Below are 141,057 nucleotides of genomic sequence, written 5' to 3'. Positions count from 1 at the left end.
ACTGAAGGCATTCGTCACAAGATGGCGGGCAGCAGCATCTCAGTGCCGCGACTTAGACAAAACAATGGCATCGGCGACCTTCAAGCAGGGACTCCTCAAGGGGCCATTCCTCTATCACCTCAACTACAATCATCCAAATGCGGCATATGACCACGTCATGAGTAAGGCGGTCATTCACGCCCAGGCGGAATTCATCACATATGGAGAAACCCCACCGCCACCAGCAACACCAACAAAGTCAACACAGCCATCTTCCAATCATCAGGAAACCGCTAACAAGACCTCTTCAGCACCACCAACTGACAAGAAGAGGGAGTGGCAGCAGGGCCACCACCAGAACAAGCGGCAGAGGGACCAACACTACAACAAGGGCAACCACCCAACCCATGGGGATAACCGCAACAAACATGCAGAGTCCTCTCAGCGGTATGCAGTGTTTACAGTCCTCACAGCCTCATATGAGGAAATATACAATCAGTGCAAAGATCAGATCCCACCGCCACCCCCACCAAGATACCCAAAAATGGGAAAACCAAGAAACACCGGCAAGTGGTGCAAATACCACGAGGACAACGGTCACAATACCAACAGCTGCAATGCTCTCAAGACGGCTGTTGAGACCTTGTACCGTGACTGCAAGATGGAGCAGTTCAAGGTCCGCCAACCGTCACCTGTGATCGCCAATGTTGAGACCTTGGGCCGCATCAACACCATCGACGGCGGTGCCCCAATCACTAGTATGTCTCACAGGGCAAGGAAGCGCTATGCACGCGCTAATCACCCAAAGGAAGTCTGCAACATCCGCTACGAAAGATCCGCCAAACTCCCAAGGTCAGGTTGGGAACCTATTACCTTCTAAGAGGAGGAGGAGCGCGGAGTGCATTTACCCCATGACGACCCATTCTTGGTCGACGCCATTCTTGGCAGATTCTCAGTGGGGAGAATCCTGGTGGATAGCGGGTCCGCTGTCAACGTCATCTTCAGCGGTTGCTACAACCACCTCAAGCGGAACAAGAAACTACTCCAGGATCACGAGCCACTGCTCAGCTTCTCCGGCGACGCCACGTAACCGCTGGGTTCCGACTACATGCGGTTGACTATTGGCACTAGTCCATGCATGGCGGAGGTACATACAGAATTCATAGTCGTCGATTGTTTCAGCTCGTATAATGCCATCATTGGGCGGCCGGCACTCAACAAGCTCAAGTGCATCATCGTCGGATACATGCTTCTCATGAAGTTCCCTACACCCAACGGCAAGGGCTGTGCAAGGGCTGTGTGAGGGGAAGTCAGCAGTTGGCACGAGAATGCTATTCAACTACTATAGCGCGGTCAACGCGCCCCCAAAAAGGAAGGAAACAGCCAAGATAGGCATGCACGGAACCGTGAAGGAAAACGTGTGAAGAGAGAGAGAGTGGCCAAGCCTCCGGTTATGGTGGTGACGCCACCAAAGGAAATAACCGTCCTCAAAGCGCTCCTAAAGCGCCTCGATCAAGGGAATCTGACCGTAAAGATGCTTGTCTCAGATGTGGACTGCCAGGACATTGGGCAAGGGCGTGTAAAGCATCCCAAAATGTTGCAAACGCATACAAGATGTATTGTGAAGCAAGGGAGGCAAATTACATGGAACAAGAAGATCAAGATGGCGATCTCGATCTAAGGGTGGAAGACTACAAGGATCAAGACCCAGAAACTGGCGATTTTGATTAAGTCTTTTTATTTTCCAAGAGATGTAGGCAATTGCCATATTATTTTTGTAATAGATGCCAATGATATTAGTCTTTCTTCAAAGTAGGCGTACTCAATGTAAGTGTGATGTCTAAGAAGGTTTTGAGATAAGTGGTACTTAAGCGAGCTTTGCTCCACCGACATCTCTCTACTCACCTGGTCACATTTACATTGGAATTACCGAAAGAAGTTAGACGACTACCATTGTTTTGCATTAGCTAGTTTATTGGATTAGATTTTCTTTGGTTAAAGAAACGATGATGTAATTCCGTTTGGCTTATTAATAAAAGTTGAGTTCTTTTCTTTATGACTCCTTTTTTTAATTACGAGCTTTTCTTTTAGGAATGGATGAACTTCAATGTCTTGCGGATAGTGCGACTACACACACCATTCTACGACATAGGCAATTATTCTTGGAGATGTTGTCTACATATTCATCTGTGACTACGATGGCTGGGCCATCAGGTTTAGTTTAAGGACATGGAATGGCCCAATTCCTTTTGCCCAATGGCACCTTGATTAAAGTCACTGAAGCTCTCTACGCTCCTAAGGCAAACCGAACCGTATTGAGCTTTAAAGATATAAGAGCCAACGGATTCCATGTGAAACGCATACTGAGAACGGAAGAGAGTTCCTTTGCATTACCTCTAATGATTGCGGACGAAAGCGCATCTTAGAGAAGCTTATGTGTCAATCTAGTGGACTTTATGTCACTACAATTCGGCCAATTGAATCCCATAATGTCATAAGAGATGATCTCTTGGATTCTGACACATACTGGCTTTGGCATGACCGACTAGGACATCCTGGTCGTGATATGATGCTCCGTATACTAAAGACTTCACACGGACATCCATTCTTCAGAGTGAGAAGAAGCAAGAATCGAAAATTAATTCATGGACTTAGCAAGACCGCAACAATTGCAGCATCTGGCGCTGCAGCCGTCTTGGGGCGCCATAGGGCCGCTCAAGTTCCATGTGATGACGCCATAAATGGCGCCAACTATGAGCATGATGCCATAGTTGTTCCTCCCAATGGCCATGATGCCATAAACAGCAATTCCCATGGCTCCAACACCATGATGGGAGATGTAGTCACACATTTTGCTTCTAATAGCGCTACAGACGCTCAGGCCCAACCAAAATCCTCATTGGTTGCTTCAAAGGCCCCTCGCTCTTTCTGCAAAGCCTGTTCATTCGGGAAATTAGGACCGAGACCGTCCTACGCAAAGGATCCCAAAATACTCATTCCGTTCTTACAGAGAATCCAAGGGGATATCTGTGGACCAATTCAACCATCATGCGGACCTTTTAAATACTTTATGGTATTGGTTGATGCGTCGACACGCTGGTCACATGTCGCGCTGTTGTCCACTCAAAATGCTGCTTATGCTAAACTCCTCGCCCAGATTATCCGTCTACGGGCTCACTACCCTGGCCATCCTATTAAGTCAATTCGACTTGATAATGCTGGAGAGTTTACATCGAAAACATTCGATGACTATTGCATGTCACTGGGGATTGACGTAGAGCATCCAGTTCCCCATGTTCATACCCAAAATGGTCTCGCAGAAGCCGCTATCAAACGACTACAGATGATAGCATGGACATTGGTTATGCGCACCAATCTCCCTGTTTCTGCTTGGCGATATGCAATATTGCATGCAGCGACGCTAATTCGTCTACGACCCACTGCAACCCAATCTTACTCTGCGTTACAGCTAGTGACTGGGTACGAGCCTGATATCTCGCACTTACGCATTTTTGGGTGTGCCATTTATGTGCCTATTACGTCGCCACAGCGTACTAAGATGGGTCCACAACGACGAATGGGCATTTATGTTGGATATGAATCTCCAACGATCGTCCGCTACCTTGAACCCTTGACAGGCGATCTCTTTATCGCTAGATTTGCGGATTGTCACTTTGATGAGACAGTCTTCACATCGTTAGGGGGAGATAAGAACACAAATGTTCAACAGGAACGACAGGAATTGTCGTGGTCTGTCCCCACTATGTCTCATCTCGATTCCCGTACCACACAGTCCGAACTTGAAGTGCGAAGAATAATCGAGCTCCAGAACGTAGCAGACACTCTGCCTGATGCGTTTTCTGATGTTGTCAAAGTGACGAGATCACACATACCTACTGCAAACGTGCCTGCAAGGATCGATGTCCCAAATACTGGACATCACGCCACTTCTGTGACACCAGGAAATGGCGTCATTGCCCAGCATGGCAATGATGTGGCATCTATGGCCGCAGGTCCGGCAAGGAAGCGCGGTAGACCTATTGGTTCGAAGGATACTCGCCCTAGAAAGAGAGCGAATGAGGCACAAACAAATCATTTGATCATCGATACTCAAAATCCGTCCCATGAGAATGTTCCGGATTATGGTTATGTCCAAGAGACATCATTGGGGGACGCCTCAATGTCAGAACCTATCCATGAGAACGTAGAGATCTCTGTAAATTACACTAGTGTACATGGGACGTGGGAAAGAAACTCCATCATCATTGATGATGTATTCGCGTATTCAGTGGCGCGTGAGCTTATTGAGACCGATGACATCGAACCACGCTCCGTTGATGAATGCCAACGTAGAGCTGACTGGCCAAAATGGAAAGATGCGATCCAGGCAGAACTTGATTCTCTAACGAAAAGAAAGGTATTTGGAAATGTTGTACCAATACCGCCCAACACCAAGCCAGTTGGTCACAAATGGGTATTCATTAGAAAGCGTAATGAGAAAAACGAGATTGTAAGGTACAAAGCTCGCCTTGTGGCGCAAGGTTTCTCACAACGCCCTGGAATCGACTACGAGGAGACCTATTCTCCCGTAATGGACGTCATAACGTTCCGCTACCTTGTCAGTTTGGTAGTTTCCGAAAAACTGAACATGCAGCTTATGGATGGGGTTACTGCGTATCTATATGGGGATCTAGATACAGAGATATAAATGAAAATTCCAGATGGAATTCAATTACCCAAATCAAGTGGCTCTAAACCACGGAGCGCGTTTGCAATTAGATTGAAACGCTCACTATATGGATTGAAACAATCCGGACGAATGTGGTATAACCATCTAAGTGACTACTTGATTGGGAGGGGATATGTCAACAATGAATTATGCCCATGTGTGTTCATAAAAAGGACAAGTTCCGGATTTGCAATAGTAGCAGTTTATGTCGATGACAAGAACATAATTGGCACCCTTAAAGAGTTAAGGGAAACCACTGAACACTTGAAATCCGAGTTTGAGATGAAAGATCTTGGGAAAACACGGTTTTGCCTCGGTTTGGAACTTGAGCACCGTAGAGAGGGTATCCTGATTCATCAATCAGCTTATACCCAAAAGATGCTTAGGCGCTTCAACACTGACAAGATTAAGCTTTCAAGCACCCCAATGGTCGTCCGTAGTCTTGATCCAAAAAAAGATCCATTTCGTCCAAAAGATGACGACGAAGAAGTGCTAGAGGCAGAAGTGCCCTACTTAAGTGCAATAGGCGCATTATTGTACTTAGCACAATGCAAAAGACCGGATATCTCATTCGCTGTGAACTTGCTAGCTAGATATAGTTCTGCGCCAACACGACGCCATTGGACTGGTGTTAAAGATATCTTTCGATACCTAAGTGGTACGATCGATATGGGCTTGTTCTATCCCTACAGAGAGAAGATGGATTCGGACCTATCAAATGCAAGGGACGCCACACATGGTGGACCACGTTCCCTCTCCCCATCCCAAAACGATATAAGTGTTTTGAAATGTTTTGCTGATGCTGGGTACCTCTCTGACCCACACAAATGTCGCTCCCAAACTGGTTATGTTTTCACCATGGGAAAGACCGCGATATCTTGGAGGTTTACGAAGCAGACCTTAGTCGCTACCTCTTCGAATCATGCAGAGATTATTGCTCTTCACGAATCAGTTCGTGAATGTATATGGCTTCGATCTATAGTTACGCATGTTCGAAGCAATTGTGGTTTGAAGTCTACCACAGATGAGCCAACAAGCATTTATGAGGATAATGCTGCTTGCATTGAACAAATGAAGCAAGGCTACATCAAAGGCGACAATACCAAGCACATATCGCCTAAATTCTTCTACAATCAGCAACAACAGAAGCTCCTCAAGATCAAAGTGAACCAGGTTCGATCTGAAGACAATGTGGCAGACTTGTTTACTAAGTCATTGCCCAAATCCACGTTCGAGAAACATGTGGCAAGGATTGGCTTGCGGAAAGTATCTGAACTCCCATGATCGTAGTCATCAGGGGGAGGCGCAGACATCAGGGGGAGATGTCTACATGTTCGTCTCAAAGCGTGAATGGTGTGTTGTGCTCTTTTTTCCCTTCGACCGAGGTTATTTTTGTCCCACTGGATTTTTGTTACTCGGCAAGGTTTTTAACGAGGCAACGAGAGAAGCACCGCGTTTGGGCAACACAAGGGGGAGTGTTCAAGTAAACCCTAATTTGTGTTTGGCCCAAACTCTAGGTTTCTTGACCTAATGGTAATATGGTTAAATTAGAATGATCTAGATTCCTATTCAATGTAAGATTACTTTCCTTGTATGATTGAGATTCTATGCATTGTAATCCTCTATATAAAGAGGCCCCTATTATCAATGAGAATACACAGCGAATTTCTCTCAAATTCTGATTCCCTAAAACACATTCAGGCTTCTTTTTTTTTGGAGTAAGTTTTGGGATATGAGTTCGATCAGTTTTCTATTGTGATAGATGCTTGATTAGTTACTCTCCGTTGAAAGTTTTGCTTCTTATTTCATCTCAGCTTAGAAGGAGCAGCGAAGAGGACAAGTATTGATGTATGGACTTGCTTTGATTATCAGCCTCAGCAAAAGAGAGTTTAATGTTGGGAATTTCCAGAGAGTACAACTTCGAAGAGGAAGGAGGAAAACAAAACAGTAGCAGCTACATTGTTCTTTTCATATTCTCTGGTTGTATTATGTTTTTCGTTGTTCACCTAGTAATATTTCACTGGTAGAGGCATTGGCGTTCATCCTCCTCTCCCTCCTTGTATCATTTCTCGCATAAATTGGATATTTTGTTGATTTGAGTATGTTATCATTAGAAGTGATTTACTATTATTGTTTAATTTTCGGTAAACGTTTGTGAAAATGTTTAAGAAAATATTGTAACAAAAGGAAAAAAAAATATGTTTATAATTTTCGCCTCAACTCACACTGATATTTTTAATTGATACGAAGCAAATAATAAGTGGGTGGGTCCCATTCAAAACTTTACAGACTTTTTTATCAGTACCGAGAGACCAACCCCCACCCCCCTCAAATGATACAGAAAACAAATATGTGAGTGTAGCGTAGCTAATGAGCTATGCATACAGATTTCAGTGTGCATAGTGTATAATACACACTGATTACAATCAGTGTGTAATGGGTTATTTGCTAGTAGTGTCTCTCTCCCTCTCTCCTCAAAATCTTCCTCTCAACGAATCTCTCATCTCTCTCACTCCATTCACTCTCTTCTCCGAACGACTCAAAAGTCTTTCAAATCACTGTACTTTTTCTTGAAACTCTCTGTGTTAGTCTACATTTCTCTCTCTCCGTCGCTTCAATGGCTACTGCTATAATTGCAATGAATCTCCCCGGTTCGGTTCTCCTTTATATATATGAGTATAGACAGGTACCCTCCATCTATCTTCTTCTCTCCTTCACAAATCATGAGGTCCGGATCTGGTCGAACTGCATACCCATCACTGCATGCACGACCACCACCACAATTCTGCAGCGTGGTGGCTGCCACATCTGATACATGGTGTGTCAGCATGCTGTCTGATATGGATAATCGTGTATCTGAAATACAAAGACTGGTTGATGTAATTCAGGTCATTGGTGTCAAGAACGCTGCCGATATTGCCACTACTGCTAAACGAGTTCGCGAGCTAAGTCAGTCTGTGAACAATCGAGCAGATGAACTTGAGGAACGTATGAAGTTATGAACAAGGACAGGGCTTGCCTCGCCTTTTCCCTGTCCTTGTTCATAACTTCATACGTTCCTCAAGTTCATCTGCTCGATTGTTCACAGACTGACTTAGCTCGCGAACTCGTTTAGCGGTAGTGGCAATATCCGCAGCGTTCTTGACACCAATGACCTGAATTACATCAACCAGTCTTTGTATTTCAGATATACGATTATCCATATCAGACAGCATAATCAAGGACGAGGAAATGACAAGGAAAGAAGCGGAGCGTATTCTGGATCGTATAAACGAGGACGGGAAAATCGCAAAGGAAGAAGCCAATCAACGCTTTTGTTCTGTAGAAAGATAAATTACACTGGTTAGTTGAGTCCTACCCTCCTCGTTCTCATGCTAGTTTTTTGTAAGCATACTCATACTCTAATAGCTTTAAGCACTTCATATATTGTTGTTATTACTTATCACAAATAATCTCAAAGTGCGCAAACTTGAAAAGGCATACCATTATAAGCTGTCAAGGAATGAAATTCTAAAAATTTAGACTTGGCCAGTATAATAACAATTTAGAAAATCATGCTTTTCAGAAAAGTAAAAATATATGTTCTGATTTACCTACTACCCAAATTCGTCCCCTTCCTTCCCAAATCAAAATCCAATAAACAGAACACAAATTGATGAAAGTTTTCAAATTGCAAAACATCACAACTTTACGTTGAAACCGTTCCAATCAATCACGTAGATCTCAAACTCCAGCACAAACAAAACCCCCTAAAACATGAAAACCCATATCAAGTCAAAACTAACGGAGATAAAAAAAACCCAATAAAAACCAAACCACACAAAAATTAACAAAATAATAGCAGAAGGAGATTTCCAGACCTCCAATCTTTACTCTCGGCAAACCCACAAAAAAGACTAATTGGGTATTATCGAAACCAAACTCAAACCAATTCCTTTTCTTTTCCTTTCTATTCCAGCGCGCACCATAGTATCTTCTATTGCCTAAAGACAGACACCAGCAATCGACCTTCTAATTTGTATAACAATGGCAGCCCCTAAAAGAGGGGAAAAAGAACGGGCAAAATAGCCTTTCTGATCTCAGATGAACCGTTGTGAACAGTTTAGGGTAAACCCTTAACCGGGCTTTAGTATATGTTAAATTAAAGTTCTATCCATTCTAGGATTTTGGCTCTCACTCAATATTATCAAATTACTTGTTGTTAACACTGACAAGCAAAATGGAAAGATCTATTTCAAACACATTTTATCCTGATGGTTTATCAAATCTATAGACAAACATCAATCAGTACTATATAATTTAGGCAAAAGAAAATAGTGCAAGCATGAATGGATGGAAGGATAGATCAAACACGTTTCATCCCAATAGTTGATAGAATCAATAAACATCAATCAGTAGATTCAGTACCATTAATCTCGGATGTTAATGTTCTTCCCACCATTCTCCAACTTTTTTCTGTCCTGAAATTCAACAAGCGCGCATCAAATATTGTGACAAAGCATGATGCTATTTTCACAGACAATGACTCACAGTTCCCTTCAAATTGAACACCATAACATCCCAAATGCAAACTAGCATAAACTAACACAAGAAACTGAGTCTTGATATTAATTATTTGCAAAGACTACAAATATGGATGTAATTACAAGAAATGCAGGAATATCAAATATTGCGAGAGATGTCTTACTTTGCATTGTTCCTAGTTACTAGGAATTCGAGGTATTGTTTCACCATTCCTACATGTTCTTCCCTCCATTTTTCAAATGGGATGATGATGATCTTTGGAATTGAATCATCGAGCAACAAAAGAAATGAGACGAACGGCATCGGAAGAGATGCTAATTTCAGACAAACTAACTAGGAGATCATAGAACAGAAGAAGTGTGTGGAGCTGCTCCAGAAACTTGAGTTGTACAGAAAATGGACGTGAATATATTGGCTGAAGTGAACTACAGAGAGTCAGAGAGAGATTGACATAAAGCTGCAAAAAACAGAGAATCGATTCCATGAACTATTTACTGCACGTCTGCACCCATACCCATCTACAAGTATGGATTAATTAAATTGTATTTACTGCACGTCTGCACCCATACCCATCTCCAAGTAGGGATTAATTAAATTGCCAGCATTGTCATTTCCATGAACTATTTACTGCACGTCTGCACCCATCCAACCGCATTGCTAGCTACATCCAATTGCATTGCTAGCTAGAGCCTACAAGTATGGATTAATTAAATTGCCAGCATTGTCATTTCCATCAACTATTTACTGCACGTCTGCACCCATCCAATCGCATTGCTAGCTACAGCCTACGAGTATGGATACCAAACTGAATGGCCATAAACGGATACAGCTAAGCAGTGAGAGTACTATGTAAAAAGCATTCAATTTTTCACTTGCCAGGCTAAACCCTCAATATCTCTCAATGACAGTCTTCATCGACCTCCACACTGTTCAAGCAGAGCAATAATGGAGGACTCTGTCTTTGAGACTTTGACTAAGTTTTTTCCTTTTTGTTCTTTTTTTTGTCCAATGCAATTACCAGGTGGCAGTGTTCTTCTCACCATTTTGTAGAAGGACGAGACTTGATCGAGCAAACTGCGTGTGATGCTCGTACTTTCCAGAACAAGGTTCAGACTTCAGAAGACGAAAGCTCTCTAGACCAAGACATAAATCTGCTCTGAAGATTATGTAAATATAAGGATGTATAAACTCCAGATAGAGTGACAGATTATAATCTCTACATAAACAAGAACAGAGAATATGCATAACATAACAACATTGGTCACGCAGTGAAAACCTCAATTGAGATCAAAAACACTGCGGGGCTCTAACTCTTGAGAACCCAATGATTCACTAATCAAAACTGATTACACATTAACTCTGGGATTGCAATGACTGCTGCAATCCTTACTGGACAGACACACTAGTTGTTTTACAAACTGTTTTCAACACGGAACAAAACAGAGCAACAACAAAGAGACAAAGAGATCGACTCTTTTACAACAAAGGGATTGAAATGCCAAAACTCTTTCCATACATAGAAGAACCACAGAACTCCTATATATATAGGAGGAACAATAACCAAGTTTCTTCAGCTCGGTTGGAGTAAGACCACGAGGTCCAGATGCACTTGCTCCCCACTTCCATCTTGGACAGCAAGGTCTTCATGATTGCAACGAGTGGGCAGCAAGGTTGTGCATATGAAGGAGATGATCGTGGACGACAGTAAAGAGGAAGAACACACCATGACCTGCAATATTCTTCAGCTTTGGTCTTCTTGACAGCAAGACGATATGGAAGACAGACGCAAATGCTTCCTCCTTTGTTCTTTAACAGCAAGGTTGTGAACATGGAAAGTTTAGCTGCCATGTTCTTCATTTCCTTTTTCATAATAGCAGGCTCTTGCATAAGAAAGTACACAAGAGAGAGAGAGAGAGAGAACCCATGCCGCACTTTTCTTCGGACTTTGTTCAAGCATGCTTAAAAAGCATGTCTCCCACATTTGCAAATAAACAACTATGCTCAGAAAACAAAGCTGCTGTTCTTTAGCAAAAAGCAAAAAGCATGCTTAAAAAGCAAAGCCAACATCATGCTTGGTCTCCGATCGAGTGCATGTTTAAGCATCACACATGCTTTCAACAGCTTTTCTCAAAGAATCAAATAAAGTACTTTTGGACTTCACATGGTTAATGTGGAAGAGTTTTGTGGCTGGTGGAATGCCAATACTTTAATACTAATAGATTAACCTTAGATTAAACCAATAGACTAACAAACTAGATAATCACATAGATGAACAATGCACATACCAGCTCCACAATCATAACGCAAAACACAGAAATAAGGAACAATTATTTTTGCTACACAAGTAGTGATCTGAGATCAAACACATCATTTCAATTAGCATCTTGATAAGTTATAAGACTTGTTTTGGAGCTGGTATGTAATTAAACAATGAAACTGAAAATATTGGGATGAAACTAAAAAGCCTATTGGGGGGGGGGGGGGGGGGGGGTACAGAAACCACAACTTTTCCTTAATTCAAAAAACCCTATCAAGAACTGTTAAAGGATTGAAACACATATATGAATCCCTGAATATAGCAGTGTAGATAAAGTGCAGAAAAGAAAGGTAAACACAATCACATCAATCAAGAGACACCAGAATTGTTTGCACAGTAAAAACCTCAAAATGAGGAAAACAACTGCGGGGCCTTAACTCTCTAAGGCCCTAGTGAAAACCAATTCACATAATGGAAAGATACGAGTTCTCTCACGAACAACCAATACCACTGACCTCGGCTATACTTACTAGACATATTCTAGAAGGCTGTATGATCACGTCTTCGTAAATCTTCTCCACTTATGAACTGCTCTCACTGGTAGGATTGACAGGTACTGACCTCGACTTTTAATCTTCTTTGCACATCAACAACTCCAACTGACCTCGAGAGTACTTGATATGCAGTATATGCTTGATAAATGAAAAAGTGTTTGACTCAATAATCTACTTTAACATGGAACAAGTAGATTACTAATGCGATTTGAAACACATCACTATTCAAAGATGAATGAAGCCTTTTTCTAAATCACGATGGATGAACACAATCTTTTTTTTCACTTCAAAAGGCCCGCTAAATGCACACATTTTATTGCTATTTATAATATACAGACTCCCCCTAAAACCTCGGACAATAAAGACACCAAAACCTAATGACTCCTTCTATGGAAGGGACATATCCTAAAAGGGAAAAAAAAAAATGTAAACAGTACCTGACCTTCGCCCCATTAGTAACTTTAGTACCTGACAAAAAAAATATATCACTTTGGTATCTGAAGTTCGGACCCCAACCCAACTTTAGTACCTAAAACACTGTTGGCCGTTACGGCGTTAGTCAGTTGACATATAATAAAGGGTAAATGGGTAATTTGAGTCTCTAATATTATTTGTTTTTTTTTTCCTCCACTTTTTTGTCCAAATCTTATCCCGGCACCCAGAAATTTGCTCTGGGCACCCATCTCACCATTCTTCGCCAAAATTCTTCTTCGCCGGCTACTTCGTGGCCCTTCCCTTCTACCCTCATTGCAAGAATCACAACCGACGTATGTACCCTAATTTCAAGGCTTCTCTTTACGCAAAGGCAGCACACAACTGCCCCGTCTTCCCTCCAATTCATCACGAAAGCCAAGGGAAGCAAAGCAGCCACAGATTCATATTTCTCAGAAACACAGAAAGCAACGAAATTTAACGAATTGGTGAAAATTGGGGTTCTGGGTCCGATCTGGATCGGAAATCGGCTGGACAAGGGATTTGAGATCGAAATGGTGCTCTGCATGAGAAGGAAGAAGGTGGGACTGTTGAGGCTGGAAGAGAAGGAAGAAGAGAGAGCGTGATTCCGAAACTGTGTCTCCCGTAGTATGGGGGAAGAGATCATCGATATTCAAAGAGCAGCTACCCTCATCAACATCATTGTCTCCTCCTGTTTACTCCAAGAGAATTCACTTTTCTTCTTCTCCAATACGCTTCTCACCTCCCAACACCATATCACTATCGCCGTTGTTGCCATTTTCGCCATCCGATTTCACTAGGTGAAAATGATGATGCCCAGATGACAGATTTCGCCCCTGGGGATGGGGTTGCTGGTGTTTCAGAGCAACTGGGTTCTACTGAAATTGGGGAGTTAGGGAAAGAGGAAAAGGTTCATGAGATTGATGTGGATAAATTAGAGGGTTTGTTGTCTCTGCTTCATAGTAGTGTTGATGGTCTCTTGAGTCTAGTTTCAAGGATTTGGATTTGACTTTAATGAAGAATCTATGGTTAAAGTACTTGAAAATCCACTTATTGTGGAGGAGAACTTGATTAGGTTCTTCAAGTGGGTTTGAAGGAAACACCGAGTTTAGAAATCTGGAAATTGAAGTCCAGTCAAGAGTCTAGCTACAACTTTTGGCTTCTTGAAATCGACTCAATATTGAGAGAGTCGGATAAACTGAAATTTGAAGCATGAGAGCTTAAGAGGTGAAACTGAGTTTGAACTTTGAAGATGAGAAATAGGGAGAGTTGGGAGGAAGAAGAGGAGGAATAGAGCGTGAGGAAGAAGAAGAAGATATAGTGAAGGGACAAGAATGCCCCTCAAAGTTTGCCGCCTACCAAACGCCGTAATGGCCAACAGTATTTTAGATACTAAAGTTGGGTCGGGGTTAGAATTTCAGGTACCAAAGTGATATTTTTTTTTTGTCAGGTACTAAAGTTACTAATAGGCCAAAGGTCAGGTACTGTTTGCATTTTTTTCCCATCCTAAAAAGATATTCTACAAATAAACATGATTTTATCCTTAATAAAAAAGATAGACTTAACTGACAAATCATATAGAATAAATATCTTTTTTACAACTTAATGACTGACAGCAATAATGCACAAAAGATCTTCGAATTAAAGAAATCAAACACAGACCAACTCACATATTCTGACCTAACCGGGATTGCAACACATGCATCAATCCCAGTATGCATAAAGACACAAAACGTATGACATGCATATGCAATTACCTGTGAAGTACCTTGAGGAGTCAGCTGAAGCATTGAGTGTATTGGGTTTGTTTCTTTTCATTCGACTAGGTCTTCACTCCAATGATTGGCACACTTCTAACTTAGACCTATGACTATAGGTTTTGTATTAGGAATGCCAATATACAATAAAATCTATACTAACAGAAACAAATCCATAAATCTACGTTTGTGACAAGATGAAGGTTCACTTTAACGATTGACATCCCTAGGATGAAAATTGATCTCCTCCTCGTCTCTTTTGGTGCTCCATCTTCTCATCTGCCTTTGGCCTTCAACCTTCCATCTTCATCCCAAAGACGATATATCCAAGGTTGTAGTTTCGCTAGCTTCATGGTTATGATTAGAAGTGTAGCTGGTGCGCATCCAAAAGAGGATAGACGTCATTCTTCCTCATCCGCAATGGAGGAATCAAACGACAAGAGAAGGCACCCACATGAATGAGGAGGAAGCCAAATCTCAGGAGGACTTTTAGCTCTCGCGGGTAAAATGAAATTGAGGCCTCTTGCCATACTTGGATGTTCTTCTCGCCATTTTCCAACTCGCATTTGAAAGTCTCCGAGCAACAAAGGACTGAGCGAGCCAAACTCTCACTAATTTGAAAGAAATAACTGTGACAAACAGAAGAGAGAAAGTTGATGAACAAGCTAGTTAGAGGGAAATAAGGAAATAAGTTCATCCCCAAACAAACAAAGTGCCAAATGCTTGATTTGATCAAAGGTATAAAGTGTTTAGCACATATTATATACTCTCACTAATTTGAAAGAAATAACTGTGACAAACAGAAGAGAGAAAGTTGATGAACAAGCTAGTTAGAGGGAAATAAGGAAATAAGTTCATCCCCGAACAAACAAAGTGCCAAATGCTTGATTTGATATATATATATATATATGAAAGAAATTACCACGGAAATAAATATACGGGTAGATCACATCTGCAAATGTCAAATCGGTGATCGTTACGGTATCGAACTAGATTAAATCAATGGACGAACTGAATCTGTCCAACCTGAACTGTTCATACATATAATTGTAAATCACAGTTTTGAATGCCTTAACGATAATCAATTTGGCTGAAAATTTTCAGAGGTGATCTATACATTAGGACCTAGAAACTGAACGGTTGAGATACCAAAATATGATCAAAAAGTTGGTCTAATGCCCTATCCCTAAAAAAGACAAAAAAAAAAAAAAAAAAGGATCCCTCACTAGAAGGGCCCTCTGTGTGTGTGTATTTATATATATATGTATGAAAGAAATTACCGCGTAAATACATATAAGGGTAATTAAGCTTATATATATGAAAGAAATTACCGCGGAAATACATATAAGGGTAATTTAGCTGCAGAAAGCAGGGAAGTGGTTGATTAGAGCTATATATATATATATATATATATATATATATATATATATATATATATATATATATATATATATATTTTTTTTTTTTTTTTTTTCTTCTTTTCAAAAGATGATCAAAGGATTTCACTCCTACCCCCATGGTGACTCGAACCCATGACTTCGTCATTAGGTAGTGGTTGATTAGAGCTATATATTTCAGACCAAAAGAGATGAGACTAGAGCATTTGATACAAAGTAGGACAACATTGGATATGATCGATATATATATTTATTGACTAGTCTAAACTGACTTGATTTGTCACTCGTGACATGAGGAGCAGCATGTGGTTAAAAAATATCTTACTAGCTACTACGATGTTGTTTATGAAGTTTGTTACATTGAAAATCAGAAGGGTTAAATCTTACAGTTTTCTAATTAAATATAAATTAACGTTTACTATTAGTCACTGAACAATAGCTTTAGTAATAAAGCGTTGAATTGCTGTTGCTTCAGAGTAATGAACAATTTACAATCTATGTTTCTATTTTTTGTAACTTAAATTTTGTCTTTAGTAACTTAAATTTTATATGTATATAAGATTTATAATTATAAATAGTAAGAAAGAGTGCATTATAAATTATGAAGTGGGAATTTCACTCCTTTATTATTAATAATAATAAAAAATAGTTCATACACAAACAATATTATAGATATCTCCAAAGTTATAAACATTATAATGTTGGTGCATGTTAACTTACTTGGAATGAAAAAATACTCATGAATCAGAGACAACTGGAATAGCATAAGAAAGTAATCGGTCTTGATTTCTAAACACATTTCCCCATTTCGTAATCAAATTCCTAAGTATTTAGAAATTGATTCCTGATATGGAGGCGGGACCTATACTCATTTAATTTCTTTATGTATTAGTAATATTTTTATCCTCCCTTTATTTTCATTCTCATTTGAAGTAAGTAAAAGTGTCCTTAGTTCATAGTTTTGACTTTTGAGTAGGGCTGGGATTTGGAACCGTAAAACCGAAGGAACCGCACCGAAAGTCTCGGTTCGGTTCGGTTCTACGACATATGTATACACATTTTTTTCGGTTCGGTCCCGGGAGACATATTCTCGGTTCGGTTCCGGTCCTTGTTTTTAAAACCTCCTTAGAACCGAAATACAGATGTCAGTGTATAAGTGGACAATAGTGGTGAGCTTATTTCTGTAAAATAGACCCTTTCTCATGTGATCAGGCACACACTTAGCCTTCCAAATGCGATCAGAGCCTTCTATTTTATCTCAGGAGATTCTATCCATTCGATCAAAACCCTAAAGGCCTAAAATGTTATCTCTTCGACTCTTCCCTCAAACTCTCACTCTCTCAGTCTCCACTCTCCATCCTAGAAACACACAGAGCGTTAGGGCCCGTTCGGTATCATTTTGCGATACTGTTTTTTATTTTCCGAATTCAAAAACTTATGTAATTTGCGTTCGGTGCATTAAATTTGAAAATCAGGGAAAACAAATTTTAGGAAACAATTCAGGAACTATGAATAAATATGGGAAATGACTTTTTGACGTTTTCCTTGTTTCTTGAAAACAACCCGCCCTGCAATTAGAGAAAGTGATTTATTTTTATTTTTTACTTTTAAGCACATAGATCCACAAACTCTTCTCCTCTTTTTGATCTTTCTCTCCCACAATTTCCATTGAGACTTATCCTCTCTTCTCATGATCTCATCTACTTTATCTGTTGTTTTAACTTTCTTCTTCCCCGTCTTTTTCAATCAATTGAAACTTGCAAAATCATGCAGTGGAGAAGAATGAAGGATTTAGAAAATCGCTCTTTCATGTGTCATATCTAATTTATATGGATGATTTAGGGTGAAAGCTTCAGCATTTTATGCTTCAATATAATTGGATTATCTCATGGGCTAGATGAATTAACAATTAAGGTTGAGACATTTGATTGAATTATCTTTTTGAAATAAAGATTCAGGAGCTTGCAATTTCATATGAGGGATTTGGTTCTTCTTGTTCAATCTCTTTCACAATACTCTGTTTCTTTTCTCATAACAACCAATAAATGATTCATGATCAATACAAACAAAATAGTCAATCTTTCATGATTACTAAGGAAAAACTAAAAATGATTTTTTCTATTTGAATAAAAAAAATAGAGTTTCAGATTGAATAAACTGAATGCTACAGTTTTTTTTTTTTTTTTTTTTTGTTGAAATGATATATATGTTTTTAATATTTCAAATTTTGAAATACTTGTGCCGAACATGTATTTACATCTTAAAAACTTGTAGTTTAATTCCCTGTTTTCATTCTACAATCCAGTATTACAAAAATAGTTTCATAAAACGTTACAGGACACACCCTTAATACCTGGATAAGGATCGGCCGCACCAAACAATCACGGCGTGTCTCCAGCCTCCCATGTGCCGCGTAGTCCTCGTCTCGATTGGGAGAAGAGAAGAGCGTGCAAATCCTACAAATCAAGTAATAGAAGATCAAAACCCAGACGAGCGAGACGACCTCCCTCAAAGTCTCACTCTCACAGTCTCCTTCGATTTGTGTAAGGTTTCATTTTTCTCATTCTACTCTCATCGATCTGCAATTTCCTCTTCGTTTATAATAGATCCGTGAAATCTGACTACTTTTTCGTCTTCGTTTGAATCCTATCTTGCAGTGAGTGACTGAGTGTAGTTCAGCCTGCGATTTCTTCCCGTGAGCACTTCGATTGAAACTGGTAAGCTCCAAAATCCATGCAACTATTGATCGGGGATAATAAACTGCTTGGATTATTGTTAAATAATAAACTGTTGTTCATTCAGAGTGTTTTACTGTGTCTAAATTCAGAGTGTTTTACTCATGGCTGCTGTTTCGAATTATTGGATACTCATGCAACTATTGGATCAAATTATCTTTTGTTGAACACAAACGTATAATTTCTCTTCTAAATCAATGAGATAGAGACTCTGATTTGTTTGATATGTTTTGTTGGTTTGAGAAGGGTGCAAATTAGATTTTGGTGTTCTATGTTTGAATTGTTTAGGTTAAACTTCACTTAATTGGCAAGCATTTGCAATTGAAGTTTACATTGCGTGATATCTTTGTCTCCTTTTTGTTTGTAGGGAACAGAATTTCTGCTAAGGAGTGTGAGATATTGGGCAATTTTTTGTGTATATCCCACAGTATGGGGACGGAACTGCTTCCTTGAATGTTACTGTCGCAGCTTCTATTGTCCTGGTTCTTTGTGTGCTTTTCGTTATTGAGATTCTGGGAACTACTTCCTACTACCATTACCGTATGATCTGAACTTCGTATGCACCTCTGACTTAGCTCTCACTACCCCTTTAAGGGAGAAGTGACGTTAGGCCTTCTCCAACCCGTTGGGCTAAAGGGGCAAAGGGCTTTATTTTAGCCTTTTTGGTCTCCAACCCAAATAAGTGAGGGCTAAAGGGTAAAATTTAGGGCCAAAAGGCCAAACAAAGGGGCAAATATAGCCTTTAGGATAGCACTTTAGCCCTTAGGGCCAAATGGATCAGAAATGGGAGGCCCACCCGTGTAGTGCTGCGTGACATATGCATGACGTCAGCAACGGCTAGTTGCTGACGTCAGCTAGCCGTTGGTTTTAAATTTTTTTTTTTTTTGTAGCCGTTGGCTTTAAATTTATTTTTTATTTTTTTTGACCGTTGGCTATATAGCCGTTGGTTTGAAAAAAATAAATATTTTTTTTTTTACCGTTGGCTATGTAGCCGTTGGTTGGAAACAAATTTTTTTTTTTTTTTTTTTAACTTTTACACTATAAATACATATGACTTCAACATTCTTTTTCACATCTTCCTTCTACTTCCTCATATATATCTCTCTATTCTAAATCTTTTATTTTCTCCCTATTCTTAATCTCTCATTTATTTTACTTTTATCGAAAATGGCTAGTTCGTTGAAAAGAAGTGTGAATTGGTCACCGTTGGAAGATGAAGCACTCACCGTTGCTTTCGTGAAAGTATCCCAAAATTCCGTCAATGGTACAAGTCAATCGGAAGATGGTCTTTGGATCCAAGTCCAACAAAAATTCATGGAGATCCAAAATACTATTTTGGTACAAAGGACGTGGGAGAGTTGCAAATCTCGGTGGCAAAAACACATTTTTCCTCAAATGAACAAATGGCACTCTTGCATCAAACGTGTCGAGAGGACGAACCAAAGTGGAGGCAATCTTGAAGATCAAGTGAGTATTTTTTCAAAGAAAAATTTATTTTAAAATACAATGTGATTTTTTAAATTTTGTATCATATTGTTATGTAGATTATATTTAATTATGCTCATAATTTACAACATACATTTTATAGAAACGCCAAGCGGAAGAGTATTTTCGGGACGACAATAGAGGAAAATTTTTTAATTTTCTCAATTGTTACAAATTGGCCAAAGAATGTAATTGGGCGACTTTTCAAGATACACCACAAGTTATTTACAACACACCAACATCACAACAAAATTCTTCATTCCAATTAGATGATGATGTTGAACCTATCATCACAAGTTCCACCCATTCTCCACCAACAACTTCTCCAACTGAAAATCCTAGGCCAATTGGGCGAAATGCAGCAAGAAGAAGACTTGCCAAGAGAAAAGAAGCCGAAAGTAACGTTGGAGAAGAAATGGTGGCACACCTAAATCAACTAAGAGAAGATCTCCATAAATCAAAGGAGGAAAGAGCAAGAAGAGATCGACTCAAGGAAGAGAGAAGAGAGCGTGATAGGGAAGAAGCTATTTTAGCAATGCAAACCATCAATTTTACTCCTTTGAGTAAAGAGTATTATGACGGAAAGAAAAGGGAGATAATGGAGAAAATTCGGTGCCGTGAGTTGTTTTCGTCATCCGGTTCGACGTCGAATGAGTACCGCCCGGAAATGCCATTCAATGACTCGGATGAGTAATTAATGTTGCCCAAATAAATTGTTATAATCTATTAAAAATTCCTTGTAACTTTTATTTATTATGAATAAATTTTGCTAAAGATATTTTTAATTATCTTTAAAAAAAAAAATACAACCGAAAAAATATTTTTTATCATATAATTTATTTCAATTACTATAAGTCAATTGACTTTAAAAAATAAGCACATATATATATAACCAATCCAAAATGTTAAAATATATTTTAGGGCTATAATTTAGCCTTAACGGGTTGGAGACGGTTGATGTCAGATCAGTGAATAGTACAGAATTTAGGGCTAAAATTTAGCCCCAGGGCCATTTTTAGCCCTTTGGGTTGGAGATGGCCTTAGGAGTTAGGTTCCTCCTTTAGTTTGTAACTTCTAAGTCTTAACTAAAGCAATTGGAACAAGCTTCTCTCAATATGATTACTCAAATTCTTTAATTACCAAAATTGATCTATAGCATGCCAGTCTATGAATGCCAGCATATTCCTTTCCTTTTAAATTTGATTATTGCACTCTGAGTTTAAGTTCCTAGCGGACACACAAACAATATTGGGCAATTTCTTTTGGACTATGCCCACTGTATGGAATTAAAGGAGGAATCTTTTTACTTTTACTTTTGCTAAGGAGTCTGCAAATTGATGCAGCTGCATTGTTCAAATTGGACAGTTTATTGTTTATTTTTATTTGCTGCATGTGAGACTTTGAGTTTGCAGTTTATGCATGTGAAACTTTGAGTTTGTAGTTGTATTGCTGGAAATGTGTATTATTGCAGACTTTGAGTTTGTAGTTGTATTGCTGGGAATGTGTATTATTGCAGTTCTGCAGTTTGCAGACTTTGAGTTTGTAGTTGTATTGCTGGAAAGTGCTTGAGTGTTTGTGTTTGACAGTTTGAGAGTTTTGATTGTTTGATAGTTTAATGCTTTCATCACTTTCATGCTTTGACAGTTTGGAAGTTTGCAGGAAATTGCTAATTTGCTATGTTAATGTTGATTGTTGAATATGTAGATTGTAGATACTGTTTTGAGTTTGAATTAGTGAATAGATTGTGATATATTGAATCATTTGAATGTATGTATGGAAATCAGGAAAACTGAAAACTGGAAACTAGAAACAGCTGAAAAGGAGTGTTTCTATATGAAAAAACCGAGGAACCGAGTTTGGAACCGATCTGAATTTGGAACCGAAAAACCGAGAAACTGAGAATGGAACCGAACTGAGATTGGAACCGAAAAACCGAGGAACCGACCCGAGCATGGTCTGTTCGGTTCTATCTCGGTTCTTGATGCAAAAAATAGTAAACCCGAACCGATAATCAGTTGTCGGTTCCGGTTCCGGGTTCAGTCCTTGAAATTGCAGAACCGACCCGAGTCCAGCCCTACTTTTGAGGGAGTTGATACAGCAAGTCGATACCTCAAGATCAAACGGGGGAGAAGACTGTAGATTGTATCCATTCTTTTGTTCAAATACTTTCTTCCACTTAATTAAGTTTGGTGCAGGAAGGTTTGACTCCGAAGAAGTTGTTCTTGACAAGGCTTAATATATCTACGAGCAGCGACCCCTCTTCTCCTAGATTCTGTAATTGGTATATAGGCCTCAGAAATTATGTCAAGAGATCGAGAAGCGTCTAGAGCTCCATCTTTTACCCTCTAGTTTTTCATCCACATTAATTATCAGCCATGCGTCCAAGAGTAGAGCTACCATTTACTGTCATGCACGTTTGTATTTGTGGGCTTGATTCAAAAAGATTGTACATAATTAAAGACACATCATCTCTAGCTTGAAACCACCCACGTTGCGCCGTTGCGGGTTGAAATGTGTAAAGTTTCATTTCCGGAAGCACTTTGTTCACATGCAGGCAAATAAGTCTACTGCAATATTTACCTTGTCCCATGAAACTAAATTGAAGTATATAGATCGATGAAATATATATACTCGAAATAAAAGATTAAACAAATCTAGCTAGACTATAGTACAAACAACAATTTCTCCACGCACTGGAACTTCTGCGCGCCTCAAATTTCTTGTATAATCGTTTTCTCCACTTGAGATACTTGTGCACCAAATTGCGAATCATGCTTGGAAAATGGAAGGGTCAAGCTGATAAGGATCGAATTGAAATGACACAGAAAGAAGATTTGTACGTATTTCCTTGAAGCTTTAAGAAAGTTGCAGAAATGATAATAGATAATGGACTGGGTCACAAGTACAGAGAGTATAATGCTGAATATATGAGTCGTTGAGCAATAATTGAGGGTTGAAAGAAACTAAAATTACCAAGACAATGAGTCAACCGGATCAGAGAGAGCAGAAAGTTCTGAAATGCTGCAGATTTTCAATTTCTGAGGACCTTTGCGTGTACAAATTGATCAAGTCAGAAGATGGCACATAGCTACTTTAACATCTCTATGTAGGATTAGATTTCTTAATTTTCCAAAGCCTTGCTTGTGGCGGATTTTCTTCTGTTCAGCCTATTTTGCACCTCCAAAGATTCCAGTTATATACCAAGGGTCCAAGGCCATCTCCGTTCAAATAATAAGATCTATAGGGTATCTCCCACCGTAAGCCATAATCCTATTTATGGCTTACAACATGCTCCCACTGTAAGCTATATCCCAAGAACTAAGAAATTTTTTTGGCCTTCTTAAATTTGCTAGGCCAAATTTGGGCTCAGATTTGGTAAGCCAAATGATGGGCCCTGCTGACTTTTTTTTTTGTTTCATTAAGAATATAAATTTTACATTTAAGAAAAATCATTTTTCCTATATACATGGGTTATTTATAATGTTACTAAATATTAAAATTACATCATTGTAAATATCTTGTTGAGATCTTTAATATGAGCCTAATATTTGATATGTTTATAATTTTTAAAATAAATGTGTAACCATTAATTTTTATGATATACTTATTTTCATTTAACTAAATCAATTAAATTAAATTAAATTAAATGATAGCCCTTTTTTTGTCATTATCAAATTATATTATAGCCGTTAGATGTGATGATATTTGATTTTGGCCTACAGAATTTGACCTACGGTGGCAGCACTGTTTTTTGTTGGTAAGCTAAAAAAACATATTAGAGAGAATATTTTGTTTTTAGTAGGCTAGGCTAATACCATGGGAGATGCTCTAAGTTGAACAACTCCAAATAATTGGAGCTAAATTATATTTTTCCCAACAAATACTGCACATGATAGACCAACCTCCAACCCTTTTTACTCGTGGGGTACAAGATGGTCTAAATATAAACAACCCTTTTATTTTTGTGTGTGAATAGATACGGCCCGTTGTTGAAGATGCGTTTTGAAAAGGATCCAAAAAGTGGACTCATCTAGGACCGGAGCTGGGCTAACAACCTATCCCGTGACCCATCACTAGTCCAAAAATCTATCTGTCTCAAGTAACGACCACACCAAGTCACCAAATAATCCCACAAGCCATTTAGTGATCTGGCCTGCAAAAACTGGTCATAGTGCTCGAACTCAAAGCTGGTGTCAAGCCCTTATCCTCTCGGCTTCTCATGCTTTTCTATTTGATAATTCGAGAGTCGGTTAGATTAGAGATTCTTGTTTGTAATTTTATTCCTTTTCAAAAAAAAAACTAGTGAGCTGGTCATTTGACCATATTGATGAACGGAAGCATTGACCAGTTACCCCCTAACACATTATTAGCTTATCCCAGCCATTGACCATAAGATGCGTTTTTAATGTTTTCATTTTGATCTTCGGTTTATCGGTTTGTAGACTAATATCAACATGCCCTAAATAATTGCAATAAAGGGGTAAATATCTCTCAAAACTTGCCGCGTAAGCAACATCAACTTCCATAACCGTTTATTGGACAAGATCCAACACATATGCCTGGATAACCGTTTTGGCGCGTCTCGGATGAATAATTACAAGCAATACATAACATAAACGCCACCATCCCATCTTTAATTTTCCTATTAGGGTTTGATTTCATGAGTAAATCTGGGACGATCTTTTTGTCTTTAGGTTTGTAGCCATATATACATGCATCCAATTTTTCTTGTTTTTCTGTACTTCCTCTATATTCTGTATTAGTTTATTATTTCTGAACGTTAGGAACATTGTATTGATCGCCAGAGAAGTTTAAAGGATATGCAAAATGGTTGATGGTTTGTCTTTTCATTAATTCAGATTGGTGAAGGTGAAGTCTCCAAAATCATCATGGGGTCGAAATCGACGACGAAGAAGATGATGATCATCATCATGCTGTTGTTGGTTACGATGATGAGGTTTGTTGCGGATGCTGGAAGTGATACAAATGGTGTATTTGATCCTTGCTCAGATGCAACAATCCAAAGATGGGATGGTTTTACATTTGGTCTTGCATTTTCAAACAGAGACTCGTTCTTTTTCAATCAGACTCAATTTTCGCCCTGTGATACGCGTCTATCTCTCTCGAGCCCAGACAAAAAAGCACAACTTGCTGTGTTTCGACCCAAAGTCGATGAGATTTCCTTCCTTACCATCGAAAGTAGCTCCTCTAATCCGGTATGAAATTCAACAACTTAGTTCATTTTTTAGTTGAAAATATAAGATTGGTTTATGTGTGTGCATGTGTTCATGTATGCGTGTTATGAGATCATGCTCTATTTCTGAACTTGCACTCACAATACTGGGTTTCATTACATGTTTAAGGAATGATGCCAGCATTCATTAACTTGATTCTACCACTTATGCATAGATTTGTGAGACTAATCTTAAATTAGAACATAGAGAGAATTTGAAGCCAAAATCCATTGCATTTGCATAGATATTATTGTGAATGGTTTTTGTATCCTACGGTTTTGACTTTCTAGGTCTTACTAAAAGCAATTCCAAATGAGATTTTCTTTAAAAGCATATATAGTGCTTCATTTGAAAACACATTTCAAGATGCTTCTTCAGAAAGCACTATAAAGTGTTTCTAACTCGGAAGGAATGCTCACTAGCCATAACTTGTCATATCAGTAGTATTTTTTAGCTTTTACAATTTCTCTTCAGCTGTACCTTTAGACATGGGCATTGCTCAGATTAAAGTCATGAAATCTCATGAATTGCTCAGGCTAAGGCAGGCGGATACATGGTGGCATTTGCTGGACGCAAATATGCAGCAAGATCACCCCCAATATTGGTCGCTGATGACTCGAATACCATAACTAGTTTCACCTTGGTACACCCTTCTAGCCAATAGTCGATGAATTTCTCTTGCCGTCTTTCTCGCTGCCATTCTTGAAGCAGTATTGAAATCTGACTATATTTGTTCTACAGGTACTTGAATTCAATAGGGGTATTCTTCAGAACTTGTACTGGAAGAAATTTGGGTGCAAAGCGTGCTCCGGGGACTACTCTGTCTGCCTCAATGGCGAGGACTGTGCAGTACCGAACTCAAAATGCAAAAGCAATGGTGGGACTTTTGACTGCAATCTAAGCATACAGTTGACCTTCTCAGGAACAGACAAAAATCTTGAAGTGCTTAACTCATGGTATGAGGTGAAAAAACTACAAAAATACTCACTTTACAGCCTATTCAAGAATTTTCTGATATGACCAACCGACTAGTAACGAAAGGTGAAATGATGCGAGTACTTGGAGGGAAAATTCTTCTCAATGGAAGCCTATACTGAACTTTGTGCATGATTATATTCATTGAAGAGTTATGCACATCACGACTGGTATTTACATAGCACATGCCAGGCTAATGATATTTTAACGTTTACAAGTCATGGTCAAGTTCAGCGAAGCTCGAATCCTGTATGTACACTGACAAAATGATTAGACTTGTGCGAGAAAAAGGAATGCCGTTTTGGCAAGTTCCTAACTTTATAAAACGCTTTTTGTTTGTGACTGCTTTTGAGGATATAATGATGAACCATGTGCTTGGAAATGTTAGTTTCATTTGAAGCAGAATCACAAAGACTAGTCACAAATAGAATACATTCAAGTTTCAGCAAGATTCCTGAAACAATATCATTAGCAAGACTAGTAATGTGAGGGATCACATGCGTCAAAAAGACTAGATATTACTGATACTGCCATGTACTACAGAGCTGCAATTGAAGAAAACTTTCCCTATGCCAAATCAATTCTCCACAAAACATTAAGCTGCCCTGCTAACAAAAAAGTAGCATCTGTGATAAAAAAAACTGTCTGGTTTCTTCCAACCTTTCACCAATTGTTCCAAGACTATTTGTATTTAGGGCGTCATGTCAATCAATTTATGATCTATAAATATTTAGTTCCTCCTCATCCTTGTGCTCCTTCTTAGTTGTTTCTTTTTTTCACCATCAACGTCACCAGCAGCATCTAGGTGGCCCATGTCTTCTGCAGCAACATGCCCACTACTTCTCCTTGTGCTCCTTCTTGGTTGCTTTGTCTCACCATGAACAGCATCACCAGCAGCATCTGGGTTGCCCAGGTCTTCTGCAGCAACATGCAAACTACTTGTCCTCGTGCTCCTTCTTGGTTCTATATTTGTCTCACCATCAACAACATCACCAGCAGCATCTAGCTTGTCCATGTCTTCTGCAGCAACATGCGCACTAATCGTGCTCGTGCTCGTGCTCCTTTTTGGTTCTTTCTTTGTCTTACCATCAACATCACAAGCAATAGTAGCAGCATCTAGCTTGCGCACGTCTTCTGTAGGAACATGCTCACTACCTAAGAAGTTGACCTCTTTCCCCATGAGGCATCCCTCCATTTCTTCTTTGCTATCATCATGCATTAATTCCTGTGTCTATATAAGAATCATACATAAATTCCAGTGCACTCAAGGGTTGTGATTTGTTTGGGAACTATGGGATTGAATAAGGGTCTGAAATGTGCCAGACTTCTAACTCAGTTTTATGAACTGATGCACGAAAAAATTTAGCCATTGGTTCCATGAACACAAAAGCCTTGATACCCAAACTATGGATTGAATGAACGTATGTGTCCATATATCTGTTTATGACTGTGTGTGTACGTGCATATGTGTGTGCTGTAATGCATTATCTCTTACATTTATTTTTTTCAAAAAAGTATAAGGAAACCATCATATCCTCCATCAGGGACCTAAGGCTTACCTTCCTACTCAAGCAGAGACTGCAGTTACAGATACCCCGACAAACAGGGCAAACCCAATCAGGATTTTGGTTGGCTTTAATCACATTCTCTCCATATCTGTGGAATACTGAAAAATTAAATGAGTATGCTAACAACTGAATTAGTGGCTTGCTTTTGGAGGTCTGTTACAGCTTTTCATTCTCATTGGAACCAGAAAAGGTACTTTCAGTAAGAATCTGAAAAAACAAAGAGAAATAAAATAAGAAAACCTACCTCATATCCAAGCAATCTCCACAAAACTGCCCTTGGACCAAGTCACATTTGCTGCAATGAGTAAGATCACCAAGAGTTCTCTGCCTGAAAGGAGGCATGTCATGGCCAAGAAAATTTTACCAAGTGAAATGACAACTTTATGTAGCAACTAAAAAGCAAGCTCGGCCAAGAAAATTTTATCAAGTGAATGGACACCTTTATGCAGCAACCAAAAAGCAAGCTTGTATAACACCCTAGATATGCAGTAGATTTTATGATGAACCCAACTAACAATAGATGAGCTCTTTTGCTAAATAATTGGAAAGATACTATCTTTCGTTGGGTTATAAATGATACAGATGAGCTCCCTCAATCATCAGGGATCCTCAAGTCTTTTGTCCATCCTAGATTCAGGAAAAAAAAAGTTACTCAAGTATAAAAGAATAATACTTGCAAGAACCAGCCAATAGATGGGAAAGACTCAAGAAGAAGGAAAGAAAAAAAAATCCTTTGGAAGAGCATCAAATGTAACTTTCTATTGAAAGCATGATTTGCAAAGAAAATACAAGACGATTTTTAATGCTGCATTCTGAATAAGTTGCTGAATCGAAAGTATTAAACAAACTAGTTAATTTCCATTGCCTATTTTATGGACAAGTTTCCTAAGTCAAGCTTAGAACTGCTGAAAAGGTACAAAACTATAATGACTATAAGGTATTGTAGAGTAAAAGGATAGAGTTACAAAATATATAGATAGGTTTATGAAGTTTGGAACAGAAGGCACTGAATAAAATATCGAATAAAAAAAAATAATAATCCTGGAATACAATTTTTGCCAAGTTTCAGATTTTCCCACTTAATTTAATAGAAGAGAAAAAATAAAATAAAATAAAATACATTAGTTGGAGATTCTTGTTTGAATCAGTATTAAAATCTTGCAGGACTCTGGGTACAGAGAATCCTTTAACGATAAGAACACTCTGCAAGCCACTTGACAGAGCTGAGTCAACCTATGTAACATGCTTGGCCTAAGCTTTGTAGACGTGCAGCAAGTTTTTTCCAAAATCTTGGAATGTTCTACGTGACAGGAAATGTCTTGTTGTTCCAAGCATATTACTAGCTTATCAATTAAGTTGGTTCATCTTCATTTTGGTCATAATAATCTACATGAATAAGGAAGCTGCAGGAACCACCACTGCACTGCAAGACTCAAACAAGAAGAACAAATAGGAACTAGTCCATGGAAAGAACATCTAATGTATTACCAAATTTCATTTGGTAGAACTGGAATCTTAAAGCCAAAAAAGGTGAAAAAAAAATTATATGAAGAAGCTCTGGAACAACTCTGAAAAAGCGATGGATAAAACCCTCAATTCAACAAAAAAGAACATTAAAAAAAAAAATCCAAGCACAACAGTATATAAATAATCATTAGAGTTCAATATTTCAACGTAAGGCTTCAGATTATCACAGTAAATATCAACAAAGCAGCTAACACAGAGATTTACATCAGTTCAAGATTCTGATTTGAATCAGAATTGAAGTTGCTTGCCCTGGTGCTCAGGGAAACCTTTTACAATAATGATACATATGACAAACAAGCGAGTGGCTAACTGGGAAAAGCTTATAGACTTGAAACTGTTAACTGTTTGTAAGGAAGTTGTGCATAATTAGTCATGTTAAAATTGGACCTGGATGTTCAAAACAACATACAAGATCTATCATCATCATCATCAAGTTAATTCATCAACCAATCTGTCCAAATTATGAATTCTTCTCAATGTTCGAGAAGAGATACTCAAATGACCATCATTCCCTTCACTAAAAAAACATCAAACATAACAAGAAAACTAAAAAAACCCACGTATCCTATACCTGCATTGGTGACAAGTTTCATCCTTGACCCCATCTTCTCCATATTCATCCACCGAGGACTCTCCCTCAACACTCTCTGAGTGCTCTCTCTCCTTTTTAGGACTAGTTTCCACATAACTCACTGGAGCCACATCTCTCAACCTACAGAATGAACCACTTTCTTAAAAAATGCACATATTTACAAAAATTCAATTCTTTTCCACTTTCCTGGAACCCAAACAAGGATGGATTACCTAGAAGAGCGCCTTGGTGGAGACCCAGAATTTGAAATCTGTATACGAACTTTAACCTCAGAGTCAGAGTCGAACTCCAAGTCTGAGCCTGACTCTGATTCTGAGTCAGTCTCTGATTCAGTGTCTGATGTCCTTCTCTTCCCACCATTGGGGTTCCTTGCATTTTGAGAAGCCTTCCTTACTCTTCTTTTTTGTTCAACTGAGACCTTCCTTACAGTTTCCACATAGGTTACAGGAGCCACATTCTGCAACCTGAATCAAAAAACCCAAAACCTAATTTTCAAAAAAAAACCCAAAAAGCACAATTCTTTTTTCAACCACCTTGTAATTTTCCTACTCTGTGTTTGCCAAACAAACACCCAATTTTCTTATTCTGCAAAATTTACTTGAAATTTTTTACTTTTTACTGCAATCCCAAACAAGCTCAAGGGGAGGATTGGGTTACCTGGAGGAGCGTCTTGGGGGAACTGAGTTGTGGGTTTTGGGCTGATCGGAAGGAGGACTCCGGCGAGCGCGTTTGGGAGGGTTAGGTTTGAAGGAGTGGAGCTGGCGTGAAAGGTCGAAAATGCCCATGTCCTGCATTCTGGCCAGGTTCTCTTTGATCCTTTGCTCTCTGATTTTCTCGTAGTCGGAAACCCCCGCGATTCCGTCCTCGGCGGTTCCGTCGTCGGCTCCGCTCCGAACCACCATCGTGGTTTTTGCGTGGTGTAGTGGAATGAAACGGCAGTGGTTTGTGCGCGTGTGAGAGAGAGAGAGAGAGAGTCTCGGGAAGAGAAGGGTTTGTTTTTGGCGGGAGAGGAGTGGAGCGAAACGGAATCAGAGAGTGACACGTGGAAAATAAAGGGGTGGATTATTATTATTATTATTATATTGGTCCCCGTAAATTGGTCCAAGTTTTACAGTTTTACTATATAGGGAATTTTGTTTTTGATAATTTTTTAGTAGTTTCCTCATTTTCCAGTTAGAAATGAGATTCTAATTTTCACATTATTATTCAGTCATTGTGAGCAAAGATAACACTACTTCTCAATTATGAAATACTTCGAGTATTTCACCGTCTAATTCAAGAGAAGATCTTCAGGATACGATCTAACCATTGAGTTTGTCTGACAGCCCAATGTCAATGATGACTCGCCACGTGTGCAAGTACTTAAATATTAAGGATAACTTCGATTATTATATGGATATGGAATTTTGGAATTGAGGCTTTTGATTGAATGGGTGGACCTGTAACATAGACCGCCCTACCCAAGCAATGTCTTGTCTAGTGACAGAAGCAAATGTAAGTGTTAAATAGCGTGGAATAGACTTTGCTCTGACATATGGTATGAAATCTCATGATTTAGTGTAACATTAGAATGCCCAAAAATTGTAATTTCTTCCCCTGCTGAATTCAGAGATTTCATTCAGCCAATTCTTTGCACAATAACAATGAATCACAATTGTGGCTCGAGCATCACATGATTCTACTGTGCGGGTTCTATAAATAGGTGATGTAAATAACAATTTTGGGGCATCTAGGTCTAAATTGGGTAGAAAGAACCCCAAGTTGAGGTGATATAAGAGAGAAGCCTGTGATCAAAGAAAAGCACTATTAATAATGTCTGCTGTGACTATGTTTCTATTAAAATATTTTAACAGGGTTGAAATGGTTGGATAGATCCCAAACCTTGATAGGTAATGATCCTGATAGTCTAGCATTAGAGAGACCAAGCCCAGTAAGATTTGTTTGCGTTAGAATCCATTTGGGAAGAGGCAGGCCCACCTTACAAGAGAACATATCTAACCAATCAAGTTGAAATGGTGGATTCCAATCAGAGTTCAAGTTGATGGAGAAACGGTTGCTAGAAAGAATCAAAATCTTTAAACGAGAGAGGTTCAGAAAGTGGGATTCTATTATGACACCAGTCAAAGAATTGTCCGAGAGATATAGCCCTTCAAGGCTAGAGAGTTGCCCGACACTCTTGGGTACATTACCCATTTAGTTGATTCCAGCCACGATCTAAAATTCTTAACTTTGAAAAACGTTTCAAATTTGGCAACGACCCCCAAAATTGGTTAACATTCAACTCTAAGGTCTCAAGTGTGTTCTCAGCACAAGATAAAGTTTTAACAGAATCCTCAATGTTTTCAGACAATTGGTTTGACCGTAAGGCCAACGACTCTAAGTTGCATAGTTTTGAAAGCCTTTTGGTATCCCACCTTCAAGTTGATTCTCAAACAGATCAGTGTTACTAGAGAAAGCATGCTTGCGAAGACATCTGGGACGGGACCTTCAAGTGTGTTAGTACAGAGATCAATATGGAAAAAGTTGTTGCTGACATTAGCTATCCAATAAAATATTGAAAAATTAAGAGGGTTCTTAGAGAGGTCAAGGAATTGAAGAGAGGTGGAAGAATTAATAAATGAAAGTGTAATACCCGAAAAATTCAAATTAACGTCCGATGTCATTTTGGAAATGATTTCGTAGGCGTGGGCACGAATACGAAGCTTGAAGGAGTTGTGGAATTAGTTCGAACGATTTTATTTCGAAAACGAACGTTATTTAGGGGGTCTTAAAAAGTGACTTCTTATACGTACAGAATTTGGGAAAACTTTCTTCATGAAAGTTGTAGAGCTCGTCGATACGATCTCGTGCGTATGTTGAACGCAATATTCGGAGTTTGTATGAATAAGTTATGAATATTTGAAAATCGGGATTTTTTTTCTATAAATATGGAGAATTTCTGGAATTTTTCTTAAATCCCAAAATTTCCTATTCTTTCTATTTTCTCCCCCGGTTTTCTCTCTTCTCTCTCCTCTCCCCCGACCTTTTTCTCTTCTTTCTGGGCGTTCTTCCTCTGCCAGCAGCGCCACCGTCCGGCCACCTCAAGCCGCTCTCGAGGTGTCCACGGCTTCGCCTCGACGTCGTCTAGCTACTGGACGTGACCACTTTCCCCGGAACGGCCTCAAATCCGGCAAACCGGAGCTGCAAGGTTTGAGCCAAAAACAGTCAACGCCGGTTTTCTCCTAATTCCGGCCACCAAAACTCACGATCCTTAGCTCCCTGAACTCACCTCAACATGCTGATCATCATCCTAGAAGGATCGCACCTGGAGTGACCGGATTCACGTTCGTCGGAGCTCGGCCGGCTTTAATTCGAAAACCACCTTCGAATCCGATTTTCTCGAGTTATAGACCACCTTTTCTTGTGATTCTTGGCCTGGTGAGTTCACCTTGAGATTATTAACAACTCTCAAGAAGGGATCGAGGCCTGAGGTTGAAGTTTTTACGTCGGAATTCAAGCTCGCCGGATTCTGGAAAATTTCCGACCACGAAGACTTTCGATCAAGATATCGCGAGCTGTAGTGCATCGTTTTGATTGATTCTTTTTCCAGTGGGTTCCCCTTGATGTTGTTAACAACTCTCTAGAAGGCATCGAGGCCTGAAATTGAATCTTTGACGTCGAAATCGAGCCTTGCCGGATTCTGCAAAATTCTGGAATTTTTCCGACCACCGAAGCTTTCGATCGGTATATCTCGAGCTACAGACCATATTTTTCTGTGATTCTTGAACCAGTGAGTTCTTCTTGAGTTTCTTAACAACTCTTCAGAAGGAATCGAAGCCTTAAATTGACGTTTTTACGTCGAATTGGAGCTCGCCGTTTTCTGCAGTTTCTCGCCGGTTTCTGGAAAATTCCGGCCACCTTCATACTGTTCAAGGTAATTTTCGACCCCTTCCGGTCATTTTCAGACTTCGTGCTAGTTATGAAAGTTGTTAAGCATGATGAGAGGAAGAAGAGCAGCCCGGCCCCGACACCATTGGTGGTGGTCGGCGGCGGCTCTGCCACTAACTCCGGCGGCCCTTTCCGGCCACCTCCGGGGATCAAAAATATGGTTTCTGTACATTTTCAGATTCTATATTTCAATACGATCATTTCGGTATATTATACGCAATTTTTGGATATCGTATGATTAAGTTATGAATTTTTAAGTTTAGATCGATTTCGATCGTTAGATTTGTGATCTGTGAAGTTAGGACCGTCAGATGGACTTGTAGTTTTGATATGATGATCTTATGACTGTCCCAGTGGCTTTGTGTGGTCATGGGCGAAGATCCGACCGTTGGATCTTCGTATAAATGCAAAACAGTGATTAGGAAGGCGATCCGTGAGGATCCGACCGTTGGATCATCATTTAATTTCAATCCGACCGTTGGATTGTCGTTTGATTATGTTTTTGAGTTATTGGCTAAGTTAAGGTCATGTTTGATTAGGTGATTGACGGTTTGAGTTGGCGGACGATTGTGAATCGTATTTTGAGCTGTTAAGAAGACGCAGCGGGATTAGAGGTGAGTAAACCTCACGTGGTTCATATTACGAACCGAATAAATTTAATTACCTTATTTTGTCGTAATTGCGTGAAAATATTTATGAAATAAATATTTGTTTTAAAATCATATGGACTTGATCAACTACGGTCCATGGGTAAGTAAAATGATTTTTACTATACAAATGAATTTCTCGGTTTTATTGCATGTGAACTATAGTTGGTATTAGTGATTATCCCTGAGCGGATAATTACGTATATATATATTTACGTGATTATATGTGAATGGTGTGACATTGAAGAGTGTGGAATTGGGATGATTAAATTATTATGAATTGACATGTGACTTACCATATTTATATGTGATGAACATGATTGATGAGTTCTTGTTAATATTCATGATTTACATTGGAGGATGTATAGAGTTAGAGAATGTAGGGTTCTGAGGATGAGGTGTCCGAAGTTCGACGGTTAAGGATAACCGGAGTGTTTGTGTACTGAGGACGGGGATGTCCAAGGTGCGACGGTTTATTATTAACCGAAGTTGTGTGCTGAGGACGGGGATGTCCAAAGCGCGACGGTTTATTATTAACCGAAGTATATGGTGCTGAGGACGGGGATGTCCAAAGCGCGACGGTTATAGTGTTAACCGAAGTATTTTTGCCGTTGCTTGACCCTAGGCCAAGGTGTCAGAGGTAACGAGGCAGTTAGAGCTCTAACGTGTTATGGGATGGGACCAAAGTGGTGATAGTGTTGTGTGATAGGACCAAAGTGGTGATATTGAATTGGTTGACGTTTGCGTCGTGGATGTTGAGATTGTTGGTTGTGTTGTTGAGTTATAAGAATTGTAATTTAAAATCAACAGTTCTTTCTTGTTTACTCATACTGGCTGTAAAAAGCTTACCGGGTTTTGTGTTGTTGCAACTCCCGGTACACTATTCAAATTGTGTAGCGGGTAATCCTACAGGTCAGGAGAACCAGGACGGTGATCGGGCTGCTTAGAGTAGTGTTATGTGAATTACAGCATTATATTGTGAGGTTTGTTATGCTCATTTAGAGCTTTACGATTTTACTTTGTAAGAGTGAATTGTAATAATTAACTCGAGGTTTTTCGAGTTTTGTGTTGAGTGGCGAGTGGTGTGTTTGTTTCTGAGAAAAAAAAAATTTCAGAACGTTATTTGTATTAATTGTTTATTCATGTTTTGGATTTGAATTTATTATTCAAAATTCGGGGCGTGACAGTTTGGTATCAGAGCGTAAGGTGCATATTTGGTGATGTGTCAATACTTTCCGAGTGATGGCCCGTCTGCAGCGGATCCCCATCGTGTGCTCTTCGGTATTGGCTAAGTCATTGGGTATGCGTGAGTGTTGGGAGTTGTTTAGGCCGCTAGGTCGTTTTAGGAACGTGAATACCTTCCCTGTAGTATTGACTTGGCTAATATGGACTTGTATTTGACTCATGCCATGTTTTAAGTGCTATACGTGTATTAGCCAAGCATACTATACTTCTTAGGTGATGGATATTCGAAAGGGGTAGTACATTGAACCTTAAAGTTGTTTTGGAAGTTCGTATTAGAATGAGTTCAGTTGCCGCGAGTTATAATCTTTAAGGAATGGAAACCTTCGGATTTAACTCTGTTGAGTCAGTGAGAATTGTTTTATGGAAATGAGGTTCTTTTGATTGTTGAAGTGTTTGGTTGAAGGCATGGTGTGGACCTATGCACGTACCTAGTGTGGATACGAGTATTAATGGATAGAAAGTTTGCCTTCTTAAGTTGGACGTACATATGTTTTTGGATGAGATGTACATGTCAAATAATAGATATCTTGTTTTGTAACGAGATGTCTTAGTGGGGTTTTGGTAATTGGCATGGGTGATGTGTTTAAAGTGGCTTTGAGGTAACTATACTAATCTTGTGTGAGATTGAGTTATTAGTATAAATTGAGAATATATGAGCAGTTGGAATGAGAATTGATCTCACTAACTCAAGATGATAGGAGGGTGAGAGATTATGGGGTAGAATTCTCAAGACTATATTGATTTTTGAGTGTAGTGATTTAATTTGGGAGATACTTAGGTTACCTATAAGGAGGGTAGTAGAGTTTATTATCGATGTGAGGAAAAGTATGGTACCTGTAGCAATAGCATCTATGGTGTGTGCTGGAGATTCTAAGAAAAGAAAAGTTGTATGCAAAGCTTGGGAAGTGTTTAGCTTTATTATTCCTTGATTTTAGCTAGACCTTTGTGTGACTTGATTTACAGTTGCGTTTTGAGAGTGATTATTGGGGATATATCTCTATGATAGATTTTGTGTATGGTTTGACATATGGAAAAATTTATACGACCTTGTGATAGGGTTGATTGTGAAGAGACATTGTGTCGACATATGAGCTGAGGTGATAATGTTGTTTTGCAACCCTAGGGGTGCTAGTGTTGTATTATCAATGCATTGGAACAGATGTTGTGAGAATAGGATTTTGAACGGGGGTATAGTTAGGGTGAGATATTAGGTGCTTTACCAGTATTGATTGGTGAATCAAGATATGTCTTACGTAAGGTTGGAGACTAATCTAGAAAACTTCAAGGAATTACTAGAAGTACGAGTGCAGCAGAGCTGGCTAATTTTGAAAGAGCAATGGGTGACCAAGGTTCGATTCTTGGTGGCGTTGTTGGTTGTTTTTAAAGAAAAGACTACCACATACATTCAGTCTTATTACAAGTCAAAAGCAAAATAAAGTTATTGTACAACGAAAGTTAAAATGCAGAAAAAGAAATACAATAACTAAAAGATGAATTGTTTTTACTTCTTCCCCTTTGATTGGGAAAGCTCAGCAATCTCCTCCCTGAGTTTGGTGACTTGATCATCGACCTCTTCACTGTCCTGCGAGTCACTACTGGTTGAGTCAAGATCTTCCCAAGGAACATGAGGAGCGGTGCGCGGACGAGTGGCAGCCCTTTTGCTGGTTTCAGCCGCAGGAGGAGGGTCCTTGTGGAGTGACGCAACAACTTCCTTGCAAGGAAACCCAGGAGGATGACACTGCATGTTATTGACCTCCTGAGCAAGCTTGTTCATTGCGGTGTGGCAACGGATCAAAGAGAGGTTCATGTCAGTGATGTAATCGATCATAAATGTGACTCGCCAATCCGTCACCATAATACCATCACGGAGGGAGGAACGCAGTGCATCAATTGAGTCTGACAAGCTTTCCAGGGTGGCCACAGGCCGAGGAGCACGAGCAGCTAGGGAGGAAGAGGACTCGCTGGGATGCAGTCTGGGAGAACGACGAGGCAGAGGAGGGGGACTGCGGCTACGCTCACGTATAGGACGATGGTCTCCAGGACGAGTGAGGCCAGCGCAAGCGGCCGCTTGACGACCCTCTTCTTCTAAAGAGAGAACACAGCGTTGATTGACGCTCATGCGAGCGGTAATCTTGGTTCGAACCATGATGAAGGAGAAGGAATTTGAAACTGCACGCTTAGACAAAACCGAGTAAAATCTGGAGGAGATAAAAGGAGGTTTATATAGAGCACAAGATAGGGTTGAGAAAATGTGAGAATGGAAGAAGAGATTTGAGTTATCGGATGGAAGAAGAGAATTGAGAGAGGATGGCTAAAACTCTGGGGAAATTTTCTTTTCTTTGGTGTGAATAGTCTCATTCCCCGAATGCACCTATTTATAGAACAAGGTGAGCAGATCTCCATCGTTGGATGGACGATCTCAGAGATTCAAACTACGCGTTGGATTAAAGTCGCCCAAAAACACGGAAAAGTTGTGGGCGCGTGGAGAGCGTGTAGGGGGACCGAGCGAATCTCGAGACGCTGTGGCAGACAGCTTTCGCCGAAAGGGATCTGCTTTCCGTAAATCACGAAAGCGACGTGTCGTGGCACGTGGAGTGTACCGACAGTTTGTTTTTATTCTATCGCTTATGATAGAATAAATAAAAGGAGTTGCATGGAGAATAACGAGTGCAGCTGGTGCTCTAGTGGTTGAAGAGCAAAGCTCTTGTACAAGAGGTCAGAGGTTCGAACCTTACCTCTCCCGTTATTTTATTTATGTCGCTTATGACATAATAAATATAACACGTGAGCATATATTAATGAAGGCAGCTCTTGCTTCAGTGGTTGGGAGCAAAACCTTCGTGTTCGAGGTCGGGAGTTCGAACCTTACTTCTTACAAATATTTTTGGATCTCGTATATGCTTGATATACGGACGTATATACGGTATGTACGGCATACATACGTATATACGGTCTGTACGGTATGCATACGTATATACGGTCTGTACGGTATACATACTTATATACGGTATGTACAATTTCATACCGTAGCCGAGCTGGAAGTTGGTAGGCCCAAATAGTAAGCCCAATTGTTCGGCCCGATTGGTAAGCCCAAATGTTAAGCCCAATTGTTCGGCCCGAATGGTAGGCCCAAATGTTAAACCCAAATTGGTTCGGGCCGGTTCGAAATGTGGATGGTTCGGTTTCTTCGGCCCAATTGGCCAGCCCTAATGCTTAGCCCAAGGATTGAGCAAGCCCAAGTCATCATCACTGGGTAACATATTTTATTGGCGTGCTTTTGGGGACGAATTGTTTTGAGTGATGCATCTCTATTGTTGTGTAGAATGGTGCATGCTTGAGTTTTACTATAGAGACTTACCGTGATGCTAATTGAGTAGCGAAACACTTTGTGGGAGTGTTTACTGTGCTTGTATGCCAGTACAAAGTGTTGATCTATGTGAGGATCTATGAGATGATCCATGTGACGATTTTGTGTATGTGATGTGGAGTGTTGTTGAGCAGTTGTTGTGTGAGTCTACGTTTGTGATGAAAGGATTTAGTGACCATAGGAATGTATTTTTATACAAAGAGCTGAGGCTCTGTAGATTACTACAGATTTGGAAAAGATAGAGATTCTATGGTTAGGTCAACCTTAATCGAGAGGAATTGACTTGCGCTTAAATTTCGGGACGAAATTTCTTTAAGGAGGGTAGATTGTAATACCCGAAAAATTCAAATTAACGTCCGATGTCATTTTGGAAATGATTTCGTAGGCGTGGGCACGAATACGAAGCTTGAAGGAGTTGTGGAATTAGTTCGAACGATTTTATTTCGAAAACGAACGTTATTTAGGGGGTCTTAAAAAGTGACTTCTTATACGTACAGAATTTGGGAAAACTTTCTTCATGAAAGTTGTAGAGCTCGTCGATACGATCTCGTGCGTATGTTGAACGCAATATTCGGAGTTTGTATGAATAAGTTATGAATATTTGAAAATCGGGATTTTTTTTCTATAAATATGGAGAATTTCTGGAATTTTTCTTAAATCCCAAAATTTCCTATTCTTTCTATTTTCTCCCCCGGTTTTCTCTCTTCTCTCTCCTCTCCCCCGACCTTTTTCTCTTCTTTCTGGGCGTTCTTCCTCTGCCAGCAGCGCCACCGTCCGGCCACCTCAAGCCGCTCTCGAGGTGTCCACGGCTTCGCCTCGACGTCGTCTAGCTACTGGACGTGACCACTTTCCCCGGAACGGCCTCAAATCCGGCAAACCGGAGCTGCAAGGTTTGAGCCAAAAACAGTCAACGCCGGTTTTCTCCTAATTCCGGCCACCAAAACTCACGATCCTTAGCTCCCTGAACTCACCTCAACATGCTGATCATCATCCTAGAAGGATCGCACCTGGAGTGACCGGATTCACGTTCGTCGGAGCTCGGCCGGCTTTAATTCGAAAACCACCTTCGAATCCGATTTTCTCGAGTTATAGACCACCTTTTCTTGTGATTCTTGGCCTGGTGAGTTCACCTTGAGATTATTAACAACTCTCAAGAAGGGATCGAGGCCTGAGGTTGAAGTTTTTACGTCGGAATTCAAGCTCGCCGGATTCTGGAAAATTTCCGACCACGAAGACTTTCGATCAAGATATCGCGAGCTGTAGTGCATCGTTTTGATTGATTCTTTTTCCAGTGGGTTCCCCTTGATGTTGTTAACAACTCTCTAGAAGGCATCGAGGCCTGAAATTGAATCTTTGACGTCGAAATCGAGCCTTGCCGGATTCTGCAAAATTCTGGAATTTTTCCGACCACCGAAGCTTTCGATCGGTATATCTCGAGCTACAGACCATATTTTTCTGTGATTCTTGAACCAGTGAGTTCTTCTTGAGTTTCTTAACAACTCTTCAGAAGGAATCGAAGCCTTAAATTGACGTTTTTACGTCGAATTGGAGCTCGCCGTTTTCTGCAGTTTCTCGCCGGTTTCTGGAAAATTCCGGCCACCTTCATACTGTTCAAGGTAATTTTCGACCCCTTCCGGTCATTTTCAGACTTCGTGCTAGTTATGAAAGTTGTTAAGCATGATGAGAGGAAGAAGAGCAGCCCGGCCCCGACACCATTGGTGGTGGTCGGCGGCGGCTCTGCCACTAACTCCGGCGGCCCTTTCCGGCCACCTCCGGGGATCAAAAATATGGTTTCTGTACATTTTCAGATTCTATATTTCAATACGATCATTTCGGTATATTATACGCAATTTTTGGATATCGTATGATTAAGTTATGAATTTTTAAGTTTAGATCGATTTCGATCGTTAGATTTGTGATCTGTGAAGTTAGGACCGTCAGATGGACTTGTAGTTTTGATATGATGATCTTATGACTGTCCCAGTGGCTTTGTGTGGTCATGGGCGAAGATCCGACCGTTGGATCTTCGTATAAATGCAAAACAGTGATTAGGAAGGCGATCCGTGAGGATCCGACCGTTGGATCATCATTTAATTTCAATCCGACCGTTGGATTGTCGTTTGATTATGTTTTTGAGTTATTGGCTAAGTTAAGGTCATGTTTGATTAGGTGATTGACGGTTTGAGTTGGCGGACGATTGTGAATCGTATTTTGAGCTGTTAAGAAGACGCAGCGGGATTAGAGGTGAGTAAACCTCACGTGGTTCATATTACGAACCGAATAAATTTAATTACCTTATTTTGTCGTAATTGCGTGAAAATATTTATGAAATAAATATTTGTTTTAAAATCATATGGACTTGATCAACTACGGTCCATGGGTAAGTAAAATGATTTTTACTATACAAATGAATTTCTCGGTTTTATTGCATGTGAACTATAGTTGGTATTAGTGATTATCCCTGAGCGGATAATTACGTATATATATATTTACGTGATTATATGTGAATGGTGTGACATTGAAGAGTGTGGAATTGGGATGATTAAATTATTATGAATTGACATGTGACTTACCATATTTATATGTGATGAACATGATTGATGAGTTCTTGTTAATATTCATGATTTACATTGGAGGATGTATAGAGTTAGAGAATGTAGGGTTCTGAGGATGAGGTGTCCGAAGTTCGACGGTTAAGGATAACCGGAGTGTTTGTGTACTGAGGACGGGGATGTCCAAGGTGCGACGGTTTATTATTAACCGAAGTTGTGTGCTGAGGACGGGGATGTCCAAAGCGCGACGGTTTATTATTAACCGAAGTATATGGTGCTGAGGACGGGGATGTCCAAAGCGCGACGGTTATAGTGTTAACCGAAGTATTTTTGCCGTTGCTTGACCCTAGGCCAAGGTGTCAGAGGTAACGAGGCAGTTAGAGCTCTAACGTGTTATGGGATGGGACCAAAGTGGTGATAGTGTTGTGTGATAGGACCAAAGTGGTGATATTGAATTGGTTGACGTTTGCGTCGTGGATGTTGAGATTGTTGGTTGTGTTGTTGAGTTATAAGAATTGTAATTTAAAATCAACAGTTCTTTCTTGTTTACTCATACTGGCTGTAAAAAGCTTACCGGGTTTTGTGTTGTTGCAACTCCCGGTACACTATTCAAATTGTGTAGCGGGTAATCCTACAGGTCAGGAGAACCAGGACGGTGATCGGGCTGCTTAGAGTAGTGTTATGTGAATTACAGCATTATATTGTGAGGTTTGTTATGCTCATTTAGAGCTTTACGATTTTACTTTGTAAGAGTGAATTGTAATAATTAACTCGAGGTTTTTCGAGTTTTGTGTTGAGTGGCGAGTGGTGTGTTTGTTTCTGAGAAAAAAAAAATTTCAGAACGTTATTTGTATTAATTGTTTATTCATGTTTTGGATTTGAATTTATTATTCAAAATTCGGGGCGTGACAGAAAGTGATCTTAGATTGACATCAGGAAGGTTACTCTGGGATAACTGAAGCTCTGTCAGTGAAGTAAGCCTGCTTAAAGATTGTGGTCAATTCATAGCCTCAGACAAATTCAGCAATATCATGTTCAAGTATCTCAAGGAAGAAAGATGAGATAACCACTCAAGATTTTCTGAACGAACATATCTATTCCAGGAAAGATCGAGAGTGTGCAAATTAGAGAGGTTTCCAAGTTGGGGAGGAACAGGTCCACTGGAATTAGCTTTTCTGAGCCTTAGTTCTTTCAATTGACTCAAAGAGCCAATGAACTTGGGAATCACAATTCCTTCAAAATTATTATAACTGAGGTCTAAATAATTTAGATATCGCAATTCAAGTAGTGACGGACTAATTTCACCCCTTAAAGGAACTTTATAGAATTGAAATATGGATTATAACTAAAGGAGAAACCTAGAGTAACGACATGACCTGTTTGGTTGTTGCATGTTGTTCCTCTCCACTCGCAGCAATCTCTCTCACTAATCCAAGAGACAAGAGCATTGGAGTCATCCACAAGGCCTTGTTTGTACTGGAGAAGAGCATGTCTTTCACTCTCCAAGCACATAATGATGTTGGAGCTTTAGGGTTTTGTACAGTTGGAGAACATGTTTCTCTCCTTATTCTCAAAAATAATAATAATTATAATAATAAAATCTCACATGCTTCTCTCCTTTTTGATTACCACGTGGTTGTTTTGTACTTGGGCTGGGCCCTCAACCCCAAAACTCTCTTCGCTTGTAAAGTAGAGAGAAATTTGTAAAAGGATTAAATTCATGAAAATGGAGAAAGCTTTCACTCTGGTTCAGACAATTGCCGCTGCAACTGTCTTCTCTGCCGTCTCCGGCTGGTACTTCCTTACTTTCTCTCACTTCCCGGAATTCCATTCTTTTCAGATCATAATCATAATAAATAAATTGGTTTCAATGTTGTCAATCAGGTACGGCTTCATGTTTGGAAGAGAGTCTGCTCGCAAAGAGCTTGGAAGCTTAATCGAAGACCTTCGCCGCCAGAATCCCAATTCCGATCCACCTCATTCCTGACTTCATTGGGTACTTCCATTCCCTCACTCACTCACTCGCTACCCACATAGTTATTTGTTTACTAAAGAATTCTCATTGGGTGTGTGCTTGATTGGGTTTAATGTGTGCTCTTGTTGCGGGTGAATGTAAAATTGATTCAAAACTAAAAGGGTTTCACTGTTAATGCCAAAAGCAGAGGACTTGGGTAAAAATAACAAGACTTTAGTAAAAACCCAATGCTGTAGCTCTAGGATATAATTCAGTTTACTCATCAAGCCAACCTAAGGACATGCTTCTTCTTTTTCCCTCATTGTTGAAGTTTTGAGCTCGCATTACAGGCTCAACATGAAATTGGAATCATAGTATTCTTACAGCTGATAAAGATTAGTTTGAACTTTTTTTTATTATTTTTTCTTTTAAATTTTATTCTTTGAATCATTTTTCGGTGGAATGATGTGGTGTTTGAACCTAGACAGTAGATCCTCTGCTATCCCTCCATTTTGGGTGCATGTTAATTAGTCTTTTACTGCTTTTATATATTTGGCACTCTTCTCCGCATACTTGAATTTAAATGTAAATTGAAATAGCTGCATGAAATGTCAATTCAGAATGTGAATTCTTGTTTAAGTTTGAATTTTGATTCATGTATCAAGTAGGGTTCCCTGTTTAGATTGTGACTTATTCAGGTGTTTGGGTGCAGGGTCATGGCATAAGGTGGGCAGTGTGGAAATCCCTTCATTTGTTAAAGCTTGAGAAAACATTGTCTTAAGGCCGTACTGGTAAACTCCTTCGGTCATCATCGGCTGTTTTCAGGTCAACTTACCTATCCTTGACAACGGAGTGTGCGAACCCTGTGGAGTTTAGATATTAACTTTAAAACCTTTGTATGCTGACTTGCACTGAAGATTACAACTCTCTGCTGTGACGTAGTTGTTATTCAAGATGAATAAATTAGATAATGTAGTTGCTGTTGATCATACTCTTTGGTGTTTCAAATTAATGAAGTGCATTCTGTGAATTAATTTGTCAATATTACTTGCTGTGGATCATAGAGGCTTTGCCCTGCCTGTTATGATGATAAAATAAAAACTGTAACTTGGATTTTCCATACAACGTTCTCTTTACTTTTCTGAAAGGCTAATGTTATGTTTCTGCTCTGACCTACTCTCTTGTATAGAAATATGCAACCTAGTGGCTAAGTGGTTGATTTGTATCAGCCTTTGACCTTTTGGGATTTACTTTGGTTGTTTTATCAGTAGTTGTCAACTAATTTGCTAAAACACTGAAAAAGGTATAAGTTAGTTAAATAAGCTACATAAATATTTGCATGAAGCCCTTTTTCTTCTTCATGGTAAAGATGGTAATATTGAAGGGACATTGAACTACAAGAACTAGTTTCTTGTTCATCAGCAAAAACAAGAAGTATTCTAAGTCGTGAAATTAGGGAGGTTTGAGCTGAACAGGGATGAACTGGGTTTTCCTTCCTCTGCTTCATCCTCTATATAATTCATTCAATTCCTTCATTTTCTGTTAAGGTTTTCACTTTACCAGACTTTCTGTCATTTCTCCTTGTTTTCTTTCTGGGTTTTCTCTGTTTCAGCCTTTGAGCTCTTCTTTGTTATCTCGGTGATATCAAGCTATCATTTTTACAACTTCTATTACATACCCAATTTGAGACTAGAGCCTTGAGTTTTGTTTAGAGCTTTTGTTAAGAAATGAAGTGCATCTTTCCCTTCAAATCCAAGAACAAACAAAAGGAGTCAAAATCAGCTCCAGATTTGAGAAACAAAAGTGAGTCCTTAACTCCGGTAGTAGACCGTGACTCGATCTATACCTTCACCAAGAAGCATACCAGAATTGTACAAGGAGAATGAGCAGAATTTGAAGGCTTTCTCATTCCAAGAGCTCAGGGATTCAATCAATGGCTTCAGCAGGTTACAAAAGCCCAAAAATGGCAAGGGTACTCCAATTTTGGTTGCCATAAAGAAGTTGAATCCACATAGCTTACAGGTTCCAACTCTTATCTTCATTAACTTTAAGGAACTTTAAACTGTTTGGTTAATTTTTCCATTTTTTCTGTCTGTTTTTCTTCCACTTGGTTTTTCTACATTACTACTTGGTTGGTTTTCTTACTCTTGGATGTTGAATGATTGTAATGATAGGATTGAATACTGTTATATTGTGATCTGAAAGAGTTGTCATATTGGATAGGGAATTAAAGTAGTTTGTTTTAGGGTTGAATTATTCCTAAAGAATAGTTATATATATGTTCATGTTTTGACTATACTTCTAGTAGTGGCCCTGTTCTGCATTTGTTAAATAACATATGGTTTTTAATTGATTAGTACATGTGGTTTGTTTAGTAGATTTATTGGGTCTCTGTGATTTTATATACATGGTAGTATAGCTTGTCAGTTGAACTTAGATTTTCATTGGATTTATAAGTAACACTATTCAATTCTTCCTGTATACTGCTTCAATATAATCCCCAAAAAACATGGTAGGCCAAAAACATGGTAGGCACTAGGCATAGTAGAGTGGGGAGGAAAAAGGGGCATATGGGGTTACCAACCCATCCTGTCATTCCTAATTCTTGGTCATTGGAAGTAAATAATCAATAGAGAATGTGCTAAAGTGAGTATGGCATGAAAAAGACTAAATGCGACATAATGATTTTTCTATTGAGGTTGAAAGAAATCTGAATGTCTTCTATTGATCAAGTCACGGAAATTCTGTGGTATACATTTAGTTAACGACCCTACATGTAGTTTTGTGGTATATGACAAATTTGGACCTTGGAATTAATCTGGTGCTGGAACTCTAGGAATGTGGAGAGAATATCATCATTTGCAGTGTTAGCAAGAACCAAAAGGAAAGTGAATACTAGAATTAGGCAACTGGATTTGATGTAGTGTTTCAAAACCATTACTAAAGTGAATGGTAAATAGACTTGTTTCTATTATGCAGCTACCCTTTGTCTGACAAATAGTGCTTGGATCACGAGGTTACAAATAATACTTGGTGCTGCTCATTGGCTTATCTACACGAGGGACTGGAAGTCCAGGTGAATATAGTTTTCATTTATTTGACCTATGTTTGACCATGTATTTCCTTTCAGTTTGTTTGGAATGTAGAACTACCATATCATGTGAACATACGACTCATGTATGTTATTTTGACCAATGGAATACCAAATCAGTGTGACCTGCTTAAGATAGTGTAGTATTAGAACCACGACTAATGATTGGAATGTAGCAACTACGTATTACATTATACATCTTTTACTTGTTTGGTGCATTTATAGTGGCATCTCTGGTTTTGGAACTTAAATTGTATCTGCTACTAATATAATTGCCTTCAGTTAATACATTGGTGGACACTGTCACTTCAGTCTGTCCAATATCTTGATGTATTCTGTTCTCTAAAAGCTTTAGCTGTTGGGACCCTGTGGTTGTGTCACATGGTATAAGAGTTCTTGAGTTCAAAACCTTCCAATGACATTGCACTCTATTTTGCTGTCTGGTACAAATTGAAATTGGACATAAAACTTGGGAGTAATATAAAAGAAGCATGAACTAAATTATCATTGTGTAATTTCTGCACATTAATAGGTACCCCTGTTTACTTCAACTCACTAGTCCCCTGCTCTTGTTCTTCCATTGCTGTAGCTGAAAGTCAATTAAGGGGAATATTTTAAATTCTCACTACTTGAAAATGCTTTCTGTGCTTTAATGTTAATGTTATAATACTACATCATAGATTTGGTTCAGCTCTGCTTGTCAGCTTGAAACAAAAGGCATCTTCTATTTTTGCTTCTGGCCATCAATATCCAAATGCTAGACTGTATTTAAGGATGGTAGATAATGGCTTACCTCACATGGTGATTCTTTATTTGTTTGAAGACAAGAATTTTTATATACTATGTTGAACCTTTTTTGTTGCATTGTTTGAATAGGTGATCTATCGAGATTTCAAATCTTCCAACGTGCTTTTGGATGAAGACTTTAAGCCGAAGCTCTCAGACTTTGGGCTTGCTAGAGAAGGGCCAAAGGGTGACCGTACTCATGTATCGACAGCAGTAAATAGGTAATAGATGTGGGCGGGAATCTTGTTACTAGCCCAAGTTCTTTAAGGACTCGATGTCAACTTCATTTGGAGGTTGGCAGAATCTTGTTTGAATTGCAATATTGAGAGGACAATTGGTATTAGTTATCATTCGCCTTTCTGGTTCTTTGCTTCTATTTAACAAATTCCCTGGTTCAAATTGTATTTGCTTTTGTTATCAGTTGGTAGGGACTTATGGATATGCTGCCCCAGAGTATGTTGAAACAGGCCATCTTTCCATCCATAGTGACTTATGGAGTTTTGGTGTGGTCCTGTATGAGATCCTCACTGGGAGGCGTGTGTTAGAAAGACACCAGCCAACAGCGGAGCAGAAGCTTCTTTATTGGGTTAGACAGTACCCTGCAGACAGTAAAAAGTTCAGCATGATAATAGATCCACTCCTGAGAGACCAGTATTGTATTAATGTAGCTCGGAAAATCGCCAAGTTGGCAGATAGCTGCCTGAGCAAGAATTCGAAAGGCCAGCCAACAATGAATTAGGTAGTAGAGATCTTGAAGCAAGCTATACAAGATTCACAAAAGGGTACCAATTCTGTAAATAACAATTTTGGGGCATCTGGGTCTAAATTGGGTAGAAAGAACCCCAAGTTGAGGAAATATAAGAGAGAAGCCTGTGATCAAAGGAAAGCATTATTAATAGTGTCTGCTGTGACTATATTCTATTTAAACTTTTTAACAGGTTGAGATGGTTGATTGAGTGGGTGCCTGTAATGTGCACAATAACAGATGAATCACAATTGTGGCTCGAGCATCACATGATTCTTCTGTGCGGGTTCTATGAATGGGAGCTGAGTGAAGAAAATCAGGCAACAGAAATATAGAAATACCTATTCTTTTCATTTGCAACTCAAAAGACTAGATATTACTGATAATGTCATATTGCCATGAATACGATACAATTCAGGGTAACATTTACTCCGCAAAAATATAAGCTCCGGAAAACTATAGCTGCACTGTTCCTGCTGACAAAAAGGAATACTTGTGCTCAAAAGGTGTTTGAGGCCAGACGATTTGCTTCATGTCAAACTTTCACCAGCTAGTTGATTGATGACTATTTCGTAACAAGACAGGCTTCATGTCAGTCCATCTATGATCCAGAACTATTTAGTTCTTCCTCAACCTTGTGCTCCTCCTTCTCGGCTTTCCCTTTGTCTCACCTTCAACTGAATCCCCAGCAACGGCAGCACCAGTATCATCTATGTTACCCAAATCTTTGGCATCAACACACTGAACCTCTTCCATTTCTTCTCCCCCTGTTAAGTGTGCCTCTTCTGTTTCTTGTTTCATATCATCATGCATTGATTCCTCTGCACCTGAGGTTTCTGATTTTGGTTGGGAACGACGGGTTTGAATAAGATAATGTGCCACAGACTTGTAACCCAGATTTATGACCTGATAAGTGGACATAAATTCAGACATTGGTTCCCCATGTTGAATATTGACTTGGTTTTTCCTTTCCATTTGTGTGTATGTGTGTGGCTGTGTGTGTTGTAAACTTGTAATGCATTATTTTCTCTCTTTTCTCAGAGAAAAATAGGGATACTAAGTAATGCAAGCAAATACTAAGCATTCAACTGAGAAAACAAAAGAAAAGGAGAAGAATGTAACTCAAAAAAATTGAATGACCATAAATACTTGCATGCATAAGGTTGATAGTGCTAACCTTCCTATACAGATTACCAGTGGGCTCCCACCCTTTTTCTTTACGGCAAAGACTGCAGTTGCAAATGCCCCGACAAACAGGGCAAACCCAATCAGGATTTTTGTTGGCTTCGATCACATTCTCTCCATATCTGTGTAATTCGCTATAGTTTAATACATGATCTCATTTGAAGTATAAGCAGTACAGAAAAATTCACCTCATGTATAAGCAATCTCCGCAAAACTGCCCTTGGACCAAGTCACATTTGCAGCAATGTGTATGCTGACCTAGAGTTTTCTGCCTGAAAGAAAGCATGACATGTCCAAGCAAAATTTACGAAGAGAAAGGCTACCTTTGAGTAACAACTAATTTGAAAGTTCAACAACACACGATAATTGATAGCACATTAAATATTAGCCAATATAAAAATATGGTCAAGTGCTTTTAAGAAAGACTTGAAAAGGAAAACATATTGTACTTTTGCTATAAATAAAATGGATAAGCTCCTCAATGGATCCTTAAGTCCCTTCCCAATCTCGAATCACAGAAGAAGAGTTTGTTGAGTGTATGAGAACAAAGTATACATACTCACGAATAAGATTACTGCAAGAACAAACCAATAAACTGAAAGACTCAAAGAGGGGGGGGGAATAGAAAGGAACAAATCCTAAGAGCAACAAATGTTTTGCAAAACTGAATTCAAATCAAATTCGCAATAACAAGACGGCTTTTAAAGCTACGTTATTGTCTATCCATGTAAGCAATTCAATGAATTGAAAGTTTTGGATAACCAAGTTAAAATGTATTTCTTATTGTGTATAGGTTTATTAAATAAAGCTTAAAGCCACACAGTAACGAAATAGAAATAATTCTTGGATAACTGTGTAGTAAAAAGAGGATAGAATTGGAAAATATAGATAAGTTTATGAAGCTTTCGGAAAATCCCCGAGTATAGCATCAATTTAACAAACAAAATTCAAGAATAGCATAACACATTAGATGTTAAATACAATTCAATGTAGTGCTTAAGATTTTCATGCTTAAAATTAAAGTAGCGAACACAGAAGTTTACAATTACTGTTTGAATCACAATGAAATCTTGCAGGACTCATTTTGATTCAAACAATGAGAATTTTACCCTATGCAGCATAAAGTAATCTTTCACTAGAATCGTTGCAATGTGCTTCATAGTTAGCCTACATAACTAGCACAAGAATTTTAACGTAAAATCTTGGTATGTTCAGACAATTAATACTAGCCAATCAGTATCACTCAGCCTATACTAACTCAACATTATAAAAAGACAGCCAACACAAGTTAACACAACAATAATTCATCGAAAAGCAAAGCGAGAAACCCAGATGAGCTACCTGCATTGGTGGCAAGTTTCACCCTTAACCGGATCATATATGCGCTTCCCGTCTTCTCCATACCCATCAACCGAGAGTTCCCAAGTCTCCTTACAATCCCCCAACAGCTTTTCATGCTCATCACTATAAATCTCCGGCCTTTTACCCTCCTTTATGTTAATCTCACCATTCCATGAAGACTCCCTCTTCCCTTTGGGCCTCATCTCCACATAACTCACCGGAGCCAGAGTCTTCAACCTAAAATCCAAAACCCCCAATTTATCAAAAACACCACAAATTCACAAATATCTTCAAAGCTTCGAAATTTGGGTCTTACCTAGAGGAGCGCCTTGCCGGGGAGAGAGAGGTTTTGGTCTGATCGGAAGGGTCTTTCAAAGGACGGCCGCGTTTTGAAGCGGCGGAGGGTTTGGACTTGAGCTGGAGTGAAAGGTCGAAAATGCCCAGCTTCTGCATTCGCTCCTTGTTCTCTTTGATCCGTTGGTCTCTGATTTGCTCGTAGTCCGAAACCTCTGCGGCTGCGTTGTCTCCGCTTCCGGTTTCTTCGTCGCCGTCGGCGGCGGGTTTGGGGCCTCGGGTTGTTCGGCCCACCATTTTTGGGCCGTCGGAGAGTGGAAATGAAAGGACTTTCCTTCCTCGGAACAACCCTCACAGAGTGGGTTTTGGGCGCGTGTGGAAATGTGTGAGGAGTCTCCGAGCGGGAAGGGGTTATATTGGCGGGAGTGCGCTGCCAACGAATGAAAGAGGGACACGTGGTTCGGGTACTATGTACACGGACATGGAATTTAATACCTCCAGCTTTCTCCCATATTCATGAACTCGATTATTAAAATTAATCTTCTCGATTCATTATTAGATTTTTTTTTTTTAGGGAGAATTTTCACTCAATTCTGAGTCATTCGATACTTTGAAAATTAAGTATCAAATAATCATTTTGATCACTCAACTATTACTCTATCAATCACTTTAGTTACTTTACTAAATTTTCTGTAAAAATCTCAGTTAAATAGACCATATTTTTGTAAATTTGCATTTTTAAGAGAGTAATTTTATTAAAATCTCACTTTAATCACTTCTCTCAATTATTCAAGTTCAGACTTCTCAATTTTTCACAATTTGTTGGACGAAAATATCCTTAATATTATAGCAAATAAAGTTTTTTTTAATGATAAAATTAATGGAATATCTAAAGTGAACAACAAAGTTAAAGTTGAGTGACCGTTTGTGCTACTCTCTCCTTTCTTTTAGATATTATTAAATTTCATTAATCAAGTCCAGACACAACCCCTACCGAACAATAATTTCCTCACGGTTCTTTTTAGTACTTCAAATATTTTCAAGGTATGAAACTCTTTCTTTTAAATATTATTAAATTTCATTAATCAAGTCCAGACACAACCCCTACCGAACTATAATTTCCTCACAGTTCTTTTTAGTACTTCAAATATTTTCAAGGTATGAAACTTTAAATCTTTTGATGTCATATTAATTTTGAGTGTCAATAGAAATTTCAGTATATTTCTATCAATATTGATTCCCTTGATAAAAATATATTTGGGATATTTGAGATATCCATATGAAAAAATTACGCAATCTTCAAGTTTCAAAAAATTTAGACTTTTGAATCATCTTCTTTGCCCCCTACATGTTTTCACATATTTCTGTCGAACTTAATTCAATCATGGACTCATGGTGGGGTTTAGTTGATCAAGCGAAAAGAAGAAATGTATCTTATTAGTTTGGTGTCCTAAACACCCTTCAAAAGACAGTTTGGTGTCCCTCTCATTAGTTTTGCTTCTACATCATTAGTTAACGTTTGACCATGAAGGGTTGACTCGCATTGAAAAGAAATATATCGAGAGTTTGAAGATCGTACATGAAAAGGCATCTATAACAAGTGTGAGAATCCATGTAAATCACAGCCAAAGAATCCATGAAAAGGCATCGAGCTTCTACTGCTTGATGTGCTTGCTTTCTTTTTTTCTTTTGGCAAGAAACTGTCTTAGTTGCAGCATCGTTTAAGGAATGGGTTTTGATCGATGACTCTGACTACACAACATTAATAAGAAAATAATATGGAGACAAAGTAGATGAATATTTGACAGTGAAAAACTGCTGATTGCATTTCTTCATTCTGCAACATTAAAGCAAAACCCCACAAGATATACACAAAAAAGACAGATGCCTGTACACCCTCTCCCTACCATCTACATTTTTGTACAGTTGAAATGCCAGACAGTGAAGCTACTTCTCACATTTCCAAAAGAATTTTGTAAATTTTGAGGTCATGGTTCCTGCTAATCACTAAAACGAAGACCACAGGCAATGCCACGAAAATCGAATCTTCTTTGTCCCATCTACCTCGGTAAGATACGTACCAGGGTATCTTTTGAGATTTGTGATCACGGGAAAGAAAACCAGCGACAACCAAGTTGAAGTATGCAGCGAGTATATACTAGTTCACCGTACAGTTTGATCGATGTGCGTCTTCTCGTGAATATCAACAATAAGATCCCGTAGCTCAGGGAATATTGACACAAGACATAACTCAAGTATCGCATATGCAAGTTGCTTCACGCATATAGTAGACTGGACCACACAATAATTCACAATCAACTTCTTGTTATTGTACAAAGCATACTAAGCAAACTAATTTGCACCAGTAGTCGGAAGAGGATAAGAGACTAACCTGAGTGAAATAATAAATATCTCTTGCACAACGTCTGTACTGCTTATATCCGACTAAGCTGACTAAGGCTGTTGGAGCTCCATCTGTCAGAATTTGAGATTAGTTTTGTTCTTTTCCACGGTACTAGTCACAGTAAATTTTCAGATGGACACAAATAGCTCTGCTCTTCACACTAATCAAACATATCTTCCTGTATGTATGCTTGCATCTACATGCATATAAATCAAATGGCAGAAGATTCTGATCCATATAGAATAGATATTCCAATTCTTTTAAATCCTCATTTTAATTCACATGTGAGTTCACATGAGTGATGGTTAACCTATTTCAACAGCAAATTCCTACTTACTTAAGTTTGGTTTTAGTGTATTATGACATTTTACAAGAAAAAATGAACTCTCAATTCTACAACTCTTAAGAGTTTACTGTGAAGTGTTATGTATACCAGGAAGTCTTGTTAAATCGGCATGTAATTTATGCCATTGTTAGCCCCAAAAAAAGAATTAAATAAAAATATAAAAAAAGCGCAAACACAAAAATAGACATACAAACTTGTAACAAAAAAGCAGACATACAAACACAGAATCTACACACACACCCACACATATATTCATAGTACTTTCTTTTACCACCCCAATTGAACAGAGAATATAGTTTACTTGAGGCACTTTTAGAACATGGATCATTGGCTAATGAAAAAACAAGGCAACAACATCAAAATTTATCTAAAACAAATAGGAACATTGACCATCAAAGAACTGGTCCCAAATTACTCACCAAAGAGCAGTTTCTTCAGATCACTAGCTCTCCGAGCAGCCTCAAGCTGCTGCTCAAAAGAACCTGGTTTACCAACCTTACTGCCACCAAATTGGTTCGTAGTTGGAAGAGAGTTTTGTTCGTCTTTAGCATTACCAACCTTAAGGAAGAATGTGCCATTGGGCCATAGAACCTACACGAGATAGGAAAATAAAATACATCACACAGGAGTATAATAAATCCCTCACATTAATTATAAACAGAATTTCTACAACGTCCAACACAGAAAGTCATGAAGAAATAGAAACCAAGAAAAAAACCAAGAAGATATAAACCTTCGTATATGATTGTATATTTGTATGCAGATAGTAAATTAAAAATGAAAACGTTTAGTATGCAGTTCTACTTTTTACTGCTCAACAAAAGTATTTATGTGATAGATACAAGAATGAATATCAAACGTTGAACCCTTTAGCAATCCCATATCACACAAAATATTAATGTAGATATGGAATAAGGTAGAGGTTGGACTGCACACATATTTCAGGAACCGACTGTGGACTGCCAGGCAAAAGTGACTCTACTTGCAGCTATTTCAGGATATGTGATTGACAATAAGCAAAATGGTTTTAAGATTGCGTGACATTCATATAATTATTGCTCTAAATAATTATTTAAAGATTAGACTGAATGTGGTTAATTGCACGGTTGCTTAGTGTAAGTTGCAGCTTGCAAAATTTCAGTAAAAGGCAGATGTATATAATTTTAATCCCTTGGGATTAGCTGAAATGGTGAGGGGGTGGAAAATAGGTTAGGAACAAAGGATTCAATTCCTTCCTATGTAAGAGGAAACAAACAAAAAAAAAAATTAATAATGTGTATCAGGCCAGCAGTCCTTACATCTTGAAGCCATCGAATTCCTGAAGCTATAATATCCTCCCTCCGAAGCAATTGAATATGCCTCAAGAGCCAGTCATCAATAGCGTCTTCCATCATCAACTGTAGTATTTGTTTTGACATCCAAAACACTTGTCTTCTGCATAAGCAAAAATAAGCATGTTATGACAGATCAATCGTTTACTGTCTCTATTAAAAAAAAAATAAAAAAAAAAATAAAAACATGTTCAAGTTTTATTATACTGGACAACTCACCTTAGCCATCCCCTTCTCTTAAGCTGAAATACCTTGTCCACTAGATTCAACAGAGGTACACTAACATTGGGTGGAGTCCACTGAGAGAAACCAAATTGTAACATCCATATTAGACATAATCATAGACATCCAAGTTATTGTCCTACTAAACATGTCACCAATGGAGAAATCAGCTAAGTATGGACGAGCTGAAAGTACCTAGGGGAACAGCACTACTTTCATGAGAAACACAACCTAGGAGAATCAGATACCTAATGAGGTATAGGTAAAAACACAATGAGCAAAGTCCAGAGCCTACTAACCTAACTATTCCTAAAAAATTGAGTAAGATACAAACGTCCTTTTTCAGTTTTTCTAAAATACTTCAAGTGGTAGGATAAATTCTTCTAGAACAGTCAGTTATATCCAAAGCTATATTCTCCGGTACATCTTCCATCATCTAAATTCTAAAGAATTTCAGCATACATGCATCCAACTCTTGTAAGAATTCTGAGACAGGTAGCGGACTAATCAATTAGTGATACTAACTTTCCACCGAGACGCTTCTTAAAATGACAATGACCAAATTCTTTATCTAGTCTTTACTTAGCAGTTAGCACTAGCGGGCTACATGATAAAACAGATTTAACAACCAAAAAGAAATTATATGTTGCATTGATTGCAACTAACTAAAGTATTTGAGGTTACACCAAGTATCATGACAGGGAACATATAGACGCACAAAGAGAAGGAACTAAGATGAAAATAACAATACCTCAGGTGGCATTCCAACTGGATCCTCCAGTTCCAAAGGATTGAAGGTTACTGGACCAATTGCTCTAGGAAAGACATCATTGCCACCCCCAGATTCCACAACCACTTTCTTCTGCAACCCTAAGCTTCTCGAATGTTTAATCCAAGGTTGTCCGCCCTTAAAGTCCAATTCATTGTCTGAATGCCACCCACTATCCTGCGCATTAGATCTGAATTCCACAGGGTCACAACTTTGATCATTTTCGGCAGGCTCATTATCAGAAAAGCTACTCAGTGTTTCCCCTGTATTTTGCCTAGAAACATTTTCACTTGTCTCTTCGGCATTCCAGGACAAGTTCAACACAGGAATTGAAGATGAGCCCTCAGAAGTGGATGGACCAACAACGGCACGCATTAAGCCATCTGAAACCCCTTTGAACTGGCGAACAATGTCGTCCACAGCATCATCCACATTCACTGATCGATTATAAAGTCACAAGGAACAATAAGAAAAAATGAGAATGGCTATAACATTAAATAAAGCATCCAGATCAAGATAAATTTTGAAGGCGATAAATCACAATTTCCCATGGTCCTCTAGCGGCTTCTAGAATGTTAAAACAAAAGAGGCCCTACTGGCAGTCTTTAACATGTAGCTTTCTAATAAACTCTCTCAAATTATCCACCACCGCAGAAAAGCAGTTAAAAATTTGAGTTATTACTTTTCTAATATAACTTATATAAGAAACATAAACTTTATTAGAAACAAGAAAAGTGAAGTAGCAAGGAAGGAGGCTACCAAAAAAAGCAAGTAAAACAAAGGCCTTATTGCAAAAACTACAGAACTGCTAAATACAGCAGAAAAGGAAAAAAAAAACACAATGATTCCTACTGGACATGGATAGAACCACCATCTAAGTTGTTAGTAATTTTATACCCACTACAGACCACCCATCATAAAGTAACTTGGAACTTGTCAACTGTTTTGTCCTTGGGGTCGTCTCTCTCAAATTCTTCAAGTGTCCCAGGCTTGCAACATTATTTACATTTATTTTTCTTTATCTTCTTTGGTTACAACTTTCTATACAATTTTAGTAACTCTTAATGCTTAGTTATAAAAAAATAAAAGAAATTGTCAACAAACATCTAATGCAGCTAGTACAAAGAGACAGTATCCACCGTTCCTAAAACTGAAAAGCAATAGTTTAAAGAACCAAGAAGTGATAACGTTCAAACCAAAATATGCGGGTGGTAAGCAAGGCACCAAAACTATCAACAGCAAAGACGCAAAAGCCAACAAAAAAAAAAAACCACGTACCTGCAAGAGTTCTCATCACTGAGGGAGATTTTCCAAATGAGTAATTCTAAAACCCAAAAAAACAAAAAAGGAAAGAATAGTTTAGTAAATTCAGATGACATGCAGACTGCATTTAAGACGAAGATAAATAGTTTAGAAAATTCAGATGAGATTCAACTAGGTCTTCATCGGACTGGCTTTTGGCTTTTGTTCTGTTGTCAATATCATATATTGCAGAAAGGCTAAGTACTTGTCCTATGCGTATCTTTTTCTTCTTCTTTTTTTTTTAAATACTGGCAAACATTGGACTATTTTCAACTAATCCTTCAACTCCCAGGTTCTCTTTGTCAGAGTTTTATGAAATGCAAGCATCAAGGCTTAACTATAGTTAAAAGCATATGCACCAAACATGTAGGTGCAACTGAGGCCTAACATTAAAATACACTTAAGAAGATGAATACCTTCGAGGTAGCACTTAAAAAATCCCAAACTTCATGCTGTTCAGCAACGTTCGCTATTGACAAAAGATCCTGTAAATACAGTATAGTTAAAGCAGAGGAATATTTGGAATGGGGGGATGGGGGAGGGAAGAGAGATATTCAGTAAGAATCTACATCATACCTGGAGATATCTGTCAAGCTGGATACATCGCTGATGAACAAAAGCATCCTCTGTGCTTGATGAGAATATCCTTTTGGGGGGCAAATGTAAGGTGTAATTTGGAATTTCTTTGAGATGGCGGTGTAGTCGCTCAAAATTCCTATATCTGTAGATAGAGTTGAAGAATTAAAGAGATAAACCAGCAGAAAAAAAAAATGAATATATATATATATATATGGAGCAGGTAATCCTGAATTGGAGACTTCAGTAACTGTTTTAACACAAGCACAACACACATTATTTTTTCTATTATTGTTGTCTAAAAATGATGTCTCCATTTGAGAAAAATTGGGAAACCACCCCACAATGTTGTCCAATAATCTGAACCGCCTATTTTCTAGGTTCTCCTTCCAGTTATTCCTACAAATTCGAAAAATTCTCTAACCACTTAATTATGATTGCTGTCAACTAGACAGACGACCACAGTATTTTCAATAATATATACATTTTCATCATGATAATCAAATGATTAAATGATCTAATTTGATTAAATTTTTGCATGGAGCATAGTTGAATGGAAACATACAAAATGAACAGTACAAATCCAAGGGGCCACAACAATGTGGTCCTTGCATGTCTTAGAAGAGAACATCTTCATTACCACATTTCTGAACTGTGTGTATGAATAATTAACGAAAATTAAATAAAAATAAAAATAAAAAGTAATGGTGTTATAATAATATAATTGAGAACTCCTGTTCTCATAATGATATAGATGAGATCACAACCTTCGTTTCACAAACCAAGTTCTGTTTTCTGCATCTGTCACTGCAATTGAATAAACTGCAAAAGATTTTGACCCAAGTTTCTCAAAGTATGCTCCCATAACCTGTACAGACATATTGGATAAAAAATCAGTTTTGGATTTAAAATAAACTGTGTAATACAATAATTCAGCACTTGAAGAGCTGAAAAAAAAAAAAATTCAATCTTGAATTCGTAAGATTACTGCTAGGACAGTCAGGAATTTTCATATTCCAAAATTTCACAGAAGGAATGCTTACCCGGCATCTGAGCTTGGGAACTTGTCCCACACTGCGGACTACCATATCTGAGGCACTCTTACCAAAATGCCCTTCTACATGCCTGCCAAATTCAGGACTATAGAACTCTGAAATGATGGAACCTCCACCTTGTGTCGAAGCTTTTTTTGTGTCAGGCTGTATTTTCAAAGCAGAAGTGCTATTTGATCGCTTGAGGCTACTTTTAACTCCATTAGCAGCATGATCTCTATCGTCATCCGACTCATCAACAAGATGCCCTTCCTTAGAAATTGATTCCTTGTTGACATCTGAAGAGAACCGCAACTCCTTTTTAGTCGCATCACTAAAATGGGTGTCAAAACTTGCCCCCTGGGTTAGATTTAAAATAGATCTATCTTCCTCTCCTGTAGAAATATCATGCCTGTTAGCTATCATTTCATTCCCCAACTTTTTTGCAGGTACATCACCATGCGCTCCTGAACCCTTTGGTACAGGTTCCTGAACTCCTGTTATTTTTCTCTTGTGTTCTTTCTTTTTATAGTTTCTTCCTTTTGTCCACATGTTTTCTAGATTTTCAGGAGTAAGAACTTCAGTCCTTCTCTGTGTCACAGCCTCCAACCCTCGTGCCCAAACAGCAGGCTGCGACTGCAAAGGATCTTCCTGGAATGTGTTATAGTCCGAGGATGCTTCTCCCTGATTTTCAATTTTAGCCAAGGTCATATCAGTCCTCTGATTAAAGGTAGCATATTTCCTCAGCGGAGAATCATGATCATATACGCCCCCTGCAGTAGACTGGTCCCCATCTGCCTCTTTAAAGATATAATCTTTAACAATTTCCAAAGCATATTCAATCAACTCATTGATGTACCTGATTAAAGAGAAATTGGGAGTTAAAATGCCTATAACTGTGTGAGGAGAGGAGGCTGTACGGTTATATAACATCTTCCTATGAGATTGGAGACACATTTCAACATTACAGTCTAGTACACATATTTCCCCACCAAAATGATTCAGTATTCCTGAGCCTATTTCATGAAGGAAAAAATATATATATATATATGTGATCATATATAAAATAATACTAATCATAACACTGATAATATTAATTATTATGATTATTATATAACCAATACAAGAATTCCCCCCCCCCCCCCCCCCCCCTTTTTTGAAAGGGACGAATACAAGACTTGAATTCAGCTTTTTTCACATTGTGATGCTTTTGAATAGTTTTATAAGGCAATCCCTCTTACGACAGTAAAACCCTTACCCATAGTTTCATATGGCAATCCATCAAATGCCAATAATACCCCAAAACACAGAGAATAAAGAAAAAGAATGGCAATGGAAAAGTTGAATGAAATAGTCATTAACATACCCAGGGCTTGCGAAATTCATAACAGGTTCAATTACCAAGCTTGTTAATAGTTCTCTGGCAATGGATCGAACCACCGGACATTGAGCTTCTCGTGGTCTGAGCACCACTGCTATCACTCCACCCATTAGCCGCTGAAGAAACTGTAGAAGATACAAAGTATTAACCTGAATCCAACATATAAGATCGAAATAGATAACTTAATTCTATAAAAACACTCCACTCACACCTTGTACTCACTCTCAGGTGATATCAACGCAGGATGGAGCTCCTTTGAAGCCATAAGATGATGTTTCAACCTTTCATCTCTCTCCTCTGAAGACAACGTTTTCATAACATCAACACCTATAGCAGCTTGGTTTCTTCTGAAAAGCTCTAAATGATCTCCTATTAAATCTAATATATCCCTGAAACAATAGGCAGTCGTTATTTATGCTGCTTTACTGATAGAAGCCTCTTAACAGCTTGCAACTAGTTGAATTCTACTGAAGAGAGAAGGTTACCTTGTTAGCAAATCAACAAGGTTTATCTCTTTAGCTCTTCCTGATACTTCACCAAGAGCATCCATGATAATTGCGCGTATTTGATCCGGAGCCTCCTTGTCCGGTGTTATATCCGAATACCATAAATCAGTCACAAAATCCTTCAAAATTTTGTCAATGAAATCTCTCATTGCATCCTCTACGATCGGAGAACCAATTTTCCTTTTCCATTTTGGCGGTGGCAATGAAGTAGAAAGGCGTGAGTCGTTCACAGACAACTGTTTCTTCTCCAAATGAGACAAATATGATTTCGGACGAACAGGCTTTTGAACCTTCCAGTGAAATTGCACCTCATTTAATAGCATGCGTAATACCGCGACCAGTAAGATTGCTATGGGCAGATTCATCCACATCGATTTGCTTGTATCTGCAATCAATGACAATATAAGGTGAAAAGAGCATCATTTTCAAGTTAATCAAGCAGTTTTCACAACACCTGCATTGGATAACCTCCCATAATTTTAACCTCCATTGTTCACACCTAAAATCTACAACTGTTAATAAACATATGATTCAAACATTGAATTATAATCCAATTCATTTTCGAAACTTTTCTCGCAAGCAAAAAACTTAAGAGTTATCACTAAGCTGCTGATTCCTAATCATCAAAAACTCCCAAAAAAAAAAAAAAGCAACAATTTTTCAAACTACACCAAAATTCGTAACAAATTGCATAAAATTGAAGTGGCTTACGCGTCAAGAAGTAGGAAACAGCGAAGACAAACAGCGCCCACCAAACGAATCGAAGCTGAACCTCCTCGATCAGATCCTCTACACTCCTTATCGCCCTCTTCATCTTCCCTAAACCCTAAAATTCCACTTCCAATTCGCTAAATTTCCAAACGATTTCCGCCTCACACCTGATCAAATTAAAGACTACCGAGTCAAATTCGGCAACTCCAGAACCTTCAACGTCACGCAAGATCGAAGCTGGTGGACCCTGAAACCCTCGAAAAGGGGCCACCACAGCTCTGAGCAAATTCGCTTTCGGGACCAAACCGAGGTAGAAGAAGAAGAAAGAAAGGAGAAGATTATCTGGGACTTGTTACTTCCTTTAATTTTTGGGCTTTTTTTTTTAATTTAAACGTTTATTTTTTTCTTTTTTTATAAAAAAGTTTGTATGTATTTGAGTATGAGCTGGTGTTTTCCACGTTTTACTTCATGGTTAGTTGATTAATCAAAGAGATTAAGCAGCAATTATTGCTAAAAAAATGTGTTTGTTTTCTATTTTTTGTTTTGCTTAATACATGGAGATGTGTGGGAACATTGTACACAAAAGTGAGTTGTCTCCATGAGAAAAGGAAAAAAAGGTGATCTGTCTCCAAGCGACTTGGCTTATTATCTTTTCAGTTTTTGACTTTTTGTAATTACAGTTTTGGCTTTGTTTTTGCAACTTCTATGGATCAATAAAGTTAGAGTAATTCCAAAGATCAGAATCAGACCATATTAGTGTGGAAAATTATTGTATGATTTTAGACTACAATAAAATACACGTGAGCTAATGTGATTGGTTTATGTAGAAAGTAGTTAATACTAATTGGTTGCTTTAAGATAATTTTTTTGTCTTTTCCACTCAATCCCGATCGAATCTCAGGTTGAGTGGGTTGGATGGCCGGATAGGCAGCGGTGCTTGGCAAGGGATGGATGGGGACAGGCGGGTCGGAGGGAGGAGATGGAGGTTTAGCGTTGTTGCAACTATGGCGTCAAGCTGTGTTTCTGGTTTTTCATCTTCTTTGCTAGTGTTTTGGTTGCCTGGGTTCAGATCGGTTGGCGATCTGCCTGTTAGGGTGGCTGGGCTTTGGACGGAGGTAGGGACAAGGCAGAGGCGCGGAGATGGTGGCGCTGTGGTGGTGGCGGCGTTAGTGGGGCTGAGGTGTCGGGTTGGGCTGGAATCCTGTTTGTTCCTTGCTGAGCCTAATGGTTATTGGGTCTGGGCTTGGCCTGTGGCTCTAAATTTATTTTCATTTATTTTTATTGTTATTTTTATTTACTTACTTGTAGCTTTATGCTAGCAATAATCCCCTATCACTTAGTGGTAGGGCGACGTGGGTTTGGACCCAGCATACACCTTCAGTGTGCCATGTCTGGCCTAGAGAGGCAGCGAGCTGTTTACGTCAAATGGACGCAATCTCCTAGGGGCAGGATGAAATTCAATGTCGCCGGATATTTCTCCATGCGGCAACATATTAGGAAAGTTGTGATATTTGTAATGATGCTTCTTCGTTATAGAGTAATCTTTCCGTTATGTCACCGCTTTGTTAAAGTAAATAGAGTAGCTATTTGTGCACTCTTTGCTAATTGGTGCTTGTCAGAATACATAGACTTAGTGGAGACTCCCGATATTATTTCAGGATATTCTCTTTATGCTTATGCTCATTGTAATCAGGAGTTCAGGCTCTACGTCCCCCCCCCCCCCCTTGTATTCTGCAATTTCATTAATCAAGGCTTGAGGGCAGCCGCACCAGCCCCTTTCAAAAAAAAAAAAAAAAAACGTTATATTCTACTGTCACTTTGGTTAATTTTTTTTTCTATCTTGTTAAGTTTTATTTTTATTAATTCTTTTTTTTCTTTTTTTGAGTAAACGATTCATAACATTCATTCAAAAACCAAAACGACACTTACAAATACTTCCTCTGCTCACTATTCGAGCAATTAGGAAAACTACTACCGTCATTACATCCTTATTCATCTCCCATAATCCAAATCTTCTTTCAAACTCTATCTCCTCCATCATCACCACCATTTCTTATCCTCTACCTCCATTAACACCACTACTAATACATCATTTCTCTCCACCCTCATTTCTATCCCATTTTCTCTATCTACTCCACATATTCACACAATACATAATTCAAGCTTCACTATCCTTTATCATCAAATCTTCAAGATTAAGAAAGAGAGTGTATCACAACCACCACCACCATCATCATCACCAAGACGTGAGCTTGGGGACCATCTGCCACACCACTAAGCCAACTTTATCTCTTTTACTCTAAATTATATATATTTTTACATTTAATTTGAGAGCTAAAATCATTTTACCACCCTGAACTTTACACCTAAAATCATTTGCGTCCTCAAACTTCTAAGATCACATATGCCCTTATACTCTCCAATATGATCAACCAAAGCCATTAGTAAACTAATTCATCAATTTCTTCATAAATTGGTGATGATGAGAGTCCACTTAGGGTCAGTTTTTAGCTTTGGACATGTAAATTGTGTGTTTCTTGCATGATTGAAGGCCAAAATCTAGTTTGAGTGGGCAACACTATATGAAGAAATTGATGGATTAGTCAAGGATTGGCTATAATCAATCACATTGGAGAGTGCGATCATATTAGAAGTTTAGGGGTGCAAATGATTTTAGGTATAAAGTTTAGGGTGGTAAAATGATTTTAGCTCTTAATTTGATTATGAAGTTATTGTATGTAATTATTAGTGAGTAGTGCTTTGTTGGGGCTACGATTGAAAGTCTTAGCCTATCTTGTATGACATTGATGTGAATACTGTATTTGATGCACTTTTCATTAGCACCTTATCATGGTAGTTCAACAGTTGAACACTTATGTTTCAACTTAATCAATTTGGTATGAATGTTTGACATGACATAAGAAACAATTAAGGCTTGATTAATTTTGATTGTTAGAAGCATGATAGCTAGCATATCATATGTGCTTGTTAGGGTTGTAAACTACAAGTATGATTGGTTTGCATAATCTCTTTATCTTCAAGCTTTATGCACTTAGGGTAATGCACGAGATACTTAACCGGATTAAAATGCATGATTTAAGTACGTAGTTAAGTATTACACCTGAGAGCAGATGCTTGATACATACCCGAGAGGAATGCAAGGAAAAAAATTGGTTGATTTAAATGTCATCACTCACTTTAAAAGTATCATTGTTTGCAAGGGAGACTAGAGATGGAAACCTTAAGTCCTAACTCTCATCCATTAGATAAAAACTTGTTTAGCTTAGCTTAGCTTAGTTTACATTTTAATTTTTCATCATTTGGTTGTTTTAATTTAAATTGAAATCACATGAACATCAAAATCAACCTACTACACTTCATATTGCACATACTCAGCATGAACTTTGGTTCACTTGCGAGCCATTATTTGTGATTATACATTTGCATACTCTTCTAGCATCCTCTAGTCTTCCCTAGCTGTAGTGGAATTTTTCAATCCCTTGGGTATAATATCCACTACTCATAATCCCTACACTATAACTTGGCCCTTAAACTTGAGGGTGACTTTTTGGCTAAGTCAGAAGGACACGTGTAAGCCAAAGAAGCCCTCGACCCAGTGACACGTGGCTGAGACAATTTTTGAGCGAACACAGTGTAGTTTTGAATCTTCCAAGAAGCCAAGCAAGAGCTGTCGTCTTCTAGGAACAAGAACTACACACCTATAGAAGTAGCTGATAGAATACCTATACAAACAGAAGCTGGAATACCTAGACCTAGAGATGATAGGATTGGAAGAGAGTAGAGTCGGTAGTTTGAAAAAAAGTACCTGAGAGGGGAAGGGGGAAACTAGGCAGGAAAGAAATAACAAAATAGTGAGAGAAAGGATAAGGCTTTTCAAATTTATTTTTGTCAAATGTCAAATTCTATCAAGTTTGGTTTTGACTTCTAAAGATTAGTTAGTTTTATTTGCTTTTAATCTTGACTTTTATCCGAGATATATTTAGTCTTTGCTTGAAAAGAAATTGGTTGTTGAAATTTTCAAATTTGGCTAAACATAGGAGTGATTTCGAACAGTATTTTCAAGTTTGAAATCAATATGGTTGCAGCTCAAGAACAGAGTACTTGAGTTTTTGTGTCTAGAGTAAATTCTGGAACTTTTTATTCAAAGTTAGATATGTTAATGAAGTTTTAGTGTTTTGTAAATGAACTTTCAGGTCTTAAATCATCTTTGTAGAAGAACTATAATTGTTAACCCAAAAGTTGAATAAATTTATTTACAACAAAATCTAGGATTGCTGGAAATTTCCAGAAAACCTTATTTTATTGTCTATTTTGAAGTAACATATCTCTTATCTCAGACCTTTGTTTTGAAATTTGAAAGTACCACCAAAAACTTCATTTGTCAATCTTTATGCACGTTTAAGAATCTCTGAATTAGGACAACGTTGGTTGTGTCAAATAATTTGTCAAAAACAGTTGTCTATTCTATCAAAACTAAATTCCTAGGTTTTCTTTATTTCTGAACCAAATTTGAAAGTGCATAACTTTTTAATCAGGGCATCAATTTCGAAACGACGAAACCAAAGCATGTATTCAAAGCCTGTAACACCATCTTTAAAATAGGCTTTAGATCATATAATTTCACTAAAGTCTAGCAGGTGAAAAGTGAAGCCAAAATAGTTGTTAATACTGTTTTTAAATAGAGCAAGTAAATAACTTTGTTTTAATCCATTTCCTTTTGTACCAGCTAAACTTGTGAATTGTGATAACCCTTCATAAAGCGATTTTGGTTGTAACTTGTACCTTGCAAACACTATTGGTATGGTCAATTTGTAGAGTCCATTATTCACATTTACTACTTGTAAATTAGTCTAAATATATAGTTTCTAGGATTTGAAAATGACTGTAGTTAGTTTCTTACTAATTTCGTTGTCATTGGTATTGTATTACTTTACCTCTTGGGTAAGGTTCCGGAGACGTTCTTGGTGATCCACAAGTTTAAGAAGTGAAGATCGAGCTTGAGTTTGCGTTGTGCGATTTGAGGCAGGGTTTTATGGAGAACTTTTTATTAAATCATTATGTGAATTGTTTTGCAGTGTCTGAATTACATGTTGGATGATATTGAATTGTTGGTTGATTAATAATGTCTACATTTGAAAAACATGTATTCTTATGTTTGAATCTATACAACTTGATCGTGCATTTTACATTGTGGGAAGAGAGTGAGATTGGACAGTTAAAAGGAGTTTGAGTGGTTATAGGAACATATTTGTGTAGTTGAGGTTACTGTATGGGGCATCCAGAATTTATGATCAGCCCACAAGTGCACAAATCAGGGAAAGTATGCCCTTCAACGAAGAGCGTTGATAAAGTGATCTCATCGGGTTTCGAGTCATGGAGACCATGAGGAAAACGTGACAACTAACAAAAGAGGATGATTCATTTGAGGGTGGTGCAAAGTGTGAGAAGAAAGTCGAGTTGACATTACATTCATGCATTGTTTGCATATTGTATTGTTTTGATGTTGTTTGTTGTTTACTAAGTTTAAGCTAAGGATCATTAGCTCTACTGAGCATTAGCTCACCCCTTCATCAAACTCTCGCAAGTTCCAAACCAGACATGTTGAATAACCAATAAGCGAAACTTTATAAAGTAGGGTTTTTCTTTTTCTTTTTTTTGTAAATAAAAGCTTGAATAAGGAATGAATGTTTTTGAAAAGAAATGTTGTTCTAGACAGTTTTCTGCAAATAAATGCTTCAAGCATCTGTGCTTTAAACTCCTCTTAAAGGCTTGTAATCAAAATAAAGATACGAGGGTTGTTGTTCGTAACGTCATGTTATGATATCTGCCTCATTTTAATTATGGATGTTAAACTGTGTATAATAGTACAAATCACTCCTTAACACGAGGTTAAACCTTTACTCAAGTTGGGGTGTGAAAGGATTGCTAAGATCCAATTACATGTTGCAATGTTGATTTCCAATTGAGCATAATATCCAACACTTTCGCCATGAGTTTTTTGGCCCATAGCCTTATTGTTTTTCTTATTTGATGTATGGATTTACCTTATTCTTTTTTGCTCACTTGTATAGGTATATGCTTTTAATTTTTGGTTCATTTGTGTTTGTATTATTTGTCAGAAAGAATTGCTTTCTTACTGTATTTTGTTAGTGTTTCTAGAAATCTAGCAAGAGATCGGTGTTGGGCTTTCGAATATAGTTGTTGCCTTCTTCAGGGTTGTGTGGGTGCTTCGACACCTTTCTCAGACTGTTATGCTGAATTTTCATTAGCTTACTAAAAGTAAAACATGAAAGAAAGAAAGAAAAATCAAATGATACAGTCATAGGAAAACAAACATAATGGATGATGCTTTAGCATCTCTGGCCCATTCAAGCATATTTACTGAATTGGATTAGAGGCCGCCCTTTCAACTCACTTCAAGCTTTTAGTATTGATAATTATGGCTTTAGTTATGTTAAAAGTTTCAATCTCTACAAAGGTTTCTAGAAAACTCCGATGAAAAATTAAACTTCTATAAATCATATTTTACTCATATGAACTCTGATTTTAGTGTGCCGCATGTCCCCGGACTTTGTTTAACGTGCTCTACATCTTTTGCAAAGAAAGTTTTCTCGAAAAATGAATAAAAAAAAGAAGTCAACTCTAGATCTCCTCCTTAAATGTTTGAAATAGAAGTAAAAAGTAAAAATTTCAGTCATTTACCGTCTAAAAGACCACTAAACCGGTAGCTCTAGGTACGGGCTTATAAAAATTTTATCCTAAAAATTTCACACATGTCGTACGAATCAACGGAGGTACCCACCATACTAATCTCACAGATCAAAGTCGACAAACTCTGACAACCTAGAGCTCTAATACCAAATTGACAGGATGCCTTTGATTTCACCCTGAAATCTAAAGTGACCCTACGGGGCCCACCGAAAGAGAAATCCTACAAAAAATGGACTGCTCGACCTTGCAAATCAAACTCAATACTTCTAATAATCAAATCCAACCTCAAAACTTTCGGAGCCTACCTACTCCCCATAATAACAATCAATCTCTAACCAGTGGCGGAGCCAGAATTTCATATCAAATGGACACTAAAAAGTTTTCAAAATTTTTTTTTTGAAATTTAAAATATATACCAAAACTTTAATAACAGATAATACATTATAATAAAATTACTGTAAGATTAATATTTTTCCTAAAATTACATATTTTATTAATAAAATTTATAGCTTTAGATATTAGACAATTTTCATCATGGAGACATAATTTATTTTTAACTTTTAAAACTATAAGGAAAAATTGTGTTAATGTTCACAAAACGAAAAAAAAATTTGAATAACTAATGTTTCCATCATGATTCGAACCTGGGAGGCTGGGACCAGTTGCAAAACCATACATGCCTGACCACTACACCAAGTTGGCTGGTAATGATTTAAAGAAACTCTAAGCTACTTATAGTTGTTTTCATATACATAAACTACAAAAGAAAAAATATATAAAAGTGGGTGAGGCACGGGACCCACTGAGTCTCCACATGGCTCCGCCCATGTCTCTAACTAAATTACATTGAGTCATAGCCTCTCAAATCTCAATCATAAACACACATATCTCAAATCAACAATCATAAATCAAATAATAACGGGTACTGGTCCATCCTCAAATTCACAAACATAAAACATCTCAATCAATGGTCATAAAATCCATAATTCAATAAAAATCTCATAACCCATATATCACAACCAAAATTTAATCCTAGCATTTATCTTGAATCACACCCAAGCTCAAATCCAATACATTCATTGGGAATCATAATTTCAAATAAAACACAAATCCGAAGTATTAATAAAAAGATCATAAATCAAATATTAAATCACATCCAAAGGAATCGAACCATAATCAACACTCAAATCCGACACTCTCGTGGGAATAAATTAATGTTTAACTAATTTTGAATTCAAATGGAACTCCAAAACCCTAATTAAATAATTCATCGAAAATCCGAATTTACATCGGAATTGGTTGAAACTGTCTAGGGTTTCGTCAACTCAATGATTCTAAGGGCAACTCCAATCCTTTAGTCAAAAACCAAAATGCCTACCTTAACTATTTTTCAGATGCTTAAACCCAAAGAATTGTAGAGTCAAAATGACTCTCGAGTCAAAATTTCAATCATTTTGACTAAGAAATGGAGGACGAAAGCCATAATAGCTCAGTGGAACATAACAGGACTCGAACCGGATTTCACTCTGAAACCCAAAACAGGCCCTGCGGGGCCCACTTTAGACGAAATTCTACCAAAAGTTTGGCGGAACTTCCCTTAAAAGTGGACTGCCCAAAACCTGTAAAAACATTCTAACACTTCTTAAATGAACATATCCATCCTCAACTCCTGGAGCCTACCTGCTCCCCACAATTCATAGCTAACTTCTAATAGGAAACATAAAACAACTCTGAAACTCATATCCCCAATATCAATAAACATTCTACTAATACAACTAAAAGCTGGTCATCAGAGCAATCTAGACAAATGAACTGGAAAATAAATACACGTAGGTCAACATGTAACCTACAAGGAAGATGAAACCGGTGGTCACTATGCCTCGACTCTTACGAAAACTCGACCCGTCTGGACATGAGAAACCGAAGAGCCCAGGGAAAAGCATTGAGAAAAACCTTTAAAGTGAGTGGACAAAAAATAAATAATTATAAACAAAATAAAACGAATATTTAATGCTTTCCCAAATTTATTATCTTAAAAACCAAGGATGCAGTAAGGTATCATGAAATACTCTTAATCCTCCTCTTTACTGAACTCTCAAAATCAATTCAAATCCTCTGTAAATCATCTCAAAATCCTTTCAAAACCTCTCATAAAGAAATATCTCAAATCACTTTATAATCTCATCTCAAAACTCTTGAAATCTCAATAAATACTCATAAAGGAAAAATAGGCGATGACTAGAGGGAACTATCGACTAGTCATCTCATGCCACATGGAGGGTACTACCGACCAGGGACGCATCGGAGAGTACTGCCGATTGGACGAGGAGGTGAGGGTTAGAGAGTACTGCCGACTAACTATCTCATACCATCTGAAGGGTACTGCTGACCAGATGACACATCAGAGGGTACTGCCGACCGGAATATTCTGGAGGGTATTGCCGACCAAGTAATGCATGCATGCGCTAACATAATTACCTCCTCAAATATACTTAACTCAAGAAATCTCAATAACTCAAATATTCGAAATCAATAATCCTCATAAGATTTTCTTAATCAACCACTTTCCGAAAACCACTTCTCAAAACTCAATAACTCATAATTTAAATAGCTCGAAGATTACTAAAAGCTCTAGAAAAGGAAATTCAATATTAATCTCGTAAATCATAAATAAATCTCATAATCCAAAGCTCATAAATATATAAATGCTCAAAAGTACTGCATGCATATTTTATTTTAAAATCAAATGTTCACTCACAGATTTGCAACTACAGCGGCCGTCCAATGATTTCCTCCTTGAACTCGGTCTACACATCGTCATATTTGCGACTACAACGGCCTTCCAATGATTTCCTCCTCGAACTCGGTCTACACGTCGTTCTCGAAACCCCCAAAAACCCTAGATTTCTTCTCGCCGTCGATTCACCCTTCTTTGGCAAAATTGGATCTACCCACTGGTTGGGTTCGAATCAGAGAGGAGAGAGCCTCAAAATGTCGGTGATGGTGCAGCCTGAGGTGGCCGGAAAACAGCGATTGGACATGATTTTGGTTATGCACTGCGACTGGTTTCTGGCTCAATTCTTTTCCTACGTCTCAAATCGTCCTAAATAACTATCAAAGAAAGGAAGAGGAGGATGAAGCGCTTCTAAAGAGACCAGTTTCAAGGCCGGAGGTGGCGGAATCTGTGCCGGCGAGGCCGAGAAGGTTCGCTGGTTTCCGGGTTCTCTCTCTCTCTCTCTCTCTCTCTCTCTCTTCGACTTCCTAAAATGGAAGTCCCCAAATTAGCAAGTTTCCCCATCAGGAAACACCTAAATATGCTTAAACCAATTTCTCAAAATTTACAAAACTGCCACTGAGTTTAAACCCTCATAACTTCTTCGTCACAACTCTGATTTTAATGTGCCGCATGTCCACGAACTCGGTTTAACGTGCTCTACAACTCTCTAGAAGGAAGTTTCCTAAGAAACTGACTTGAACAAAAATTCAACCCTTGAAACCTCTAAAAAATCCAGAACGAAGGTAAAAAGTAAAGATAATTATCGTTTACCATTCAAATAACTAGTAAACGGGTAAATTTGGGTATGGGGTGTAATAACGTGGTGGGCTCCATATGGCAGCTACACAATGGAGGGCTGAGATTCACTCTGCATTGATTCAATTCAAAATGGAGGGCCCAAATTAATTGGTATAGAAAACAAAAAGTAAATATATAATTACTTAATTTCTATTCTGACGATAAAAAAATGGGATGCATTAAATTCAACGGCTAATAATAAAGTAATATATTTTTAAATGAAAACAAGATGAAAAAATAAAAGAAAATTTTCTAAAAATCAGAAAAATATTTTATTATAACGATATATTATAGAAAATAATTATATATGATATGTAAATCCATATTGTAGTTAAATGATTGTCTAAAATTATTAAAATTCTGAAATGCTTATGACTTTTGACTATAGGGGGTTGGAGATGCAAAATCTGAATGAATAGTAATGACACTAGAGGTGTCAAATTTTGAAACGACTATGGCTTGGAACTAAGAGGGTTAGAGATGCCCTAACAACCTAAAAAAAAAAATCAACACGATCTAACGGTCAAATTGACATGAATTCACACCCGAATTTCTAAAACTTCAGAAATTTCCATCGATCCTAAAGTTCAACGTATACCTACGAAATTGCATCTACTCGCTCGTAACAATAAACTATATCTAATGGGTGAAATTAGGAAGTCAAAAGAGGCGACACACACCCCCAAGGGTCACCATCTCCGACCACCAAATCGTGGTTCGGGACCTACACCAAAATGATCATTATAACAAACACAACAACTTTTTCAATGGCCACTGATAGAAGCATTTTATGCGACATTTATATTGTTAATCTTTGTTAGTTTGTTCTATTTTCTCTTTATTTATTTACTTTTGTGTTTATTTGGTATTTTGGAGCAAATATACAAAAAGAAGATAATATAGAGGAAACATGCGCAAACAAAGAAAAGCTTGAAGTACTGGCCCAAGCAGGACACCTTGATGGATTGAGAAGCCCAATACATAGAGATGACGCAGCAAATATGGAGAATGTTCACATTTATCGTATTGATGACAAGGCGAACTTTTATTGGAAACATGATGTGGATAACCCTAATTCAACAAGAGAAAGGAGAATCAAGAAGTTGGATTTCTCTACAATTCAAAGAATCTTAAACCAAAAAGGAATAAAAAAGGACTCAAGGAGGAATATAAAAGGACAGTGCAACATCTGAAAAAGCTCTCTCTTCTCCTCCTCTCTCTCTCTCTCCTTTTTTTAGTTTGTTTTCTTTTTATTTTTCTTTCTATGAGCAACCAACTCTTAGTAGTTGGGGGCTGTCGAAGCCCAAATTCATTATTGAATAACAAGCTATGACTTTCAATTAGTTTTGTTTATCTATTGAATAAGAACCTAAACTTTATTTCTACGTCGATGAGCTCTTTACAAGTTTCTTTAGTGCGCAACTTAGATTGTGTAACGCCCCAAACTGCACCTCACCAGCTTGAGCACGTCACAGTGCCGCGAGTCTCTAAAATATAAACCGAAAGCTCGAATTACATTCTAGAGAACCGCAAGGCATTTTTGTTGATAAACTTTTCGTAAAACACACAGCGGGAATTTGAAATACTTTTGAGGTGAAAGCTTCTTGAAATTACAAGATTCACTTTGTTCGTCTAGAACTTGTCATTTTTGAATAGTCGAGGACTAATAGACTTAACCACACAATGAACACTCAACAACAAGTTTTAGAATGGCGTGGATCAAGAAATAAAGATCAAGAGTACATCAGAAACTCGTTTACCGTCCGGAAGGGTTATCAAATTCTGCGCACCCAGCTCCGTCCGCTCGATCCCGTTACCAGTGCACAGTACCTGCACATATACTGTTGTAGGGGTGAGCTTTCGTCCTTGCTGCTCTATGGGACCCACTCCGACTAAGTTTGAAAATCAACTCAACTTTGTAATAATTTGGATTTGGGCCCAGTGTGAAAACAAAGCGAATATATATGTAAGAACGACAAACTTAAAATATCATTCATCTTAAAACTCGATGCATGATTAGAAAACTACGTGCGATTTACCTGATGGCCTGGTTCCGTAGAACCAACATCTGACCTTACCAGTCACAGAGCACCAAACTTAACACACTAGCTACACACACGGAACCGGGTCATCATTGAGATTGCGCACCGTCCGACCGGTGTAGCTAACCCTCCGGAGGTTTAGGGGTGGCTAATCCCCAAGGAAGTCATCGACCACCTTTCCGCTCCCTCCCACCGCCATCAACAATCTTATACGCACGTTAACTTGAAAACATTTTAAATTTGAACTAACAATACACTTTCATCATGCATCACGTATAATCAAATATGGAAAACCATTAGCCAATAGAGAGTCCCGAGTCCCCTACCTGGATTTCGAAGCTTTACCATTTCACGTTGTTCGGAGATCACGAACCTTCCGTTCCTCGGGTAGCTGGAGTCCTAAATTCCGACATTTCGATAGTTAATATTGCATTGAACTAATAATTGAAATCTCGACGATCAACAAATCGTACAACCAACTTTTCCTAGTTTGACTAGGAGTTGACTAACTGTGACCAATGTTTGACCAATCGAGACTTGTTCAATAATTGACCCAAATTACCGAACCCTTACTTGAAATTACGATATCGACTAAAAATATATATATATTAAGTGCACCCGATTTACTAAGGCCACCCAATATATATAATTTCTTTTCTCTACTTAATAATTTCGTCACATAGTAATTCGATGGAATTTTCTATGGCACCCAACATGATTCCATCTTCATACAAGGTTGCCCAAATTACTAAGGACACCCAAACATAACTTGATCTTTTTCACTTCTGACAAACCAATTCAACTAAACGCATACTTGCATATTTATGCTTTGTCATTTTCACCAGAATAAGAAACATACTACAACATCCATCACCAAAATCATTGTAGTAATCTTAGCAAACATGGACAAAACAGCAAGCTCACAACATAGCTTTCGATTTCTTCTGACTAACTACCAATTTACTCTTCTCAAACACAACATCACAGCATGCATGTTACAGCCCAATTCCCAGAAGTGTAAATTCTCAGACCTTCAACAGAACCCAACTCACCTTGTGATCGACTAGATCGAAAAGGAACCTCGAATTGCAGGTCTGCTTTCCAACGAAGAACACAGCAAACCGGAGTCAACCTAGTCGATTCTGAGTTGATCAACTCAACCCAAGACTGCAGATTGATCTCGACCAAGACCCAAGTGGTGGTTAGGACGCATAAGTTAAACCGAGGAAGCCAAAACAACCGCCGGCAACGTCAATTTCGACGGCGTCCGAAGCAAACCCAAAAACACAATCCATTAATCTCAATCGAATTGAAAAACTAATTAGACTAACGTGCAGAGCGTGACGAGAGGATCAATTTCGGTACCTCACGCAACCCCGACGATCGCCGAAAACTGCAGAAGCGTCGCCGGAAAACCCGAAGCTTTTGGGCTTCGATTCTCTCTTCTTACTCCATGCATGGACGATCCGTGACCAGAGGAGGAACCACGATGAGAAGACGCTTCGATCATGACCGGTGCGCCGCTGTGAAGTCGCCGGACGAGGGAAGTTCCGATCGGGTTCAGTCGCCGGGTCGACGGGCTGGAGAAACGGGTCGAGGCTTCTGATGTGTTCTGGAACAATCTGGGACGCTGATCCTATCAAAGGGCTATTTATAGCCTGATTTCAATTAAAACGAACGGTGCTGATCAAGCGGTGGACTTTTAATGGTCCAGATCACGCCAGAGCTTTTCTTTTTATTTAAAATGAATTTCCATAATTCCTAAACTTCGGAAATTCAAAATAAATAGTTCCGGTGTCGGAAAAATTCCCCGAAAATTCTCACAGACTCGTAACGTCGCGTACTTTATTATAGACTCCAAACTTTGAAGATTCCACCTTGTGAAAAATCCCAATAATTATTCCCGAAGACCTTAATAATTACCGAGATCGTCAAAATTATTCCAAACGATCTCACCTTATCTCGATAATTTTTCCGGGGCTCACAGATTGTATGTTTGGGGTTCTATTGCTAAGAATAATCATTGTCTGTGCCTTGTTACGAGGGTTTTGTTGAAAGTTCTAAAGAGCAAATTGTCTATAAGGCAAGTTATTAGGTTCCAAGGTTAATTGAGACGCGTCGTATTCATGATGTTTTGTGATGTCTCATTTTCTGAAGTCTTAATAATTTCAATGATGTTTTCTTAAGTCTCATTTTCTGGACTCCCCCTAAATGTTCGAAATAAAAGTAAAAAGTAAAGATTTCAATCGTATACCGTCCAAATGACTAGTAAGCTGGTAACTTTAGGTTTGGGACGTAACAAAATCTGCATGATACCGTTACACCACGTGGTTTGTGTGACGACCCACTAAAACTGCTACACTTGATGATTATGTTTTTTGAGGTGGAAATATTATATATTTATTTTCTTTTATCAAAGTAAATAAATAAAATCTTTTAAAATACAATATTTTAAAGTGTTTGTTGCACATAATACGCCATTTCTCTTAGTTTTTATTAAAGAAACCAACACATCGGCCTGAAATTGGCCATTAGTGAAACTGCATAATACAATGAGGAGGGGGAATATGTTACCTAAACTCCAAGTTACAATAAGCATCTAGTGCAAAACAATTACAAGAGTCTATACTTATCGTATGTATTGTAACATAATGCATAAATTAACAAAGAGTAGTGCTCTATTAGGTACTGTATTTGCTTTACAATTGTGGTGACCTAACAAAAAAATTCTACTCATGCAAAGCCATCAGACAATTATATCAGCTATCCACTAAATTTCCACCGAGAAATATATTGGTAACATATTGTTTCATCATGCCACTATGTGATAAGACATGCCCGAAATTTCACCCTGAAATCTAAAGTGGCCATGTAGGGCACACCTTATGAGAAATTAATAGGAAATTCAATAAAAGTACCCCTAAAAATTGAATACCCAAACTTGTGCAACCAAATTCAACACTTCTAATAAAATTGATAGACAACCTCAACTATCTGGAGCCTACATGCTCAACACAAATAATAACAAGGATTAATTACAGTTTACCTCCCTGAGGTTTGGGGGTATCATCATTTCACCCCCCAAACTCTCAATTTCACTTTTTTACCCCCTGAACTTTCCAATTTCAATCAGTCGTGTCCAATTTCTACTATTCCGTCCAAATTGGACTTTGACTTTGACTTTTGAGGGGTAAAATGGTCATTTCAAGACAAAAAAATAAAAAAATTCGTTTTTTTTTTTTTTTTTTTTTTTATATTTTATTTTGTCTTCAACCTATACACCACAAGTTATAATAGGTTTATAAAAATAAAAAAATACTCTAGGTGGTTAAAAGCCGCTCGCTGGTCTACGATATTTGTTATATATCTCCGATAAAGTGAAGAATTTTAGGATATATCCCCAATAAAGTGAAGAAATATCTGTAAAAAATAATTTTACACTTTATCTGTAAATAAATATCTGTAAAAAATGATTTTACACACTCGCTGGTCTACGATATTTGTGATATATCTCTGATAAAGTGAAGAATTTTAGGATATATCCCCAATAAAGTGAAGAAATATCTATAAAAAATAATTTTACACTTTATCTGTAAATAAATATCTGTAAAAAATGATTTTAAACAGATATTTCTTCACTTTATTGGGGATATACAGATATTTACAGATAAAGTGTAAAATCATTTTTTACAGATATTTCTTCACTTTATTGGGGATATATCCTAAAATTCTTCACTTTATTGGAGATATATCACAAATATCGTAGACCAAAAATGATTTTACACAGATATTTCTTCACTTTATTGGGGATATACAGATATTTATTTACAGATAAAGTGTAAAATTATTTTTTACAGATATTTCTTCACTTTATTGGGGATATATCCTAAAATTCTTCACTTTATCGGAGATATATAACAAATATCGTAAACCAGCGAGCGGCTTTTAACCACCTAGAGTATTTTTTTTATTTTTATAAACCTATTATAACTTGTGGTGTATAGGTTGAAGACAAAATAAAATATAAAAAAAAATAATAAAAAAAAAAAAACGAAAAAACAGAAAAAAAAAAAAACGAATTTTTTTATTTTTTTATTTTTTTTTGTCTTGAAATGACCATTTTACCCCTCAAAAGTCAGAGTCAAAGTCCAATTTGGACGGAATAGTAGAAATTGGACACGACTGATTGAAATTGGAAAGTTCAGGGGGTAAAAAAGTGAAATTGAGAGTTTGGGGGGTGAAATGATGACACCCCCAAACCTCAGGGGGGTAAACTGAAATTAATCCTAATAACAATCTCCACACCTATAATACAATAGACTCTCTAAGCCATACTAAATTTTATCAAATAGTTTTTTTTTTTTTTTTTTTTGAAATGAGGTTTGGAACCTAGTCAAGGTGGGAGGCTTAACCCTATGCGCATATTATTAAGTAAACAAGAATACGTCCTGGGGATGTAATGCCTAAATCGCGTGAGCTAGAGTTGACAGAGAAATCTTTATCAATACAATTTATGAGCCAAGAAGACCCTTCTTGTGCTTATTGCACTTACACAATCGATTGAGAACTTAAGAAACATTAAGTTGACTAAGAAGACTCCTAATCTCAGAGGCAATAACTCCATCAGAGGCATAACAGCTCTCTTCCTTGTTTACTAGAAGTACAACTTCTATACAATCAAACTCAACGATGAGAGGGAAGAAAGAGCAATTTAAGCAAATTACAAACATATTATAATAGCAAAGAGCTTAGTCACCAAGACCGAGATATCACACACCTCAAAACAATCTAATAGTTCATCGAGAATAAACAAAAATAGATAAATGAAAAATCCTACAATAAAAAATAAGAAGCTGTGAGAATAACTATGCCTCACTCCAAATACGCTATGCATCAAATAGCTTATTCGAGCCAGTTTTTAATGAAGCACATTTATTCCTCTGTTTTGTTTGCTTTAAATATTATATCATAATTAATGTTTTACAAAAAAAAAAAAAAAACATTATATCATGATTAATAGACCTCAGCTTTTATCTTCTTCTTTTTTAGAATAACCTCAGCTTTTATCTTTAACTTTCACACTAAATAGATACAAATATAATTATTTTATCTCCTTTGCGGACTTTGGTATATAAACGTTGTACTTTGTACAAATATATCTCAAAATAAAATCATTTGCTTTTATCTAAAAAATACAAAACAAGAAGAAAAACAAAAACATGAATACAAGTAAGCAAGCACGAGGCTGCATATTTTGACTCGAACAAAGATGATTTTAAAATGTTTTGCAACCAACTAAGACCTTATTTTATGGAACAAGTTATCATGCTCTATTGTTTTGAAGCGGTGTGTAAAGCCATCGACCAAATTTCCGGCGACGCCTATTGCTCGTGGACCTGACCTCCCTTTGTGGGAGGCTCTATCTGGGCAGCTGCTGTAGTGGTGTGTCTGCACAGAAAACATAGACATTCTGTCTCTGACGAACGTAGCATCCAAAACCCTACCCATGGAAGTTTTGGCTTGGAATTGCCGGGGTTTGAACAATCCAGGTTTGAGGCGTTGAATGTCCTTATTCAACAGCAGCGGCCCTCTACTATCTTTATCTCTGAGACAAAAGTTGACGACTGGGTGTATATGAACTGTCTGCATCTGCAGTTAGGATTTTTGAATTGCGAGGCAATTTGGAGCGACGGTCTATCAGGAGGTAATGCCCTGCTCTGGAAGGATGATGTTGATGTTCACTTTCGCTCTAAATCTGCACATCATATTGATGTGAAGATTAGGGCAACTGATGGATTGGGTATGGCTTGGAGGCTGACTGGTTTGTATGGGCATCCAGTGACGGCTTCTCGTCATCTTACGTGTGATTTGCTGCGGTCCCTGGCGGCTGAGTCTTCCTTGCTGTAGGTTATGATCGATGACATGAATGAACTGCTACATGCAGCGGAGAAGGAAGGAGGTGTGGTAAGGCGTGCAAGTCAAATGCAACCTTTCTGGGATGTGTTGGCAGAATGTGATGTCATTAACTTAGGGTTTACTGGATCTCCTTTCACTTGGAAGGGCCCGGGAATGAGGAGTCGTCTGGACCGCGCCGTGGCTATGGCAACGTGGTCTGATATCTTTACGGCAGTGCAAGTTCGTCATCTGGCACCAACCCATGGCGATCATATTCCAATCGTCTTAGGTGTTTTCCAAGTTCCTCCAAGTCGGGTTGTAAGGCAGCGCTATCGATTCCGCTTTGGGAGCTGATGGACACACCGACCAGAGTGTTTAGATATGTTGTAGGAGGGTTGGGATAAACCATTCTCTGGAAGGTTTCCCATGTTTCAGGTGTGTAAGAGAATCACACAGATCCGTTTCACCTTGAATGATTGGCAGCGAAAAGTTTTTGGAGCTCATAGGCGTGAGATTGGGATGCTGAGGGAGTGACTGCAATCTTTGCTTGACCAACCTTTGACTGCGCCAAACCAGCAGGAGAGCGTACTGCTGAACTCCAAGTTGGATGCGTTGCTGGAAGAAAAAAAATTCTTATTGGTGTCAACGCTCTAAAGTAACTTAGCTAGCAAAGGGAGACAGAAATACGAAGTACTTCTGTAGGAAAGCTTCAAATAGAAGAGTAAAGAATCGTTTACAGGGCTTGTTTGATCATAATGGTACTTGGCAGGAGTCGACAAAAGGGATAGAGTCGGTGGTGCTCCATTATTTTTCCAAGATTTTCATTGCAGGTGCAGTTGATTGTGGCTATATGCAGTCTATCATTGAGCTCTTGCAGCCTAGGATTACGGCCATCATGAATGCTGACCTTTGTGCTCCGTACACTGCAGTGGAGATTAAGGCTGCCTTGTTCCAGATGTACCCAACTAAAGCCCTCGATCCTGATGGAATGCCTCCTCTATTTTTTCAAAAGTATTGGGATGTAGTGGATACGGTGCAGAACTTTCTTCATTCTGGTTAGCTGCTCTGTGAGGTTAATTTTACTCACATCTGTTTGATTCCCAAAGTTAAAGATCCTCAGTCTGTTTCTGATCTTCGTCCAATTGCCTTGTGTAATGTTGTGTATAAAATTTGTTCTAAAGCTATTGCTAATAGGTTGAAAAAGATTTTATCCCAGATTATTAATCCTTCTCAGAGTGCTTTTATTTCGGGAAGGTTGATCACTGATAATAGGTTGGTCGCTAAGGAGGTGTCACATTTTATTCACAACTGTTACTGTAGCTCAGATGCTGGCTTTTCTCCGAAATTGGACATGAGCAAGACCTATGACCTTATGGAATGGTGCTTTCTGGAGTCTGTTTTACTTCGGTTGGGTTTTGATGAATCTTGGGTTGCATTGATCATGCAATGTGTCATTATCGTCAGATATGCTTTCTTGTTGAATGGGCAACCTAAAGGGTATCTCACTCCTACCAAGGTCCTTCGTCAAGGGGACCTTGTATCTCCGTATCTCTTTTTATTGTGTGCTGAAATGTTCTCTGCCTTACTGGAGAGGAAAGTTTTGAATGGGGAGTTGCAAGGGATCAGTGTCTGTAAGGATGCACCTGTAATACATCATTTATTATTTGTCGATGACAACTTATTATTTGGTAAGGCTACTTCTGCAGAATGTTTTCACATTAAGGAGGTGTTGAAAGATTATGAGTTGGCCTTGGGACAACAGATAAATTTCTCAAAAAACAGTATTGTATTCAGCAAGAAAGTACCAGAGGTTGACAAATAGGTTATGGCTGGATATTTAGGAGTTTCTATTGAGGTTAAGCATGAAAAGTATTTGGGTCTACCTACCTACTTGGGTTGCAACAAAACTGCTTCTTTTTCTTACATCAAAGAAAGCGTGAGCAAGAAACTAGCAGGTTGGCAAGGTAAACTTTTAAGGGGCTCTGGTAAGGATTTGTTGATAAGGGTGGTAGCTCAGGCTCTCCCATCTTATGCTATGAGTTGTTTCTTATTGCCGAAAGAGTTTTGTGATTCTCTACATCAGATGTGCCCTGGTTTTTGGTGGGGGAGCAAAGATGACAATAAGAAGATTCAATTGGTGTCTTGGGAACGTTTGTGCAGACCTAAGGAGGAAGGAGGGATGGGATTTCATGACCTGTATGGGGCTATTGGCCAAGCAAGGATGGAGAATTCTGCGTAACCCCAATTCTTTGGTTGGGAGATTACTTAATGCTCGTTATTTTCCTAATGATGACCTCTTATTTGCTCCTATAGCTCGCTGCCCTTCTGCTTGTTAGCGCGGTATTTATACCGCACGGTCTACTCTAAGGAGTGGGGTGAGGTGGCAGGTTGGTGATGGTTCGAGGATCAGAATTTGGGAGGATGCATGGCTCCCAAGGCCCGCTTTGTTTCGACCTATCAGGTACGATACCTCTTATCTGGTATTAGTTAGTGAATTGCTACGTGATGGACAATGGGACAAAGAGGTGATTGCAGCTAACTTTGATGAGGGTGATGCTTCTCTTATTTCTTCTATTCCTCTTAGCTCTAATCATGTGCCAGATAGGCTAGTTTGACACTTTGATTTGAAAGGGAGGTTTACAACTAAAAGTGCATATAGACTGGCAGTTGGTACTTTATATCCTAACATAACGGCTAGTCCTAGTTTTGAGGTCTCGGTTCCCATTTGGAAATTTATTTGGGCAGCAAAGATTCAAGGTAAAATCAAGGTTCATGTTTGGAAAACTTGTGCTTCAATTTTACCTACAATTACTTAGCTTAGAAATCGAAAGGTTTACCTTCAAGATGGGTGTTATTTCTGTAATGATGCAAAGGAGTCTATTGTCCATATTAGCAGGGAGTGTGCCTTTGTGAAAGATTTGTTCAATTTGTTCCCTTCCTTGCAGTCTGTTTCGGCAACACCAATGAGTTCTATACTTGATTGGTTAAGTTTCTGTTTCTCTTGTTTGTCGAATGAGGATTTTGATATATTGTTGATGCGTATCTGGGGAGTTTGGAAGGAGAGAAACCAAAGGGTTTGGTCTGGTAAATTCCATTATGTTGCACAAGTTCAGTTCTAAGTGATGTCTTTGTTCCATACTTTCAAGGCAGCTAATGTGAAAAATAAGATTACATTGGGTAGGCAGGCTAAACTTTGGTGTCCTCGTCCTGCTAGTTGGCTAAAAGCTAATGTTGATGGGGTGTATAATATGCATTTACGCCGTGGAGGACTTGGAGTAGTTGTTAGGGACTCTTTGGGTGATATAGTGGCTGGGGCTTGTTGTAGGTGTGATGATGTGACTTCTCCATATATGGTGGAAGCGTTGACTGGTCGTTTGGCATGCAAAATTGCTTTACAGTTTCATCCAACTCCCATCATTGTGGAGTCTGATTGTCTACAGTTGGTTCAGGTTTTTTTTTTTTTTTTAGAAGAGAAAGAAAATTACAACTTAAAGCCCCTACTACAACCAGAACTAAACTGATCAAAATTAAAAGCAGAGAACGACAACTTTTTGGACCAAGTGATAGGAGTAGATGATCTATGACCCATATTTGTAACAGCATCAGCAACGAAGTTGGCTTCCCTGGGAACATAAGAGAAGGAAACAGCTTCGAAATTGCTAGCCAGACTCAAGATGTCTTTCACAAGAGTACGAAGACGCCAAGGAGGAGCACATTTTTTGTTGATAGAGTCTATAATTAACTTGGAGTCACCTTCGACATAAATCTTTCGACAATTAAGGAGGAGGGCATGATAAAGACCATCACGAACAGCACTTCCTTCAGCAATGGGGACAGAAGCATGACCAATAGCTCTCGCACCAGCAAAAAGGGGGGGGATCCATCATGATCCCTGATAACAAAACCAGCAGCTGCTTTCTTATTGTTGACAACAGAACCATCAAAATTGAGCTTGGCGAAGCCAGCAGGAGGAGGAAGCCAGCGAATAACTTGAGAGGTAGAGGCAGGACCCTTGAAACGGCAAGGGTTATTCCTTCTGTAGTTCTCACCAATGGATGCCGCAGCATGAACCACCATGTTAGGAAGAGAGGGAGAATGTCTGAAGATGAGGTTATTCCTCGCCTTCCAAATTTTCCAGCAAAGAAGGAGAAGATTTTCAGTAGTAGACTTTTGGTAATCCTTCCTGAACCAGGAAAGAAACCATTCTTCAAAGTTTTGGAAATCTGTATTGGTAATGCCAGCAGAGCGCCAAACATTTGCAGCAAAGGGGCAGGAGAAGAAAAGGTGGTTTAAGTCCTCATCCCCTGAGCTGCAAATGGCACACAAGGAATCATAATTAGTAGAATAACGAGCAAGTCTTGCCCTAGTTTTCAATCTTCCCCTAGCTAAGAGCCAAGAGAAAATCTTGACCTTAGGAGGAATGTTAAGTCTCCAGATTTCATTCAAAATTTTAACCCTCGAATGGGGAGCAACCAAATCACATTGAAGCCAAGTGGCTGATCGATTTAACAGAAAAAATACCGATGGAGGTCGGCCCCCAAACAAATTCATCCCTAGAGTCCAAAGCTGGAAGAGGAATACTTAAAATAGAGTTAACTGTATCATGATCAAGGAAAAGAGAAAGTTTATTAACATTCCAACAGCCATTAACAATATAATCACTAACATTCTCATCAATATCAATAGAAATTCTATTAGTAGTCGAAATAAGATTGATCAAAGGAAAAGAAAAGGCCCAGTTGAAAGTCCAGAATTTGATGTCAGTACCATTACCAACAATCCAGCGCATACCTTGAATTAAGAAATCTCTATTATCAAGAATACCTTGAATTAAGAGATCTCTATTATCAAGAATACCTTTCCAGGCCATAGAATGGTTGGCCTGCTTATTTTGCATGAAAAAAGCATGTTTTCTTAAGTATTTCCTAAGAACAATATCCACCCACCAGTTGTCATGATCAGAGATCACTTTCCAGCCTAATTTTGCCAAAGCAGCCTTATTGAAGGAAGCTGCTGGCCAAATTCCAAGACCACCTAAGGATTTAGGCAGACAAATTTGGTTCCAAGCAACTGGGGGGGAATGACAGTCCCTACCCCAGAAGAAAGATCTAGTTTCTTTATCAATGGCTTTAGTAACTTTTGGAGGGCAATTGAAGCAAGACATAACATGGTTTGGCATTCCAGCAATATTAGATTTTATAAGAGTAAGCTTCCCCGCTCTAGAAAGGGTGGCCTTTTTCCAACCACTGAGCTTATTTGAGATCTTCAAAAGTAATTCTTTAGCATTCAAGGGGTCTTTCCAGAAAACAATATTATGGATCCCTAGATATTTACCAATTGAAACCTTGTGTTGAATTCCCAAAATACTTGTAATATCAGATTTAGTACTATTAGAGATCTTAGAGGAATAGAAAATAGAAGACTTATCTAAGTTGATCTTCTGCCCTGAAGCTTGGGCAAAATCGAGGAGAATTCTGGAGATGTTATGAGCTGCCTTATTGGACGCTCTGGCAAAAATTAAACAATCATCAGCAAACATAAGATTGGATATTCTATGTCCCCCAGGGGAGGAGAGAATGCCAACATGGTTCTTAGAGTTAGAAGCAGCGTGATTTAAATGTCTAATAAGAGGTTCCATGCAAAGAATAAAAATATAGGGAGAGAGAGGATCTCCCTGACGGACACCCCTAGAAGGAGCAAAATGACATTCTTGCTTGCCATTAATAAGAATGGAAAAAGTAACAGAAGAAATGCATTCCATTATTAAGTTTATCCATTTAACATCAAACCTAAATCTGTGTAAACACAGTTTAATATAGTTCCAGTCCAAATAATCATAGGCCTTTTTCAAATCTAGCTTAATAGCCATGGAGCCAGAAGCAGCCTTCTTTCTATTGAAAGAAGAAAATAATTCATGAGCAATGAGGATATTATCAACAATAGATCTTCCAGGAGCAAAAGCTCCTTGGTTTCTTGAAATGCACTTAACCAGGAGAGGTTTTAATCTAGCAATTAGAACTTTGGAGATAACCTTATAAACAACATTACACAAACTAATTGGTCTAAAATGATTAACAATTTCAGGGGAGTCAACTTTAGGGATCAAAGCAATGTTAGTGTGATTCAAGAGCCTCAGTGAAGTATTATTTTGAAAGAAATCCAGAACAATGTTACTTATCTTGTCTTTGACTAAGTCCCAGTGCTTCTGATAAAACATGGCATGAATGCCATCAGGTCCAGGAGCTTTTAGGGCTCAAATAGAGTTAACAGCTAGCTGGATCTCATCCATAGTTACGGGTTTTAAGAGGTTCGCATTGTCAGCACCATCAATAATGGGTTCAAGAATATTAACAAACGATGTAGCCCTTTCCAAGTTAATGGCATTTGTTGCTTTGAATCTTCTCTGAAAGTCCTGCAAAAAAATATAACTGATATCAGTATGATCATCAATCCATAAACCTAACTCATTTTTGATTTTAGTAATTATATTTCTTCTCTTCCTAATTGTAGCCTGAGTTTGAAAATACTTGGTGTTTTTGTCACCCAAGGAAAGCCAATTTGCCTTAGCTCTCCGAGCCCAAAAAAGTTCTTCACTTTTCTCAAGTTCTAGAAATTGATCAGAGAGTTCAACAACTTTGTTCTGAAGGAAAATGGAGCTCGGAAAGAGCATCAATTGATTCTGATAAAAATTCAAATCATTCTGAATGTTATTTAGGTTTCTGAAAAGGCTACCATAAACATCTCTACTCCGGTTCAGGTTGTTCAGACAGCTGGAGAGGATACTTCTGAGATTTGGAGGATTATAGATGACATTTCTTTGGCATTGATTTCTATGGCTGGATCATTCCTCTGCCATGTTTACAGAGAATCTAATAAAATTGCTCACAAGTTACTAGTAGTGCCCTTGTTTCAGGGTTGCAAGTGTCTTAGAGTGGGATTGTCCCTCCTGCACTTGATGAGATCTTTTGTAACAATTAGTTCTCATTAATAAAATTTAGGGGAAATGCTCATTTACCCAATTTTAGCTTAAAATTTGCCCACTTACCCAATTAACAGTTTTTTAACCCCATTTACCCAAAACACTCTAAGGGATTATTTCCCCTTTACCCAATTAATTCTTTTTATTAATTTTTGGGACTTTTTTGCCCTCTCCTTCAATCTCTCTACTCTCAGTTTCTCTCTCTCTCTCTCTCTCCCCCTCACCGATTTCTCTCTCCTCCCCCCTCACCGATTTCTCTATATCTCTCTCTCTCTCTCCAGACGACGTCGAATCTCTCTCTCCCTCCCTCCATCCCTCCAGCAGGTCGCCCACGACGCCTGCTCTCGCCATCGCCGCGCCGAAACTCGTCGTCGTGCTCTCCGCTGCCAGGCTCGACGCCAAGCCGACGGTCCTCGTCGCTGAGAAGCTCGGCGAGGGCGGGGTTGACCTTCTGAAGGAATCGACGACGGACTGAAAACTGCTATCTGCTATTGTGCAGTCATAACCATAAAAGTTGTAACATTAGTGCCCCCCAGTAGACTTTGTATTGGGCGCCAATGATGACTGCTTTATTTATTGACGGACTGAAAACTGCTATTCCAAAGTAAATGTAGTGTTAAATTGCAGTAGTCGATAAATGAAAAAAATTGTGTGGTTTGTGTCAGTCTAGTGGGGGGCAGTAGACAGAATATTGACCCTCATAATGTGGGTTTTTAGACATTATCTGTTGTTTTGAGTGTGAATAACTTCTATAATCTGTGAAACATAGGAAGCGGTGTAATATTTGATGGTCTATTGGGGGGCAGTAGACACATTAGTGCCACCCAATAATGTCTTTCTTAGGAGACAGTAATCATCTCTTGTTGATTTGTTTGTGATAAAGTGCAATACACTGTGAATCCTTGAAACTGGTGCAAGTTTTAATGGTTTAGTGGGGGGCAGTAGACACATTACTGCCCCCAAATAATGTCTTCATACGAAGTCAGAACCCTTCACTTAACTGGTGCAAGTTTTAGTGGTTTAGTGGGGGGCAGTAGACACATTACTGCCCCCAAATAATGTCTTCGTTTTAATTTTAGGGTTTAGGGGCAGCGTTAGGGCAGTAGACACATTGCCGATGAACTGCGACGAGGACGTTGGAGTGGCTAGATCGCCGATCAATCGAACGGCAACGAGAACGTTGGATCGCCGACTGGAGCTTCATCGTCGTGTTCAGGTTTGGACTGCATCTCCGGCGCAGCGATCAGAGAGAGAGAGACAGACCGGAGGTGGAGATCATGGGGAGGAGAGAGAGAGAGAGAGTGGAGGTGGAGATCGGGGGGAGAGAGAGAGAGTTTGGGAAGGAGAGAGAGACTGATAGGAGATGGATGAGTTTTAATTTAATTAACAAGGGCTAAAATGTCAATAGATGTAAGATTGGGTAAATGGGGTTAAAAAACTCTTGGTGGAGTAAGTGGACAATTTTTGGGCTAAAATTGGGTAAGTGGTCACGGCCCCTAAAATTTATCGTCTCTCTTAAAAAAAAAAAAAGCATGAAGCATTCATCTTCAGATCAGATGACACACCGCCGCGTTTTACCGCTAAAGAATCGCTGGAACGACTCCGCTGTTTTCCTAAATTCCGCGACCCCCACCTGTGGTCCCACTTCCACACTTTCCCACATAACTCACCCTTAACGGTGACAGCACTCACAGCAGCGCCTCAAACGACTTCTACATCCTCCCCGTTACAGCCTTTCCATCACAGCCCTGTGATGTTAACACCCCTCAAATATCTTTAGAAAAAAGGAAAGCAAACAACACCCATTTAAAATATCTAATCCTTATCCACTCAGCCCATCGTTTACTATAAAACAAGCACCTTTTTTTTTCGTTTGAGAATATAAAACAAGCACCTAAACCGAACCCAATCATAAATACTGAAACCATTTCTGAAACCGAAGACCAGAAGCAAAAACCAAATCTTGAAGAGAAAGCAAGGTTCTTTGAGCACGATGATGAAGGCAGTATTGCTTCGTTCTTGTCCATCTTCTTCTCCTCTTCTCTTCAAATCTCACGGAGAAGCTCAGCCTCAAAAAATGGCTTATTCCACTGTTCGTTGCTCTTCCAGAAACCCAGCTTACATTCCCAAGCTCGAGCCCTTCAGCCGCTCCAAGTTCGATCGCGCCATTAAAGGCCCTACCCTGATCGAAAAGTGCGAGAACGAGATGTCTGGTAAGTAGGGTTTTGAATGCAGGATCTAATCTATTGTTTCTTTTCTAAGGTTTCGTTGGCTATCAATGAAAGTTATGTTTTAACTATCGTGATTCTGGTGCAGATTACTGTTCGACGCTGGAAGGAGATGAGTCTTATGGTTGCTGGAGAGCCTACTTTGAGCTCAAAGATCTTGAGGTATGGATCATTTTGATTATCTTAAAAAACAAAAAACAAAAAGCCTTTTCTATTTGAATCTGTTTTTATATATTTTTGATTTTTGGGGTGCAGAAAGAGACGCCGAAAGAAGATGTGGAGAAGCTTATTTTGCAAGCAGGGGGAATAAAGTCATTAGTGGGATGTTTGCATGGAATTGCTGCAATTCAAAAGGGGAAGACGTATGGATTCAATTCAGCAAAGCCAGTGGAAGAAGCAAAAGCAGCGGAGAGGCTATGTCCTATACCAGATGGGTTGCCGAAGTCAGCTGCTGAGCTAGAGGAAGAAGAGAAATCGAAAATGCCGGATTCAGCATTCACCAGGCTTCTTAGGGTCAAAGGGACTCATCCTGCTTGGTATTCCCTGGCCCCTGACCATGAAACAGATTGATGGGTTTGTCAATTTTGTGAACAAAGTGCATATGTTTCATTATTTTGGGTGTGTATATATATGTAGGATTAGGGGTTAAGACGGTGTGGTACTGGTGTTTGCAGCCTTATAGATGTGGGATGTTTTGGTTTGATTTCCCATCAAGTCTTTAGCAGAGAACTTCCTTGTATGATTTCTTTTATTCCATGAAGTTCGATGAATAACGTTCTAGTGCCTTCCTGCTTGCACTTTCAACCTTATCTTCATTCTTTTTTTGTATAAAAACCTTATCTTCATTTTAGCAAAACCAGAAAAGGAGATCTTATCTTCTTCTGGTAATACATATCAGTGATATCACAGTACAATGAAAAAGACAGTGCGGTCGATATTTAAAGAAAGATTTCAATAATACGAGCACAATGCAAGTAATCATGACCCAAAAAGAAAAAGAAATGTTAGTCTCTTTGGTTTCAGGGAACAGGAAAGAGAAGGTAGTTGATTGGGAAGTTCAGAGTAAAACCATCCTACTAGTTACTGTACTGGTCACTGGACCATCTATACTTATCCTATTCTCATACAATAGTAAATCAAGCAATCAAACATGAATAGTTTATCTAAATTACAGAATCCTCCTCACAAAGAAAACTTGATTTCTTTAGGTGTTCATCATTCTGAAACCAAATGCCACAACACATTGTCTTTCTCATTTGGTATTCAAACATTCCATAAATATATTCAATTCCATAACCCCATAGTTCAGTGTTGGATTGCCCAAGAGAAATATCTGGCCATTAATCATCTTTTAATTACAAATCCTGGTCTCCAAAAGATTGACATCTGAGCAAGAAAAAAAAGGAAAGCCATCCGCTATCTTCTGCTCATTACTAATTTAGAACCAGTAGAAAATAATACTTAATTTAGGGTTAATTCGATGATTAATATTCATCCCACAATGGGGTATATATATAAGTACAAATGAGTAATCTAACTCTAATAGGAAACAATCTTTCCATAATTGCAGCATTTTCTATAATTATAAGATATCCTAATTAAATAAGAATTCTAATTACATATGGATTTACAGCGATTCTACACTCCCCCTCAAGTTGGTGCATAGATGCCTATCATGCCCAACTTGTTAATCGAGCTGTTGAATATCTTCCTGGACACTCCTTTAGTGAGAACATCAGCTAATTGCTCCTTTGAGTTTACAAATGAAAAGCGAATAACCTTTTTGTCAAGATTTTCTTTAATAAAATGACGGTCAACCTCCACATGCTTTGTTCTATCATGCTGAACTGGATTATGTGCAATCTCAATGACAGCTGTATTATCACAATGCAAATCCATAGGCCTTTTAAGCTTGTAACCCAGGTCTTTCAGGACATTACGGATCCATAACATTTCACAGACTTCATGTGCCATACCTCGAAATTCAGCTTCTGCACTTGATCTAGCAACGACTTTCTGCTTTTTGCTACGCCAAGTGACAAGGTTCCCTCCAACAAAAGTAAAGTACCCAAATGTAGAACGTCTGTCAGTTTTATCACCGGCCCAATCTGCATCCGTATATCCAACAACTTCTAATTCATCTTTTTTATCAAACAATAACCCTTTACCTGGCGCCATCTTCAAGTACCTCAAAATACGAAAGACTACATCCATATGCTCTTCACTAGGACAATGCATAAACTGGCTAACAACACTCACAGCATAAGCAATATCTGGTCTAGTATGTGAAAGATAAATCAACCTTCCTACAAGACGTTGATACCTCCCTTTATCAGTTGGAACTTGATTAGGATAAATAGCAAGTTTGTGATTCATCTCAATGGGTGTATCCATTGGTCTGCAGTCCAGCATCCCCGTTTCAGCATGTAAATCAAGGACATACTTCCTTTGTGAAAGCAAAATCCCCTTCTTAGACCTTGCAACTTCAATACCCAGAAAATACTTCAGTTGTCCCAAATCCTTCATTCCAAACTCCTTTTGACAGATACTTTTGCAATTCATTCATCTCTTTCGGATCATCCCCTGTAACAATCATGTCATCAACATACACAATAAGAGCTGTAATCTTACCATTATTGCGTTTAATAAACAAGGTATGATCATAATTGCTCTGTTTGTACCCAAAGGCTTTCATGGACTTTGAAAATCTTCCAAACCAAGCTCTTGGAGATTGCTTCAGGCCATACAAAGATTTCTTCAATTTACACACCTTGCTAATGTCACTTGGGTGATTCTTAACACCTGGGGGCACATCCATGTATACTTCTTCCTCCAAATTCCCATTAAGAAACGCATTATTCACATCAAACTGGTACAAGGGCCAATCTTTGTTTGCTGCAAGTGAGATTAGAATCCGGACAGTATTGATCTTTGCTACAAGTGCAAAAGTCTCCTCATAATCAATCCCATAGCGTTGTGTATATCCCTTGGCAACCAACCTCGCCTTGTATCTATCAATAGTTCCATCGGCATTAAGCTTCACAGTAAACACCCAACGACATCCTACAGTCTTCTTCCCAACCGGAAGAGGTACTAACTCCCATGTTGCATTCTTTTGAAGTGCTTCTAATTCTTCATTCATCACCTTTGTCCATTTTGGATCCGTCAATGCATCCTGCACGTTACTAGAAATAGATACAGTAGATAATTGATCAACAACAAGTGCATATGACCCAGACAACCTATGGTTAGACATGTAATTAGCTCCAGGATATTTAGCTTTGGCTTTGATGTCTGACACATATTGTTTCTTAGGAATACCCTTGGTAACTCTCTGTGATTTCCTAGAATCAATATTATCTACCCCAGATAATTCATTATAAATTAAAGGTACCTGAGGAGGAACATTCGCAGCGGATTATTTAGTTGATGATGTAGAGATGGGGAAAAACTCTGACATATGAGAACTCTGAATTATATTCTCTTCATTGGGTGTATCACATTTGGGCTGGTCAATGGGTAGTCAGCTTGTGACGTTTCATATATTTCAGGACGCATTGAAGCATCGTTGTCACTTTGGGGATGCATGCTGAAGTCGTTGTCACTTTGGGGATGCAAGTTGAAGTCGTTGTCACTTTGGGGATGCAAGCTGACGTCTTAGCGTGATGCGTCTTTCTTGTTCGACAGAGCATGACGTCGGCTCGGTTCAAGGGATGGTCCTACATTGGATCTGTCCTGGTAAGTTGGGATCCCACTGGTCCAACGCCAATAGATTCAATGTCTCCAGATTCTTTTTCTTTTTCGTTTCCTACTGTCCCAATTTCAGTTTCGTTGTCAACTGGTGCTGGAGAATTCCTAACTCCAAATCTCGATTCCAATGCTTCTAATTCTTCAAATTCAAATAAATCTCGAGGATTTCCTTCACGACCTCTCTCCCCCTAAAAGGAAGACTCCAAAACTCTCCCTGAATAATAAGGCTCGGATTCACGAAAAGCAACATCAAAAGAGACATGTATAGTGCCAGTAAGAGGATCATAACATCGATAACCCTTCTGGAATTCAGCATAACCAACAAATATACACTTACGGGCACAAGATCAAGCTTGCTGCGTTGAGGCTTGGGAATATGAACATAAGCTGTGCACCCAAACACCTGGGGCTCCAAATTAGGCATAGAAGGGATGGTCAAAAGTGTATGAAGCTTCTGATGAGGATTCTGAAACTTAATCACCCGTGAAGGAGTACGGTTGATAAGATATGTTGCTGATTTCACTACTTCTCCCTAATAGGACCGAGGTACATTCATGCCAAACAAGGAAGCACGAACAACTTCCATCAACTGCTTGTTCTTCCGTTCTGCTAAACCATTTTGTTGAGGAGTATAAGAATTGGAGGTTTGATGACGAATTCCATGTGACCGGCAAAACTCAATCATAGGGCCATTCACAAACTCTCCACCATTGTCAGACTGAAACACTCTGATGGATTGTTGATACTGAGTTGCCACCATTTTGTGAAATTCGGTAAACATTATATTCCAAATACATCACTCTTATTCTTTAGTAATGACACCCATGTCATGCGAGTGTAATCATCAATAAACGTTACAAAATACTGAGCTCCAGAAAGAGAAAGAATTTTCGCAGGACCCCAGATATCAGAGTGAATCTTCATAAAAGGAACATGACTTTTATTAAGACTTGGTGAATATGAAATACGGTGACTCTTGGCCAGTTCACAAATGTCACAATGGAAATCCAAATCACTGACAACTGAAAACAAATGAGGTTACAGCTTTTTAAGATAACTAAAAGATAGATGACCTAAACGACGATGCCATAACCATACAGCTTCCTTCGCATTCTCTACCCCGTTGATCTGATTAGCTTGTCCCAAAAGATGTTTCTGTTTCTTTCCCGTCTCTATCAGATCCAGGTAGTATAATTTCCCCCTTCTAACACCATAACTAAGAATCCGCCGAGTCAGAATGTCTTGAAACACACAGAAAGACGAATAGAAGGTCACAATACATGCAAGAGCTAAAATAATTTGACCAACAGACAGAAGATTATAAGCTAGTGATGGAACAACTAAGACAGATTCAAGGGTTAAGTATCAGATAAAGCAATAGAACCTTCTCCGGTGACCGGAGTTGGAGTACCATCAGCAGTAGAGACAACATTTTGAGGGGAACGTCTAAGGTTTTTCATAAGACTAGGGTCATTGGTCATATGGTCAGATGCACTTGTATCAATTATCCATGTACTATTAAAAGTAACTTTACCCTTCATACCTGACCGCACTACATTAGCGGAGGCATTGTCTAGGTAAACTTCCTCTGTAGTAGCAACAACGGCCTTGCCCAGATTCTTTCGCGGTTTCTTGGTGAAGTCCCACCAATCAGGGTAACCAATCACTTCATAGCACTGCTCCTTGCTATGACCTAATTCCCCACAGATAATGCACTTTTTGTTTGCATATGGATTTGGTTTACCTAGAGGACGGCGTGGAGAAGGTCCTGAGAAGCCTGGAGGAGGACCCTGTTTGCGTTGAGCCATAACAGAAAATTCAGTAGTTACCGAATGCCCCATAGCTTGTATCTCTGATTGCACCATTGAGGAATTCAGGATTTTCTAGGGTTTCAAGATGGATATGAATGTTTTGGAAAAAAAAGGTTTTTTTTTAGGCTAAATACTGTTTAGTACCCTGTGGTATCGGTCCAACATCGATTCAGTCTCTCGACTTTCAATTTCATCAAAAACACCACTGCAATATCATTTTCTCGTCCAATAGGTCCCTCCGTCGGGATTTCGTCAATTTCAGATGTTAACTGCTAACGTGGCAGTCCAACTCAGCAAAAGTGAGACCCACATGGAAGTCAAATACCAAAAATGACCCTGCCCAACTAGATATGGAAAAATCCAAAATAAACTTCAAATTTTGCAGTTACGGAGACTCAAACCCACCAACAAGCATGCAAATGAAAGCCCCAACCACCATGCCACTTGCACAACATTGATATGTGTCAAACAAAATAATATATATATCTGTATACCCAACCGGATATGGAAAAATCCAAAATAAACCCCAGATTTTGAGGTTGGGGAGACTCGAACCCAAACCACCACGCATACAAATGAAAACCCCAACCACCAGACCACTTGCAGGCATTGATATGTTTCAAACAAAATAATATATATCTGTATACGCAACCGGATATGGAAAAATCTAAAATAAACCCCAGATTTTGGGGTAGGGGTAGGGGAGATTCGAACCCACCCCACCAAGTGTGCAAATTTAAAACCCAACCACCAGACCACTTGCACGGCATTGATAAATTCCAATCAACAAAATGATATATATCAGTATAATAGATCACAGCCCCAACCGGATATGGAAAAATCCAAAAATAATATATATTTTTGTTTGGAACATACCAAAAAGATGCACGTGGTCTGGTGGTTGGGTTTTTCATTTGCACACGTGGTGGGGTGAGTTCGAATCTCCCCAACTACAAACTCTGGGGTTTATTTTAGATTTTTCCATATCCGGTTGCAAAATATATTATTTTGTTTGAAACATATCAACGCCCTGCATGTGGTCTGGTGGTTGGGGCTTTCATTTGCATGCGTGGTGGTTTGAGTTCGAGTCTCCCCAACCACAAATTTGGGGTTTATTTTAGATTTTTCCATATCCGGTTGGGTATACAGATATATATATTATTTTGTTTGACACATATCAATGTTGTGCAAGTGGCATGGTGGTTGGGGCTTTCATTTGCATGCGTGTTGGGGTGGGTTTGAGTCTCCCCAAACGCAAAATTTGAAGTTTATTTTGGATTTTTCCATATCTGGTTGGCCAGGGTCATTTTCGGTATTTGACTTCCATGTGGGTCCCACTTTTGTTGAGTTGGACTGCCACGTCAGCAGTTAACGTCTGAAATTAACGAAATCCCGACAGAGACCTATTGGACGAGAAAATGATATTGCAGGGGTGTTTTTGATGAAATTGAAAGTCGAGGGACTGAATCGATGTTGGATCGATACCACAGGGTACTAAATAGTATTTAGCCCTTGTTTTTTTCTCTTATTTTTCTGAAAAAAGGTAGGGTGATGGTAGTTTGAAATTCAGGGATGGTTTGATTTCAACGGTGGTGGTACGCAGCGGTTTGTGGTGTTCTTCGGGATTCAGGATTCAAAGGATGCAGCGCAAGTTCAAAGGATTGAACCTGCTCTGATATCAAGTTGAAAAGAATACTTCAATTCAGGGTTAATTCGATGATTAATATTCATCCCACAATGGGGTATATATACAAGTACAAATGAGTAGTCTAACTCTAATAGGAAACAATCTTTCCATAATTACAGGATTTTCTATAATTACAATCCTAATTACATACGGATTTACAGCGATTCTACAGAACCAGAACACAATCCACAAAAACACATATGGTACAAAAATCGCTCTTGTTTCCCTCTAGCATATCTGATGCATGAGCATATGGGAGTCAATTAAGTGACTTAATATCAGCCGAAGTCAAGGGAGCTATTCTACAAATAAATGCATATTTTTATTATTAATTGGGTAGATTTGATATTTCTGTTGTTATTTTTTTCATTTATCACTTTTCTTTGTTTTTATTCTACTCTTATGTTATTTAAGTAAGAGTTCGTTATTTTTGTAAGAGAGCTTTTTGACATTAAAATCAAAATATAGCCGCTTTTACAGTAGCTTATAAGAGTTGTATTCTTCTTATTCACTACCACAAAGGTGGGCTAAGGATACCATTTCCTAGCCACTATTAGGCTAATGGTGTGTCTACCCAATTTTTTCTCACCAATATTTCTAATGGTGTGTCTCTAAATGATTTTTATTTTTATAGAACCAATAAAAGCAATAAACAAAAGGGTTCTAGTGTCACCAAAACCCTTAAAAGTATAAAATATTGTTTACAGATTTATCAACAATTGTTTTGATATTGTTATAACTCTCATTTTCAATTTATGCGGTGCAGAACTCTCTCTCTCTCTTTCTCGTCCTCCTCCCAGTTTCTCTCTATCTCTCAATCATGAACAAGGGAGCAATAATCTTTCAAGGGTTCTTTCAATGAGTCGGTACTCTCTACATTCCTTTTCTCTTTCCTCTTCACAACGCAAGTCAAAGTCTTTTATCTGCTTCTTTTGGTGGAAAAATCGATGCAGATCCAAAAATCGATTCGCATAAGAGTATCAGGTTATTGATCTGATACTCTTATGCGAATCGATTGTTTGACATGAATCTTCCCCTTTCAACAAAACTTCCGATGGATACCATTGCACACCATGTCTAAGGTCTTGAGCCAAGCCAATGAATTGTCTTTTCTTGAATTCAATTCTAGAATTTTAAATTTCTGTTATTTTTAGATTTTATACGCGGTGTGGGTTTTTACTCTTCGTTTTCCAATTGTTTACAGTGTGATCTTTTGTTATTCACTTGCTTAGCGGACTGTTTCTGTCTACATTGTTTTACTTTATGTGAATGGAAGATGGGTTGAATATGCATTCTGATTTCTTAAGCTACTTAAAATTCTGGATTTTCTGGGTTGCTCTATGATTGGAGTCTAGAGGTAATTATTTACATGTTAGATGTATTTTTTTTCATATTTAGTTTCTGGGTGAATTTAAAATTTGGATGCATGATGAAGACCCAGATACTCTGATTACTTGTGAAAAGAAATTCATTTAGTAACAATTGGTAGGAGGAAAGTTGCGTAATTTGAAACATTGTCTAATCTACTTGCTGCTTCATATTAGTTGTTGTATTATGGGGTTTTGTCTCTTCAAAATATATGTTTCTTTTTTGAAGAGTATGCTTTTGTAGGTTTACTCAATTTTGTTGTATAAGATATATTTGGCATTGGAAAATTGTGTCAAATCTGGGCTTACATGCTCAGTAGGTTTCTCTTATATCAATATTTTGAGCTCTTGAATGATTTATATATAAAAGGCATAAGCTTTTGTTAATGATTGTAGCTTGAGTACAGAACTGACTTGTGTTGCTTTTGAGTTTACAATTGGCGGTAGTTTTATTAGTTTGCTCAAGTAATTGCAAGATTTTCCTTTCTTTTTGATTATTGAGTTATATTGAAATTAATCTGTTGATTTTGTAACTACTGAAAATGCTATTTTGAAAGCGGAAAAAAGAATATCAAATTAAATTTCTAAGTAGGTGTCGGTTTAACAACCTTGATGTTTGTATTTCTTTTCATAATAAGATCGATGACTTACGAAGGAACTGATTTGTTTTTGTAGGTTGGTCTGGCCTATTGCTCTTTCCTTGTGCCTATTTCGCTTTATGGGGTTCATTTACAGGTACAACAATAGTCTCTTGGAAGAATTTCTTCCATTAAAGTGTGGGTGGTTAGAATGTGGTTTTACTCTGATTCAGTTTTGCTGATATATGAGATATAACTACTGTATGATCTTTCTTTGTATGCGGGTAGGTTCAGCAGGTCAAAGACATAGACAAGCTGGGTTTTATGGGTCTGGTTCAAGAAGAGCTTGTGTTGATAGAAGACTGGTACATTTTTAGATGAGACCGGTGGGGATTGGTGGAGGGTTGTCACTTGAGACAAGAAAACCAATCATACCAATCGCAGGGTCTAGTCAAATGCAGTGCTTCTGTAATATGTGTGTCTGCTATGGTTAGTTTGTTACTGCATTTTCTCATTTTCTGTTTCACTTCTTTTTGAAAATGCTTTTTCCTTCTTAAGTAGGATTGTTGATTGGCTTCAATATCTCCTGGAAATAGTCATACCTTGTACAAATTTTACTAATGCTCATTCTGGTGCAACTCTAGTTGTATTGCAATAAACATGCTACATATGGACTAGCTTTGCCTTGATTTTGTATTACATTTTTTTTCTCTTGATTTTGCTACTCTTTTTGCAGAATGCCAGATGTGCTACAGCACTACAAACCAAATCTGTTACGCACCAGGCTCCAACAATCACAAGTCTTCCTCGTAAGGCAAATTCTTAATTGTTTTTTTTTTTTTTTTTAACATGAGCAAGTACTTGTTGTTAATTGCATATCTGGTGGCATTGAAAAAGCTGTTGTTCTAAACGGTAGATAACAGAATTTATTTCTTGTCTTCTTTATTCTGTAATTGATAGTCCTTTAAATTTCCTTTAGTGCAAGAAGCATGCATACTCTGTGAAACCATAGTTTTTATACCCTTACATATTGTTTGTGCATTAGTCCCAGAAGCATCCATACTCTGTGAAACCATAGTGATTATTTCAGGACGTGACTGCAACTGGCTTTCAGGACGTGACGTTCAAATCCTATAATGGGTATGTGGTTCCTTATGTTGTGTTTAGGTTCTTGCAGGCATAAATCTTGCTTTTGCATTTCGGCGCCCTTCTCTATTTCTTTTATAGAAGTTATGATTCATGTTCTGTTCATAAGCCAAAGAGTTGGAGAACATTTAGTAGTCCTTTAAATCAGTTGGGATGACTTTGCATATGAATGCTAGAAACCAAAAAGCATGCTTTGATACAAATTTCACTCATCTGGTGTAGTGATCCATGATCCATGAAGATGAAGTGATCCTATGAAAGGAGAAGAAAGGAGAAGATCAAGGCTGGAATTATGGACAGCCAACTATTAGATAGTTTTTATATGGATTGGCTCGATGTTATTTGTATCATGTATTCATGTGGTTTGAGGATTGTTGAGTAGTCCCTACCTTATAGTATTGTAGATTTGAAGAAGGTGAAATTTTAATTTTGTTTTTATTTTTTTTTAATTTTGAAATATATGGAGTCACCAATAAAAATTGGTGGATAACATGAAGTAGAATAGTAAAATCTGAAGGGAGTCACCAATTCTTATGTTGGTGAGTTGTGGGACCCATTTCATTACTCACTATTATTTTGATCGGTGGGTTCCTTGGGTAATTGTCACGCCAGCTAAAGAAACCATCAATTAATAGTGACCAAAACAGTGTCTATTGCTGTTCCACACCAATCATTGGTGTCTATAGAATCAACACACACCATTCTCAATGGTGTTCTTAGACCACTTTTGTGGTAGTGATTTCTGGTGATGTATGCTATTAATTTTAGACCTATGTCTTAGAACCCCTAATTGATGAAGAAAATGTATCAAACACAGGCCTCCAACAATCACTCAACAGACAGTCATACACTAAAAATAAGGAGGAGCAAACTCGTAAAATAGGGCAAATCCATGCCACAATTATGACTGATTTTATTCATAAACAGTTACCTCAAAACCCTGGTATGAAAGTTTTTAATAACAGAATATAGCTTCAACAGATTATACCAATGTGAACTAGAAGCAGATCGAGGCAATACTGCAGAAGCGGCATACCAGTATAGACAAGCTTCATTTGGTTTGTACTAATTTTAATTTAATAAAGTAGTTATTGGCAGTTGCTTCAATTTTGATTTCTATTCTGAGTCAAGGAATCTTGCTCTTCCAAGAATGGGGTGCCATTGCTTGTGGTGAGTTCCAGAATTCAGCAGTTAGTAGAAACTAGCAGCAATTTAGGTTCAATTGGTTTCAAGTTTCTGATGATCTCCATTCTCCCTCCCTCCCTAAAAGAGTTACACTGTGGGTTGCACATGGTTTGCTAAATAATAATTTTATTTTTCTTTTTAAAGTTACTAAATTAGATCTATAACACGCAACGCATAAACTCTCTTCCATGCACTACAAAATAATCCTTTCCTATTTTTCTCTTATCATAATGGCAAAGAGACTAGACATTCAACTACAGTGGAAATTGTGAACTATATTGGTACCTGCCCTCAGTGTGCTTCCGAATGCCTACCACGCTCATGAAGCAAGCTCCCAAGAACTATGAGTATCCTGCATAGCAAAAATTGAAAAGTTTATACCAACAGACAGACGCTTTAGTCAAATGCAGAAGAGAAGGTTTAAGCTTCACTGGAAAGATCTTGGCCAAAAAAAAAAAAACAAAGCTTCATTACTAAGATACAGAGAAACATATATACTTCTAAAGACTCCAGTAACAGATTGAAAGATTAAACCAACTAGAAAGTATATATCATTCAGACATGTATAGAAGCAATTTTCATTATTAGTTTAAGGGAAAAAAATATAAACAGTACTCCAACTATTGTCCATTCTAAATTTTCATACCCAACTTTTCGAAACTATCACATTAGTACCTGGAGTACCCAATCCAACCCAATTTTCGTACACGCCGTCCATGATGGCGTTAACTCTTCTGACAGCTGTCATAATTTAAGGGATATTTTGGTCACTTCTCGTCTTAACTCAGAATTTTTTTTTAAATATTTTTTTCCTCTCTATTTTTTAAACCCAGCAGCTTTTATCTTTAAAAAAAAAAAAAAAAAACTTCTTCTCCATCTCTTCTTCTTCCCCGAATCCCCTGATAAAGTCTCCGCCATCTGGTACGGACTTGCGTTGATCTCGCTCACCGTGCTTGGGGTCGTCAGCCAGAAATTCAAAACCCAAAATCGAGTTCTGCCTCCTTTCGCCGAGAACACGTTCTTCAAAAACGAGCTCCATGTATTTGAATATGGGTTCTTTGTCGGGCTCTGTTCTGTGTATCTTTGTAAAATTCGGGTTTGGATTCTGGGATTTGGTGATGGGTGCTAATTTATCGTGTGGTGTTTCGGACATGGAGGCAATCTTCAATCTTCTTCTGGTCTTCTGCTTTGAGCATGGAAGCAAAGAGAGAATCTCTCTCCCTTCAGTTGACTGGGTGTTCTCGACCCATTCTTCACTCTGGCTTCGAACCCAAGTCAGAGCTCACTCCAAGTGTGAGGCCTGAATAGCTGGAGCAATTCCCTCACCGGCATCACCCTTCCATCTCGACGGGAGCTTCGCCGGCAACAAGCTCAAACTGATTTGGGCTGCCCCCAAATCTTCTCTCTACACCCTAAACGGATCGCCTGCAATTCTTTCCTTTTTCCCTCTCATTAACCACATTTATGGGAATCAAGTTGGCCTCTAGCTTCATTTCAATGAATCACCACGACAGTGGTCAAGATCGGCGGACTTCGATCTGCTTTTGGGATGTATCAGCTCCATAGAAATGAGTTCACGCGCCCACGCGCCACCACTACAGACAATCAATTGAAGTCCCAGACTTGGGTTCTCCAACAAGACCTCAAGAAATCCTGGAAGTGCAAAATGGGACTCGGGCTCTCATTTCACCCACGGTATGCAACAAATCGAAGAGAGAAAATCAGCGACCAAAGAGGCCACGAGAGGAGGGAGATGGGATCTGCGACTCTGCTTTGGTGGAGGAGACAGATAAGGAAATGACCCAAATACCCCTCTAAAATTAGCAAGTTAACGCTGTCATGGACGACATGTACGTATGTTGGGTTAGACTGGCTATTTGAGGTACCAATGTGATAGTTTCGGAAAATTAGGTATGAAAATTTAGAATGGGCCATAGTTGGAGTACTGTTTATATTTTTTTCCCTTAGTTTAAATGGATCTTGTATTTCCAAAATTGGGGTATCAATACTAGTGAAGTTGTGATCAGCTTCAGAGTAGTAGAGACTAACAGCAACATATATAGGTTCAGCAGGTTTCAAATTTCCAATGATCTCCATTCTCTTTCCCTCCACAAAAAGTTACAGTGTGGGTTGCACATGGACTGTTAAGCTGTTTGTGCAAATTAACAGACTTCGGTCACTTTCGACATGTGAGAAAAAGCAGAAAACAATGAAGTAAATTCTCTTGTTCCTGCTTCTTTGACTTGAGCTAATGCCATTAATTCAATGTCTTTTCTCAGTTCTCATGACCAACAGTATGACATGGATCATGGGTCGTTGGAAAACTCTTGAAAGAATTTATTGTTGGTGTGTTCATGAAAATCACTAATTAAAAGGTTTTTTTTTTTTCCTTCTTCTTATTCATGCCAAGTGGGAAATAGATATCATATGCCATGAATTAGTGATTAATTTACCATGCCAAATTCTAGTTATTCACCATGACACATTGACACTTAACTAAAGGAAGACCAGGTCAATTGTCAATTTTTAGATATCAGCGCTCGTTAACACAGGTATGTAAACTGTCAACCAATTTTAAAACTCAAAATTGAAGGTACGTACCTCCAAGTTTTGTGGGTGCATGTAAAGAGTTCCATACTTGTCGGGCTCTTCAACCAGAGAAGCAGGCCTTATTTTACAGCTATTCAATGCCTGTCAAAGTCTCAATCAACAACCTCCTTTCATAATATATAACATGTTCTCCATCTTCAAAGATTTCATAAGCAGCCTTGGGCTAACCAAGGTGACGAACATGGCAACTATTCTCACACACAACGCTTTAGGCTTCTCTCTGTTGATCTTCTCCATTTACCTCTCGTCTTTCTCATCCCTCACCTCGGCCTTGACCGATGACGAAGCCTCATACATAGCGAAACGCCAACTCACGGCACTCCCTGAAAATGGTGATCTACCAGATGACTACAAAATCGAAGTCGATGCGAAGCTCACATTCGCCAATGACAGGCTCAAGTCAGCCTATGTGGGCCTCCATGCACTGAAAAACGCCATCTACTCCGACCCGACTAACTTCACGGCCAATTGGGAAGGACCTGATGTGTGTAAATACAATGGGGTTTTCTGCTCTCCGGCGCTTGACGATGAGAAACTGAACGTTGTGGCTGGTCTGGACCTCAACCATGCAGACATCGCCGCTCACTTTCCGGTCGAATTCGGGCTCCTGACTGATCTGGCTCTCGTCCACCTTAACTCGAACAGGTTCTGTGGAATTGTGCCGCGGAGCTTCAGGAGGCTCAAACTCATGTTTGAATTCGACATCAGCAACAACCGATTCGTCGGCGAGTTTCCGATGGTCGTTTTAGAATGGCCGGGGATTAAGTACCTTGACATCAGATACAACGAGTTCGAAGGGGAGTTGCCTCCGAATCTATTCTGGAAGCCATTCGATGCCATTTTCTTGAACCACAACAGGTTTACATCTAATATCCCAGAGACGCTAGGAAACTCGACGGTAACGGTTGTGACATTTGGTTTTAACAAATTCAGTGGGTGCATACCTCGCAGCATTGGGCAGATGCCTAATGTGGAGGAGTTGATGTTCATGAACAACAATATGAGTGGGTGCTTTCCTGAGGAGATAGGGAATCTAGGGAATGTGACTGTTCTGGATGTGAGCAATAACGGGCTCATAGGGCCGTTGCCGAAGAGTCTTGTGAACCTGAAGACCATTGAGGTTTTGGATATTGGTTTCAATATGTTGACAGGGTTTGTGCAGGAGAAGATATGCAGCTTGCCCAAGTTGGAAAATTTTACGTTTGCTTACAACTATTTTAGTGGGGAGCATCAGAAATGTTTGCCTAATCCAAACGCAAAATTGGCATTGAACGATGAAGGCAACTGTTTCCCCGGCAGACCCAATCAGAAGAATACCAAGACTTGCTTCCCTGTGGTGACCAAGCTTGTGGATTGTAGCAAGAATTGTGGCGGGCCTTCTACACCAAAGGTCGAGCCACCTCCCACTCCAAAGCCCGAACCACCTCCCACTCCAAAGCCCGAACCACCTCCTACACCAAAGGTTGAGCCACCTCCAACCCCTAAGGCCGAGCCACCTCCCACGCCTAAGGTTGAGCCACCTCCAACCCCTAAGGCCGAGCCACCTCCCACGCCTAAGGTTGCGCCACCTCCAACCCCTAAGGCCGAGCCACCTCCCACGCCTAAGGTTGAACCACCTCCAACGCCAAAGGTTGAGCCACCTCCAACCCCTAAGGCCGAGCCACCTCCCACGCCTAAGGTTGAACCACCTCCAACGCCAAAGGCTGAGCCACCACCGGTTCAGTCCCCACCACCACCAGTGCACTCTCCACCGCCACCGGTCCAGTCCCCACCACCACCGGTTCACTCCCCTCCACCGCCACCAGTGCACTCGCCACCGCCACCGGTTCAGTCCCCACCACCACCGGTGCACTCCCCTCCACCACCGGTTCAGTCCCCACCGCCACCGGTGCACTCCCCACCGCCACCGGTTCAGTCCCCACCACCACCAGTTCACTCGCCGCCACCACCGGTGCACTCCCCACCGCCACCCGTTCAGTCCCCACCGCCACCGGTTCACTCCCCACCGCCACCGGTTCACTCGCCACCACCACCGGTTCAGTCCCCACCGCCACCAGTGCACTCGCCACCACCACCGGTGCACTCCCCTCCACCACCGGTTCAGTCCCCACCACCACCGGTTCAGTCCCCACCGCCACCGGTTCAGTCCCCACCGCCACCGGTGCACTCCCCACCGCCACCCGTTCACTCCCCACCACCACCGGTCCATTCTCCCCCACCTCCGGTTTACTCCCCTCCACCACCAGTTCACTCACCCCCACCACCACCTGTCCCGTCACCACCTCCTCCTGCTCCAGCTCCATCTCCTCCTCCCCCTGCTCCTGTGCAGGCTTCGCCACCCTACGATGATGTAGTCCTCCCACCAAACATTGGCGCACAGTACTCATCACCACCGCCACCAATGTTCCCAGGATATTAAGTCCTAGTTTAGTTTATCATTAACATTTTTTTTTTTTTAAAGTTTTTTCTTTTATTTACTACTTATGTGCTAGATGAGTAGTCGAATGAAGTTCTTACTATTTTACAATAACTTGCAAGTTATAACCAACTACTTTGATTGATTCTCTTTGTTCCAATGTGCATTTTGTATGATAGGAATCATAAAATACTAGAAGAATTAGAGAGGACACACAATATCAACAAAAGGGAGAATGTGGTTTATGAATCAAGTTAAACTGTGATGGTTCATAATTTACATGATCAAAACCATTGATCTTAGAGCATATGCCAAAAGCAAATTGCAAAATTTGTTTTCTGTAAGCCATTAGTACCATTCATTAGTATTGTCATTGTTCACAATTTTAACAGTTAAGTTCAACAAAATAGAAAATATATTATGTAATTTAGGTAAAAAGAAGAATTTATGGACAAGAACAGGGTCGTCTAGGGTACCTTGATGTATGCTATACCCTAATTTTTTTTATTTTTAATAATTAATGTAGTGGAAACCTCTTGAACTAGTTGATAGGTTACCAACTTAAATGTCGACATGTGTCATTTTTAAAAATAAAATTTACCATATTAACAATATATTCTATCTTGATATGTAATATTGTTCATAAACATGTAACAAATATTGTCAAAAAAAAAATAAACTACACCTAATAGAACTAAAATTACGACTTATGACCACACTTATTGTGGTTATTGTAATTGAGTAATGGAAGGTTTAAATAACGTAGTTGGGCAACTTTTATCAAATGAAGAACATTGATTATCAAATGGAGTACCTTCTTGCAGTATTGAGTACTCACATATCTTTTGGTCTATATTAATTTTACCATGTTCACAATACAAATGTTGTTGGAATTGTAAAATAGTTGATAATTTTATAAATGATATAGTTTTTGAAGTAATTACTACAAATAGAACAAAAATTATCACTTTTACACCAATTGTCGAGGGTTATGGTAAACTGTGTAGTCAATTTAGTAATCATTTCACTAATGACACTACTACAAAAATTGAATCAGACGACGCCTCTCAGACGACGCATCACAATTTTCCGTCGTCTGATTGATTTTTATTTTTTTAGATGTCGATTTTATAATATCCGTCGTCTGATAAGGAATTACGAATGAGTTCAGAAGACGTTTAAGGATAGAACCGTTGTATGACCAAAAAAAAATTGAGTGGCAAATTTTCTGCCATGTATGTGGTGCCAAATCTCATATCAAACTCCACATTCCCCCCTAATAGGTATTAAACATTCGACGAGAAAACCCTCAAATTTAAATGGTTGCATTCAGACCACATTTTTACACAAATCTGTTGTGTCATTCCTTGTCCAAATTGATAGGGTCGAGTTTGAAACCCTAACACTCGAGTAAAACAAAAGAACAAACATACCCAAAAGACCAAAATCAAAACCCTCTCTCGACAGCGCCTCACTCTCGACAGACGAAAACTCTCTCCCGACTTGCCTCACACTCTGCACTCACTGGCAACCCCAACACTCCCTCTGCTTGGCAAAACCCGACCTCTCTCCCCCTCGACAAACCTTTTCTCGTCAAACCCTATTTCTTCTTCTACAAACCCCAACCAAAGCTCTCTCTCTCTCTCTCTTCTCGACAAAACCCAGACCAAAACCTAATGGGTTATTCGATCTGGGAAATAGTGAAGCCCTTCATCGATGTTGACCTCAACAACTCCGAGCTCTATTCTGACCGCGCTCAGGCCAACATCAAATCCAACTATCTCTCTTGCAATTTCCGAGATCGGCTGTGTGTTTTTTGCTTTGTACAAAGTGAAAGAGAAAGAGATTTGGGTAATTTCTGGGCATTTAAAAAGCTAAATGCCCAAATCGGTGAGTCGCTGTCTCGAAGATTAGGGTTCTCCTTCCGTCGCTTGCCATCGCCATCGCCTCTCTTCAGTCTGGGTTCAAATTTCAAAATGACGAAGTCGCCATCGCCATTGTCCTTTCTGGCTCTCCTCTGTCCTCTCTGGCTCTCTCCCTCTCCAGGCTCCAGCATGGTCACACATCGACAAAACACATCGACTGAGCAAGTGAGTCGAATTTCTCATGAATCTGAGTTTCTCTTTCTCACGAATTTCTGGGTTTTCACTTTTCACTCTTGGTTTGCAGTTTGCTCTCTTCAACTCTTCGGTCTCTTCCTGAAGCCGTCAAGCAACAAAGCAGATTCTGGGTTCGACTCTTCAAGCTCAGTCAGTCGCTGATTCTTCAAGGCTCAAGCTCGGTGAGTCGCTGACTCGCTAATTCTTCAATTGAAAGTTTGAAACTATGAATGTAAGAAACTTAGAATGTTTAAGTTGCTGCCTTGCTGTTGCTGGGCATTTTGAATCTCTGATTCTTCGAGCTGATTCTGCATCTGTTCTGGTTCTTAAGTTTCTGATTGGTGTTCTGTTCAGAGATTCTTGTATGAGTTGTATCTGTTTTGGACTTTCCTAGTTTGCTTAATGCTTATTGTATATGTTTTGGTTTAATGAAATTTGGCAGTTTTGCCTATCTTGATTAATAGAACTGCATATGTTTTGAATTAATGAAATTTGGCAGTTTTGGATAGGAATTGATTAATAGAACTGCATCTGTTTTGGTAAATTGAATTGCATCAGTTGTGGACTTGTGGTAAATTGAATTACGCTATGCATGTACTGTGCCACTGCTGAATTCTATATTGGTTTTGGTGATCTTATTTATTTTCATCATTATTTTGGCCTCTACATGACAATGATTTTTGGAATTAAGTTTCAGCTGCTTAGAGAAGCTAGCACTTCCGTTTTGGAGATACTGAAACTTGATGTTATCTCATTTTTGTACATTCCAATACAGGTACTATTTTCAGTTTTAAGTTTTGCAATATTTGATTTCTTGAAGTATATATTCTTGCCTTGGTGTATCAAACATTTTGTTTTGTAGGTTGTAGGGAATATTGCTCAATTGAACATATAAATATGAATCGGTTGTAGATCTGTTCATATACCATTGATATCAGCACTGTTAAGGAATTATTTGATCATGGTTTTTGTTATACAGAACGCTTACAGCTGCTTATATATATATATATATATATATATATATCTTTATGTCCTGCAAGTATAGGAACATCTGATAGGGAAAAAATTGGTCTTTCTTATTTATTTTTAAGATTATGGTGGTGAATATAAAGGCGCTGTAATCAATTGTATCTAGCATATTGAGGTCTTTGTCACTTATGAGGGAGCTTTACTTTGGTGCATATAATCATCTTGGTACCAACCATATCATTAGTTTATGTCTGTGATGTTTTCTGTACTTTTGAAAAGCATGGTCCTAGAATATCAAAGTAAGAGGTTGATTCATTCCAAAATCACGAAAGGTAAGAGGAGAAGTAAAGGTCATGTAAAAAGTGTTGTTATATTGTTCCCATAGTGGCATAGTGCAGTTAATTACTTTTACTGTCTTACAGAACTCGCAAATCTGTTTTATGATTGCAGTCGGAAGTAGTTGCCTTAGATGTTTTTAATCTACTGAAAAGAAAAATAGGATTGTTTTGGTTTCAATCTTCTCAGGATTATTTGGTTGGGAACAAAAAAACAAAAGAAAGAAAGTAGGATCAAGATGCAGTTTTCTCTTTGTTTCTTTTAACTAAATATCTCTCTGTTATTGTTCTTGCATCAGTGTCTCTTTATATATGTCAAGCTGCTACCTAGCTTCATATTTTATACAAAGTAAGGTACCTAAAGACTTCATACGTCCTCTTACAGCTCTATCAATGTGCAGTCATACTATACCCTCACTTATACTAGATGTGCACACCTCCATTTGTTGTGAAGACTAAGATTTTTAGTGCCCATGAAACATATTTGTTTTAACTTTTAAGTGCAGAACCATTTTACCATGCATATATGTCATGAATCATAATTCCATATACAAAGGCATATGTTGTATGCATGTACTTCCACGTGGATGTATGTGTTTGTGTGTGCATTGATGCATATTTTGGCAAGTTAATTACTAGTTTCTATGATCAAACATCTATGTGACTCGAATTGATTGCTTATCTTCAGGTAGTTGGAAAAAAAGTATATAAGGCTCTATCATGCTTCATTGTCAGAGGAACTCTGTGCACATACTGAAACCATGCTTTGCAACTCAAGTCAGGTAATTGCATTCTTGACCTCATTAAAGTAAGGAAAAGATCTAACCAAACTGGCTAATACCTTATCGAGAAGGCAGATGCTAAAAGTAGACCTATATTTTCATATGTTTGCATGTGCCAAGGCTATACATGATTATTAGAAAATATGTATCCATACTTTCTCTGGAAAGTCAGCTGATCTTGTGGAGAAAACAATACACGTTAGCTATTTCCAGCAGGTTTATTTCACATTCTCCACCTTGCATGTATTAATCATAGATGAGCTAATCTTATGGATTAATAGATGGGAACAATTTCTATACATTGTATTAATGACCAATTTCACCGATGCTAAATGTAAACAAAAAGTAATGTTTGTTTGATGGTTGCAGCTTTTAACATCAATTGAAAACTTCTGCATCTATTCAATTGTTGTTGGAATGGTTATTGGGATATCAGTTGGAACTCAAAGAAGGGCTGCCCATTCTTACTAGTCCCAAGGATCACAGACAGTAGCTCGACTTGTAGACATGGAGCTGCAAGGGTACTCGGCCATTGTATGATGTACAAAATAGCAAAAGTCGACAGAAACAGAGAAATAAGACAAATGTACAAATGACCCTCTTAAATTTGTGTATGAATATTTGGGAAATACTCCCTATTTGATATCAATTTACTGAATTCATTTTACATATGGTGGGATTTGAATTAATTTGATTGTTATATATCTTGACCAACATGTTATAGCACAATTGTAAAAGCTCAATGTGTCATCTTAAAGCACAGATACATTTAATTGTTAGTCTTCACACCACACTTTTTGCTAAAAGAACTGTCGAATGTATACAATAGTTATGACGGCTACAAAATAAAAACTGTCGTCTGAATATAAGTCACACAATGACCATAAAATAAAACGACATCTGAATCGCAATCACACAACAGTTTTTAAAATCGCCCGTTGTCTAAAGAATAGTACACAACAGCCAATGCTGTCGACAGGCTGCCGGCATGCTGTCGATAGGCTGCCGGCATGCTGCCGAGCCCTTCACACGACGGTTCCCTACAATCGACCTTCATCAGACGGCGCCTCGATATACGACGGTCAGCCTCCATATCAGACGACAGTTTTTGCCCGTCGTCTGTTTCAATTTCTGTAGTAGTGTGATAAAGACATAAAAATTTACCACTTTGACAACAAATTTGTTGTCACATTTGGTAAATTGTCCATATAACAAAAATGACTGCTTTTACATCAATGGACGTAGATCATAGCAAAATGCATGGTCATTAAAAACAAATTGGTTGTCACACATGTTAAATTGTCTATAAACTAGTACACAGGTTGTAGGTGGAGTAATTACTACAATTAGAACAAAGATTATCATTTTTATATCAATTGTTATAATTTGTGGTAAATTATGTTGACTGAAAGTAATTACGACTTCGGCAATGGAAATTACATAATATATTACTTTAGTTATGCAAGGGAGAACTTCATTACACCAATGAGAACATATATACGTGGTTTTAGTCAAAATATAATGGTTTACCTATATGATAACACATTGTGGTAGCATTTGTAAATTAGTTCAAAAAGAAGTAATAACAAGTTATACATGAAGTAATTACTACATCTAAAACAAATTATCTATTTTTACATTAATTGTTGTGGTTGTCGTAAAATGCATGTAAGAATAATTATATTTGGTTAAGAAAACTAGTAATGATATAATTAATTAATAATAAAAATTATTTAACTAATACTAATTCCGTGAGCCTAGGTTAGAAGGTTTTTGTTTTTAATAAGGAAAAATGAAGGCCTGCTCACCTAAGGGACAGTTTTTAAGGGACTATGAGGAACAAGTGAATCCGATGGCTGAAAATAAATGTACAGTTTTAAGTTGTTATAATTTCTGCTTTTATATTTAATACATGTGGTTGAGATGCATTTGTCCCTCACAGTCCCTTAGGTGAGCAAATCTGAGGAAAAATGTAATTTTCAATTGATAATCAAGCATTAATCAAACATAATTGACTAATGATAAATTAATTGGTAATAAAGACTAGTTAACAAATAGTAATTCGGTGAGCCTAGGTTAGAATTTTAAAAAAAAAAATTAAAAGAAAAAAAATGTAATTGTCAATTTTCAATTGATAATCAAACAATAATTTGTTAAGGGCTAAACAGGTCACCAAATTTTAAATATTTTGGATTATTGAATATATTACTAATCCAATGGTCCAGAATATTTAACAAAATGAGTGTTAGAATGTATGGCAAGCACCTGAGTACTTAAGAAAATTCCGACAAGAACGATTGTAAAACCATTACTCCAAATAAAATACATTCAATAAAATTTCAAGTAATTTTTATTTGGAAAAAAATCACTAATAGTCATTGAGTCTTGACCTGTTGGACACTTAATTCATTGACTTCTCAAAAATATCACTTAACTCACTCGCATTCAACATTATCTTACACTTAACTCACTATCGTTAATTTTCTCGTTAGGAGCCATTAAAGTTGAAGGTATATTTGTCTAAACACTTAAAAATCAATATCTAGCTTGAAATTTTTTTCCTTCAAATTATTAGATTTTTTTTTCATTTTTTTTTTGTAATTTTTGAAAGGGAGCTTCTATTCATACCTCCAAAATTGGTATTTGGACCTCTCCACTTAATAGACCTCTAACTTACTTTTAAAAATAATCAATATGCTATCTACACCTCCCTAATTTTCCCAAAATGCCCATTGCCCAATAAAATCAATAAAAGTCTTTTTTTTTAGATTCTATTCATACCTTCAAAATCGGTAAATGGACCTCCTTCAATTGTTGAACAATTCACAATCCTATTTTACCTTTAAAAAAATTAAAAAAAATCTCCAGGTGGTAGTCTCTCTCTTTCACGTAATTTTGTCGCTCCTATTTTATTTCTTTCATTCCATACGTATTTTAGTGTTTCTTCTATGAACTTGTGCATGTGACGTCGACGAGTTATATCAAAAGTTCAAAAGCTAGCTATGTCACGCCCCGAATTTTGAATAAAGAAAATTCAAATCTGAAGCGCGAGAACAAACACAAGAAAACACATATAGAAAATTTTTCATTTAAACTAAGCAACAAACAAACTGAACTCACAATGTCAATACCGACTCGTTCATTAGAGTCACATATTACACTACAGATAGTTTACAAATCAAACTGAATGACAATTCAATAAGTAAACACACCCACCACAACTCACTACCCAGCGGAAGACTTAAAACTAAGAGCACCTTTCCACGTCCACGCCATCGAACGTACACCTCAGCTTTGATAATGATCACTCGAAAATCAAACTTGCACAAAAACCCCTACACCATAGAATAGTGCACCGGGAATGAACAAAACAAACCCGGTAAGCTTTTCAGCCCGTATGAGTAAACTCAATTAAAGTGACTCACGTCCCTCATGCTTATAATTTCTCAGCTCGTGAGATAATTAAAGCAACAATATTTAATTCCATAAAACACAACCAAACATCAAGTTTATATCATATCATATCATCTCAACGACAAATCACACTCACTTCCCCTCAACATAACGCGGTTGCCAAAATCATGTCATCCCAACTCATTTTCCAATCACTACAGATCACAACCCACAACTGTACCCACAATAAGAATTAAGCAAAATCTGTAATCCCTGCATAGAAACTTAGTTTAGGAGATCACATTAAAACAAATAATAAAAATCATAGTAATCCCTGCATAAAATTTAGTTCAGGGAATTACATTAAAACAATCAATAAAATCATAGTAATCCCTGCATAAAATTTAGTTCAGGAGATTACCAAGAAAACAACAATTCAATAATAGAAATAAATAGAAACATTTACTAAAACATCTATTAACCACGCCAACCACCACACATGTCATCACACAGATCAACAACTCACACTAGAGTTTATGATCACCCATCAACACCAAAGTCGATAGTCGATGTTCACCCATCGACTCCAAATAAATCATCTCACAACAACCCACTGCATCGTAACCTGCCCCCTTGACCAAGGTACAAGCATTCGATAACTGAACCGTAACCTGCCCCCTTGACCAAGGTGCAAGCATCCGATGACTTACACCCTAACTGTATCGTAACCTGCCCCCTTGACCAAGGTACAAGCATCCGATAACTATATCGTAACCTGCCCCCTTGACCAAAGTGCAAGCATCCGATGACTTAACAATAGGTTACCACTGTAACCATCAGACTTCGGACCACCTGGCCCTCAGAACAAAACCCCCCTAACAGGTTATGACTGTAACCGTCGGACCTCGGACCACTTGGCCCTCAGAACAAAACCTTTTAAGGAAATCTCACACGACTCACAATGTCACATCACATTTTCAATTCACTATTTCAACAATATAATCATCAAACATATACATATCACAACGCCACAACATCCATATATATATTCCATGTAAATATATATATATATATATATATATATATATATATATATATATATATATATATATATATATGTAGTCATTCACGCAAGAATGACCACTAATACCAACTATAGTTTTATAAATTATTCCTCTCGAAAATAATTTTATATCAAAACATTGTTTTAACCTACCCATGAACCGTTGTCGATCAAGTTCATATATTTTAAAACAAATAATTTGTTTCGAAAATGATTTAACAATTAAACAAGTAATTCCGAGTAATAAATAAATCCGTTCATAAATGAACCACGTGAGATTTACTCACCTCTAACTCCAGCTGCGTCTTCACACAAATACCAAGACAAGCACAAAATCATCCAAACTCCGCTCACACAATTCTGTCAATCACCAAATCACATCAAGGTCACACTCAATACAACACAAATCACACAATTCACTAAACACAATTACACGACGATCCAACAGTCGGATCCTCATCCGAGACCATCCAACGTCTTCGGAACACTTCTACGATCACTATATCAAAACTACAAGTCGATCGGACAGCCGAATCCTCACGGATCGAACGTTGATCGAACCGAAAACCCTAAAACTTGGAAAATTCATAACATGCTCATACGATTTCCAAAAATTACAAACTATATATTGAAATGCTCGTATCGACGAGTAGATCGCACTGAGGAGCAGAAACTGCCCCAGAGGTGGCCGGAGGCCGCCAGAAACCACCACCACAGTGGCGGCACCGCCACCAAACCAAAGTCAAAATTTGACAAAACTTCCAACATCAAAGTTCTTCATCTCAACTCCAATTGAAACATTCATAACTAGCACAAAGTCAGAATCAAAGCCATTTGGCCGAAATTTACCTCGCAAGTTTTGAAAACCGATGAACCCTAGAATCACAATCTTCAAAATTCGACCTCCACACTTTGAATCGTTGCAATCCGGTTGGAGGGAAGCATCAACGTCCTATGGGCTGCAAAAGCCCTCAAGAATCACCGGCTATGGTGGCCGGAAACGTGATCTGCGATCTGGGTTCAAAGCATCACCGCCGCCAAACTTCCCTGCTTAATTTGCACCGCCCTCCAAAGCTCGTTTCATGCTCCAATTCTTCCACAGAACTCAAGAGGGGACTGAGGAGAGCAGGATTCCCTTTGGAATAGAAGCAAAAGGTGGCCGGAGGAGGAAGAACGACGCCGGCGAAGGTGAGGGGGCGAACCGGGGTCGGGACCGAAGAGAGAGAAAAAGTTTCCCTTTTCGGAAACTTCTGATTTTTCTGACTTTTTTCTTATTTAACCAAAATGGAAACTTTTTCCAAAAGTCATAACTTCTTCATACGAACTCTGATTTTCGCGTTCCACATGTCCACGAACTCGTATCAACGCGCTCTACAACTTTTGTGAAGGAAGTTCTCACAAAATCTAAACGTATAAAAAGTCAAACTTCGTAACCCCCTAAAACGTGCACTTCGAATAATTATTCGTCCGAAAATAATTCCACTCCAACCTCGAACTACGAAATCGTACAAACGAACACTTTATTAATCCCAGGAAATATTTAGGAATTAATAACAAATTTCCGAGGTCTTACAAGCTAGGTACTGTAGAACATATGAATGTGCATAATCATCATATGATTTTTCAAAAATCAAACATAAATATTCAAATTTCTACTAGATAACTAAGTATAAATTTCTACGTAGAAAACTGACAGAAAAGATGCTAAAACTAGGTATAAATTTCTAACTAGGTATTAAGCTTGATAGATTTTGTCTCACCTCTGACTCGGGGAGTAGAATCTCACCACCAAGATTGACGTTTGAGAGATAAAGAATAACTGTTGCTAATGATTTTAGGGTTTATGTTGGAGGAGAAAGTTTTCTCCAAGTTGAAGACTTATTATTATTATTATTTTTTCTCCCATCTTTTGTGTCCCTATTTGTAATTTGATATAAGTTGACAAAGTCAACTATTACTTGGAAAAAGAGAGAGGTTCAAATACCAATCTTGGAGGTATGAATAGAAGCTCCCTTTTTGAAACTTTCTAATAAAAAATAATTTTTTTAAAAAAATTAAAATTTAATTTGGAAGAAAAGAATATCTGTCTTTTTTTTTTGACAAATATACCCTTAACTTTAACGGTTTCCAACGGTAGATTAAACGACAGTGAGTTAAGTGAAAGATGGATTTAAAAGTAAGTGAGTTAAGTGATATTTTTGAAGATATAGTGAGTTAAGTATCGAACGAGTCATAACTCAATAACCATGATGATATTTTCCCTTCTTTTTTTTTTTTTTTTTTCTTTTTGAATCATAAGATTTCATGTGATTAGTAGTCTACTTAGTTGAGAATTATGCTTGTTTTCTTATTTTGAAAAAGGGCGAGAATTGCTAAGTTTGGCAATTACCTATTGTTTTTTTCTTTTATTTTGGTCAAACAATTCCTAGTTATTGCATTATTCACTTCCAAATGGCCTATATTTCTCTTAGGTTTGTGGGCCTTAAGAGGATTTTGGTAGGAGTGGGCAAAAAAATGCAAAAAATAAGCCCGAATCAAACTAAATCGGCCGCTGTTCCGGTTTGGATTTTAAAAGAAATTATTAAACCTGAACAAGTCAGTTCAAATCAGCTCAGACTCGGTTCGATCTCAGTCGGTGATTTTAAAATTTAAAAACCCCAATGGGCCCAGCTGAATTAATAAGTTTTATTTTTTTTTGCCCCTCCACACATCTTCAGTCTTTCTATTTTTCTCCATGCGTCTCCATTTTTTTTTTTCCTCCACTCGTCTTTTTTTTTTTTTTTTTTGAATAAAGGGCTGGTGCGGCTGCCCTCAAGCCTTGATTAATGAAATTGTCGGATACAAGGGGGGGGGGACATTGAGCCTAACCCCTGATTACCATAAGCATCTAGAAACTTTTTCCGAAATAATATCAGAAATCTCTACAGGAGACTTGTATTCTAACAAGCACCAACTATCAAAGAGTGCAATAGCTACTCCATTTGCTTTAACATAGCAGAAAGATAACTCGATATGTACCCCGTATACAACATAACATAATTACCTGCTTTAGCACAGCTTTCCTCCTATGTTGCCGCTGAAAAGTAAATCCGACTACACTTAGTCTCACTCTGCCACTAGGCGGCAGCGCCCATTTGACGAAACAAATAAGTTGCCGCCGACCTAGAGCAGATAAGGCACTTAGAGTGCATACCCAGGCACAAAGCCCGATTAGGCCTACACAATATATGTAGGATTTTATTGGGCCCATAAAACGCATCAAACCTAGACAACATAACAAAATAAAAATTGTAAAAAATAAAAATAAAACAACTTGGGCCAGACCCAAACAGTGGGCCCAAAACGGGGACCTGAACACTAACATTATGTAAAGCAATACAACTGGGTTGGCAAAGATGAACTGATGAAGACTTAAAAAGAGAAGTGCAAGAGGATGAAGAATTAAAGAAAAAGAGAAGAGTTTTCCTCTTTCTGAAGAAAAAAGAGACGAGCGCAGGGGAGGCACTTGTCTCTTTTTTCTTCAGAAAGAGGAAAACTCTTCTCTTTTTCTTTAATTCTTCATCCTCTTGCACTTCTCTTTTTAAGTCTTCATCAGTTCATCTTCGCCAACCCAGTTGTACTGCTTTACATAATGTTAGTGTTCAGGTCCCCGTTACTAAATTGATTCACTGCAACCCTAGCACACGTTGTACAATCTATTCAATTTCATATCCTAAGCTTTAAAGGTTTGTGTTCAATTGCGGGTTTCTAGGCTTTGAAATTGATAAGAGTGAAAGACTCTAGGGTTTCAGATTGAGGATTTTGGTTAATTGCAGGTGAATTGGATCTATATTGATTATAGGGCTTGAATTGTTGTAATGCAAGAGATAATCAGATCAGAAACAGACCTCTTCGCTTGCGTCTTTCCTCTTTTAGCGAAGGCCTTCTTAGCTGCCCCTTCATCTTCGTCTGGTCACACCACTCATTCCACCAAGCGTTTGCGTCTCTCCTCCTCTTCACTCTCTTCTATTAAGCCCTCACCAATCTCAAAGCACTCTCGGGCCTCTTTGGCCAAGGAAGACATGACCATTCTCAGCGAAGAACTTCAGTTTTTTTTTTTCCCCTATTTTTCTATAGGCTTGTTTGGGCCCAAGTTAAACCTAGAAAATCAGGTCGAAAAATTTATGTTGGGCTTTATTCGGTCCTTAGATTTCATAAATAAACAATGGGCCCGACCCAAATAATTTGGTCATGCTCAGGCTCACCAAAATTTTGTAAGTCCTGGCCCGCGCCTAGCCTTAAATTTTGGTATCATGTTTTTGTTTTCTTCTTGTTGGGGTAGAGATTGAGGACCTAGAAGTTTGTCGTTATTGGGCTTGATGATAAAATCTTCTCCTTGAGTTACAAGACTAGGCCGAAAGTCTTCCTAGGATAGATCTTGTTGTGATGGTGAGGCTCCAAACATGCGGTATCGAAAAAGAAAAAGGCTTAATAGTGTGCTTGGTGTGGGAGCTAGGATTTTGCAAGTGTAACAGGATGCATGCTCATCATAAAAGGGTTTAGTGTGGACCAAGGTTCTAAAAAACACTGGGCACTAGTCGGGCGGTGATCTGGATTTTTTTTTTTAATTTTTATATTAATTAATAACATATAATTGTATAAATAAAAATAATTAAAGAATTGAAGTCTACAATTAATTGAGAATAGTCAAAATAATCAAAATAGAGTAAAAAAATGTTATAGTCAATGACCTGTTAGAGTCAATTACCTTTTCAGACCCAACTACATTGTTAAAGCCCAGAGATTAGCCCAATACATCTAATATCTTATCACAATTTATTTATTTATTTTTTTGAAAATGATCTTATCTCATCTGTTAATTGCACAGAAGAGAGACATCTCCAAACATCTTTGTTGCAGTAGCAACAACATCAAATCATCATCATCACAATCAAGGTACTCACTCTCCCATGTCTCATTTCTCTCTTATCTGCTTCTCTCCCATTCTCGTTATTGTCAAAGACCACCACTCCCTCTGACTACCACTCATCTATCCCAAACATTCCTCACCACGATCTCCACCTCCCAACCCAACCCGGTCCTGAATCCCAGTGAGTCGAGGAGAGAGAAGGACTGATGTGTGGTCGTAGAGCCTTTGAAGAGAGAGAAAGGGGCGGTGGAAGAGAGATGTGGGTTTGATTTGCGTCAATCTCCCCAGTGCCCAGCACACCCAAACCGTCCAGACACCCGCCTAGATCGCCTGGGCACCGGTCCAACTCTTAAACGATTTTCCCCGTCTCCTAACCCTTAATCAGAGAAATCAGTGGACGCCTAGCGCCTAGGCTGGCGACCATACCATTTTGTAGAACACTGGTGTGGATAAAGGGTTATGAATTGGTAGTAAGGGGTGACTATTTGGGAAAAAATGAGTAAAGTTTGGTAAGCTTAGAACTGGTTGTGCATGAAGGGAGTGGTGATGGTTTGCATATACGTGTTGTGATGTCCTTTCTTGCCCAATATTGTTCTCTTTATATAGAGCTCTAGGTAAAAGCTTGAGGGTTCCAAAATGGTCCGTGACTCCCTATTTTAGCAAAGGCAAGACTTATCTTTCTCACTGCTATCTCTTAAGCACTAAGTTGAAAGGGTGTAAAGACTAGGCAGTGATTCAAGACTTCTTTTACCGTTTGTCATGATTCTCTTGGGACCAATAATCTCGATTTCTTATCAAGCTATTCATGTTTAAGGGTTTAGAATAAATCTTGGTCTTGGGTTTGCCTTGAGCTTATAATGTGAAAATTGTGGAAGCATATGTTTTGGCTTGAGGTGGGTTGTGATGAAAGATGCTCTATAAGCCAATGGGGTGATGAGATGAGGTATCAGTTACTAGCCTATGCGTGGGAAACGCAAATTCAAGTTTGGTCCTCAACTCCCAAGACACCACGAACACTTGACATTTAGCCTCCATGGGCCTTGCAAAATTATTTTCATTCCACACCACAACTCACTAATAAGCCCCATTTTGGTCTAGTGGCTTAGGTCCACGATGCTAGTCAATCGCGTGGCCTGTTATAAGAGGGGAGTCGAGGCATGTCATTGAGAATTATCATGTGCAACTTTGCCTGGCATGTGTTAGCAAGTGCTGGACCTGCGCTAGCATGTGGTTGCCAAGGGATATTCATGAGTGACAGGACTTGCTCTGCCTCGGATTTCACCCTGAAATCTGAAGTGGCCCTGCGGGGCCCACTTTAGAAGAAATTCTACCAAAAATTTGGCGGAACTTCCCTTAAAAATGGACTACCCAAAACCTGTAGAAATGCAATTACACTTCTAAACAATCCGTCCTTATTCTTCTGAAGCCACCTTGCTCCCCAAATCACAACATCTCCCATTTCACAAAATAATTCTCAACTTAAGAATATTAATCACACGAGTTATCAGAGAAATCTAATGCACAAAGTATACAGGAAGATGAAATAGAAAGGTAAAGGATCGATACATTCTACAATGCGGAAGCAGTGACAGCTATGCCTCAACACCATCTACACCCAACCTCAACTAATCTAGCCTGCAAATTGGGCATTTGAAACCGAAAGGCCCAGGGGAAAAGCATTTAAAAACCGTTAGTGAGTGGACGAAAAATAAGTAATTTCAAAATAAATAAGTACAGCCTAATGCTTCCCCAATTTATCCTCTTAAAAACCCCGCATGCAGTAAAGTCATGAAAATATTCTTAATCCTTCTCTTTACTGAAATCTCAAACACGTAATGTAAAACTCTCGAAAACCGTATCGAAATCTCTTTAAAATCTCATATCAAGTACTTCAAAATCATTCAGAAATATCTGAAATCTCATGCTCTCATAAATCTCGTTAAAATACTCGTATCTCAAAAATAAGCGATGACTAGAGGGAACTGCCGACTAGTCATCTCATACCACCTGGAGGGGACTGCCAACCAGGGACGCATCAGAGAGGACTACCCACCGGACGAGGAGGTGATGGCTTGAGGGTATTGTCGACTAACTACCTCATGCAATCTGGAGGGGACTACCGACCGGAATATTTTGGAGGGTTTTGCTGACCAGACTATTACTAGGAGGGGACTGCCGACCAGGTAATACATGCATGCGTTGACATATTTACCTCATTAATTAAATACTCTGAAATCTAACTCATAAATTTCTCATTAATAAATGCTTTCGGAAAAGAAACTAAATATTAACTCGGTAATTCAATAATAATCGTCGAAAGCATAATTCGTGAACTCTCGAGAAATCGATCTTGCTTAAATACTTCAATATCATACTCGTACTATTTAAATCTCCATTTTCTTCTCAATGACTCAGTACTCAAAATCTCGATAGAAATCAACAATAAATCAACAAAATCAAATATCAGCAAAACTTCGTAAATCCACCATAACCCAAAATATACTTCTTGCCGATAAATCATAAATACTTGTCGAAAACATAAATAAAAAAATCTCGATAAATCACAAGATCTCGAATATAATAAACTCATAATATTAGTCAGAAAATAATAAAAATACTGCATGCACAATTAACTTAAAAGCAAATGTCCACTCACAGTATGATTTAGGTGACCACGCATACGGGTTTCTTCGTCGAGCAGTAGCTCGGCACGTCGCCCTGTACACAATTTTATTTCGTAAACATCTATTTGCAAATCAAATTAGATATGATTCTAAAATGAAACCGTAAACTCGTTATCTTTGACCCTCCAAAATCTACAAGTTCCAAACTTCACCAACAACGTCGATTCATCAATTCTAGCATTCTAGAATAAAAACGAGGGAAATCCAACAGTTGGATTTCTGGAAATAAACATTCAAAACTCCAAAACGTTGTAAATTCCCAATCGATATCAAACTTCCTCCAATTTCCACCAGAATCATATCTACAAGTTCTACAACTCACAATTAATTTATCTAGCCAAAAACAGTAAACCAGAACCGGCCCTACGCGCCTTCACACGCCACCAATAGTAGTGGCGGCGCGTGGGCGGTAGACCCCAAACCGGCGGATAATACCTATGCCAAAATCTTCCTCTCATCAAGTCTAACATCTTTCCCAACTACGACAAAGTATAGAAATACCTTGGTTGGTCGGAAATCACGTTTGACAGCAAAGGGTGGACGTGAACAGTGCAAAAATTCAAGGCTTCAATTCGTCCTCCACGTTTCGATTTGCTTCAAGAGACTTGGAGGGATTCAAGTGCGTCCCAAGGCGCTCCTAATGAGACCGATTTCGTCGCTGATGGTGGTCGGAATTGGAAGAAATCGCCGGAAAACCCCAATTTGCTACAGTGAACTATTTTGCTTCGATCCCCTATTTTCAGGCCAAATTGAAGTGACTCACCACCATAGGCTTGAGCGGAAGGAGGAGAGGGTTCAAACAAGACCGGTGGCATGCCTTTAGGTGACCGAACATCGGAGAAACGCCGGAAAAACAGAGAATCTGAAGAAACGGCGCTGTAGTGCTCCTTGCTGAGCATTATACAGTCCAATCCAGGTCACCAAACCCATCATAGAATTGAAGAGGAGGAAGAGAGCTTTCGAACGGTACCTGTGGCGTTAAAATCCATCGCCGGACGGAGGAGATATGGCCGGAAGAAGGTGACTAGGTTGGGGAGAGAGAAAGAGGGAGGAGAGAGAGAAGCTCGGGTAAGTTAAGTTTCCGAAATGGAAACTTACCACAGTAACTCGCCATTTTTATAGAAAAATTATCTTGAACAGTAACTTTAGTATTTTGGCCATAACCTTCGCATACGAACTTTGATTTAAGCGTTCCATATGTCCACGGACTCAATTTAACGTGCTCTACAACTTTCGTAAAGAAATTTTTTTCAAAACCTGCCTCGAACAAAAAGTCAACTTTTCAAGCCACTAAAAGTATCGAAACAGAGTAAAAGGTGAATGTAATTGTTGTTTACCGTCCAAATGACCGGTAAATCAGTAAACTAAGGTTCGGGACGTAACAATGAGAGACAGTGTGTCCATGAAAGAGAGTGTGCTTGGTCATGGAACAATGTCCATGTGAGCTTGGGCATGTTTGAGCGTGACTAGCTTGACCTGACTCTCAAATGGGCTTTGTGTGACTTTGTCCTAAGAGGGGCTTGGCCTTTGTGATGTCCCTTGCTTATTATTAGACATGACATGGCTTGCCTCCCTTAGGCTCTAAATACAAACTTTGCGACAAGCCCGGCTTACTAGGCATGAGAAAGATGGCGTAGTAGGTGTATAATTACGCTTACTACTTTGGGCTTCACTCATTGACCCAATATTGAGATAATGGGCCTTAGATCGAGTCTAGGCCCAATATTCAACCTTAAAAATTTTCATGAAAAATAGGTTTACATTTTCGGGTATCAACACTTCCCTACTATTAAATTTGCTTTGAGGCTTTGTTTGGTCTACAAATTGTAGAAGCAATAAGAAATGATTTTGTTCTCATGTTTGGTAATAACTAATAATTGCAGTATTACGAAATAAATAGAATAAGTAGATATCGAGAGAGTTAACAATGAAATTGATGAAGTGCCCATAGCGATTAATCACCTAAATTAATGTTGGTTGCTCGGAAGATCCACAGGAATACTTTAGGGTTTAAAATTTTTAGGAGAAACATAGAAGACACTAAAAAATGAAAGAAAGTACAAAGAGAAGGGACATTGTCAACTATCATTTGGTCTAATGGTAAATAACTTCTATTCAATAAAGAGAATGAGAATAATCAACACAATTCTCTATAGTGAGTCGTGGCATATTGGTTAGCTGGCTTAACTAATACCGTGGAGCCTGGTCACGAGTTCAAATCACACTGGTATTAGGAATGACTAAGGTAGAGTGGAGTGGGTAGAAATGGGAATAAAAAAATAAATGAAAAAAAAAAAAAACAAAGAGAGGGGACATGATTGAATAGATGAGGAATGAAAGATGACAAAGAGAGTTAACAACTAAGGGAAAAAATGGGATGAGAAATCTGGGTTCGAAGATTGGAGGGAATCCATTAGTTGATGAAAAGAGAGAGAAACTAAACATAAAAGGATTTACAAAATAATCTGCCACCACTGGAGCTGAAGAGTTAGGGGAAGGAGGAAGGAATATGTAGAGACTGAGGAAGGAAAAAATTCCAATTAAATACCCAATTACTCAGTTGCTCAAAAATGCGTATATACCCATCAATTATTAATGAAAGTGACGTAAAATTCTCAACGAAGATTCTAGAAAACTACAAAAATATGAAGTCTAAAATTTCACAAAGAGACTACAACCTCTTCGAGAAAGAACATATGGTTAAAACTGGAAAGTAATCTATTTGTAAGTTGGATTAAATACTGTTTAGTCCCTGAATTTTTGCCCAAAAAACACTTTAGTCCCTGGCCTTCTAATTTCACACGTTTAGTCCTTGTACACTCAAATTTTGAACCAATAGGTCCCTTCCGTTACTCTCCGTCCAAAACCTCCGTTAAATTCTTGACGTGGCAATCATTCCGCACTAAAATGTCAATGATGCCCTCACTTACTTTTTTTTTTTTTTTAATTTATTATTATTATTTTTTTTTGCTTTTTGCTTTTTCTTTTGTTTTATTTTATTTTTTATTTTTGTATCTCTTCTTCTTCCTGCTCCACGAAATTTCTGGTCAAGGACTACTTCACCGGCATCAGCACTTCAACTCCGGCCAGGTCTTCTGTTCCGCACCAATCCTTCATTCACCAGATCAGACCTCAGACCCGCCTCGATCCTCAACCCGGCCTCAAGCTGCAAATCATACCAGAAACATTTTAGAGCATCAAAACCAGAACAGAATCACACTTGCAATCACTAAAAGCTTAAACACTGTAATAAGAACATTAACTAAAAGAATGAACTCTCAAATTTCCAGTACAGACATCATTCTAGCTCCAAGAAATAGGAAGCAGTAAGACACGATTTGAAGCTGAAAATTGCAACTCATCCTCTTGCTCAGAAAATCACTTCCTAAGACCAATACCATAACCAATCTAAGTCACCAAAATCTGAGCAAAACGCACTCCCAATTTTAGTTCAAATTTGCATTTGAACAGATAGAGAGAGAGAAGGAGTCGAAGAGTGGAGCGATGGTCAACAATTCACTTCTCTTCAGTTAACTTCAATTCTCTTCTCCTCGAATTCAATCAAGATCTAAATCCCTTCGCTCCTTTTCCTATCCAATTCGTTTCTCCACATTCAACAATTCAAGATCACGACCAAGACTTAATCCTTCTGACTCCGCCTACGAGTTTGCCCCCCTCCGAAACCACGGCTTATCCGTCAAGGCCGCCGCCACAACCGACAGTTCTTCCATTACTCCGGCCAAGCAACCATGGCAACTTCGGCAGTTAGGGTGTGGGGTTTGGAAGATTTGAAGGAACTGGGTTAAAGGGCGGTGGAGACGAGTTTGATTCGATCTCCACCATTTTATACCCACTCTGATGGCAGCTATTTGATGGAAGAAGTTGAAGGTGAAGTTCTCTCGTGCAGCGGCAAGAACCGGAGCGAGTTGGAAGGGAAAGAAAGCGATCTGTCAGAGTCGGCGGAAGGAAGAGAGCTGAGGACGACGTCGGAGAATGGCCAAGGGTTTCGTCAAAGGGCTCGGAGGCGGAAAACCACGTCATTGTGGTTGTGGGTCGGGCACCAAGAAAACAAAGAAAGATAAACATAAAAGAAAAAAAAAGAAATTAAAAAGAAAAAAAATTGAAATGAGGGTATAATAGACCTTTTGGAGCGGAATGATTGTCACGTCAGCAATTTAACGGTGGTTTTGGACAGAGAGTAACGGAAGGGACCTATTGGTCCAAAATTTGAGAGTACAAGGACTAAACGTGTGAAATTAGAAGGCCAGGGACTGAAGTGTTTTTTGGGCAAAAGTTCAGGGACTAAACAGTATTTAATCCTTGTAAGTTTTTACAAGGAAGAGAACTTAACTTACATGTACAACTAAGAGGCATAATGGCCAATTTGCTACCTTATGTTTCACTTTGGTGTCAATTTGTTCATTGGTTTTATTTTAGCTAATTTGTTACCCTAGGTTTTATTTCAACTAATTTGCTACGTTAAGTTTTTAAAATGAGTCAATTTGCTGTCTTGGCTTCTTAGCTATTTTGGAGAGCGTATTTAGCCTTTTATCAAGTTTTGCGCTCGTACCAGGCTCCTAAGTGACTCTCTTGTAACTTATATCTATCTCGCTAGAGAGCGAGATGAGGATGTCTATTATTTTTCTTAATTTAAAATATTTATTTTAAGTTATTTTATGTAATTTATAAATATATTTAAACTATTTTTTTTCTTATTAAAAAAATAATATAAATTCAAAACGAACTAAAATAGAGAGAACTGATACAGACGTATTTTAAAAGTGGCCGGCTAAAATAGCTTTTTAGCTACTTTTGATAAAATTTGACTCAATAATAGCTTGCATTGCTAAAGATGCTCAAGCTTTCAAACTTAGCCAATTTACTTTCCTCTATTTTCAAATTTTCAATTTGTTATCCTATATTTTCAAAATTAACCAATATTTGGACAAAGGAATGAACGAGTTAAGACAAATTACTTTGATGGAAGGGTAATAAATTGACTAATTTTAAAAACATATATATGGTAGCAAATTGGCTGAACAAAACTAAGGGGTAGCAAATTAGCTAATTGCGAAAACTTTTGCATAAATAAAATCTAGAATAGCAAAGTGACACTATGATAAAACTTAGGGTAGCAAATTGACTATTATGCCCCCAAAATATTTAGAGAAAACTTAACGTAGCAAATTGGCTATTAAGCCCAAGCAATAAATAAAGAATAACAGCTGTATCTTTTAGCTGATAAAGGATAAAGTAGAGTTAATGTCACAAATTACTTATACATTTTTGCCCTAAAACTATATAAATTGATCTATCTTCCGTGCTATCTTACCTCTTTAGTCCATTTCCTTGTATTTGTAGGAAACAATGCATTCAGAAGAAAATGATCAAATGGGGCTTGAAATGCGGAGATTTGAAGGTAAGCGAAGAAGACACGGAAATTGGAAGAAAATTGCAAATCGAAGTTTCCGTGGACTTTTCCCGCAAACTTTTCCGGTGAGTCGCCACTCATGGAGGGCCTTTTTCTTGTCAAGCAGGACCATGGTTATGAGAATCCCCCAGCACTTGAAATTCAAACATCTCCCTACATCTTGCCTTTTGTCATGTTGAACATCTTAGGACCTTTGGGAGACAAGTGTGTAAAGGGCATCTCTTGCACATATTGGGACCAAGGGGACATAAATGAAAAGAAGACAAGGCCTTTTCTTCATCATTCTTGACTCCATTCCATCATCTTCATCTTAGCCAAGACCCAAATACACCACCATTTTCCACCATTACAACCGCCATTTTCACCACTACAACCACCACTTCCACCACTACTCAACATCACAACTCACCTTAGAGACTAAATTCACCATTCTCACTGATTTCAAGATCTTCGAGCAAGGAGAAGGAGGTGACTACCATCACATCATGATCTTGGAGATCCATCTCCACGACCTCTTCCGGCATCATCCATAATCACTCTTTATTCTCTATCTCTTTATGTATTTGATGTTTAGTAGAATGTTGAAGTTTGTATGTCTGGCCCTGAGTGAGTAGTGAACTAGTTGGGGCTAGGGTTGAAAGCCCTTGCCAAACTTGCTTGTATTGAAGCTTTTGTTTATAAATTGATTCAAATTCATGTTATCTTCCTCACATGCTAATTCAATAGTTGAATGCATTATTTAGATCTAATAGTTGAATGAGTGAGGGGAATGAATATAAATATATACTCACGACTTCACGGGGTCACTGTCAGAAAATTACAATCACTAGGGCCGAAGCTTCTGAAGCAACATAACTGCTATGTATTTTCGGCATAATTAGGAAAAGGATTAAATACTTGTTACTCCTCAAACTTTTCCCTGAAAAACAGTTTAGTCCATCGCCTTTCAAATTAAACTGGATAGTCCTTATTCTCTTTAATTCTCACACAACGGTCCAAAACAGGTCTAAAATGACTATTATACCCCTGAGATCCTTTTTTTAATTTTTTTTTTCTCTTTTTTAAATTTCTCTCTCTTTTTTTTTCTTTTTTTTTTCTGGTTCTCTCTCTCTCTCTCTCTCTCTCTCTCTCTCTCTCTCTCTCTCTCTCTCTCTCTCTCTCTCTCTCTCTCTCTCTCTCTCTCTCTCTCTCCTCTCTATCTCTCTTTGGGATTCAGGATCCTCTGCCATGGCCTTCATGACAAGACCCACAAATGCTCCGACTACTCCTGCAACTCATCTTCTTCATGTCTCCTTCTTGATTTTATCTCCTTCACATGAAAATCAAGCAATTAAGTTGTTGGGTTTCAATTTGACAGAAAATTTTGAGGAGAGAGAAAGTGGAATTGAGATTTTCTCTCTCCTCCATGACTGGTCTCTCACACTACCATGCAGCTCACCTCCACCACTACTGTACTCACCGGCCTCCGACGAGTCTGGTCCTGCCTCCGCATCATCCAGCGACACCGGAAAATGGTCCACACGCCAACATGCAGGTACCCAGAATTTTCTCTGGGAACCCAAACCTTCTTCTTCGTGGAGACCCATCACCTGCAACAATACAATCGCTGCAACTCTTCTCTTGCCCGATTACACTTCACCACTCGTACTCCCTCACTCCTTTCACATCTGTCTCAGACCCAAAAAATTTCCATGGGTTCATCGAATTCATATCAAGGAAAGACACAGCAGAGAGAGAAAACTCGAGGAGAGAGAGGGCGTATTTGGAATCCACCTACCCTATTCTCGATCAACCATGGCTCAAAACCGTGGCAATGCTCCGGCGACGGAGCAAGTGTGGGCCGCAAGTGGAGGACACGGACTGGAGATAGGCCCAGGCGACTTGCTTGACGAGGCGGCTACAAATGGAGATCTTGTAGCCGGAGTTGGTGGTTAAGTTGGGCATCGGGGACTGGACCGCCACGAAGGAGGAGGAGGAGGAGGAGGGGAGGAGGTCCTTGAGTGAGGTGTAGGACTCGTCACAGAAGCTCCAGGTCGACCTCCGGCGGCCGATGGCGTGGCGTCACAGCTCCGTTTTCGGTTGGGAAACTGCAATTCTGGCGGGGCTTATTGGTGGGAGTGGTGGAGGATGAGGAGGAGGAGAGGTGGCTGATCTTAGTGGGGACGACGACGGAGGTGGATCGAGTGGATAAACTCGAGGTCATATACGAACTTGGAGAGGGAGAGAGAGAGGGAGAAAGAGAGAACCAGAAAAAAAAAAGGAAAAAAAAAGAGAGAGAAATTTAAAAAAGAGAAAAAAAAAATAGAAAAAAAAAGGATCTCAGGGGTATAATAGTCATTTTAGACCTGTTTTGGACCTGTTGTGTGAGAATTAAAGAGAATAAAGACTATCCAGTTTAATTTGAAACGCGAGGGACTAAACTGTTTTTCAGGGAAAAGTTTGAGGAGTAACAAGTATTTAATCCTTAGGAAAAATACCCTAACTTGTAAGATTCATTGAAGAACTACCTGCTCACTTATTCCACGTACCTATACTAAAAAACTGAAAGCAAAAATGCAAAAGAACAAAAAAATAACCTTAACTCTTCGGGTGTCATATTACTCGAACGATCAAACTAATAAATCCGTCTAAAACCACAATTGGTATACTAACTTCTGAATTCATGGCTAATTATTTCAAAAGAAAAATCTGAGGAGCACAAACGTCGGTGTGGTGCAGTGGATTTTTGGTTCCAAAAGGAGCGACATGTGACACATGACTAACCACTGTCGTATGAGGGGAATAGGAAAACGACGTCGCCTCGTTCCGTTGCCTTCGAAAGCACGTCGGGTGGAAGCAGATGCCCAAGTAGAAAAGGTCTGGTCCATTTCAACAACCTTCACACATTTGAACTCCCAAACGGTTCTCATTCCAAAATCGAATTCGCAATACTCCATTTTCCCAAAAGTGCTTAAGATCTCAGACTGATTGGGCTTGGGTACAATCAGAAATGGAGGAAGAGAAGCAGCAACTTAAGGACGAGAATCCTCCTTTGCAACAACAAGAACCAAAAGCAGAAGAAAAGGCAGTAGCAGAAGCAGAAGCAGCGGCAGCGAAAAGTGGAGGAGGATGGGGAGGAGGCTGGGGATTCTCCTCCGTTTTCACAGATCTCCAGAAGGCAGCTGAAGAGATCTCTCGCAACGTAAGCTTCTCTAGGTTTTCACTAACTGCATTCCAGTTTCTATCCCAATTTGACTTAATTAGGGTTTATGCTATTGTGGATTTGGTAAATTCGTCACTTTTAGATTGGTGTTTTCTGCCATTGTGGCAGTTCAAGTGTTAAACTAGTCTTTTATTTAGAAAATGAAGAAAAGATTTGTTTCTTCAATCCAAATTGAAGGGGTTAGGGTTGCTGCATTTTTCGGTTTGTTTCGTGTAATTGTGTTGAGTGGTGGCTTTGTGTAATTCAGGCTGCGGCGGCTGCTCAGACAGCAGCAAAGAGCATTGCCGACATGCAAACCCCTGCCGAAGACTCTGAAGAGTCTTCCAAGGAGGAGGAGGAAGGGGATACTGAAAAGGAAAGCCAAGATGAGCTCGAGAAGCAACGAAAGGCTGCTCTAGAGAAATTGGAGAAAGCTAGTGAGGATTCGTTTCTCAGCCAGGCAAGTCATAAATCAAATCATAAGGGGTTGATTTTTATTTTCTAATATTGCTGTAATTATCTTAATTTGCAATGTTAGGAGAAGTTTCTTCTATTGAGTTCGTTATGTTCCTTTTTGTTTATTGCTTATGTTATGCTGAATGAATCAATCATGTGCAAAGTTATTTTCTTTTAATAATCCAGCATTTGCTGTTTTTCGTTCACATGATTTAGGAAATTTATATTGCACTTTTTGTATGACTGGAGAATGGTTTGTTTGTTCGCTCACTAAGTGTGCTGTTGCTATAAACTTTTTCATATTTGCAGCATCTGAAGGTACTTGATAGTTCTGTGGAGAACTTTGCTTCAGGAGCATGGCAGGCTTTAGGAAGCGCTTTTAGAGGGGGTACCGATTTAGTTCACAAGTATGTCCACTGCACTTGAATGTATTAGTATATCTGCCAATATGATAGAGGAGAACAGGAGTTCGGTTAGGGTTGTGCGTCATTTTAATTTAGTAATGAACAGATGCTTAGTAGCCAGATATTTTCTCTTGTTCTTGTGGAAATTAACTAAGAAAGTCTAAATGAACGATGGGACTCGGGGATTTAAGTTAGATTATGGAATTGATGATATTTTTTTTTAAAAGTGGGAATACCAAATTAGAAAGACAAATTGTTTTCTGGAATTTGGTTAGAATCAATTGAACAGTTATAATTATATATTTTTCTTTGAGTGAAATACTGTTTATTTGACAATTATGACTGTTCCTGAACATGAAACACAAAAACACTTTTAAGGTTTGGTCGCTGAACATGAAAAACAAATTTCATATGACTGTTCCTTTACCTTTTAGTAAGTTTCATTTAGTAATAGGATTGTAGAATGTAGTGAAGATGGTTTGATAAGTTGAGGACGGGTGCTTGCATGCAGAGTTATTTGAAGTTATATATTGTTCCATTGACAGTATTGTAAGGGTGTAACAAATAATTTTTTGTTGTATGTTTCTAGGCTTGAGCATTCTGCTGTGAACCTAGCAGAATCTATTCAGCGAGATGGTGCTGGTTCTGTTGCACCATCATTGTTAGAGGTTTGCATTCCCCTTTTAGTCGTCTAGTCAACTTTTTAAAGGTTTCCTTGCGTTGGCTTATTAACTAATATTGCATCATTGGTTATTTTTTGGTTTAATGTTACAGACTGGAAAAGCTTTTACCTCAAAGGGAATGCAAGCGCTTGAGCTAGTAGGCAAGGAAACCTTGGATCTTCTGATTACTGAAACTGGTATTGAAGTTGATAAGAATTCTAAGCACTCTGATCAAGAAGGTGAAGAGGATCAGTTATATGAGGAAGTGGGGTTTGATCGATGTTTCTACATATATGGAGGTCCAGAACACTTGGAGGTTACCCTTTTTAACTCCGAGTTAAATTTCGTTTATCTTGAGGAATAATGTTGTTGAAGCAGTTATACTGTAATACTTTCAGGAACTTGAGGCATTGTCCAGTCATTATGCACTACTATTTAACCGGAGAAAAGGAAAACTATCACCAGAGCAGAAATCTGTTTATGATGGAAAGCTTAAGCTGTTTCAGCAGATTTTCAGTCTGAACTCTGAATTGGATGGAAGTGGGGCAGAGTCGGACAAAGGCAAAAAGAAAGAGACTGGAGCTGATGGAAATAGTGATGAGATGAAGAGCTTACATGATTCAAGTGTCAGCAAAGCTGCTGATATGGCTGCTGGGTAATTTTACCTTGTCCATTTCCTACTTTTATTTATAAGATTATAATTAGTTGCATGGTTTCTTGAACTGCTGCTCTAGTTACTACTTTTTGAACTTTCATTATTTTCTCGTTATCTGATTATTAAGTTTATATAGATGCATTATCTGTTTCATGGTACATGGTCTTTTCTACAAACCCTCTTAGCATTTTCTGTACTTTACATTTTTCAGGTTCACGAGTGCCTTAGCAGGACTAGCTGTTAATGATATAATTCAAAGAACTACTGGCAGATTAGAGAGCCTTCACTCGGAGGGGGTTCATGTATGATAGTAATATTGTATTCTAGTGGCATTGCTTGTGTTGATTTGGGGTTAGTAGTTTTGACATAATTATGTCTTTGCAGAGACTCTCTGAACTTTGCTGTTCTGCGGTGTCTCAACTGCTAATGCTTGGTAAAGCCATCATATCTAATGCAAACAAAGCTCAGGCTGAAGACGTGGATGCTGATTTGGGGAATATTGACTGGCCTGAAGATTCTGTTGAAAAAGCAAAGATAATCAGATCAAAAGCACAAGCAATGACAGGATATGTGGAAGCGGTGTCCAGCAGTTTCATTACAGGTTGGTTTTCTGGGTGGTCTATTCTCTGGGGTCATAGACATATTCTTTACTTTTTACTATATTAGAAATATGAGGCCTATGATAAGTGTTTACTGTTATAGTCAAGAGGAAAATACTCTTATCATGATGTCTTTGATAATTTTTTGTACCCTATTTCTGCCCTGCTCTTTTTGACTTGAATGGGTATAGTTGCTGGCTATTTGCTGCCATGTTCACTTGTACTTCTTTTAGTCTTTATTGTAGATTTGTTATAACTAGCTTATTATATGACCAAGTTGATTACTCTTTAGTCATAACATCTATATAGTTGTTTCAAAGCATACCGGTTTTCCTATCGAGTCATGGGTCATTTGATTCATTATTCATGTTTCATGTTATAACTGTCCAATATTCCTGAATATATGTATCTTAGAAGAATACTGACAGTTTAAGGAACTTTTCAGGCATATCTGATGTTGCTGAAGCATATGCAGCAGCCATAAAGGGTGCTGCAGAATCCCAAGAAGTGCTTCCACAGACATCAATGCAGGAAAAAGCAAATTCCTTCTCTGAACATCTCCGTGGCGACCAGACCATAGCTTTGAGCAAAATCCAGGACGGGCTTCACCACTTGTCTTATGTGGTGGTTTCAACCTCTATGCCTGCAGCTTAAAAACCCTGTTCCTTTGACCTGTCATAAGCTATATATTTTGATTAGCTTTGTAAATAGTCGCCACGCATCTGGAAAGTGGCTTTGAGTTCTCATTTGTTTGAACTGTTATGTTGTACCACTGAATATGAGTTCAATATTCTTTTCTAGAATTGTAAAATGTTAGCCATCTTTTACAATTTAGAACATTGGGGAAGGTTAGAGATCATATATTGCTTGAATTAAGGATTTATTCAACACTTGATTCAATTTTTATCACCATTTCGTCGGATCATAAATTGTGGCATGTTATATGAGGTAAAGGTCATAATAATTGTGGTATGCATCCGTAGGGCTCTCTCCAATGAATTATAAATAACAAGGACACATTGAAGATTTTTAATTTTAATCGCTAGATGAGTGTTTGTGATATTTTCAACATTATTGTTCAAAAAGTCCTTGATGAGTCTTTGTTGCTCATGCACGGTGCATCCATATCATGTTGCCAACAATTTTGTTGTGTTTTTTTTTTTGGTTGGCAAGTATTTGAATACCTGTCAATATTACTGTGTATGACTAACCTGCCTCACTAATAATGTATGTCACTATGTTGGAATACCTGTCAATTTTGCAGTGCTAACCTTCCAAAATATGCACTTGTAGCTTTGCTACCGTATGTCTTTATCCGATCACGTTTCCTAACCTCAAAACCCGTCTATATTCATCATGCAAGGACAAAATCATACGCAGAAAAATCCAAAAGATACATAATACACCAAACCATCACCACTTTCTTCCACGAAAAACCACTTTCAAGTTTCAACAAACACAGAATTCTAGCTACAATCTGTCCTTGAATCTTAAGCCATGGGAGAAGTTGATCCAGCCTTTGTCCAAGCCATTGATCAAAGGCCAAAGCTCAAACCCACCATCCCAGTTGATGATGAGATCCCCGTAATAGACCTCTCAGTTTTAAGCATCAGTCATGGTGATACCAAAGAACTAGTCTCAGAAATAGGCCATGCTTGCCAAAAGTGGGGATTTTTCCAGGTTGTAAACCATGGGGTGCCGTTGGAATTGTTTCAGAGAATGGAGGAGGTTGGTAAGAGATTCTTTGAGTTACCACTTGAAGAAAAGAAGAAGGTGAAGAGAGACATGGTGAATGCATTGGGGTACCATGATGGTGAGCACACCAAGAATGTTAGGGATTGGAAGGAAGTGTTTGATTTCTTGGTGGAAGATATGACTATGGTCCCAGCATCACATGAGCTTGATGATAAGGAGTTGAGGATATTGACTAATCAGTGGCCTCAATACCCTCCTGAGTTCAGGTGAGTTTCTTGATTAACTTGGTTTCTAGTTTTAAATTCATCCCAGTTGATAATATGATGAAATACTTTGCTATAGAAATGTTTCAATGAAGTTGGCCAATTTTTTTGGATTGGTTTAGTTGAATTGAAAAGAACTTGAACTGCAAAGAAAGAATATTGACTAAAACATTCTGCCTCTTTGATTTTTCCTTTTCCTAAATTCATTACAAGAACTTCTGTGCTCATGCTTGATTCATCAGAATATTCAGTTTGACCAGGCTTTAGAAGATTTACAAGTTTCGACATGTTAGGATTCAAGCAAAACTGGTTTGGCTTCGAAATTATGCAGGGGGGTTTGAAACTTTGAATCCTATCACATGTTATTGATTAATTCTATTCTATTTCCATGCACATAAAATAAAATTGTGATAATGAATGAAGTTTCCTTGATCTTACTTAGACATAGGACCTTGTATTTTGCTGGCTAATATTCGTTGCTGCTAACTTTTGCCTTTACTTGAACAGAGAGGTTTGCCAGGAGTATGCTAGAGCAGTGGAGAAGCTAGCTTATAAGTTGTTAGGACTAATTGCTTTGAGTTTAGATCAGCCAGAAAACAAGTTCAATGACTTCTTTAAAGATCACCAAACGAGCTTGATCAGATTCAATCACTATCCTCCATGCCCTGTTCCTCACTTAGCTCTAGGTGTTGGCCGGCACAAGGATGCCGGTGCCTTAACTGTCCTTGCCCAAGATGATGTTGGAGGACTGCAAGTTAGACGGAAATCAGATGGAGAATGGATTCCGGTTACACCCACCCCAAATGCCTATATCATCAATGTTGGTGACATGGTTCAGGTACCATTCATGAATATTGTAGTTTCAATAAAATGAAACTTCTCTATCATGTCTCATGATCAATAATTTACACAGATATACCAGTATGGAAATGCACCTTTTCTTCTAGACTTACAAGTTGTGTTGCTTCACTTTCAAATTTGGACCAATGAGTATTATCAGTTAGATAGTCGGAATCATAACATACTAGATATGTTGTGAAATAGACTGCCATTATGTTATGTTGCTACACTGCCAATTGAGTAGGTGAATTTGCATTTTAATATGTGGTGTGAGGAATTGATAATCGGACAGCATAGCATACTAGAAATAAGATATCTGGCAGAGAAAATAACCATAATCCATAATCATGAGTGAGAAATATGAGATTGATATTGCAAATTACTGGTTCTGTGCAACAACAATAAAGTTGTGAAAGAATTTATGACTATATATAAGTTCACTTTGTGAATGGTGTCTGTGCAGGTTTGGAGCAATGACAAATACGAGAGTGTGGAGCACAGAGTAGTGGTGAATTCAGAGAAAGAAAGGTTTTCGATTCCATTCTTCTTCTTCCCAGCTCACAATGTGATGGTGAAGCCCTTGGAGGAGCTATTAAATGATGAGAACCCGGCCAAATACAGGGAATACAACTGGGGAAAGTTTTTCGCTACCAGAAACCGCAGTGATTTCAAGAAACTTGATGCGGAGAATATCCAAATTCATCATTTCAGGTTACCACAGTAGATGATAGGTTGAAATGTCAGCCATATATGGCTTGGTATATAAGAGTATAAGAGTTCTTTCGCTTATTGTGATTTCTGTGGTATGTAATCAGGTCACAGGCTTTGGAATTTTCTTTAATAAAACCTTCTTTTACTTTTGCTTCTATCTTCAAAACTAATCAGTCTCTCTCACCCACCAACTCGTAACTTAAAGTTTTGGACAACTGAAATATTCAATTCAAGCATGTATACTACAAGTAACGATGGTTCACTTTTTAACAAGCCACGTGATGGAAAATTTTCATGCTAACCTATACATTAGAAATATGGAGAACGGTGTGTGCAACAGATTAACACAAATCTAAGAACAAATTAATCTAATAATTGTCGCATGAATCACATTGGAAAAGGTACAGAAACATATTTGAATTATTAGGGTGAACAATCTAGCATCGATCACATACTAGTCATATATTTTGTGTTTACCTCTTTCATGACGTAATATACTTGATAGAAAGAGTTGGAAGGGTTATCATGACTTTGATTTATCGATGACATCCCCCTGTTTTGTCTCCTTTGAGAGGGAAATGATTAGTGGCCACAACAAGTCAACAAAGCTAATACAATCTCAATCCCATCTCACTTATTTCTGATTAGTCTCAGTTATGTTGTTCTATATCAAGGACAATCCAGGTAAGCACAAACGTCACAAGTCTCATGATTCTTCAAAACAAACCGTGCAGCACTTTGTAATCTCTTGCCAACAATCCATGAAAACGTGTCCTGGTTCAAGACAAAAGGTTTCATGTCTAGGTTCAAGATAAAAGGTCACTGACATTATTATAAAAGCAACATTTCTTTTAACATATCTAGTATTTTACAAGCTTAGATTGTTACAGACCTACACCAAGATCAAGATTAACAGCCATGGGAGAAGTTGATCCAGCTTTCATCCAACACCCTGAACACAGACCTAAACTCTCCATCATCGAACCCGAAGGCATACCATTGATAGACCTCTCTCCATTAAGCTCCCCAGACTCCATTTCTGACCCTAAAGCCATTGAAGTGCTTGTTAGAGAAATAGGCAATGCATGCAAGAACTGGGGCTTCTTCCAAGTGATCAACCATGGAGTGCCACTGGAAAAGCGCGAGAAGGTTGAGACTGCGGCCAGGAAGTTCTTTGCCCAGCCTTTGGAGGAGAAGAGGAAGATTAGGAGGGATGAAATACGTGTGATAGGTTACTTTGACACTGAGCATACCAAAAATGTTAGAGACTGGAAGGAGGTGTTTGATTTCCTTGTGGAGGAGCCTACATTAGTTCCCTCCTCGACTGAGCCTGATGACAAGGGGGAGACACAGTGGTTTAATCAATGGCCTGAGAACCCTCCTGAATTAAGGTAACTTGATCAATACTCAATAGTTTATGATGTATAACTGTATCTATAGTTCTATACCGAAATCTATGAATCCGAAATCTATGCTTATATTTTCTGTGTTGATATTGTGGTCATCATCAGGGAGGTGCTTGAAGAATATTCTCAAGAAGTAGAAAAGCTATCTCTAACGTTGACGGGACTAATTGCGTTTAGCCTAGGCTTGCCAGAAGACAGGTTCAAAGGCTACTTCAAAGACCAAACCAGTTTTATCAGACTCAATCACTATCCACCTTGCCCTTCCCCTCAGTTAGCACTCGGTGTTGGTCCCCACAAGGATGCTGGTGCCTTAACTGTGCTAGCTCAAGATGAGGTTGGAGGATTGGAGGTGAAGCGAAAAACAGATGGAGAGTGGATTCGGGTCAGACCTACACCAAATGCCTATATCATCAATGTTGGTGACATTCTTCAGGTAAGTAACTCCACACTTCAAACTTCAATCAACTTTGCTATATGTTCAAACTAACATAAAATTATCTTAAATTTTAGTAGCACAGCTGACTTTCCACTTCTAATAGCTTAGCCTAGTATCTCAGAAGTCAGAACAGAGGAGCATTTACAATATTAATGGAAAAATTTAATAGAATCAATATACAGTAATTGAAAAAACGTACCAGAAACTAATGTTATCAAAAATGCAAAATGATCGATTTGTGAATTAGAATAACTTGAAGAGATGTCAAGAATCTGCAGCTTATAACACTTATACTGTCCAGTTTTAGTCTATGACTGCAGGTATCTGATAACAAATGGATATGTTTATGCAGGTATGGAGCAACGATAAATATGAGAGTGTGGAACATAGGGTGATGGTAAACTCAGAGAAGGAAAGGTTTTCTGTTCCCTTCCTTTTCTTCCCAGCACACTACACAGAAGTGAAGCCTTTGGAGGAGCTCACCAATAAACAAAACCCTGCAAAGTATAGGCCCTATAGCTGGGGCAAGTTTATGACTCTCAGAAAGCTCAGTAATTTCAAGAAACTCAAAGCTGAAAACATCCAAATCTATCATTTCAGGGTTTCAGATTAAGCGAGTTAGGTGTTTAATTACTGAGCGACAATAATGTTATTTCAGCTCCCTAAATAATGTTTTCACTGTGATAACAATGTATGGAGTATATTATCGATCGCCATCGGTGTAAGAAAATAATGTCATGTTGACAAACATGGTATACAGCCTAGAGTAGTCATAAGATTCTTCACAAACATGGTTTGATTATTGTACGATGTCAGCAATAAAATGACTACAAACATATTATTATGGTAAGAGAAATTTTATTTTCACGATGCTCCAAGAAAAAAAATACTATCTTCCTATTTGATATAGTGCATCTTTCACGATGTCAAAAGACATTATGTCAATAATTTCTTAGAGCATCTTTTACTTTTGCTTCTATCTTTAAAGAAAAATTTTATTCACACATTGCAAAATACTAGATACACATTTTTTTTTTCATATACCCATATCAGATTTTATGGATATGTTTTTTTTTTTTTTTTTTTGAGAAAAAGACAACTTCATTACTTAAGGCTAGAAGACACGTACATCAGATGCTGTCTCATACCTAAAAACTAAATGGCACAGGCCGCCAAGCAAAAGACAAGTACCTTCACTGTTAACACATATGCTCACATATTGAGCCTAAAAAATAAGAAACCAAATTCTCACTACTAACCCCCTTTTGAAAAGAAAACCTAGTCGCCTAGAGACAACAATTGATGTACAACTAAGTAGATTGAGAAGAAAGTAGTAAAGAACTCAATTTCTAGTAGTAGGCAAAGGAACTAGGAAAGTCTAAAGCTTTCCCTTGCCCTTATCTCTAGGGCTAGAAACAGAAACACCCACTGCAGGGTAGGTGAGTCTCAGAGGGGCAACTCCCGCCTTCTTACCAAAGCGTTGGCTCTTATTCCTGCTGCCAAGCGGCCTACCCATCTTCTTCTTTAGAGTGACAAGAGGAGTATCATTGTCATCTCCCATCAATCCCAAAGCATCAGCCTGCAAAGTTGGGATTTTACCACCCAAAATGGTCTTCAACTTCTTTGGAGACGGATCGCAGCCACCATTCCTATCCTTTTTCTTTAAAACCACTACATCTTGTTGCATAACCTGCATTATGTCTGCAGCTTCAGTTGTACCAGAACCAGTCACAACATCAGGGACCAAAACCGAACTCAAGTTCTGCTCCAAACCATGCTCTAACTCCGGAACAATATTCTCACCATTACTAGCAGCCGGGTTCGAAACAGTAGGCGACCCCGAAGGAGAAGTAGATGGGGGATTAGGGCGTTCGACTCGACGAATGGTTGGTTTCTTCTTCTTGGGAATAGATGAGGAAGCAGTGAAGAACTCACGCTTGTTCTGAGCCGAGAAAGAAAACAAACCTCCTGAGGTTGACGGTCCCGAAAAATTCAAAACCCTAGGTGTCAAGATTGCAGTATTCGGCTCCTCACATGGAATCCTAGCATGCGTGACTAGTCCACACTGTGAGCGTCTCCCTTTCAGATGCTCAAACTGAAATTGTAGCACCGGTTCGCCAACATCCAAGAAAACCTTCCGCTCAAGTAAGAACGCTTTGGAGATATCATGGGTAAAGAAGATCCGAATCACAACCTTCTTAAATTCATTCTTGTCATGGTCTAAGAAACCACCCAAGAGATTACCAATAAGAGTAAAATTCTCAGGTTCTTCATACAAAGGAGGAATCCCTGAAACCCTAACCCACACACGTAGATGCTTGAATTGGGCTTCATGCAGAGGCTTTACGCCATCATATTCTTCAAAGCACACAGGAGCTCGATCAAAGGACCAAACCCTTCCCTGTAGTATCTTGTTACGATCACAAATCGATTCAAAGGAGAACAAGAACACATCTCCTACCTTTTCCTGAACCCTAAAATCCTTATCCACCATCCAAGTACGGTGGAAGTGAGCCTTGAAAGCTTTGGGATCCACCGACTTGCGGGTCAGAGGTTTGCCAAGTAGAAAAGACTGAGATGACTTACGCACTTGGCCACCACCAAT

The 141,057-nt window shown here is 38.6% G+C and overlaps 13 protein-coding genes and 6 long non-coding RNA genes across 23 annotated transcripts; 13 read left to right on the top strand and 6 right to left on the bottom strand.

Annotated features, from left to right (window-relative positions):
* Positions 1–7,882: 7,882 nt before the first annotated feature.
* Positions 7,883–11,268, bottom strand: LOC133740142 (uncharacterized). The gene is made up of 3 exons (XR_009861040.1): positions 9,396–11,268; positions 9,116–9,168; positions 7,883–8,027 (listed from the first exon to the last, which is right to left on the bottom strand). It is a non-coding gene; the product is annotated as an uncharacterized LOC133740142 (long non-coding RNA).
* Positions 11,269–24,436: 13,168 nt separating this feature from the next.
* On the top strand, positions 24,437–26,424 carry LOC133735576 (uncharacterized). The gene is made up of 4 exons (XM_062162981.1): positions 24,437–24,564; positions 24,730–25,086; positions 25,640–25,747; positions 25,846–26,424. The coding sequence occupies exons 2-4, from the start codon at positions 24,760–24,762 to the stop codon at positions 26,122–26,124; spliced, it is 714 nt and encodes a 237-aa protein (XP_062018965.1). The 5' UTR covers positions 24,437–24,564; positions 24,730–24,759; the 3' UTR covers positions 26,125–26,424.
* Positions 26,425–26,566: 142 nt separating this feature from the next.
* Positions 26,567–30,709, bottom strand: LOC133735575 (uncharacterized). Its single transcript, XM_062162980.1, has 6 exons — positions 30,424–30,709; positions 29,979–30,230; positions 29,746–29,886; positions 27,892–27,975; positions 27,639–27,735; positions 26,567–27,310 (listed from the first exon to the last, which is right to left on the bottom strand). Exons 1-6 carry the CDS (start codon positions 30,666–30,668, stop codon positions 26,810–26,812), a joined length of 1,320 nt encoding a protein of 439 aa, XP_062018964.1. The 5' UTR covers positions 30,669–30,709; the 3' UTR covers positions 26,567–26,809.
* Positions 30,710–32,408: 1,699 nt separating this feature from the next.
* On the top strand, positions 32,409–35,412 carry LOC133735717 (uncharacterized). Its single transcript, XR_009859235.1, has 3 exons — positions 32,409–33,679; positions 34,233–34,307; positions 35,238–35,412. It is a non-coding gene; the product is annotated as an uncharacterized LOC133735717 (long non-coding RNA).
* A 3,849-nt stretch (positions 35,413–39,261) lies between these two features.
* On the top strand, positions 39,262–42,301 carry LOC133739415 (uncharacterized). The gene is made up of 3 exons (XR_009860602.1): positions 39,262–40,568; positions 41,122–41,196; positions 42,127–42,301. It is a non-coding gene; the product is annotated as an uncharacterized LOC133739415 (long non-coding RNA).
* Positions 42,302–43,215: 914 nt separating this feature from the next.
* LOC133739381 (uncharacterized) lies at positions 43,216–44,488 on the top strand. Its single transcript, XM_062167162.1, has 3 exons — positions 43,216–43,298; positions 43,389–43,500; positions 44,171–44,488. The coding sequence occupies exons 1-2, from the start codon at positions 43,225–43,227 to the stop codon at positions 43,489–43,491; spliced, it is 177 nt and encodes a 58-aa protein (XP_062023146.1). The 5' UTR covers positions 43,216–43,224; the 3' UTR covers positions 43,492–43,500; positions 44,171–44,488.
* A 1,495-nt stretch (positions 44,489–45,983) lies between these two features.
* On the top strand, positions 45,984–48,415 carry LOC133737243 (probable serine/threonine-protein kinase PBL20). Its single transcript, XM_062164845.1, has 6 exons — positions 45,984–46,076; positions 46,589–46,635; positions 47,230–47,326; positions 47,426–47,548; positions 47,757–47,986; positions 48,274–48,415. The coding sequence occupies exons 1-6, from the start codon at positions 45,984–45,986 to the stop codon at positions 48,413–48,415; spliced, it is 732 nt and encodes a 243-aa protein (XP_062020829.1).
* LOC133739380 (uncharacterized) lies at positions 47,393–51,305 on the bottom strand. Its single transcript, XM_062167161.1, has 5 exons — positions 50,923–51,305; positions 50,607–50,843; positions 49,454–49,537; positions 49,258–49,387; positions 47,393–48,986 (listed from the first exon to the last, which is right to left on the bottom strand). The coding sequence occupies exons 1-5, from the start codon at positions 51,195–51,197 to the stop codon at positions 48,699–48,701; spliced, it is 1,014 nt and encodes a 337-aa protein (XP_062023145.1). The 5' UTR covers positions 51,198–51,305; the 3' UTR covers positions 47,393–48,698.
* Positions 51,306–52,694: 1,389 nt separating this feature from the next.
* On the bottom strand, positions 52,695–61,853 carry LOC133736359 (uncharacterized). The gene is made up of 15 exons (XM_062163816.1): positions 61,480–61,853; positions 60,748–61,153; positions 60,474–60,651; positions 60,248–60,387; positions 58,894–59,740; positions 58,618–58,718; positions 57,851–57,995; positions 57,691–57,759; positions 57,251–57,296; positions 55,955–56,409; positions 55,201–55,280; positions 54,949–55,084; positions 54,070–54,241; positions 53,293–53,375; positions 52,695–53,192 (listed from the first exon to the last, which is right to left on the bottom strand). Exons 1-15 carry the CDS (start codon positions 61,580–61,582, stop codon positions 53,064–53,066), a joined length of 3,090 nt encoding a protein of 1,029 aa, XP_062019800.1. The 5' UTR covers positions 61,583–61,853; the 3' UTR covers positions 52,695–53,063.
* Positions 61,854–79,461: 17,608 nt separating this feature from the next.
* On the top strand, positions 79,462–81,544 carry LOC133737242 (uncharacterized). The gene is made up of 4 exons (XM_062164844.1): positions 79,462–79,690; positions 79,772–79,962; positions 80,492–80,777; positions 80,829–81,544. The coding sequence occupies exons 1-4, from the start codon at positions 79,462–79,464 to the stop codon at positions 81,542–81,544; spliced, it is 1,422 nt and encodes a 473-aa protein (XP_062020828.1).
* A 1,916-nt stretch (positions 81,545–83,460) lies between these two features.
* Positions 83,461–86,392, bottom strand: LOC133737240 (uncharacterized). Its single transcript, XM_062164843.1, has 4 exons — positions 86,285–86,392; positions 86,018–86,134; positions 84,204–85,927; positions 83,461–84,031 (listed from the first exon to the last, which is right to left on the bottom strand). Exons 1-4 carry the CDS (start codon positions 86,390–86,392, stop codon positions 83,461–83,463), a joined length of 2,520 nt encoding a protein of 839 aa, XP_062020827.1.
* Positions 86,393–88,573: 2,181 nt separating this feature from the next.
* LOC133738363 (CCG-binding protein 1) lies at positions 88,574–89,738 on the top strand. The gene is made up of 3 exons (XM_062165891.1): positions 88,574–88,914; positions 89,018–89,091; positions 89,185–89,738. Exons 1-3 carry the CDS (start codon positions 88,695–88,697, stop codon positions 89,497–89,499), a joined length of 609 nt encoding a protein of 202 aa, XP_062021875.1. The 5' UTR covers positions 88,574–88,694; the 3' UTR covers positions 89,500–89,738.
* Positions 89,739–96,854: 7,116 nt separating this feature from the next.
* Positions 96,855–99,727, top strand: LOC133739096 (uncharacterized). Of its 4 annotated transcripts, XR_009860451.1 has the most exons (7): positions 96,855–97,259; positions 97,382–97,534; positions 98,220–98,279; positions 98,411–98,611; positions 98,859–98,931; positions 99,168–99,262; positions 99,491–99,727. It is a non-coding gene; the product is annotated as an uncharacterized LOC133739096 (long non-coding RNA). The 4 variants fall into 4 exon arrangements; XR_009860448.1 differs by lacking the exon at positions 97,382–97,534 and having other exon boundaries at positions 96,872–97,259; XR_009860449.1 differs by lacking the exon at positions 97,382–97,534 and having other exon boundaries at positions 96,876–97,259; positions 99,213–99,262.
* Positions 99,728–103,105: 3,378 nt separating this feature from the next.
* Positions 103,106–105,593, top strand: LOC133741518 (pollen-specific leucine-rich repeat extensin-like protein 3). The gene has a single exon (XM_062169401.1). The coding sequence runs from the start codon at positions 103,188–103,190 to the stop codon at positions 105,480–105,482; it is 2,295 nt and encodes a 764-aa protein (XP_062025385.1). The 5' UTR covers positions 103,106–103,187; the 3' UTR covers positions 105,483–105,593.
* Positions 105,594–106,913: 1,320 nt separating this feature from the next.
* Positions 106,914–110,333, top strand: LOC133735256 (uncharacterized). Of its 2 annotated transcripts, none has more exons than XR_009858868.1 (5): positions 106,914–107,569; positions 107,649–107,760; positions 108,270–108,353; positions 109,571–109,664; positions 110,034–110,333. It is a non-coding gene; the product is annotated as an uncharacterized LOC133735256 (long non-coding RNA). The 2 variants fall into 2 exon arrangements; XR_009858867.1 differs by having other exon boundaries at positions 106,915–107,569; positions 108,276–108,353.
* Positions 110,334–124,407: 14,074 nt separating this feature from the next.
* On the bottom strand, positions 124,408–125,763 carry LOC133735388 (uncharacterized). Its single transcript, XR_009858983.1, has 2 exons — positions 125,011–125,763; positions 124,408–124,879 (listed from the first exon to the last, which is right to left on the bottom strand). It is a non-coding gene; the product is annotated as an uncharacterized LOC133735388 (long non-coding RNA).
* A 4,149-nt stretch (positions 125,764–129,912) lies between these two features.
* On the top strand, positions 129,913–134,013 carry LOC133736775 (uncharacterized). The gene is made up of 9 exons (XM_062164373.1): positions 129,913–130,325; positions 130,594–130,785; positions 131,091–131,188; positions 131,775–131,853; positions 131,960–132,163; positions 132,246–132,502; positions 132,714–132,804; positions 132,887–133,103; positions 133,547–134,013. Exons 1-9 carry the CDS (start codon positions 130,134–130,136, stop codon positions 133,753–133,755), a joined length of 1,539 nt encoding a protein of 512 aa, XP_062020357.1. The 5' UTR covers positions 129,913–130,133; the 3' UTR covers positions 133,756–134,013.
* Positions 134,014–134,480: 467 nt separating this feature from the next.
* On the top strand, positions 134,481–136,767 carry LOC133736776 (protein DMR6-LIKE OXYGENASE 2-like). The gene is made up of 3 exons (XM_062164374.1): positions 134,481–135,062; positions 135,567–135,897; positions 136,363–136,767. Exons 1-3 carry the CDS (start codon positions 134,599–134,601, stop codon positions 136,621–136,623), a joined length of 1,056 nt encoding a protein of 351 aa, XP_062020358.1. The 5' UTR covers positions 134,481–134,598; the 3' UTR covers positions 136,624–136,767.
* A 689-nt stretch (positions 136,768–137,456) lies between these two features.
* On the top strand, positions 137,457–139,296 carry LOC133739879 (protein DMR6-LIKE OXYGENASE 2-like). The gene is made up of 3 exons (XM_062167698.1): positions 137,457–138,001; positions 138,122–138,449; positions 138,805–139,296. The coding sequence occupies exons 1-3, from the start codon at positions 137,529–137,531 to the stop codon at positions 139,063–139,065; spliced, it is 1,062 nt and encodes a 353-aa protein (XP_062023682.1). The 5' UTR covers positions 137,457–137,528; the 3' UTR covers positions 139,066–139,296.
* The last annotated feature ends 1,761 nt before the right edge of the window (positions 139,297–141,057 follow it).

Source organism: Rosa rugosa, chromosome 3 (genome assembly GCF_958449725.1).
Source record: "Rosa rugosa chromosome 3, drRosRugo1.1, whole genome shotgun sequence".
Lineage (NCBI taxonomy): Eukaryota > Viridiplantae > Streptophyta > Magnoliopsida > Rosales > Rosaceae > Rosa > Rosa rugosa.
The sequence above is the reverse complement of the archived record's forward strand: the minus strand, read 5'-3'. Positions and strand labels throughout refer to the sequence as shown.

Bases quoted from the DNA above. Each gene is read 5' to 3' on its own strand.
- LOC133738363 (XM_062165891.1), top strand. From the start codon at position 88,695: ATGATGAAGGCAGTATTGCTTCGTTCTTGTCCATCTTCTTCTCCTCTT. The intron at 88,915-89,017 runs GTAAGTAGGGTT...ATTCTGGTGCAG, and splicing joins GTGCGAGAACGAGATGTCTG to ATTACTGTTCGACGCTGGAA. The intron at 89,092-89,184 runs GTATGGATCATT...TTTGGGGTGCAG, and splicing joins TTGAGCTCAAAGATCTTGAG to AAAGAGACGCCGAAAGAAGA.
- LOC133737242 (XM_062164844.1), top strand. From the start codon at position 79,462: ATGAACTGTCTGCATCTGCAGTTAGGATTTTTGAATTGCGAGGCAATT. The intron at 79,963-80,491 runs GTTCGTCATCTG...GGTACTTGGCAG, and splicing joins ATATCTTTACGGCAGTGCAA to GAGTCGACAAAAGGGATAGA. The intron at 80,778-80,828 runs GTTAGCTGCTCT...TGATTCCCAAAG, and splicing joins GCAGAACTTTCTTCATTCTG to TTAAAGATCCTCAGTCTGTT.
- LOC133737243 (XM_062164845.1), top strand. From the start codon at position 45,984: ATGGTAGGCACTAGGCATAGTAGAGTGGGGAGGAAAAAGGGGCATATG. The intron at 46,077-46,588 runs GTAAATAATCAA...ATTTCCTTTCAG, and splicing joins CTAATTCTTGGTCATTGGAA to TTTGTTTGGAATGTAGAACT. The intron at 47,987-48,273 runs GTATTGTATTAA...ACTTTTTAACAG, and splicing joins GATCCACTCCTGAGAGACCA to GTTGAGATGGTTGATTGAGT.
- LOC133735576 (XM_062162981.1), top strand. From the start codon at position 24,760: ATGGGGTCGAAATCGACGACGAAGAAGATGATGATCATCATCATGCTG. The intron at 25,087-25,639 runs GTATGAAATTCA...TGAATTGCTCAG, and splicing joins AAAGTAGCTCCTCTAATCCG to GCTAAGGCAGGCGGATACAT. The intron at 25,748-25,845 runs GTACACCCTTCT...TTTGTTCTACAG, and splicing joins CCATAACTAGTTTCACCTTG to GTACTTGAATTCAATAGGGG.
- LOC133741518 (XM_062169401.1), top strand. From the start codon at position 103,188: ATGTTCTCCATCTTCAAAGATTTCATAAGCAGCCTTGGGCTAACCAAG.
- LOC133737240 (XM_062164843.1), bottom strand. From the start codon at position 86,392: ATGCTCTTTCCGAGCTCCATTTTCCTTCAGAACAAAGTTGTTGAACTC. The intron at 86,135-86,284 runs GCAAATTGGCTT...ATTTTTTTGCAG, and splicing joins TTTGGGCTCGGAGAGCTAAG to GACTTTCAGAGAAGATTCAA. The intron at 84,032-84,203 runs GTGATTTGGTTG...TGCCATTTGCAG, and splicing joins ATCAGCCACTTGGCTTCAAT to CTCAGGGGATGAGGACTTAA.
- LOC133736775 (XM_062164373.1), top strand. From the start codon at position 130,134: ATGGAGGAAGAGAAGCAGCAACTTAAGGACGAGAATCCTCCTTTGCAA. The intron at 132,503-132,713 runs GTAATTTTACCT...TACATTTTTCAG, and splicing joins GCTGCTGATATGGCTGCTGG to GTTCACGAGTGCCTTAGCAG. The intron at 132,805-132,886 runs GTATGATAGTAA...ATGTCTTTGCAG, and splicing joins TTCACTCGGAGGGGGTTCAT to AGACTCTCTGAACTTTGCTG.
- LOC133739381 (XM_062167162.1), top strand. From the start codon at position 43,225: ATGAAAATGGAGAAAGCTTTCACTCTGGTTCAGACAATTGCCGCTGCA. The intron at 43,299-43,388 runs GTACTTCCTTAC...GTTGTCAATCAG, and splicing joins TTCTCTGCCGTCTCCGGCTG to GTACGGCTTCATGTTTGGAA.
- LOC133739879 (XM_062167698.1), top strand. From the start codon at position 137,529: ATGGGAGAAGTTGATCCAGCTTTCATCCAACACCCTGAACACAGACCT. The intron at 138,002-138,121 runs GTAACTTGATCA...GGTCATCATCAG, and splicing joins GAGAACCCTCCTGAATTAAG to GGAGGTGCTTGAAGAATATT. The intron at 138,450-138,804 runs GTAAGTAACTCC...ATGTTTATGCAG, and splicing joins ATGTTGGTGACATTCTTCAG to GTATGGAGCAACGATAAATA.
- LOC133736776 (XM_062164374.1), top strand. From the start codon at position 134,599: ATGGGAGAAGTTGATCCAGCCTTTGTCCAAGCCATTGATCAAAGGCCA. The intron at 135,063-135,566 runs GTGAGTTTCTTG...TTACTTGAACAG, and splicing joins CAATACCCTCCTGAGTTCAG to AGAGGTTTGCCAGGAGTATG. The intron at 135,898-136,362 runs GTACCATTCATG...GTGTCTGTGCAG, and splicing joins ATGTTGGTGACATGGTTCAG to GTTTGGAGCAATGACAAATA.
- LOC133739380 (XM_062167161.1), bottom strand. From the start codon at position 51,197: ATGGTGGGCCGAACAACCCGAGGCCCCAAACCCGCCGCCGACGGCGAC. The intron at 50,844-50,922 runs GTAAGACCCAAA...TTTGGATTTTAG, and splicing joins CCGGCAAGGCGCTCCTCTAG to GTTGAAGACTCTGGCTCCGG. The intron at 49,388-49,453 runs GTGAATTTTTCT...CGAATTACACAG, and splicing joins GGAGATTGCTTATACATGAG to ATATGGAGAGAATGTGATCG.
- LOC133735575 (XM_062162980.1), bottom strand. From the start codon at position 30,668: ATGGTGGTTCGGAGCGGAGCCGACGACGGAACCGCCGAGGACGGAATC. The intron at 29,887-29,978 runs GTAATCCATCCT...TTCATTCTGTAG, and splicing joins CCACCAAGGCGCTCTTCTAG to GTTGAGAGATGTGGCTCCAG. The intron at 27,311-27,638 runs GTAAGCCTTAGG...ATTCTTATATAG, and splicing joins GTCTCTGCTTGAGTAGGAAG to ACACAGGAATTAATGCATGA.
- LOC133736359 (XM_062163816.1), bottom strand. From the start codon at position 61,582: ATGAAGAGGGCGATAAGGAGTGTAGAGGATCTGATCGAGGAGGTTCAG. The intron at 60,388-60,473 runs GTGTGAGTGGAG...TATCTTCTACAG, and splicing joins CACCTGAGAGTGAGTACAAG to TTTCTTCAGCGGCTAATGGG. The intron at 57,996-58,617 runs GTTGTGATCTCA...CTCTATCTACAG, and splicing joins ACTTGGTTTGTGAAACGAAG to ATATAGGAATTTTGAGCGAC.